This window comes from Notechis scutatus, chromosome 2, assembly GCF_049901735.1.
Source record: "Notechis scutatus isolate UNSWTSFEM ecotype Mainland chromosome 2, rNotScu1.2, whole genome shotgun sequence".
NCBI lineage: Eukaryota > Metazoa > Chordata > Lepidosauria > Squamata > Elapidae > Notechis > Notechis scutatus.
In genome coordinates this window covers 204,433,227-204,577,405 of record NC_142010.1, presented here as the reverse complement: position 1 = coordinate 204,577,405, position 144,179 = coordinate 204,433,227, and the positions used below count along the sequence as shown (strand labels likewise).

General features: G+C 37.4%; 1 protein-coding gene across 4 annotated transcripts; it reads left to right on the top strand.

Annotated features, from left to right (window-relative positions):
• The first annotated feature begins 34,351 nt into the window (after window positions 1-34,351).
• Window positions 34,352-116,838, top strand: LOC113416814 (TLE family member 1, transcriptional corepressor). Of its 4 annotated transcripts, none has more exons than XM_026674897.2 (21): window positions 34,352-35,591; window positions 36,354-36,454; window positions 38,165-38,228; window positions 38,604-38,648; window positions 57,729-57,791; window positions 58,803-58,877; window positions 69,136-69,210; window positions 70,441-70,645; window positions 71,413-71,429; window positions 84,603-84,719; window positions 86,473-86,526; window positions 90,075-90,227; window positions 92,036-92,180; window positions 93,285-93,475; window positions 95,502-95,578; window positions 104,404-104,653; window positions 105,606-105,853; window positions 114,022-114,169; window positions 114,798-114,948; window positions 115,925-116,001; window positions 116,282-116,838. In XM_026674897.2, exons 1-21 carry the CDS (start codon window positions 35,568-35,570, stop codon window positions 116,387-116,389), a joined length of 2,388 nt encoding a protein of 795 aa, XP_026530682.1. In that variant the 5' UTR covers window positions 34,352-35,567; the 3' UTR covers window positions 116,390-116,838. The 4 variants fall into 4 exon arrangements, with proteins under 4 accessions (XP_026530682.1, XP_026530672.1, XP_026530697.1 ...); XM_026674887.2 differs by having other exon boundaries at window positions 58,803-58,907; XM_026674912.2 differs by lacking the exon at window positions 69,136-69,210.
• Window positions 116,839-144,179: the final 27,341 nt, after the last annotated feature.

Sequence of the window (144,179 nt, the reverse complement as noted above, 5' to 3'; positions counted from 1 at the left end):
AATATTTTAATACAGAATTTGCATGTTTTGCATTCATATTAAGTCTGAATCTTTGTGTATGTATTTTTTTTTTAAATAAGCATAATAAGCATGTTGCTTCCAAAAACATATCTACACAGATTTTTCACAGTCATTCTGACTTTTCTCCCGTTATCTACACCATTGTTTCCTTTCTTATACTTATTTTAGGAAACATATCACGCTATCCAGAGATTAAAATACAATACTGTAAATCAGTACAAAAAAACTGCATCTGTCAACCTTGATGCTGCATAATTGTAATAATTTTTTTAGAAAAGCCTTTTGCTTACTGATTGTAATATGTAAAAACCAAACTTATTTTTTCCATTTTCAGGAATGTATTGATAAATATTTCACAGTAAAGACTGTAAAGGACAGGAAGCCATGAATAAACAATGAACATTCTTAAGATGCTCTTTTAAGTTGAAAGAACCATCCATCAACCCATTCAAAACCCATCTGTTACCAGGAGCAATTCAGTGCTGATGTTAGCATTTCACTTATTTCTTGAAGAATAATATTGCCGGTCTACACAATTGTAAAGAAAAGTTTGGAGGCACACACCTAGGTCTCCTTTCCTTCTGCTCATTTGCCTCCACTTTAAATTGGTTTTCAACTGGTAGAAGTAAAGAAAAAATCTAGACTAGTTGAAACAGTAGGGGGCATGGGGAAATTGCATATCTGGATTGCCTGTTCATTCTATTTGTTTGTTTGTTTGTTTGTTTGTCAGATATGTACAAGATAGCAGGTATAAGTATGAACATAAATATGAACAAAGGAAGCAAATACAGATAAATGGGAATAGTAAGACAGGGACGGTATGCATGCTGGTGCGCTTATTCATGCCCCCTTTATGGATCTCTTAGGAATGAGGTGAGGTCCACGGTAGACAGTTTGAGGTTGAAGCTGTGAGGGTTTGAGGCTGTAACAACAGAGTTGGGTAGAGCATTCCAGGTGTTGACCACTCTATTACTGAAGTTGTATTTTCTGCAATCAAGTTTGAAGCTTGTATCAATTTTTTGCCCGTGTATTATTGTGGTTGAAGCTGAAGAAGTTATTGATAGGCAAGACATTGTAGCAGACAATTTTGTGTACTATGCTTAGATCGGACCGCAGGCAGCGCAGTTCCAGATTTTCCAAGTCAAAAATTTCAAGCCTGGTGGCATAAGGGATTCCTTTATGAGTAGAGGAGTGGAGCACTCTTCTTGTGAAATACCTCTGAACCTGCTCAATTGGGATTCCAGGCAGATGAGCTATATTCAAGAATTGGTCTGGCAAAGGTTTTGTATGCCTTAGTTAGCAATAGAATGTTACCAGAGAAGAAGCTTCGCAAAATAAGGTTAACAACTATTCATGCCTTTTTGGTGAGCTCTGGGGTTTAATTCATTTGAGATGAGTACTCCTAAGTCCTTGACAGAGTGAGGGCCATCTACAAGATCGTTTCTGCCCAACTTGTATTTGGTATTCTGATTTTTATTGCCAATGTGTAGGACAGAGCATTTATTAGTTGAGATTTGGTGTTGCCAATTGCACAACCATTCTGACACATAGTTAAGATCATTCTGTAGGGCAGCAATATTGTCGGTGGTGTTAAACAATTTTATGTCATCAGCAAAGAGGACTCAGATGCTTTTAATATGATTGCATAGGTAGTTGATATAAAGCAGAAAGAGTGTGGGTCCTAAAACACTGCTTCTTATGAATATAAATTAATCCTGCAAAGTGAAAGGGGCAGGCAGAGATACCCCAAACATCTGGATTGGAGTGTCAGAGGCCAATGACAGCAGGTCAAGTGATACCAAGTAGCCAGATGGTCAGAATTTCTCACAGTAATCTCAAGAAAAGATAATCACATTTGCTGTCTCCAGACTGAAGCATGATAGGAGAGGTGGGGCCAGCAAGTATCTAAGATGCTGCTGTCCACAAGAAGCCAAAAGTCATAATTTGACACTTGGGTGGGCATTTCAAAGGTGTAGAGTTTTTAAAATACTGACTTGGTAGCATAGACTTGTGATTTCAAGCCACTAATGGTATGGTTTGTTTAGCTCTTAGGGACTTACAATTTCAAACCACAAACAAAAATTTTTAGAGGAGACACTGGTTTAGTGGTAGCATGCTGATTTCATACCATAAATGTTGGTTAGCTTTCAAAGACTTTTGATTTCATATAGCTGAAATAGATTTACTGGCAGAAATTTGTGATGTCATATCATAAACCTTGCCTTTATTTGTGTTTCATATCTCAAACATCGGTTCAGAAGCAGAGGAATTTGGTTTCTGTTGAAAATGTGATTTCAGTTGTACTCTTTCTCAGAATCACATAATCCTACTGACAAGGTTCAATGAGGTATACATGATTACAAATTCCCAAGTGTTTCTCTTCATCTCTTAGACTTCTTACTCTTTGTTTATGTGATTGCTAATCTCACAATCTTCTTTCCCATCTCTGTTCTCCAGACAAACAGAAGTGCAATGGACCCCAGTAGGATGTAAGAGCTACATATGTATTTTCCATCAATAAATCTTCTGTGGGGTCCTTGGTGCTCTCTGAGCTTGGTGTTTTTCTTGCAGACATTTCATTACCAAACTAGGTGACATCAACAATGCTGAAATGTCTGGGGAAAAAACCCACCTCAGAGAGCACCAAAGACCTCACGGTTCAACCCTGAGCTAGAAATATTATTTTATCCAATAACTATTCTTTCTACTGAACTTACAAAAGCTGCTTCAGTAGTCTTTCCATAAGCTGGAGTCCACTCTCCAGTAACATAAAATGTTTCTTCCTAATATTTTATATTACAAACAGAAACTACACACTGAAATACTAATTGAAACTTGTGATTTGCCAACCACACCAACAGTTTAGTAGAATTTCATGATTTCAAGCACAGATTTAGGTATCACAGATTTAGGTTATGAAAGAAAACTTGAACCATTTCAGCTGATTGAATGGTTAATAGCAATAGCACTTAGAGTTATATACCACTTCATAGTGCTTTAAAGAACTTTCTACATGTTTTACAAAGTCAGCATATTGCCCTCAACAATCTGGGTTCTCATTTTACCCACCTCGAAAGGATGGTAAGCTGAGTCAACCTTGAGCCCATCAGAATCCAACTCTGGCAGTGAGCAGAATTAGCCTGCAATTCTGCATTCTAATCACTGGGCCACCATGGATCTTGTAATTTTATTTTATGTGATAAAGGAACAAAAATAAATAAATTAAGCCTGTGTTATCCATAATCTAGGTCCTCTGCTTCCTGATTTAAAATATAGCACATTGGTAAGAAATTCCTAAGGGCTTTTTTCCCCTTCTTCATGAAACAATCTCTTCTGGATTCCCTTAAAATTCAACACAGTACAATTTTTGGTATTTTGAACTTTGGGATTCCCAAGGAGGATTTATTGTAATCCTAAATGGGTGTACCCTTGTTGATTCAACATGACTTTGTTTGGGCAACACTAGTTTATAGTCTACCAGAGTTCAAGAAAGCTATGAAGCTTTTTCAAGAAAGCTATTTCCAGCTATGAAGATAATCCCACAGAGGTCAGATACTCTGTTTTGAAAGTATAGTTTGTCAAAAGGAGCACTGTTCACAAGTTCCCTGACTTCAGGTGTTTTCTTGTATCAAACATATTTTATACAACAAATGTGCTTCTTTAAGGAGTTGCTGAAAGTTATGGATAAGATATTGTTCATAAAGCACAGGATAAATTACTACCTTGTTGCCAAATGAGCATGTATTTCATACACTTTGTAACAACAGAATAATATTTGGGTGAAGTCCAAAATTGGAATGATAAAAACATTATAGTGTTGTTTTTATAGCTAATTTATGAAAGCATGTGATAATAGAACTGAGTGATTAGTATAAGATCTATAAAACCTAATAATGTTCATAATGTATAAAGAAAATATATGAGAATTAAGAAGCATTACAGCACACCTGCCAACACCGCAATTCATGAGTATCAAGAAAAAAAGGAAGGAAAGTAGGAAGTAGGAAGAAAGAAGGAGGGAGGGAGAAAGAAAAGAAGGAAGGAAGAAGGAAGGAAGGAAGGAAGGAAGGAAGGAAGGAAGGAAGGAAGGAAGGAGAGGGAGAGAGACTAATTTGGACAGTCACAAAACCTGTGGCATCTGTGAACAGTATGAATCATTCTAATTATCCCCACATGAATGTATAATTTTGAAAGGTCAAAATGTCAAGAAAGAGTCAAGCTGTTGTAAGAGATATTTTTAAAAATATCAAAAATGTTTATTAAAAGTAAAAAATAACAACTTAAAACAGATGTGTTTTTTTATTTCTAACTACTGCATTACTCTAAATTATTTAATGGCATCTTCATCTGAAAAGTTTCTTTTTATCCCATATGTGCATATTATGATTAAAACCACAAATAGGGCAAATCCCAGAAGAGTTTTATCTCCTCTATTACTATTCATATTTTTCTTAGGATAGAGAGGGTAGTTATTTGCTGAGAAGAAATCTGGGCTCCTTGAAAAAGCTCTCAGCGTGGTTTAGAATAGTACAATTAATGTATAAAAATTTCCATGACTAAAAGTCACCTTCAATTTGTATGGCAGTGATGGACGTATGGACTTAGTACACTTGCTTCCCTATTTCCCCACCTAAGATACTTAGAATGCATGATTAGGTTTAAAATTAAGAGTGGAACTAGATGCTGTTTCAGCAGATTTGAGATCCATACTGTACATGGACTCATGCTATGCAAGAGGCCAGTGGAAGAAAGTTAACAGACAGGCCTCACCTTGCAAAATCTTCTTCATCTCTGAATCAGCACTATGAAGGTTTTCCAATATCAAGAGCACTATACATCCTTGACACTAATTTACTAGTAAAAGAAAGGGGAATAGTGACATTATTAACATAGGATTATTATTTGAACTTCCCCCAAAAGAAGAGCATCTAGATTGGGGAGATTATCTATATCTGATATCTATATCTATCTATATAAAATCAACTTGAATCAAATACTGCAGGATAAAAGCTTCCAAAAATCTTCATTAAGGTTGGGGGTAATCTACCACATTGATCCAATGAGGATTGTTAAATAGATGTTTTTCAACTTCCCTGTCTAGGACTGAGAGACTGATTGACTGGCCCAAGTCATCCAGCTGATTCCTCTGCCAAAAAGAGGGTTATTTATTCAGGAAATGGTTCAATTAGTATACTATCTGTGGTGACATAAGATTGGAAAACTTGGATGTTAAACACACACAAAAATATCAAAGCAGTTGGAAGCAGCTGAAGAAGCCTGCAATGGATTGATTTAGTCTAATATTTCCCAAACCTCAGCTATTTGTGGGCTTCAAGAATTCCCCAGCCAGTGTGGTCATTGCTCAGAATTCTAGAAGTAGAAGGCCAGACATTTCAAAGATGCTGTGGTTTGGGAACTATTTGGGCTGGAGATGAATGAATAAATGAACTATCAGATTATCTATCATTATACCTGCTTATTGATGCAGTGTAGCACACCAGATAAGTAGTAGAAAATATACAGTGTAAAATATCTATATAATATCTGTCTATCAAATATATATCTTAGTTATAATTAATAATAGTGAAGAACGATACTTATAATAAGCTTTGAGAAGGCATTTGTATTTCAAAGTAAGTATTATTAATGATCATCAGCTCTGGGTTAACTGGGATCACTTTTAAGTTGGGATAGTGATATTGGGGGTGTGTGAGAGAGGGAAGCTGGATAATCGAACAACAGAGTTGGAAGGAACCTTGGAGATCTTCTAGTCCAACCCCCCTGTTTAAGCAGGAAACCCTGTACCATTTCAGACAAATGATTGTCTAATTCCTTCTTAAAAACTTCCCGTGTTGGAGCACCTTCAACTTGCTGCTATAATGTGTGATAACACTGCTATCACATTATGCCTAGTCCTTCTTAAACTAGACATACCCAATTCCTGGAATCCTAATTGTCTTTGTTGCTCTTCTCTGCACTCTTTCTAGAGTCTCAACTTCATTTTTTATAGCACGGTGACCAAAACTGGATGCAGTTCCCAGGGCAAAGTTGTCAACTAAGTCAACAACTAAACAGCTCAGCTTCAAAGACCATGAATGCAGGCAAGAATCCATTAAACATAGAAAAAGGGAGAAGAAGAAGAAGCCAGGGTTGGAACTTGTATGGATAGAAATGGAGAACTTCCCCCACAGGCTAATAGAAGGCAATTAACTGCTTGGTCTAGTTTCATTCTAATTAAACCATATTATGCCATGTATTGGAGAGAGTTCCAGTGAGTCTAAGTCTAGCAGCCAAGTTTAAGTTGCATGAGGTCAGAAGACTAGGATTTTCTGCCAGATCCAGGTAATGGAAACTGGACTTTGTAGCAAGATAACAGAGTGCCATAGTTTTCTGTTTTCAATTGGTTCATGGCAACATAAAATATTGCCATTTGTTGGCCTTCATTATGAGACATCATTATTTCTTGTTGACTGGCAGAAAGTGTATGCCCTACTTTCTCCAGGAGCTCATTGTTAATTAATTAAAATGCTAATTTCAATATCTAATGGATTTTTAGAATGGCAAAATCCCAGACATATTTAGGTACATTAAAACTTTGGCAAGATAGAGATTATACAGCATTTGTTCAGAAAAAGACAGATTTGTTCTTTTATCACAAACATGATAAAAGAAAAAAATCGTATGGCTTTTCCACCTAAAAGTGAAAAGTGAAGTATGAACATATAGACTACTAAAATTCTAGTCGTCATGGCCCTTAACGATGAAACGGTATATCATAGAACAACAATTTTTGAACCAGAGTACCTCAAATGGGTTTACAGCAGGGGTCTCCAACCTTGGCCACTTTAAGCCTGGAGGACTTCAACTCCCAGAATGCCCCAGCCAGCTTTGCTCCAGGCTTAAAGTGGCCAAGGTTGGAGACCCCTGGTTTACAGAATGCATTTCAAATCTGGGACCTATGACCTAAAGGAATGAAATCTGGGAATGTTGTGGCTGCTTCAGTGCTACTGGCTACTTCTGTGCTGCTCCTGCAGTCATGTAATCTTGATTTTCATTATTCTGTAACAGTTTCCCAGCCAGTCTTGCAATCTATCACTCCCTCTGCAACCTAGACACAGTCACATAGAAAGAAGGGAAGGGAAGGGAAAGGAAAGGAAGAAAAGGGAAGAAAAGATTTCTGATGTTCCCTACCTGATTCCCACAAGGAAACTACATGGGAAAGTCCCAGGAAATTGGATGTCACTCCTGCACCCACTGCTTTTTGCCCACTCTTGGTCATTCTGTTTCTTTTTTAGATGAGGAAATGTCTCTGAAACAATTACCCAACAGAGCAGTTTGTTTAATTCTATACAAATACATAGGTCCTAATAGATACTTCCTTTTGGATATTTTCCCCACCAGTTAAATCCAGGCGAAGTTCCTCTATGACATAAAGTCAAACAACCAAAAGTAGCCAAGAGATTAAGGCAAGTCCTGCTGTTTGAATGACACAGCATGATGCCTCTCCCTCTTGCACTCTCTCCTCTAATATGATGATCTTGTTGGCGTAGGGTATCATTACAGGTCTGTGTCAGGCAACAAAATATTTGGCACAACCTGTGTATATTACCATAAGAATATGTGAAAAATCAAATCATACTGATAGCAACAATCAACACTTCTCAGAATCTGTGTCATCAATTCGGATTCTAGTGAAATCTCTTCCCTGCTCTTAAACTGTGTAGCAGTCCACCTGCCAGTTTTCCCTTCTCTGCCATTCCTGAATGGCCCACCAATTCTCTTCCACTCTTCCCAGAGCTCTTCTATCCTTATCCTCATCCACATCCTCATCCTCATCCTTATCCTTACTGATTAAATAAATGCAATAAGTAATAATAAATGGATCAGATTGTATAAAACAATAGCAAAAAACAAATTTGGTAAAAATAAAAGCAATTCAAAGATCTGAAACAAGCAAACACTATAATGCATTCTCCATTTGGGTTCAGTCCTACCCCACCCCCACCCCACACCCCAAAAAAGCAACCATTAAATATATAAAAATAATAAAGTACATTATGATATATTTACAGTCATAATAGAAATAATAGGTATATAATTGTGTATGTATTACATTACATTACATTGATTTATATTTCACATTTCTGAATAGCCCATCTTCCCCAAATCTTCCCTCCTCCTGTCTGACTTTCTTGAAAGATTTGTAACAAATAGCTCTATCATTTACCTTTCCAACCATCATTATTATATCTGCTCACATCTACTTCCACCAGTCTACCTATTAAATAGTTTCACTGACAACAGTACAATAGTGGTTGGTCATTGCCTTCTGGAATTCATTCTTTCTGACTTCTCAATCCAGTCTACAGTCCTTGGATTTCCTGGTAGTTGCTTTTTAAAAATTCAGTTAAGGTTAGCTAGATCATTTTAGTCTGGTACTAGCATTTGTTCAATCATCTCAGTGCCTGCAGTGCAGGCTGTTGGCTGCCAAAAGGATCATGAGACAAATTTTTGACCATAAAACAACCTATATTACAAATCTATTGCTCTCATTGATGAGTCCTATTGCAAGATGCTAGAAAATTGTATTATGATTTATTATTGTTGTTGTTGTTATTATAGATGGATTCTAAACGTATCTTAGTTCCAATTACCACTGCATAACAAAAGATCAAATCCATTGAAGTTACAGCTTTTGATATCAACACTGTGACAATGTATGGTGGAAAATGATGGAAGGAGGAGGAGGAGAAAGAGGAAGAACAAGAGGAAGAAGAGGAAGATGATAATTATGAATTTGTCTAGTCATACACACCGAATGATTGCTGAGACATAACATTTTGTAAGTTTCATAAAATTGTTTCTAGATTTTTCGCTTAGAAGCACAACTCTGACTGACACCAGCCTAAGCATCTTCTCATAAATGGGAAGATTGACACAAGACATGAGATGTGATCCAGGGACACTTCAAAAGAACATCTGTTCTTGAACAACTCAACCTTGGTGTCTAAACACAGGCAGAAGTGTTCTTGATAATGAATGTTGTAAAATCTCCTCTCAATCACCTTCAGGAATAGGCCATCAAGTGAATGTCCTTTGGTGTATGTCTGACAAACTATTATAAGTGTTAAGTCTGGGCAGTGGGTCCCAAGGAGAGACGAGACTCGAAGTAGTGACAACAGCTCTTTATTAGGAAACCAGATACTGAGACCAAGACTCCCAGCCGAGGCAGCTCCTTTTATAGAGCTGGCTGCGGCTAGGCAGCCTATGACATGCATTTGAGCTTGCCGCGCTTGGTTTTACCCAATCATGGCAGCCGAATAAGAACCAATCAGAACGCTTAGTTTTGTCCAATCACGGCCCGGCTTTTCCGGACCAATAGGAATGCAGGCCTACAAGCCTGCTAGTATGGAACAATAAGCATATTTGGTAATAACATAAGAAACACTGATAAGGATGTGATAAGGATGAAATGATGGTTAACATCTGTAAAACAATCAACTAACTCTGCTTATTTTGCCTGCAGATTTACTAAACCCAGCATAAGGCATGGATTGAGAGTCTACAATATTCTTTGTTTTTTTCCATTCAGGCTGAACGGAGTTAGGAACCTGCCTTCAAATATTTGTTTTAGCCAGTATCTCAGCCAGCTGTCTCCTTCAGGTCTCTATGAAAAGGTTAGCCACTGAGAGGGAGGCATGCTAGATTTTAGAAATATCAACTATTCTACTTCAGCTGGGTCTTTGTAGGTAAAAAAGAAAGTCACCACATTACCTTTGCATACATTACAGGAACTGTTGGATTCTCCAAGCATTACTTCCTCCCTTCCTTCTCCACTTCCAAATATCAGCCAATAATCCTCTGTATAAGATCAGTTGGCATTGAGACTGAGGTAAAAGATGAGTTTTTGTGGTAAAAGATGAGTTTTGGTGGATGGCTAGATCAGCAAAACTTGCTTTGATTTGACATAGGTATGTTGCATAGCTGCAGTGAAAGAAAAACTGATTCTCAGCTGATAATCTACCTGCTTTGCAACACAGGTTTATAGCTGGAACGCTTGAAATGGTTTTATTCTACTGTACTGGAGTATTCTAGATTAAACTCAACACAAAATAGGTTTTCATTTTTTGTATACTTTATTCTGTTGGACTGAAATAAAGGTACTTCAGCTGAAAATGCTTGCTTCAATTTCTTCCTTTTCCTTCATTAGAAAAAAAAACCTAATTAAAAGGGGCCAATTACAAGAAAATAACTGCCTAGTTTTCTCATTATGTTTTTCAGGTATGAATTCTAATCCACTCTTTTTTTTTTTTCAAAGTAGGCCACTGCCTAAATTCATAGACTGTTTAACATGCAAATAAAAACAAGCTCATATTTATTTTCTGAAGCACAAACAAAAAATGTGTCTTTATAGTTTTATTTTTAAAATACAGAAGCTACTTCAATGATAATTAATTCTGAAAACCTGACCTAGAAGTGAACTTTACTGAATTCAATATGACTTCTTTAAGAATAGATATAAGATTGCACAAATAAACTTATATAGGACTTATATTCCTAGCCTATTCAGAAACTACCTGTAACTTTTTAAAATTAAAAGTACTGTATAGTCAGTATATCTTCCAAATCCAACTACTACTCAGTAAGATCATTAAGAATCTGAGTGCACACTCCAGTAACTATCACTGTAAATGGAAAAAATGTAGCATCTCAGGAAAGTCATGTTACTTTCTTAAACATTGCATGCCTATATCGGTAGTCTTCATTTAGTGTCTGCCTCATTTAATGTCCATTTATAGTTACAATGGTGATGAAAAAAATACCTTTGTGACCAATCTTCGCATTTATCTTCACAGGTCTATAAAGCAAAATGTCAGCATTCCAGAAAAACAAACTCCAACACCAAAACTCTGAGACAGGCATTTTCTCAAAGTTCCATTTTATTAGAGTTGTCATACTGGCACATCTGGGAAAACCCAAATCTGAGAGTTCCGGGTTTTCCCTCAGTAATTCAAAATCAAAGATCCATCCCCTGCACCCACCAGTCCATCACATGGCCAATCACCATCTGCCCCAACTGGTGACAATCCTCTAACCACTCCCCAAACAGGTGCAGGATGACATGACCTTGACTGAGAAAAAAAATGCTATTATGTCTAACTACATATACTCTATGAAATCCCCCCTCCTAATTTCCCAGGCACTGAAATGTGGCAGTGTGGAAGCGTCTGGTGCTAATATGGCTTCCAAGGCTGACAGAAAGCTGAAGTAAGATCATAAGCACAACTGGGGTTTCACTTAGTGACTTAACAACTGAGTTGATGGTCACAGTTTTAGTCACTGAAAGGGGATTATCCATATAATATTGCAGTACACCCCAATTGATGCCGTATTTGGTTTATTTAAAATCAGCTATCTTTTAATGTTCAGGTCTTTTCTATATTCACTACACAGTGAATTTTTTTTAAAGGATGAATCATTAGTTTTCTGCCAGAAATTCATATATTAACCCCATGCCTGCAGTAGAATGCCAATCTTATTTTAGGAAATTAATCCATGTTTGTCCCTAGTTCTGCTAGGTAACATGTTTTATTTCTTTCTTTCTTTTTGATGCTTAGTTTCTCTTTCATCAGATCACAATTTCTGTGGCATTCAAAAGATGTTCTAGTAATCGTAAATTCACTTTCAGGTAATCTGTATCTTACCACCCATCCTGACAGACGGTCTTTAAAACCATTTGAATAAGTAACAGCTATAATGCAACATTTGAATTAGTAATGCAGAAGACCAGTGATGGCCCACCAAAGCCATCATAAAAGGACTCTTGGAAATACATAATATTGAAGGGAAATGCAATATAAGCCATATGTAGTTTCTGAGTATGTCAGAGATCATAATTATGGGATAAAAAATGCTTGTGCAGATTAGCTTGTTTTAGACAGCAGCTTGATTACAGGGGACAGATGAAGGCAGAATTAATGCTTGAATAGGGCAGATTAGTTGATCCAAATCTGATGGAGTAATATTTTAACTCAGTTTCAGTTAGCAAAATTACTTGGCAGGCCAGGGCTGTTGGCCTATCTCATGCAGTACAGTATTATTACTATGATTGTGTCATTTACCATTACATTTTAAATTCAATGACTCGTTCTGGATATAGCCTACCTTAAAGTCTTCATACTGACCCTGGCTTCAAAATGCTATTTCTAGCCAAACATCATTTCATGAAACAGGAACACATGCACACATATATGCAGGAATCCTGCAGATAGCCTGAATATTTTGTCATTGATGTATATTTACTGTTATGTCTGTGGAACCCCCTATTATGGGAAGTTTTAATACCAATAGCACTTAGACTTATATACTGCTTCATAGTGGTTGACAGCAGCCTCTGAGTAATTTACATATGTCAGCATATTCAATTGCCCCCAACAATCTGGGCATTCATTTTATTGACCTTGGAAGGATGGAAGGCAGAGTCAACTTTGAGTCGGTGAGAATCGAACTGCTGGCTGAGGGCAGAGTTAACCCTGCAATATTGCATTCTAACCACGGCTCCCCACTGCACCACCACAGAAGGCCGATGATCTAAAATACTTTATTGGCCAAGTGTGATTGGACACACAAGGAATTTGTCTTGGTGTAAATACTCTCAATATATATAAAAGAAAAGATACATTTGTCAGGAGTCAAGAATAATAAGGTACGACACTTAATGATAGTCATAGGGTACCATAAGCAATCAATCATACTAGAAAACAATCAATATAAATGAAATTGTGGTCATAAGTTGAGGACTACCTGTATTCATATTCTATTCTATTTTCTAAAAATTTAGTATTTCAGAATACTAAATTCTGAATTCTGAGTACTCTAGAATTTCCTTTACTAAGTAAGGCAGTTGTTAAGTGAGTCACAATCAATTTTACAAGCTTTTTGCTTTGATTGTTAAGTGAATTATTGCAGTTGTTAAGTGAACTGTGTAGTCACTAAGCAAATTTGGCTTCTCCCATTGAAGTTGCTTATCGGAAGCTGGCTGGTTTTTTTTTTTAAAAAGTTTCCTGCTTTGTGGAAACCCTTAGTAAAGTCCTACACAAAAGTAGATTCTACTAGCCAAACAGATCTTACACTCTTGTGAGCGTACTTCGAAATACAGCCTGAGCCTAATTTTCAGAAGTGGCCTTTTGATTAAAAAAAAGAACATGTAAGATTACTAGTAAAAAAGAGAGCTTTCCATTAGCTTTTGATCATGTATTGGTTTTGGGATTGATCAATAAAACCAACATCATAACTTCTCATACTTATATTTCATATTGTTCACATGCAGCTTAAAATTTAAACTAGACATAGAAGGCTTGCATATTTTTCATGTATTTCAAGTATCATTGAGATAAAAGTGAGCATCTAACACAGTTTAGTAACACAGCATATACTTTTACTATGCTCTTTCTGCTTAAGAAAGGACATTTCCGCAGGTAAATGATGGCAGTCTAGGAACCACTGCCAGTATACATCAACAGGCTACACCAGGTCAGATGGATGGCTTTCACTGGGAAGACAATTTCTATGTTCTAGGATTATGGTGGTTTTTAAATACATGTTTTTTTAAATGATCTTTCCCATAACCTTAAGCCCTTTGATCTCTAGACCAACCTGGTGGTGGCTAAATTGGTTCATTTGAAACATGTTTGTGATTCATTTTCTAAATTTGCTTCATAAAAGATGTGTGCTGACATCTGCAATGAGAGGCAGTAAAATGAAAATTTCAATCTTCTTTTGATCTGTACTATTCAGATTCTTGGGCCACACCCATGGTAATTATATGTTGAGCACTCATCATCAGCATATTAAAGTGTGACAACTTCTTCTCCATAAAGTAAACATGTAGATAGTTGAAAGCATTATTGTAAATTTTGTTTGTGTATGAAAGCATTACATTAATCTACCCAGGGTAGATACCAAGATATGTGAAATGCAGATGGTAATTGCCTTCTTCATTATTAAAAGCAGAAGCAATAACCCTGGGCTGTAATATCTCAAGATTCTACACCATGAAAAGACTCAGGAATGTGAGAAGAAATTAAATTCTGTTCAGACTTGGACAACTGTGCACACAGATGACCTTATTTGGCTGATGGACTATAAGGAGAAGGTTAGGGATGAGGGAGGGAATCTTTTGCCACATTTAACTTTCAAACATGATGAACAGGATGTATTAATTTAGGGTAATGAGCAGTAAAGGATTTCCTCCCTCACCACGATTTGATCCTGTAATTCCTGAGGAAGTGGGCAGAATTCTTTTTACCATTAGTCCAGCTACCTGTTTATTAGACTGAAATTCCTCCTGGTTGGTTAGGGCCACCTGAAAATTGACATGTGGTTGGATGAACAAGATAGTGAATTCATCCACGGAGAAGGGGTAATTCTACCTGTTCAAGAAGCCATCACTAAATATAATGGTTATAGATATATTTATCCAATATTTCATCTTCTCTTTTTGGGTAAAATTGTAAAGAAGGTTGTCTAGAAAGACTTGGAGAAAATGGATTGACCCACTTTAGTCAGATTTCAGGCTGAGACACAGTATGGAGATCGCATTAATCATATTTGTTGATGACTCTAGTAGAGTCAGAAGGGTGTGGTGTAGCTATTCTAGTTATTTTTGATCTCAGCAGATTTGATATAATTGATCATGGTATTTTTCTGGACCATGGGAAGCATGGTTTTTCTCTTTTCTCCATAGCCTGTTTCAATCAATGTTGACAGGTGACAAGGAGTTGAAGCCAAAGCTCCTGGTTTTCAGAATGCCTCAGAACTTGATAGGCTTGCTTCTCCTGTTTAAAATCTTCTGAAACTACTGGATGAGGTCATTCTTTGACATTGGGTCAGATACAATAATGATACTCAGTTGTATTTCTGGATCCCTAGTTGACAAGTGATAATGTTGAGGTCACATTTCATTGCCTGGAGGCTGTTCTGCTCTGAATGGGAAGAAACAAATTTAACCCTGACAAGACTGAGTGACCATAGATTCATGGTTCTTCTGGTCTTGGTGATTTTCCATGATTGATTCTAGATGAGGTGGCACTTTCCTAGGCAGAAACTGGTGAACAGTTTAAGGGTAATACTCAAAGTTCCTATTAGGAAGGAGGTGGAAGCTGGGCCAGGATGGTCTTTACTCAGATTCACCTAGTACAGGGGTCTTCAAACTTGACAGCTTTAAAACTTGTGGATTTCAACTCCCAGAATTCCTCCTCCAGCCATGTTAGCTCAGGAATTCTGGGAGTTGAAGTCCACATATCTTAAACTTGCCAAGTTTGAAGATCCTTGATATAATATGTGAAATTATCCCTTTCTTGAACCAAATCTTTCTCATGGTTACCTTACACAGGGATTGTTGCAATGTACCTGAATGGAATTATCTCTAAGGATATTTGGAAGCTGCAGCCATTTTGCGCTGAGCTCAGAACCTCTGCTATCCAAATTGCACTGATTATCCATGAACTTCCTGATTGAAGATGCAGGTTATCACCAATACACAAAGGCTTTCCATAAGATCAGAAAAAACAGGCATGTTTTAGGTCCCTTGGAAACACTGCACCTTTCTGGTCCTTTTAGATCTCTCAGGAGATTTTGATACATCTTACCATGGTATCTTTTTGAACTACCTATGTGGGTTGAACCAGTGCACACACACATGCACTTACAGCTTGACTTGTGCAAGTTGAGCTGCACATGTCGCCATGCCACCAACTGCTCAAACAGTCTGGTTGCAAATAGGCCATAGCCCAGTAGTAGGCCATGACCGGTGGTTGGGGACCCCGTTCTAATGTCTGGATTAAATGAAACTGGCTAAATTTAAACTGAAACATGATTGTAGCACTGCAGAAGCTGGATTTTTTTCTCTCAAGAAAATTTGGCGGCAAAATGTTAAGCAGCATATGTTTCATTCCTCTCATTAAAAAGAAAACAGTTGCCTTTGAGTTTATATATTTAGGTGACAGGGGAATGCATGATTTAGGACCTATGCTAACCTTTGGCTTTGATATCTAGAGTACAGACCCAAGAGCTTCTCTAAGTTGACCACCCAATGGGTGTGTGTAAAAGAGATTGGGGAAGGGCATAATTACTTGAAAAGTAATTGGATTCAATTCCAATGTACTCAAATCAGATGCTTGATCTAGTCCTGCCCATTTTTTAGCTGGGGCCCATGACATACTATTCAAAAGCCAAGTGATACTCTCAGTTCAAAAGACTATAAGAAACTCACATATCGGTATATATTTTAAAAAGAAGAGGCAAACAAAGAAAAAAGAAAGAACTGATGTCAGCAGAAAAGCATCAGCTTGTGAGATCTGGCAAATGCTCATGCAGGTCCACCCTGATGCCAAGTTTATGGTCATTGGCTGTTCCTCCTAAGCCTTCTGATGACTAAATGAATCATAAAATCATAGAATTTAAAAGGGCAATTATCAAGTCCAATTTCTTTGTTTGGTAAGCCAAATTAAATCACCCCTAAAAGGTTGTCAGCTTACACATTCAATGTAACTGGTTTCATTGTCTCTTACTGTTAGGAGGATCATAATCATATTTATGTATTATTTTGTGTTCTACATTCCAGTGAGTTAAACAACGGTGTTGATCTTCATCCATTTGAGGATTTTTAAGTACCATATTTTTCAGACTATAAGACATTCCAAAATATAAGACGCACCTCGCTTTTGGGGAGGAAAACAAGAAAAAAAATCTGCCTCTGCCTCTGGCTCCCAGCAATTTGCCTCCTTGCAGCAAACAGCAAACAGCCTGTTTCCGCTTCAGCACAACCTGATTAACACAAGCAGCTGATTGTTGGTTGGATCAGCCTCTTGACAATCAGCTGTTTCAGGCTGCAGGGATTGCCATCACCTATTGCTGTCTCTGCACACCCATTTTTGGCCTCCACATCCCATTTTCAGCCTCCCTGCCCCCTGTTTTTGGCCTCTGTGTGCCCCATTTTTGGCCCTTTCCAATTCCTGTTGCCTGGAACGGGCTGAAAATGGGCCCATTCTGAAGCACGCTCTCATAGAACCGGTAGGAAAAATGTGGAATGTCACCACTGATCTCCATGGTTACAGTCAGTATCATTCTGGCTCAAATTATCTTTATCTTTTGTTTTGTAAAATCCATCAAATATCTGCACTCTTTAATGTGAACCATTTCCATGAAGTCATGGTTCATTTATCTATTTTAATTCCAATTTGTTCAGAAGCCTTTTCACCAAAAAATAATTTGGCAAAGTAACTATCCCCTTTATGGTTAAACTTTCTTGCATTAGCTTCATGTTAAGCATTTGCCAAACGTTTTTAAATATTTAAAACATTTTCTTTCCTTTGTAATCTAAAAAATAACGTTAACTCTCCAAGTGGAATATTATGCTGCTGCTCAAAAAATCTCTTTAGCTGTACATTAGTTACATGACAATGTGCTTAAGAAATGAGGCTCACGTGAACCTTATGTCTAGATAAGCTGCATTATGGCTGTGAGCTTGACTGAAATCCCACAGCTTCCAGCCATTCAACTTATGAACTTACTGCAAAAACTTCAGTTCCTGCAATCTATTCATGAGGGATAGCTGTGTGGAGTAAAGTGGGCAATCTTATAATCTCTCCTTTTCCCAGAGAGATTGCATGGAACTTCACTGTCTGGTTGCTAACTTCTACTGCAATATGAATGCCATCCCCACTCTTTCACCTAATTCACCATGAACCCTCACCAGAAGCCAAGTTTCTCTCCAATCTTAAATCAATTACTACTATTACTGTAGGCTGCAATGCTAAATCAAGTATTCTTCCCGTTCTTCATTCTGATATTATTACCGTGTTTCTCATATAATAAGGCCGGGTCTTATTTTTTTTTGAGCCCCCCCAAAAATGGCTAGGCCATCTTTTCGGGGGTGACTTAATTCCCCCCCTTGCATCTTTGGGTGGACGGCAATGGCTTGGATGTTGACCTTGGCGTTGGTGGGGCACTTCGTATCGGGGTAAATGCAGGCAGCACCATATCCGGATGTGCAACAAAAGTACTTCCTTACGGCAAGCCCCCCCCCCATTCCCTCCATTTTGCATGTTTTAATATAGGCCTTAGTTTGGGGGGAGGGGCTTAATTTCATTTCATGCCTATAAAACATGCTGGGACTTCCTATTGGGGGAGGCCGTATTGTTGGAGAAACAGGGTGGATCAATTTTATTTATTTATTAAATTTATATGCTGCCCATCTAACTATCCAAAATGATTTCTTATTTTTATTTTTGTTATTTTTTCTAATAATAATAATAATAATGTATCAAGGTTGTTCTTAATTTGATGTCTGTCTCTCAGGATATTACTATCCCATTCATTTTTGTTTACCTTTAAATAATATTAAATAATGTTAAACATATTGCATAATAATGTGCATACTTTCCAATTGTGCAGATGTTTATCCAGTCTGTATATTAGGCATAAAGTCAGGATTAAAAAGGGGAAGAAATAGGACAAAAGTCGGTGGCATAGGAAAGTAAATGCTGCATGTTTGACATGAATAGGAAGCCATTGGGAGGGGGAAAAAAGAAACCTCTATTGACAGGTGCCCTTCATTATTACAAGTGATTTATCATGTCAATCAGCCTAGACATGACATGATAAAAGGTTATCAGTTCAGTCCCACAGGTTATAAAATAATCCCTTTTACAAAATTATTATGTCTGTCAATTTCCTCGGTTTATTTTTATTTCCAAGCATAAAAATTTGCTTTATTACAGCAAATGTTTGTGTGGTATAATGAGGCATTCTGAAAATAGTTACACCAACTTCATTTCCAGATTCTCTGTAAACCACAATTCTCCTTTCCTTCTATCTGTAAAATCACTTCCAATAATAAATGCTTTTCTGTCTTTTAAGTACCCTGCAAAGGTACTGAAGTTTTAAAAGAGCTGGTTTAATTATAAGCACTGCTGTAAAGAATTCAAGAGCACTAATTTATCTTAAACGACTCCATCTGTCTCTGAAGTATGCTCCAAAAATTATGAGAATGTGATAATATTATGGTTCAAAGTTTACCATATTTGCCACATTTTCTTTGCCATGCAAGGAGCATGTTAGCTTTTTATATTATTGCTTAAAAAGCTCTTTTTCTCTCTTGGTATGTGTGGCCTAATTTATTTTCACTTCAATCTATTAGGATCAAGTATTAATCCCTGTAGGGAGGGTATTTTAGAAGACATTATATTCGAGAGGCATTGTTTTTGAACTGGGAGAAGATAAAAAGACAATATTACTTAAAAATTCCAACATGAATATCAACTATTGAAGCTTTTTCTTATCCAATAATATATAAAAAGGAACAAATAGTTAGATATGGTGAGATATTGAATGAAAAAGGTGAACTTAAATCTATGTAAGCGTTGGAAGAACAAGGTGTAAAAATGAATTGGTTTTCATATTTGCAAATACAATCTAGGTTTTATAAAGATTCTAAAGCAGAAGGTATTTATGATAAGTTGACTGATTTAGATAAAATTTTGATAGTTACTGATGAAAAGGTAATTAAAAAACTTTATGGACATCTATTAGAATTTAAATTGGAGGAGGAACAAGTTAAAGAAATGATGATTGCTTGGGGGGAAAATTTTGGATATGGGATTTAGAAAAATGGCAAAAATTGTGGTCTCAAAATTATAAAATGACAATGTCAACTGCATATAAAGAAAATTTGTATAAGATGTTTTACAGGTGACACCTACCCCCGACGAGACTTGCAAGAATGTTTAAGAATAAATTGGATAAATGCTGGAAATGTCATCAGATACCTGGTTCATATTACCATATGTGGTGGACATGTTCGGACGCAAAGAAATATTGGACTAAAATCCACACATGATTGGAAAAAAAATGATAAAACAACATATAGCTTTTAAACCAGAGATCTTTTTATTGGGAGTTATACTGACATATACAATAAAGAATTGAAATATTTGACTGTAAATGTTTTAACAGCGGCTAGAATTGTATTTGCGAAGAATTGGAAAAATGACAAAATACCTATGCAGGAGGAAGTTATTAAAAAAAATTATGGACTGTGCTGAAATGAGTAAACTGACATTTGAAATTAGAGAACAAGAAGACAAGCAATTTTATATGATATGGGATTTGTTTTATCAATGGTTGGATAAAAAGACACAGTAAGGTAACAGAATAATTTTGTTATAGAAGTTTAGTACACTGACACAAAATATAATGTAGACATATATAACCATTGGATGACAGCATAATATAATATTGATGGAATAAATAGCAGGATAATTAATAATTGATAAATAGATAAGCATATGTTAGCTTGACAATGTGAGATTGATATAAATTGTGAACAATGATTATGAAAGGATCGCACAAAAGATTTTAAACCAATTGATACACTGTATGTACAAAATGGAAGATGGTTTTATGTTTTTTTTAATGTATTGTCTGTGTATGTTTGTCTTAAAATAAATAAAAATATATAAAAAAGTATTAATCCCTGTAGCAAAGAAAGACTGGAAAACATTTCTCCAGTAACAGAAAGGAAAGCAACTTCTCAGGCATTACAACTTTTTCCTTTAGTCCAGGGTATAAATTGCTCATTAGCAGGGAGGGCTTCCACATGCCTAATTAGCAACTCCACACAAATATTTTTTGTATTAGCTAACAATCCACATACACTTGTAAGTAAACAACAGCAACTTACCTAATCAATGCAAAGAAAAAAGGGAAAAGGGAGGGAGATAGACAGGGAGAAAAGAAAGAAAGAAACCCCCAGCTGAATGCCTATTAAACATCTGGATGCAATTTTCCAGTTTGGCTTAGAACAAAATGAAAACATACTCAGGTTCTTTTGATCTATGCCACAACAAAGAAATTATTGGTCTTTTACACACACACACACACAGGCCAGTGAATGTGTCATCTTCTTAAAAACCTGGTCATTTTTCTTCAGTTTAATTCAGTTGGTTTCCTGAAATTTTTAATTTAACTCTACTGTGTGAAACCAGAAGACATTCTTTGGATTTATGTTTTAAATATTCACCAATTCTGCTACTGATTTTTGTTTATTCTTTTCAGTTTAAAACATTGGGCCATATTTAGAAAGTATTTTCCCCAACGGATGACCTAATATAGTACTTTATAATAGGAATGGAGAAAGACTCTTAAGGAATGCTACCATTTGGAGACTTCCGGTTTGGGCTTCTTCGGCGATGGACCGAAATCGCGATCGTCCGTGGTTTTGATCTGTGCTCGCTGCTGGAGCGCCCCGAGCCACCCGGATTCGGGGCTGAAGCCACCCCGTAGAGGTGGTGAAGAAGGGGGAGCAGTCAGCGGGATTGAGGAGAGCTGCATCTCTCTTCCTCAGCTGGCCATTACTCCCTTTCCCAAAGGCGGTTGCAGCGGTAGTCAGAAATGGCCACCTCAAAGAAGAACCCAACCGGACAAGATTGTGCAGGAGGAAGTTTAAAGGAGAAAGTTTGACTGACTGGGTTGAATGGAGAACATCTATTTAAGGTACCTGGAACCTGAATTTTAAAGACTAATACTGTTCCTAGAAAAATTTTCAGCTGCGAAAGAGAAAGGGAAAGGAAATGGAATTGGCTTTTTTTCCTCTAACATTGACAGTTTTAACTGACTTGGAACATTAAGAAGAAGAGATTTGAATAAGAAATTGATACTAATCCACTTTAACATTAATAGGCTATTTCTAGCTGAAAATAAAGTGATAAAAATTCTTGGATAATTTAAAAACTTTATTTAAAAAAAGAAAGAAAGCAGCGGAGGGAAAAAGAGGATGGAATCTGGAAAATAGAGGAGACCACCTGGAACTTAAAAAAAAATGATAGTGGAATTTTAACAAGGCTTGCAAAAGATATATTGTAGCTGAAACTTTGTTACAAGAGAACAAAGCCCCTGGAAAGAGAAAGTGAGAAAAGAAGCAAGAAACAGTTTTGGATTATTGGATGATTCCTGGAACTTTAGATAGAGGATCCTAATGAAATAAAATAAAATCAATTGGGGGTTGTTTAAATTTTTTTAAAATGGCATCACTCCTTGAAGAGTTAAAAATGAGACTTAAAGAACAAAAAGAAGAAGCACAAGATGGAAGAGGATCTTTTGGCTTCGTATTTCAATTTTTAGAAATGGAGAGCTTGAACTATGAAAAACAACAAGAAATGCTGGCAGAACAAGAAGGGCGGGACAACGAAGAAGCCATCTTTAATGACCAAGCAATTGTAAGCGGGGTAAAAAAGGGAAAGGGGAGGGAAAGGGAGTTAAAAACTTAAGCACTGAAGCAACAACAAAAAAAAAAGAGTAATTTGAAAAGCAATCATAATATCAGGAAGAAGCAGAAGGGAGGACACAGAAGGGAGAATCATATAGAAAAGGGAATAAAAAGGGGAGGAAGAAGAAGCGAGGGAAGAGGGAAAGTAAAAGAAGCTACAAAGGACAGAAACAAGATATAGAGGTACAGGAAAAGTGTACAAGAATTAAAGGTATAAACCTATTTAAAAGACACAGAGACAATGGTTAAAATTTAACTTAAAGAGAGGATTCTGCAAAGGTGCATGGGATAGTATTGTTATATAATATGTTAGATGATTAAAGTGATAGAAAAAATTTCTATTGATATTTGTTTGTAAAGAGAATAAAGCTCTCAATGATTTAAAAAGAATGTTTAAAAAAAACTGAAAAGAAACATGGAAGATTTTTATCAGTTGATAAGATGAACTTGAATAAGAATAATAACTTTATTGACTACTGTTAATAACTATTGTTTGGTTTTTTATTTAAAGACAGTAATAAATAAAATATGAAATATAGATGATTAAACTGAAAGACAACTGATATTACTAGGTAATGCTTGTTAAAAGAAATACCGTGTTTCTCATATAATAAGGCCGGGTCTTATTTTTTTTTGAGCCCCGAAAAAATGGCTAGGCCGTCTTTTCGGGGGTGACTTAATTTCCTCCCCCCCCCCCTTGCATCTTAGGGCGGGCGGAGACGGCTTGGATGTTGACCTCGGCGTTGGTGGGGCACTTTGTATCAGGGTCAACGCAGGCAGCACCATATCCGGGTGTGCAACAAAAGTACTTCCTAACAGCAAGCCCCACTGCCATTTCCCCCCCATTTCACATGTTTTAATATAGGCCTTAATTTGGGGGGAGGGGCTTAATTTCATTTCATGCCTATAAAACATGCTGGGACTTCCTATTGGGGGAGGCCGTATTGTTGGAGAAACAGGGTAGAAATGTAAAGGGTTGTTATTAATATTAATGGCAGAGCTATACTTGAATAGAATGATTATTCCATTTACTATTGTTATACATATACACACACACACACACATATATATATGTATATGTATATGTATATGTATGTATATATACATACATACATATATACATACATACATATATACATACATACATACATACATATATACTTTTTTTCTTTTAAGAATTTAGTGTGTATTTTAGGGGAATGTACCAAGCAGAATTTGACTGAAAATAGGTATGTGTTATCAAATAGAGGTTAGAAAATGAATGTTATAACTGTAAAGATGTAACTTAAATTTTAAATAAGATTTGAAAAAAGATACAAAGGTGTTCCACCGCAGTCTAGTAATTACAAGGGAAAAAATTTTTTATGAGAAAAGATAATATGAAATTGTAAACAGGACAGACAAAAGTATAAAAACATTGATTAGAAGGATTTTAAAAATTAGAAAAAGATATGTAATTGAATTAAGAAAGGAATGAGATAATTTAAAATAAGGCTATAGGAAGTAAAGAAAGGGAAAAACTATTGAAAAAATTGTGAAAATAGTTATAAGATATGGATTAGAATATATAAGACAAATATGTATTGAGTTTATGTCTGTATGGAGAAGTGATAACCCGGAGCCACGCTGTTCTCAAAAAAAGATATTTTATTTGTATTTGTATGTTTTGTGAAAACTTAAATAAAACTTTTATTTAAAAAAAACGGAATGCTACGATTTGGCTTTCTATAACAGTTATTTCTAGAGATTGTGTTGTATTATTTATTTCTCCTTCATCTTGGACTGCTCTTCAGAATAACCAAGAGCATAAAAAAACCTAGAACTATTATATATGGTTAAAACAAAAATTAAGCAGATAAACAAGTAATACTCATCACTACCATCACATGTGGTATGCTAGAACTGGCTTGCACCGACTTGCCAGTGTAGATTGTTAAATTTTCTAGAAGTTTGTAAGCTATAGCAATGGAGCTAGCAGAGCCAGTTCTTAAACATTTAGCAGCGCACTACTGACCACTACCAATATCACAAACCAAGCCTAAACAAATATCCTAGAGTTAGTCACACATTCCTATGAACAAGGCCAGCTTTTATGACGCTGTTTGGTTTAGTAATTGATTATCTATCCATTCAAGCTTAGTATTAGCTATTCGTGGGTGGGAACCTCAGAGTTGAGAGGGTTGTTTTTTAAATTATTCCTAGATCACCAAGTTTTGAACTATAAGTAGTTCTTGACTTATGATCACAATTGAGACCAGTACTTTCATTGCTAAACGAGGCAGTTAAGTGAATTGTGTCCAATTTTAAGACCTTTTTGCCATGGTTGTTAAGTAAATCACATGGTCATTAAGCAAATCCAGCTTTGACTTTGCTGGGAAGGAGCCAGTTGGGAAAATTGCAAATGGCAAGCACATGACCCCAAGATGCTGAAACTGTCATGATCAAAATGTTGATCATGGGTACGTGGCAATGCTGCAACAGTTGTGGGAAGACCGATTGTAACTTTTTTCAATGCCATATGAACATTGAACAGTTGCTAAACAGTTGCAAAAGTTCAATGTTAAAATGGCATTGAAAAAAGTAACAAGTCCTCCCATAACCGTTAAATTGAGGAATACGTGTATATTACAGCATACTCCATAGACTGCCCTCTAGCCTGAGATAAAGTGATGCAAGGCACCTAGAATGATGTTGAGGTTTTTCATAGGGATTCACAGAATGTGGATGTACAGGGTTGATCACTACCTAAAACTTGTTGGATAACGCTAGGCAGTCTAATCTACTTTACAGATTAGTGAAACTATAAAATGGGAGGAAAATAAATAATATGGGTGAATGGGAAGAGTTTAGATAAATGTCTGAAAAAAAACATCAAAAATATCACTGGGCCTGCAGGTATGATGATGATGTGTGAAGCACTATATTAAATCCAGTAACTTAAAACTCACATTATGTTCTTTATTAGATTACATCCAAGCACCACAAAATCATCAAGGGTGAGATTTCAAGCTTTGTGATGGTAAACTTTGTATACTATAGTACTAGCAACTTTTAATTTATGTTAAAAGGTCACTCTAGATCAGGGGTCCCCAAACTTGGCAACTTTAAGACGTGTGGACTTCAACTCCCATAATTTCCCAGCCAGTATGGCTAGTTGAGGAATTCTGGGAGTTGAAGTCCACAGGTCTTAAAGTTACCAAAGTTGGAAGTAGTTGACCAATATCAAAAAGCAAGCAGTTTTTCGTGACCATTTCTTTTTCAGTAAAAGAAATTGCATGTGAGATTCTAGAAATATGACTTTATTCATAATGAATTACTGGATACATATTTTTATATTGCTGGAAACAAATAATAGACTAAAGATTTTTGGAGAAACTTAGACCTAGGATCAAAAATTACTTCTTATTAGAATAAGAAAATAATTATATGAAGTGCATGATTGCTTTAAAAAGTTGGTAGTATATTTGCATTCTCACAAGGTTTCAAGCATTTTTTCTGAAATAGTTTCAAAGACTGCATAACTTGTTTGTCCATATGTCAATGCAACATGTTTTGCTGTTGGTCATATCTTTATATACTTTAAAATCTAAACTACTTTATTTGAATATCAACTTTCAGTTAGTAAGAAAGCTTAGTAACAATGAGGCACTAATTTCATTTTAAGTGGAAAATACTGATTAAAATATGTTAATCAATTAAATTAAATAATAGACTAAATAGGCTGCTACCTATAGAAATGTAGCTATAAATTTCAGCACCTGAAAAATGTATATAAACCTCATATACCATAATGTTCAATATTGTTAATTTATTGTTAAGTTATTGCTGTCCTTTGAAGATGTGCCTATGAACAATTTTTCTCTAACTGAATGAAACCCACTTCTTACTGGGCCCACTTTTGTTATTAATATTGTAATATAAATAGATGATGTAATGAATTATATTGTTATAATCATGGCAATTTCTGGTCATACATACTTTAAAATCTTAATGAAGCTAATTTGATGCTAATCATTTATTTGCTAACAAAAAACTCATCTTCAATGTCACAGCCTTATTTCCATAATATTAAAGACTGTATTAATTTAAGCTTTAATATTAGTTGCTGTCATAATTGTTCAACTTACATGGCCATGTTTGTTGGGGGATGGGAATACAAATTGGCAAGATGGCAGGCACAGCTTTATCATGAAAACCTCACTCCTTTTTTTACATGCATAAAAAGATGTGGGGCTCTGATCATGACTCTGATCCTCCACCTGCAAGATGTGACATCTTATGGGCATTTTAGAACAGGGGTGTCAAATTCAAGGTCCACGGGCTGAATACAGCCTGCAGCATACTTAAATCCAGCCCTTGGGGGCGGCCTGGAAGTATCAAGGAACCAGCTGCGTGCAGGCCCCCCTCGTTTTCACCCTCCATGGCCTCTTGCAGTATTCTACTGGCTGAAACCTGGCCAAAAACAGGCTGAAAAATGTGCCAAAAATGAGCTGAAAACAGCCCAAAAAACAGCAGAAAACTGGCCTGAAAAATGTGCCCAAAATGGCCCAAAACGGCTGGAACAATGGACTGAAAAACAGGCCCAAAATGGGCTGGAAAATGGGCCCAAAACATGCCAAAACAAGCTGAAAAACAGGCCCAAAACAGGTAAAAAATGGACCCAAAACAGGCCAAAAATGGGCTGGAAGATGGGGCCAAAAGATACCAAAAACAGGCCAAAAATGAGCCTGAAATAGGCTAAAACAAGCTAAAAATGGGCCAAGACAGGCTGTAAAATGGGCCAAAAACAGCCCAAAAACAGGCTGTAAAACAGCCCAAAAACGGGCCACGCAGGAAGCCATGGAGGGCATAAACCAGGCCTTGTGCAGCACCCTGTTTTGGTTGGCATGGTGCTGCAGGTGGCATCCGTCATGCCCCTCCTTACCACCCCCTCCCACCAAAGGCTTGCAGAGGAGAACTACAATGCTGAAGAAGAAACCCAGTTTGTCACCCCTGCCTTAGAACCTACAAATCTTATACGTAGCTCCTAAACTGCTGAAAATATTTCAGTTGTTCTCCTATCTCTACCCCACCCCAATTAGAAAGCAATGGAATTCTTCTAGAAGTTGCATGTGAATGGGCTTAGTTTGTTCAGATGTGTGTGGAATAATATGACCAGTCTAGTTCCACAAGTTGTTCTACATTTGTGTGTAGGAAAATTGCAAGCCACAGAGAAAATTATTTAAATCTTCTCAGAAGGAATACTTTTTAAAAGGACTCCAGTACAGGTATTTAAGCAATTACAAAGATGATCTCTTCAATTTAATTTGTAAATCAGCATACCAAAGAATAGATTTTATCAACCAACCATCAAATGAACAAAATAATTGTTAAACATGGAAACAAGCCAGCTTTTATTGCCTTAAATAATATTTACCAGTGTTAATTTCAACAGCAGAGATGGGGGGGCGGGGTAATGTTTCCTAGTAAAAACTCAGCTGGCTTAATGATAATTGCTTGTTCAGAAAAATATAAATAACAGAGTGCACCTCAAGAACATGTTAAATCATTCCTTCCAAAAATTAAGTTTAGTCAATGTTCTGAGCACGAATAAGTGTCTATAGCAGAAAAGTACGAGAGCTCTTGCTCATTTTATAGAATACATGGTTTCACTTAAATTGAGCTATATTACCTGTTTCTATCAGCATGTTAATCATAAAGTCTAACCTGGAGTTTCATAACTCCAATGGTTCTAATATCATGTATTCATATTTACATATGTCCTTTTAGAAGCAAGTGCCATTGACATCTATGATCTTAGGTAGCCCTAGAGAAACCTTCTCTAATCTAACGTCATGTTGATGTATTTAGACTGAACCTCTTACAATTCTCAGGCAGATTAGAAATAGCACCGCTGCTCAGAGGTGCGGATTGAAGTGCAATAGATAAAAAAAATCTATACGTGGTAGAGCACCAGCCAAGCTGTATCTTCCACCAAGAAAGATCATCAGCTACTTCTACTTTGGCTAGAATATGATTGATAAATTAATTAGCATGATCACCTTGTGATACTGTAGCAGTTTCTAATTCTCTCATTCTTCATAGCTTTTACTGTAAGCATAGATGAGAATAATTTATTTAAGGCAGAAGTGGCGAACTATGGCCCCTTTATGACTTGTCAAATTCATCTCCCAGAATTATGGGAATTGAGGTCCACAAGTCATAAAAGGGCCATAGTTCCCCACCCCTGATTTAAGGGGAAAGAGATCGAATCCATAGGACACTGAGTAAAAGATATTTAAAATAAAGGGAAAGGCATGTGTTGTCTAAATTGGCATTTATACAACAATTACATCTTACTTCAAACTCTTATTATAAAAATAAAATAAAGAGAAGATTGTGTGTGTGTGTGTGTGTGTGTGTGTGTGCGCGCGCGCGCACTTAGTATAGCTCATTAGTTTGGCTTTGGATTTTTTATAACAATTAGAAGCAGGTTGGAATAACTGAAACTGAATTCCAACAGAATAGTTTAATTTTGCCAGATGTTCCAAAGGACAATTGCCTGCTGAGATTTATGGAATTGATATCAATACTAGGCTTCCAGTGTGTTTTAGCAAGGTACAGTGTAACATAACCATTGAATCCTTAATGTCATTCAACCTAGAGAGAACAAGTTCCAAACAAACCTGGCTAGTAGAATTTGGCTATTGTTTTTTAACAGCTAACTTTAATGTTACACAACCTTCTTTCTGGTGCTGTCACTAACAAGATGTGTAGCAACAACTTTAGTAAACTTGTTGCTATTCCCATCCCTGCTCCTTCCAAATTGCAACTGGCAGTCACCATCTAACAAAAATGTATGAAAAGATTTAATTCAAGAGAGATCTTTGCCTACACTATTTCTCTTGTCTCTAGTCCAGGGGTGTCCAGGGGTGTCCAACTCAAGGCCCGGGGACCAGATCTGGCCCATAGGGCCACCTTGGAAACAGCAAAGAACCGGCCTGCAGTGCCTTTGCCAGCAAAAACTGAGCTTGGGAGAGCCGTGTGCCCCATTTTCACTGGCAGAGGGTTGCAGGAGGCCACCCTAACCAAAAACAGAGCTCGGAGAGGGCCACACACAGTCCCCCTGAGCTCCATTTCCACTGGCAGCAGGTTATAGGAGACTGTTCAAGCTGAAAATGGAACTCGGGAGCCTGTTTCCACTGACAGAGCCCTCAGGCCACTACAGGCACCCCCGACACAAGTGATGTCAAGCTGGCCACACCCACCCTGGCTACGGCCACTCCAGCTCCCTGAGGTCAAACACCACCCTGATGCGGTCATCAATGAAATCGAGTTTGACACCTCTCATCTAGTCACTATTCAGAATCTCTAGTTTGCCTACACTGTTTAGAATCTCAGCCCCATTTAAAGTAAGCTCGTTATATATCAAAGCAAGGAATCTTTGGGTTCCACAGATATATCATCCAAAGCGCCCCCAAAAGGGTTAAGGATTGCTAACATCTCATTGCCAAACACTGTCACTGTGGAAATATTTTTCCCTCCATATTAAATAAGGTTCAGGACTTCAGTCCAGCATATTTTGTGCTCCTGAAAAGAACTTTTTTTTTTTTTTTGCTAACATGATGTTTCACTGCACTGGTGTTCTGCAATTTTTTTCTCCCTTCACTAAACCAGATGTGGCTGTGACCAGTATGTGACACTTCCAGCCCACAGGCTGCGAATTTGACAACCCTGCTTTATGTGGATGAGTGCTGGCCAGAGATCCAATGACATTTTCTATGCCTATTGTTAGTATTTCTCCGAGATACCAACTTGGTCCTCTAACTCCTGAATGCAGGTGGCTTCCTGATAACTTGACAGATTTATGCTGACCTGCCAAAAAATCACTGCCATTTGAGTCATCTAAACAGCATCCTTGGAGTAGCAGTTCATTTTTTGCAAATTCGGCAGTTTGCCTAGTTTGATCTTTGGCTATTTAGATTTCTTCTAACAAAGCTGCTCACCTGTGCTTTTCTGAAATAAGATCATTACTGTTGCTTTGTCCATGCCTCTACTTCTAACAAAGTTATATGTTAGATAAACATACTTATCCCTATTCCAGAAATTATTTTTTTTATATTTCTTACATTTCTCCACCTCTACTACTTCCTCTTACCTTTCAGTTCTTTGTCCTTGATCTGTAATAAATCTCTAGAGTCTACTTGGAAGTATCCATGAGACACAATTTATTTGTTTTTATTCTTACCAAGTTTAAAATCTTTAGGTTTGGACATAGTGTTCCTTTGCGGTGGTTATATCATCAGAGTGATCCTAGGGACAGTTTCCTTGTTTTATTACACATTTCTCAAGTTCGGGAAGTTTATCCTTTGGTTCTGAAGTAGATTCAGTTTAATCAATTTTGGAAAAATGTTTCCGTCCTTTCAAAATAAGAAAGTTAACTTTAACTTTCAGTTCAGAGTGACACTTTCTTTTAGCGGATATTGATGCAACAGACTTTGTCTATCGTGGACCCAATTTCCATTGCAATTTGCTTCATTTTAGAAATATTGTATATGAAAATGAAATTTATTTCACTTTTTTATTTGTACTGATCGCATTATGTAAATCCCCTCACCAATGCCCTATTCTCTAGTTCAATAGTCTTTTGTCAATAACAGACACCTTCGCCCCCAATTAGCCTGTTAAAAATTGGTTTCAAAGTGCTTAGCAGTACTATCTTATCACCAGTAGAAATGCTAGATTTATTCAGAACAAATATGAGGGATCGGCCTCTTGCCAGATTCATTTGGAAAGCTCCCGCTAAAGAGAGAGCTAGAGAGAGAGAGAGAGAGAGAGAGAAAGTTAACAAAGAGTTATCTCTTCTTGATAAATGAAGTATACATTCACATGAAATGCACATGCTCAGACCAAACAAACATTGAATTCCCGAAGGACACCAACAAAGGAACAATATCAACAACTGAAAGTATACTGCGAATGAGATTACTTCAATATATTAGTACTGTTTTTCCTGTGCAACACCCAAATGCCACTTAATCCAAAAGATGTCCTGCTGGTCTGCTTTAAAGCAAGCAAAACTGAGCAGCAAAGCAGAAAACAAAAAACAAAACCTAAAGATGCTTTCTCAGTTTGCCTCTTCCAAAAACAAACTAAGCATAAATTCCTCTCCAAACAGGGAACAGGGAAGAGCACTGCTCAGGAGGCCTATTGCCAAGCTGAGGGCACCACAGTTTCTATGCAGCCACAATGTTCCAGATTCTTTATGCTCAGAGCTGCCCAGTATGGTTTAGCAGCGAAGCCAGAATTTTGGAAGCCATCTGTGGGGGGGACGGCGGGGGGGGATGGGACAAAGAGGAGATTTCACACTACAGCTCTCCAACTCAAATCCAGGGATACTAAACCAACCGCAGATCCAGATCCCTGCCCTGGAATAACCTTTTAATGCTACCCAGTGCAGTTCAATTAACTTCAAAATAACAGAAAGGGAGGAAGTGAGCAATGCTCTCAGAAGGGAATAGCTTACAAATTTTCCCAAAGTCCACAACAATGAGGAAAGGGAAGGTGTGTTGCTGAAGGCGGCCTGCCCTGTTTCCAGAAAAACCCTTTTGTGCCTCTTCAATGTCTATCCCCCACATAATTAACCCGCTTTGGGGGCTTCTGGTAAAATAGGGGCACTTAAGCTCCGATTTCAAAATTGACAAAGGACTCGGATAAAAGATCTTCCCTTCTCCTTGTCTAACCAAGGTGAGACCGAGGGGTACTTTGTCCAGCTGTTAATCCGACACAACTATGACAAGTTTGTCTAGTGCAGTTTAAGTGAATGTCAGGAAAGTCAGAGGTGAGATAAAAGCTGGCCTCGTGTTCAGGGAACGCTGAGCATATTTTCCACCAAGCGAGTAGCAAGCCACGGAGCATTCTCTGTCAAGACAAACAATTTCCCAACCACCCAGTCAGCCTCAAGTACAAAAATCACATTCAGGAATATTCTCAATAATCAACACTTCAACCTCTCCCCACCAAGAGCACAAACAATGAGACAAGAGTATCGCAGAACATACAAAGCAAGCTTGCAAAGAACAAAAGCAAGTGCAAGATATTGATTTTCCAGAGCTACTCAGATTTAATGACTCAGGTTTACCTTGATTTTTGAGTCATGTCTGCCTGACGTTATCCATCAGTCTGTAAATACTTTCATTTACCTGCCTGGATGCTGACTAGTACATGTAAATTGAGCCCACATATAAAGTACCTTGTGACTTGGTGAACCCTGGTAAAAGCTTAAAGCCAAAAACAGAAAAGGAAAAAAAAAACCCTCCGTGAACTTCAGAAAAAGTAAAATAAATTCAGGAGGATTAGAATTGAACATAAACTGAGAATGTTTCTAAATCAGGGGATTTAGAATCATAGAAAAAGCATAAAGAGCAGGATTTGTAAGTTTGATTGAGAAATCTGGGGGGTGGGGGGGGAAGCCTAGCATTGATCTAATCCCAGAAATGGAAACAATTCACACAAGAAGGTGTTAAGGACCTGTCAGCCTCAAACTTTGAAGACAGTATGCAGTTTCATTGTTAAAATTTAAGGAAAAAAAGTGAAAGCAATTAGACGTTAGATGGTTCAGGGAACAAAACCAAGAATGTACAAAAGTAAACTTGTCCTTGCCTGCTGGCTTGGGTGCACTAGAGGACAGGCTTGGCTGAACTTCTTCTGAAGACACGGTAGGTAGGAGAGTCCTTGTTCTGCTCCCAAACTTGAACCAATGAGAGCCTTTTCAACCCCTTTAACCAGGAAATTTAGCAAGTTAAAAGAAAACAAAACTCTCCCTTCAGGATGTCCCAAGTAGACTGGGGGAACCATCAATAAGGTATCAGAAAGAAAGTATTGTGCTTCTTCTTTCTCCTTCCTCAACTGAAGGGACAGGAATGAATAAGGAAGTTCCTTAGCATAATAATCATGGGGGTGAAACTCTAAAAGAAGACAATAAAGCCCACCAAAGATGTTTGCAAAAGCTCAAGTACTTTGCTGGGGACCTGTCTTGCCAAAGTTTCAATAATGGAGGGATTTCTTTGCCAAGCTGGAATGGAGCCTCAGCCTCTTGTTACAGGCTATCTTTAACAAAATACGCTAGAGTTTCCTAAGAGCAGTTATCACAATAGCTGTCACTCGGAAACTTTCAAAGAACTGGGCATCAGCCTGAGCTGAAATAGCAGTTTAAAATCACCTGATAAGAAGACCTCCAACAAGGCCCTAAGAAACAAGCCAGCCACTTTGGCTGAATATATTTAAATCGATGGACAGCTACCAGCGTGCCTTTTAAGTCTTCGCGGCTACCTGGGGCACTTCAGCCTACACTCTCCCCGATCTGACAAAATTAAAGAGAAAACTGTTGTGAGAAGAGGTTACGTTTCCGGAAGCACTACAAGAAGGCTTGTTCCGAGGAAACTTTTGATACAGATCGCTGTGAACACTTCATCCTCCGAGGCGACACTCATGCCCCTCGATCCCTCCATTAGCTTAAACCATCTAACTGTAGGTACTGCTTGTCCTGAATGAGGGATGCATTATTTATCTCTCCGCGTTATTTTCACAGATTTCTGGAGAGAGTGGGGCAAAGTAAAGGAAGAATAAGAAAGAGACAAAGAGGGAGGGAGGGAGGGAAGGAAGGCGAGCGAGCGCCCAGCAGTTATTTCTCTCTCTCTCTCTCTCTCCCATATTCTACCCCACGTTACTTTGATTGACAGCCCAGCCTCTCCACTCTCCTTCTCCCCGACCTTCCTATTCTCCCTGCCTGCTTGAACGTTCCTCTGCCTCCCATTGGTTCGCTCAGAGGGGTCCTGCAGCTCAACTAGAAAGGCTTCCTAGGAAAGGGGGAGGGAGGCAGAAGGGGAGGTGACGCCTACCATTGGCCTGATGTCATTGCCCCACGTTGGTTCCTAAGCAGACGATTGGCCCCACGCCTTCCTCCCTCTCGCTCGGGGCGGAGCCAAGAGGCTGGTTAGCTCGAGGAGTGTGAAACCGCGTGTTAATGTAACCAGCGCGGGCGGATACATTGTGTCCCGTTTATTGAGATCCTGCTGCCGCCGCCGCCGCCGCCGAGCTGGGCTGCGTGTCCTGCGGAGTTTTCTTATTACGTGCCGGTTTCGTCTCCATGGAAGACAAATCCTTGCGATAATTTTGGGGAGGGGGGAGGAGAAGGTCTCGCCTTCTCCCCACCCCCGCCTGGATGGTTCCTCGAGGGATCTCGCAAAGAAGAACTTTGGCCCGGGGGTTGAGCAAGAGAGAAAGAAAAGCAGCGGAAGGGAAACCAGAGGCCGCCGCCAGAAGAAGTCTGCCCGGGATGCTTCTGTTCCGAATGCGGGGTTTCGTTTCGGGATTCTAACGTGGGGATCCTGATCGAGGCGCTGCGGGCCTAGGAAGACAGCCTCGGCCCGACTCCGAGGGAGAAGCGGCTCTTGATTTGGAGACCGACTGCGGTGGGAAGAGTGGGTACCAGGAGGGAGAAGAGCGCCTGAACCGGGGTGGGGTGGTTTTTCCGTGTAACTCTCAGGATTCTCCTTTCTTCAGTCCGGCTCCTGCCTCATAACCCCCCACCCCCCTTCCACGATTTCCTTCCTCGCGTCCGGCGCCCGATCTGGCCTGAATCGTTCTCCAGACAAGGGGAGAGCGCGGCCTTTCGCAGAGGCGCTCTTCGGCTCTAGCCCTCCACCCGATCGTCGGAAAGAGCCCCTTTTGACTTGTTTGGGATTTCTCCTCCGATCGACTCCAAAGCCACCGATCTTTCGGGTGGTTTGTTTGTTTGTTTGTTTGTTGGGTCTTTTCTAAGTGCGTTTGGCGGCCGAGGAAAGAAAGGTTATTTCCTGGAAGGAAAAAAAGAAAGAAAAGGAAAACAACAACCAAGGAAGCCCAAGGAGCGACAACAACAACAACAACGGCGCGGCGAGGAAAAGGACCCATCCCGGACTGGCCATCTCTTGCGCTTGCTCGGGCAGATCCCCGGTGACTTTTTCTTCCCTCGCTCTCACGAGCTAACAACAAAGGAAGCGGCTGGGCTGGGGCTGGAGGGAAGCCGCGTGGGGGGGAGGTGGGGAGGATGAGCCTGCAGCTGAGCCGAGAAGCGGAGTAAGCGCCCTTCCCCGCTTTCCTTCCACCTGGCGTTGGCTCTGGAGCTTCCGCTGAATCTAAAGTTCAGGGGGTCGAGGCGAGGCGAGACCTGCGAAGGAGGAAAGCGGCGGCCAGAGCCATGTTTCCTCAGAGCCGGCATCCCGTAAGTGGCCTTTCGCTTCCTCACCACCTCCACTCCCCCCCCCCCATCAATTCCCCCACCCCCCACCCTGGTCCCCTTTTCCCGGGAAAAAAGTAACGCGCGGGGTTCTTGGCTAAAGGCAGGAGTCCGAAAGTGGAGTCGGCTGCTTCGGTTGGCTCTCTGCGAACGCTGGTGGGACCGAAAGCAGCTTTTTGGGAAGCGGGGTTTGTATATGTGTGGGCGGGCGGGCGAGGAAAGGCCTGGGAAACTTCTGCCTCGTCAGCTGGCCTGGTCGGGGTTGGTTTGAAAAGCCTCGCTTGGCTTTTGGGGGAGCGGCGGACGGGTGGGTGGGTGGGTGGGGGATGAGAGAGGCGGCGCGTTCGGCTTCCCCTTTTGTTTACTCATAGCCCTTGGCCGGGCCGCTTCGGTTCCCTTTCCCGGTTCAGAGCGGCGGGTACTTTCCCCTCAAGACCGAATGCGAGACACTGCTGCTGCCATTTCCTGGAAGGAAGAGGACGTTGGAGCGAGCGCTCTCTTGCCCGCCAGTGGCCTTGCGGTGCTTTTTAATGAAAAATAGCAGCGAGTCCTGGATGGGACAGCATCCCTACAAAGGCGGTTTTGTGGGGAATTCTGCCTTTGCCTTGGCCACGTGCTCTCTCTGGACCAGGTGGCATTGTTCCCTCAGTAGCGGTGGCTGCAACTTTGCCTGTCGTCTCAACAATTTCCTCACAACTCCCCTTTTCTTCCTGCGCCCCCTTCCTTCCTTCTTTCCTTTCCCTTCAGACGCCACACCAAGCTGCTGGACAGCCCTTTAAGTTCACAATCCCGGAGTCTCTAGACCGAATCAAAGAGGAGTTCCAGTTTCTCCAAGCTCAGTATCACAGGTGAGAATGGCTCTGGTCAGTTTAGAAAGGCATCAACCTTTTTCTTCTTCTTGAAGCTTGGGAAGGAAGGAAGGGTTCTTCTGGGCTGAGATTTTCAAGGTGTTCCTTAATGGTCTCTTTAGTGTGTGTGTGTATGTATATATGTATATGTATATATAATATATATAGAGAGATACATACACACACACACACACACACACACACACACATATGGGGTGTTTTGCTTCTTCCAAATGTACTTAGTAGTTATGCCCAGGTGGTGGCGTGAGGAGGCAGTGAAAAGTCTGTCACTCACTCACTGAAGGTGAGTGTGCAAGCAGGCTGGTGGATCCAGCTATTGTTTTGATTTGTGTTAAGTTAATACAGTTTAGGTGTATGAGCTGCTCTCTTGCTACCTCCATCTCCCTGTGATGGAGCTTTACAGGAACTGCTGCTCTGAAAAGTTTTAAGACACTGAGTTGACATTTGGTCAACCAGGGTTCCTGTCCTCATATTCCAGCATGCCATCATTAAATGAAAATAATAATAATAATAAAAAACTCTATTTAATGTTGTCACCACAGCTCCCGAGAGAATAGAACATGCTAAGTAAAACATTTTACACACACACATGAAATAAAATGTTTGCATGCTTGTTTTGGCCATTGTTTGATCCTGTGTGTGTCTACTTAGAATTATGTTTTTTTTAGTTCAGTGAAAAATATTCCCAAGATAGCGTGCATAAAAGTTCAGCAAAGTTTTCAAATGCACAATTTGCAAACAAGAAATAAAGTTAGGGTTATTGACTGAAACATTAACTTGTACGTACATGTAAGTAAAAGATATGCCTAATAAAAATCTGAGGAATACATCTTTAAAGTAAACATGTTCCAGGGCCAGACGGTTAGTATATTATCTTGGTTTGGTTTGTACAAACAAACATACATATATAAAATTGAGCTCAGCTGTTATATAGCTCAAGCACACTGTGTACACAGTCTTAACTGCAAAGATCAAGCCTGTTCAAATAAGTAGTATTCAAATAGTAAAGTTTTTATGGTAGTGTGGGAGTCTCAAGAATTATGGTACACACCCTTTAATCATAATAGCAAACTGAAAGGCTTTAATTATCTAAAGGATTTAGCTTGATGACCTTCAGGCTTTTATTTTTTAGTTAATAGAATTACAATCCCAATCCTAGAAGTAAATTTCCATTGGAAATAATTTGTAAATGAATTTGAAGTTTGGCAGCTTGATTTATGTTATTTTACTTCAACTGAAAGCCATAGATTATTTATACTTGGGTCTAATTAAAAGTACATGTATACCGAGTAGTTCACATGATGGGCAAAAGTTTGTTAGCTTGGTTATATTTGAAAAATTGATTTTTGGAAAATACAAACTGAAGTATTATTTGCTAATAATTCACATGGATTTCTATAGAAATGTACTTTCTGAATTTCATAGGAATGCTGGAATTCTATGTTAGTACCTCTTTAAAAACATTTTCCCACTATGTTAAATTATTTCTACATTTAATAGGAAAGTTTTTATCTGTTCTCCTCTACATATTCAAATGTTGTCATCTATTAAAGTGAATTGGTAAACATCTCTGTGTTTCTACTTTGAGATCCCAGAACAGTTTCCATAACAAGCATCTTTTCAGAATGTAAATAAAAGCATACCTTAAATTCATATATTTAAAACAAATACACACCTTTATCTTTGTAGCCTTAAATTGGAATGTGAGAAGCTCGCAAGTGAGAAAACGGAAATGCAAAGGCACTATGTTATGGTAAGTACAATCTTGTTTATCTATTTGTCTTATTAAAATGTAAAATCAGAATTGGAAGAAAGCATGGAAAGTAGTCTAACCTAACCTAACCATTAAGGGCAGGATACACTATCATATCCCTGACAGATGGGGATCCAGCTTCTGTTTAACTTCCTCCAGCAAAAGACTCAGAATCTCCCTTATCAGTTTGCTCCATGCTGAATTTATTTCAGGACATTTCCTGTTGTTCATTTAAATCATTTTACCACAGTTTCAATGTATTGATTTACTTCTGCTTGTTTGGAACAAGAGAAAATGAAAATTCTGGGCATGATCGAACTGTTGTTTGTGTGTTTGTGTTTGTTTTAAATAAACTTTTCTCTGTTTTGTTCACAGTATTATGAAATGTCATACGGATTAAATATTGAAATGCACAAACAGGTAAGAAATTGTGATTGTTGAATTCTGTGTTAATACAAAGTTATATTACATGGATATCTAAAATTTCCCTATAAATTTCCATTTAGTTTTATAAATACTATCTTGGCATTCACCATTATATACGAGAGATGCTTAAAATTAAATATTTTCAAGGAAATGGTTTTCTAGAAGAAATTTGAGGTCGGCACATCCTTGAATCTGTCTAACCAGTATTTTATGTCTAGGCAGCATATGTTGATGGTTGCTCAAATCCAAGCCATTTAAAAAGCATGAAAAGATTAGTGACTTGGAAAGCATTCCTTATGACTGAGTTTGCAAGTTCCCATAAAATTCACACTTATGGCTACTATAATGGTGAATAAAAAGAGTATTGAACTGGAACAAGGCACTAAGGACCTCATAAGAGAAAGAAAGCTAAATGATTGCTCAGCCCAAAGGACCTTCAATTGAGTAGTTATTGTCTGCCAAAGAAAGCATTAATGGCAGGGTGTAAATATTCTGTAGATATGCTGACATCCACTTTTTCATCAAGATGCTGGTACAATAAGTCTTTCAGAAATCGATGGCCTCTTAAAAAATTATCATTAGATGAAGTTGCACAGTTGGATACATTTCAAAGTGCAACAATACAATTCTTTCTTGATGTATATGTGCTATTTCATCTGAAACTCTTGTTTCATTAAATTAAGGAGCATGGCTGACCAGCTAAGGCAAAGTGAAGAAATTGATTCGTTCAGGTTTCACATCTTCAGTGTATTCAAAAGCTCCCATTAAGCAAGTGTGCTTGAATGCTGAATTCTGCTTTTGTAATTCTGAACTCTTTGATTTGGGGGGAGTATGTGTAAAATTCATCAGATGCAAGAACCTTTGATAATACAGAATTATGATTCTCTCAAAAGTAGATGCTTTTTATTTGTATAAGTGTGTTTGACATTTACGTATTAAACATTTGGTCACATAAATAATGGCAGCTTTCAAGCCTTAACTAAATTGTTGAAATGTAGGTATTAAGAATTCTCATTTTTCCTTTCATAATTTTCTCTATTTGCTTTGAAAATAGTACTATTACACTGCACTAAATACTAATATTTTTCAACCCCTTCTCTCTCCCCTGAAAATGTGTAGGCTGCCATTTGCTTAAAACTTACTAATAGCTTGTTACAGATCACAGGTTTTTATGAGCTTAATTGATCATACTTTTGTCCAACAATGTGACTAGCTTTAAAAATTTCTTCTTTAACAGCAAACCAAATGTGTAAATTGGAAACTAGAATTGAGAACTGGATTTATTTAAAGATTAAACAAACAAAACTGAAAGAGCTTTTGAACAGAGTGTGTTATTTTAGTCTATGCATTAATGTACCAAATTTTATTTAGTCTGAATATGAAATGTATATATAATGTTTTCAGATACAATAAGCATTATCTATATTATTTCTGTAAAAGGAAATTGCCAGAATAATATTTATATTTGGTAGAAATTTGCTATTTTTATATAGCATACAACAGAAGTAGCAATGATCTTACCATATACTTTTCATGTATGACACAGGTAACTATTTCTCTATCTTAACAATGTTGTTGAAAAAAGAAAATGAATTCATCTTGGAAAAAAGGATGTGTGTATGTGAGAATTTCATGATTTAAACATGAACAGTATGTTCTTTGGCATTTGCTGGAGAGTAATCATAATTCTTATTAAAACTGTTGATGTGTATCCCCCAGGGAGAAGCTAGGCTCCAATTGATGCTTTTTGCTGGCTGATCACCAGCCTGGCCTAAGTGCTCATTATGTTGTAGAGAGGGTCTTCAGAGCTCTCATTACATTTGACAGGAATTCTCTCTAGGGGGAAACTGGGCATTAGCTAGACTCCTGACAGGCTGAAATTATTCCTGTTTTATGGCTTATAACCAAATGCTTAGCAAGGCACCATCAGGAGACATAAAAGTCATCATAACTGACAACATTTTTTTTTACACAAAATGTAGTGATAGGATTTTCCCCCCCATCAATTTTAATGTTACCGATGCATGCATCTAATTTTATGTGAATAGATGCTTTCAGAGATCTATACCCTCTTCGCTCCAAACTTTAGCAAAAGAAATTGCAGTAGCGTAGCAGAATAACAACAACAAAAAGTCATGTTAATCTGAGGGATTATTTTGTCCTTATTTCCATGGCTGTTATTTCATGTTGGCAATATTTTCCAAAAGTGAAAATCAACATTGTTTGAACAGGCTTCTACCTGCTTGGTAGGAACATCATTTGACGTAGGCAAGCTCTTTCTATTCCCTCTTTGCATGTCTTTTGCCTTTAAGCAAAGTGGATGGCATCCAGGAAATTATGTTTCGGATTCTGGCCATCTTTTATAAAATTAAGATGATTCTCTACTCATTTATTTAATATGCCATTAGTTATTTGCATTTATATAGTGTAATGGATTGGGCAAGGCCCCACTCAACCTCAAAGTTACTGGATAGCTTTGGATCAATCATTGTCTGTCATGTCACCTCCCTCAAAGGATTGTTGCAGGAATAAAATGAGCTAGAGTTCCATGTTAGCAGGATTTCCAGAAACATTGTGATGTTTTTTGTTTTTTTTGTATTGAGGCTTGTTATGAGAGCAATGAGCTAAGGGCCTACATAACATCTCAGACAAAAAGCTGCTATTTGTAAATGGGTTTCTACTGATCACAATTATTTATTGGGTTGACTAATGCACAATTTTTTTTGGCCTTCGTTACAGTAGAAATTCTGTTTGCAGAATCCATCAAGGAGAAGAGCTCATTTCAGTGATCTTGTAGTTATGTGTGGAAAAGTTCATCTCCAATCTTTTGGAATGAATTATTTAGGGCATGAGACAAATGTGCTAGAACAGGTGTCAACATGTACCTTTGTCTGATCTCAACCTAAAAGGAGTCCGCTCTGGTTAGTTCTTGGATGAGAGAGTACTGTAATTCCAAAACTTTTTGAATAGATTGGGAACTTAAAATAAAACAATAGAAGATAACTCAGGGTTGAACTGTGGAGTCCTTGATGCTCTCTGAGCATCATGTTACTGATTATATCATTGGTTATTTGCTTGCAGATGTTTCCTTACCTGACTAGGTAACATATTTAACGCTATAGAAGAGAGAGGGGTTTCCCGCCTCCTTCTAACACTGAAAATACTAACTACTTGGGCAATAAAACATTTGCAAACAAACAACTAGGCTCTGAAAGTTTTTAAAAATGCATTCCACTTGCAAACCACTTCTGTTATTTTCCAAAAGTACTGTGTGAATATCACCATCAAGAGTTGAGTGCCTTGCAAGGGTGTCCTTGCTTTGGTTAGACTAACATTCCTCTACCCTCCTCATCAATGGGTTTGTTCTGGGAATTCTTTACTACTTGTGGAATCCCTGGATTCATCTTTTTTTTTTCTTTTTAGGACAGAAATAGAGAAAGGGGGGGGAGTGCAGGAAATGAAGCCTTGCTTTAATTTAACAGGTAGTAAATTTAATCCTTGATTTGACAAACAATTGTAGCAAGTGTTTTTTCCCTTTTAGATTGCATATTTTGCTTTACATATGTATGATTTTAAGCCTTTTGCCAGCTTATCATAGTCCTTTCTTCCTTTCTTCTCTATTACCATTTCAAAAACTATGCTGGTAGTCAGTCTAGGGCTGATACAGATCTTTCTAGGGAATTGCTTAAAGGTTATGAGTTTCATTTTTAAAAATACTTACTCATTATGGCAGTTAGGGTTAGCAATGATTACTGTGGTAAATTTGCTGCCAAGATACAGGGTTTCTTGGATATTAGTAGCTGCATGGGAAATGTTTTCTCTGTGTCATTCTCATCATTCCTGTCTGATAGCCTTCAGAGTAAACCAGAAAGTAAACCTTCTTGTGTGTTAAAACCTCAATTGTTTAGGGGTAAGGTTAGCCTTAGTTCAGTGGCAGTCAGCCAAATAAAGATTGATCACTGCTGAGCCCACAGACAGACTATATAAACTACTACAGTGTTTGAGTTTCTGCCGTTCTCAAAGTGACAGGTGGGCCTTTGTCTCCTCTGAGGGGACAGCTATGATCTCTCTGACCTGCCTTCAGGCAAGCTTGTTACTTTGCCCTGCTGAGGTTTTCTGTTTGGCTTGCTGCCTTCTCGCTTCCAAATAATTACAACTTCAAAAATGGAGCATAGTGCTAACAGTGCCAGTCTTTTCTTTTAAGAAGCCACTCGTAAAGCTGTCTGTGTTCAACAGCCGTATCTCCTGATGGTTGCTTGTGACATCATAGGTAGTAGATAGCTTCGGACAATTCAGATATTTTTCTTGATTTAGTACAGTTCTTTGATTAGGAATGGTCATGATATTGGACTATCTTCCTCCATGTACTTTTTAACATAGCTTCATTAATTTAGATTGCAAGCGGGAACTCAAATGAATTTGTGAAACTAATTTCTTTACAGCAAGTTAATGTCAGGCGCATAGAATTTTAAATATTATCTTTTTAATGCATGGAAAGGGTTTTGTGTGGAGTAGCATAAATCAAGATACCTTTCTGAATTGTGATGCAATATATTCTCAAACCCCGAATTACCATCTCAGCAAAAGATTGGCTTTTAAAAAATAGATTTCCTTTTGCATGGCTGTGCTTGTATTTCACTTATTGCTTTTTGAATCTCTCTGTATCTTGATTTTCTGTCATCAAGATATTTGGTGAACATATTTGAGCACTAACAAATTTTGTCATTGTCCCACATCCCAAAGGTCAGAGAAGACTAGTGTTGGCAAACTGGTTGCAATAGATACAATCCTATTACTTCACTTCTAATTTTTAGTTATTTAATTCTTCATAGTATTTTGTATAACTTTTAGCCTATAAGGCAACAATAAGACAATCCTCTGCACTATTAATTCATCCGTGGCATTTGAAGCTTTTATATATTCATAGCAGAAGTTCAGTACCCCTTACAAAAGTTCAAATAAACTAAATTAAATGAAACACATCTTTGTTTGAAAAGAGGAGATTGTTGTAGTTGGATATGCTTCTTGAAACCAGAGTTTGGAACACAGTTATTATATGCTGGTCAGCATGGCTATAGCATAGTTATCTTTGTTTTATCCTGATTAATCAGAATAGCTCCCAAATTAAACTGATTAAAAGTGATTCCAATTAGGAGATGCCCGATCTCTTCTATAGCATGCTCCTTTTGGACTGGTGACAGAAATTGTTGGACAAAAAATCAAGGAAAGTCTCCTGCCTTGTTTTTGGTCTTTTGATATCTTGTGTAAACAATTGGTCAAAGTAGCTTATGGAATAAGGTGACCAGTCAGAGTATTGACAAGAACATACACAATAGGAAAAAAACTGCATTAAGAGACAAGCCATTGGGATTTGCAGTAAATATATTACTGAACACAAGTGAATTGCCAATACTGCTTGTTTAGCAGTTTGCAAGGGCAATGGCAGTATGGATTTTTGAATTAGAAGGCAGAAGGACTGTTCTTTCTCTGTGCTGGAACATCTAGTGGATGGTTAAGAAGAGAATTGATTTAAAGAACAAACTGCTGCAGCTTCTGTTTTGAGCCCTTTGAAAAGCTTCTGTGGATTACTGAATGAAAACAAAAGGGTAGTTTTCCATTTTGTGGCAGAACAGAGCAAAAAAGATTTTGTTTGCTGTCTGGCTAGGATGCTAAGCCTAAAAAGATATGAAGTCCCCAATCAACTATAAGGAATTCTTTGGATTATTCTGCTTAGTTTAAATAGAGGTAGCCTAAATTAACAAATTTGTTTTCACTTTGCCACAAAAACCCACACAAACAAACCAAACGTGCACATGATACTGCTCCCTCCCTCCCTTGCAACTTGGTCCTATGTGTATTTACTCAAAACTAAGTTAACCAAGTTCCTATTTAACACTTGATAAAAATAGTTAAGATATTTTCACGGATCTGTATTTAATATGATATCTTACACATAAAAGATATGGTTCATGTATAGCCATAAAATGAGGCAGTAAATGTGCTTTATTAGAATTCAGTATAGAACTATCACTCACTCTTTTCTGTAGCCAAAGTAACATGACCTGCAAATATTCTTTGTGGTTTTCAAACTTGTTTACACATGTAGGAAGTAGATGTCCATAACAAGATGGTGATGGCAATGATATTCTAATAACTGTAACTAATATTGGCTTAATTGAAAACCACAGTAAGTACCCATGGTTATGGCACATCAGTCCAGGGTTAAGCTATAATAAGTGTAGTGTCATTCTAAAATTGGATTCCCTACTTAACTAGGCTGTTTTTATTAATCTCAAGGGCTGCACCTTGGGGGGGGAGTTCACACATTCTGCTCTAAAAATGGGCAATGAAATATTTTATGTTTAAATATGTAATCAGACTTTGCATGAAACAATAGTGGATATTTATTTATGCAAAAGTTTATATATTGGCCTACTTTCAAGAATGATATCAGTAGAGTATAATACTTAGCAATTTAGGGAGGTTTTCAATTAAAAATTCTTATAAAGCTGGAGAGAGAGGGAGAGAGAGAGACAGAGACGATAGCAATCCATTTCAATATATTGCTATGGATTTGCCCATATAGTCATCAGCAGTTGAGCTCAACTGAAGGGTACCTTTTAGTATTTTTAATTATATGCATGACACTTTGAAATAGCTGAATTCATAGAATGGATCTGGATACAAAATCCATTGTAATTGTCTTTAACAGCAGTAGCAATATCTCACATAAAATGAACGTAAATTTGCTCAGTAAAAGACTGAAAAAGATGTGCTAAGAATAGAGAAAATTGTTCTTTTAATTATTTCCTGTTTTTCAAGAAAAGACAAGCCAGCATATATTTATAATAGAGCAGCAGTTATTTATAATAGAGAGATGTATATGATAAAAAAAATCCCTTTTTCCTCTTTAAGGATTTGGAAGACATTGTCATGTATTATATGTGACTTGATCCCCAATTCACTGAATCAGTGAAGCTATTCTAATAAAGAATAGAATGTGCGGAACTCAAAGTATGATACGAATTAAAAATGTATCAGTTAACAGTCTTATCCACTAGCCAGTTAAGAGAGTGAAATCTGATTCAGTCAAATTACTGAAGGGCAATGGCAATGGCCCAGTCAAATTACTGAATGTCAACTTCTTATGAATAAAAAATATGAATGAATTACTCAGAAAGACGTGGATGGCCTTTTGAATTTAGAACCCACTTGCATTATTGCTGCCTAAAACATGTAGGTTTTATTTCTGACATATCAAGATCTGTATCGTATGCATATTTGATTTTTTTTAACTTGGAGTCCTGATATATAATTATAATGTAGCAATCATTTTTAAAGTGCATGCATGGTTCTATTGGATATAAGGTTGCTAGAACTGAAATGATGCACTGTTTTACTAACACATAGACAGTCATTGATCAAAGCTCATCTAGTTTATGTGTATGCACCCCACCCCTTTATCAGTCTGAATTTAATCTGTTTGATTATGGCTTCACAAGTCTTTCTGTTGATTGCAATATTAATGGTGACAACACCGATAACTTGAAATATACTGGGAGGCCACCTTCACAACTTCTTTGTGTAATGGTTAATATGGCTGTAAATAGGAGATGAATGTGGCTACTTTTCTAAGTCTATTACTCAGGAGGCCTGTAAACATGATTGGCTGTTACAATTCTAGCAGAATCATTCGATTTGAGAGCAATAGAGAGATAAGGTATCCAATTACCCAAATGATTTGCAGGGCTAGCCGGTGTTGTCATGGAGATGTGAGTTGGAACAAATTAAATTTTAAGCAATAAAAATAATCTTAAAGCACGTCTGGGAACAAGAACATTTGGCAATGGCACTTACCTGTATTGAATCTTAGTTTGACATGCTGTTGCTTGACATTGATATACTGTGGGGGCTTAATCCTCCAGATATGGCACAGAGCCTCTTAATACGTTGCTGTCATGGCCAAAATAAAAAACAGCACTGCTTTTTCCCAACTGGCACCTTCCAGAGGTGAAGGATTTCAGTTCCCATCATCCTAGCCAGTCCATTAGCTTTAAAAATATAGCGGTTAAAATGCGTGCTATTGTGAGATAGGCAAATAAACAATAATTGTACAGATAGTCCTTGATTTATGACCACAAATGAGCCCAAAATTTCTGATGCTAAGCAAGACAGTTGTTAAGTGTAAGTTTTGCTCTATTTTATGACCTTTTTGCCACTGTTATTAAGTTAGTAACACGGTTGCTGCAGTTGTGAAGTCACTGATTGTTAGGTAAAGTAAATCTTGCTTCTCCGTTGACTCTGCTTGTCAGAAAATCGTAAAGGGTAATCACATGACCTTGGGACACTGCAACACAATGATAAATATGAGCCACTTGCCAAAGGTTGAAATTTTGATCACATGACTAGGCAGATATTGCAACGGTTGTAAGCAGTAGTGCAATTCAACCGGTATAACAACTGATTCGGTGATTGCACACTTTGCGTGATTGCACACCATTTAAGAAAGCCCCTTTTCAGCTTATAATACTTACCTTCTACTTCAGCCCCAGTGAGTCAAACAGCTGAGGCGCAGCAAAACCGCTCTGCCACATGAATCAGCTGTGTTCCAAAACAAGAAAATAAAGCATAAGAAAAGAGCAGGGGTGGGTGGACGGGGCCAAATTATCACCAGAACTACCGGTTCTCCCAAACCGGTCTGAACTGGTAGAGTCCCATTCCTGATTGTAAGTGTGAAAAATGGTCATAAGTCACCTTTTCCAGTACCGTTGTAACTTTGGTTACTAAATGAATGGTTGTAAGTTGAGGACTTGAATAATTGAAATTTCAGTGACTTCATATGTCCAATTATTTAACATCTCAATTTTAAATGTGTGACAACTTTTCTTACAGCTCTTTAAAGGCAAGCAAGTGTGATGGCCATTATAACCTTGATTATATCCTTTGGACTGATTGTTATGTTGGCTCTTTCAAGTTGTCTTGAAGACCGTTTTGTTGCTGTTGTTGTTGTTGTTGAGCAAATGAAACATTTAAAAAAATAAGGTATGCTGCACAAAATAACGTCCACTGACAGTTTTACTTACTGTCTTTGTGGAAGACTCTTTTCTTTTGTCCTGCAAAAGTCACTCTTGTGGAAGGCTGCAAATTGGATGCTTTCTGCCCTCCCTGGCAAAGTGGAGGTATCTCCAAGCCATTTTGTTAACAATTTACTGATGTAAGGAAAGTAACTTCTGAGAGAAGGACATACTTCAAGTGATAAAGAATAACAATCTAAATGTGTTTCTGAGTCAGAAAAGCCTACTTTCCCCCTTATTAATGCTATATCAAACCGATTCGTGCCTTACCACATGGATTTAAAAAGAACCCTGTAAAAAGCTTTCATCCTCATATCGGTTAGACAGATGGAGACAAAAATTGGACTGAGGTCAAGCCATTTGCAGCATACTCACAGCCTTCGATTTTCCTTACCACAGATCATCTCAAATGATTCGGTAATGACCAAAAGGGCAGCCTTGACCTTTATTCCCTGGTGGATTACTGTTACACTGTATATAAATGGCAAGAATATTTTGCTCATTCAGATGGGAGTTTTCAGCTCTGTTTTGTTGAAATCTCTATAGCGCCAATGCAGGGATTTGAACAGTGTTGGTTGCTTGTTTTGTGGAAAAGCTAAATATATAGTTTCAGTTTCAGTTAGGTGATCATACTGTCCTTTTGAAAGTTTTTTTTCCCTCTGCCCCAGAACCTTGAGTTATTGTGCTCTTTTTTAAAAAATAACTTTTTTAAAAAATACTCATAGTAAATGAATTTGGCAGAAGTTCGTATTTTAATTCATACTGCTAATGCTTAAATATTTCCTTTTCCCATGTTTGCAACATTTAATTTTTCCATAATAGTTTTTCTTATTTTGGCAAATGGTTTGCTATGGATTTTTTTTAAAATATCCTTTTTGATGTGTCATATTTCAAGATTATAATGCATAGATTTCTGAAGGATAAAGGATGTTATTTATTTGATTGTCTAGGTTGTAGGGTGATTTTTAAATAAGAATGTCTTGAGTCCATAGTAAGTAATAATCAGCTGGATATTAGCTAAGCTCAATAGATTGTTTTGGCCAATGTATATAATAAATGAGAACTAATAGTTTCTTATAAACAATATAAGAACAGTAATTGTGTCTATGGTTGAAATTCTATTGCTCTGATAGTCAGAAAACACTGTAAAGATAGTCTAGGTTTGCTCTGAATTTGAACGATACAGGAAATAGAAGTAATGTAGATATGATTTGTGTTTTCCTCTCTGTGGTTGCTTTTTTACAGTTCCCATACCATGCAAAAATCACTCAAACAGTGCAGCATATTGTATAGGAGTGTATTCAGCCTAGGATTGCTCATTACAAAATGTATTTTGTTTCTAGAACCTCAGTTGTAATATTACAAGTTGTCTGTTATTTCATTGGATCAAAGTTATTCAATGTGTTGAATATTCCATCATAGGAAACCATTGCAACTTGAGCTCAGCTGTTGCTGCCTTTTGATGTTTTACTCCAGCTGCAGTAGGTACATGGTGCTTGTTCATGTTGGAAATGGGGTGATTGAGTTCTAGTCCCACCTTCTGCAAAATACAACTGGGTGACCTTGGCTTGTCATTCTCTCTCAGCCTTAGGAAGAAGGCAATGGCAAACCACTTCAGAAAAACCTTGCCAAGAAAATTGCAGGGAGTTCTCCAGGCATTCTCCAAGAATTGGACATGATTGAAGGGAAGGGGAAAAAAACAATAATTCCAATGTGCCTTAAATTATCTCAGTTTTTCTTTAGGCACTGTTACTTCTTTTTATACAGACTACCTGCTAGCTGTCAGCCAAAGAAAATCAACTTCATTGTTCCTTCCACAGTTTTTTGCCTGGGCATGGGGTAGAAACTGGGGGGGGGGGGAAGCCTGCTGTTATTGATTAATTGTGTGAATATTATTAGCCAGTTTGGTCTAGTGGTTAAGGCACCAGGCTAGAAACCAGGCGACTGAGTTCTAGTCTTGATTTCATCATGAAAGCCTAAAGGGTGGGCTAATCATTGTTTCTCAGCCCAACCCATCTCACAGGGTTGCTGTTGTGGGGAAAAGATATGTAGGTATATGTAGCACCTTGAGCTATAAAAATAATAAAGGGATAAAAAAATAAAATTAAAATATTATTGTAAGATGCAAGAATATATGTAGAGCAAACACCTACACCAAAATTCAATCAACCAACTAACCAAACTCACCTTGCACTAATAATCTACATTTATACAACCTCAATATCATAAGCAACACTTGTACATGAAGCAAAGTACTGAGTGCACAAAATGTGTGTGATGTTTTACATTACTTGCTTGTTAAAAAAAACAGAAGCAGAACAAGCACAACATTTGGAGAGCCCATACAACCACCCACTTGAATTTTTAACTTCTCCCTAGCATTAGGGGGGAAAAAGCAATAATTTGCTAAGCAGTCAAGCAGCTACAAGCAGTTTTCTCCTGTCTGACCATGTGTTTAATTGCTTTTCTCCACTCAACACTCCACTCCCACATCACCTTATTCAATCTAAAGCAATAGCAGCAAAGATACTACTGGTCCCTGCTGAGGTATTGGCTATGCTGGATGAAAAAAAGCAGTCACAAAACAACAGTCCAATTACGGTGCTATGAGCAACTGGAACATTCAAAACTATGCATCTTGAAACAGCCAAGCTTATTATTATGCAAATTCTACTATTTGCATAAAAATGGGGGGGGGGAATGGAAAATGCATGTTTTGTTTCATGATTAGAGCCTGCTTTCCTACCCATATGATACCCAAAGTGGCAAACAATTAAAAAAATGTGGGAGTGCTGTTGTTGATTTTAATCCAAGGCAGACTGAGTTTTTCACTGGGGTTTCATGTCTAGGATACACAGTTCATGCCACTTCTAGATTGGCTTTTCTGGAAATGGCATGATAATGACAAGCATGTCATAAGGCTGTCAGGATTTTTTAGGGCTCTATAATCCAAATAGCTACAGGAACCACTTCAGTTTAAGAGGACCTTAAGAGTTACATTAATCATAAAAAGGAAGCTGTCAGATTGAACCAAGTACATGTTCTAACAATGGACATATTAGAGCTGCATTGAATTTTCATGAGATTCATTATTTTTCTGTGAAAACTGTCATTTCAGTAGGTGTAACAAAGTTTACATGCCTTTCTTTCTACCCTGTCCCCTATTTATGTACATGGGGGGGGGGGAGGCGGAGAGGGGGGGGGTGTTCTTGTTTCCTCAATTTGCTGCCACTTGGAGATGGTGGAAGATAGTTCTTGACAGCGGAAGATATATATTCCTTTCCTGTGGGAGCTGCCCTCTACGCACACAGTGAGATAATATTTTGGAATGATATTTCTGGCTGACTAACTTCATGTGGATTCTTTGAACAGCATCATTGTCCAGTAGGCAGCATGTGGGAACATCTGTCTTGTTTGTCTTAACAGTGAGGTAGGGTATAGTCCCATCTCCTTGATAGCTGTTGTTCTGCAGGCAGTTTTTGCCAAAGAGAGTGAAAACTACTAAATGTTTACAGAAAACTCTTCTGTACCTAATTTTAAAAAACTTCTGTACCTAATTTCAGAACCTAATTTAACAATAGTGTATGCATTTGTTAATTATTTGTGCGCCAGATAGCCAAATACATTTTTTTCAGAAAATGAAGAAACAAAAGCATGAAATATTTGGTTTATTCTTCAGTAGGCAGTAAGAGAAGGAGATAATAGATGTTACACATCATAATAAAAATAAATGCTTTTAAATGTATTTGTCACCTAACTCCTAGAAACTCTATACATCTTTAGTTTAGTGGAATTACAGATATCATTTGTAATTATGCAATGAAGAAAGATTTTTAATTTATTCTGAGATGCATTAGAAATTAATATAACAGACCACTTCCACATAAGGATTTCTTCTATAAGAACTAATTGGTGAGATGAATTTTTAGTTCAGTTTTTCCCATCTAACAAAGAACAATGAGGATGGTGCCTTTTGAAGTCAGGAAACTGGATTGCCTTTCAGATAATAAAGCATTGCTTCTCACAAAAAAGTAGCTGAAAGTAAAAGCTTTCAGTGATATCCTGTTTAATTAGCATGATGAAATTGTATTTTCTAAGACATCTAGCTTTTTATAAGTCTCTAATTTGTATTTGAATTGTGTGAAGCACTTACTCCTTTTCTCCTGCCTCAAAAATATTATTTTAATCACATGGATAATCTCTGAAACGGTCTGGTGTTCTTCTGGGCTGAAACACAGAACACGTTTTTATCAAATAGGATCTACAATTGTTGAAATTACAAGGATAGTTGGTGATTGTGACAGGAAAATATAAGTTAGATAAGTAAAAATAGGAGGTTACAAGCAAATAGGAAAATATTGGTTTATATATTTCATCCTGGATCCATTGTTTTTATTAATATGCCACAGTAAAGAGATTTGGAGTGAATACTACAGCTGTAAACCCAATTTCAGTAATTACTTAAGACAATTGAAGTCCTTTCAACTTTCCAGTTCTAAATAGAATAAATCTAACTGTTTTAACATAGAATAGAATTTTCAATATTCCTTTGTAGAAGTATGGGAGAACGTTGGTCTAATTTTATTTCCAAGTAGTTAACAAATAAGTTTGAAAACAGTATTTCTTTGCCTTCCTGATGTTGTTTCAGGTTTTGTTGTTGTTGTTGTTTTTTCCCAAAGAGTTCTTTATTTTTATCTTTTACAAACATCTCTTTTGGTGAACAATGTGATTCCAGGTTTTTAACTTGACCATAATTACATATCTATCTTACATATTCATTTTCTTATCATATCATTACATTTTCCATTTTCTATAAATTTTTCACAAGTATTCTTCTGTTGTTTACATTTATTTTATCCATTTTTAATTCATATCTTAACTTATTCTGTTTTTCTTTAATTATTCTTATTTCTTAATCTATTTTCATTAGACTTTTATACTTTTATATGTCATATTTGCAATTTTATCACATATTCTTATTTCATTATTCAGTATATTCCATTTTAATTTTAATAATTCCAAACATTTCCCCCTTAATTGCCCATTTGAGTGCACCACCCTTTTATCTTATACATCATTCAGTTTACTCCCCTTTAACTCATATTAAAAATTTACCATAATATAATCATTTTTAGTTATCACCTAGGTATTACATATCACATATACATTTTAGGTTAGATTCCACATGGTATTCTTTTCTTTATTCTAAGACACTTATTTTTTCTAATACATTGATCTTTTCAACTAATTGTAGAAACTGATATTTGCCTTTTTAATACAATTCTCATAATTCATTTTAACTATAATTTCATCTAATGTAATTTACATTCTTATAATAGTCCCATCTCTACATATATTCCAGTTAATTTAACAATAATTCTTAGAAAATAATCAGATAGAAAAAAAAACATCAGTTCCAATCATTCCATTTTTAACAATCTATATTTTTATACTACTTTATGCATTACCTTGCAGAATCCTCTTTCATATGCCCATTATCTTGAGGTGTTGTTGTTAAGCCAGGGATGCATAAATACATATTCTTCTGAGGTTGGTAAAATGAAGACCCGGAATGTCGGGGTCAATATGCTGATGCTGTAAACCCTTAGAAAGGGCTGAAAAGCACTGTGAACCAGTATATAAGTCAGGGGTGTCAAACCCGTGGGCCGAATGCATCATGTGCAGGCCACGCCTACCCCAGCTCCACAAATGGGGAAAATGGTGCAAAACTTCACGTGGCAGCAACTTAACGCAGCAAGTTTCACACCTGTGACATACATCGACATGTTATTGCTATATGCATTCTGCAATATAGGAGCTGAAGCAAAAAGGCAAGCTTATTTTTCCTTTTTGGTGATTTCTTATCACTGCCACTTGTTAGGCCAGGAACTAGATGACAGAGCAACAGTTATTGTGTATGGATTTTTTTTTAAAAAAAGGTGTAAAATAATTTATTCTTAACACTTGAAAAAAAAAATTGGCCTAATTTGTGATTTTTTTTTTGCTGTTTCTCAGCTCCGTCTATTTTATAACATTTTTTTCTAATGGAGAACTCAGAAGAATTCACGCCTCTTTTTTTTTTGGTCATTCTAACAAAGGCATTGCTCAAAGATAAGTTTGGAAGCTTGTTAACTTTCTGTGCTTAAAAGACTGAGCAAACATTTCCTGTTCTAGGTCATGGTGCCTTATGATTTTTTTTTTTTTTTTTTTTTTAAAACAAGTTTTATTAAAAGTTTCAACAACAAACAAATCATTACATATTAAATCTTTCCCTGTCTTTCTACAATAATTTCCCCAATATTCTCATAAAACACAAACAAACACAAACAAACATAAAAATCTTTTAGTAAAGTACCTTGGCCCCAGTTACCTCTCTTTGCATGGGCTAAAATAATAGCGCATATCACTCTTCACAATTCTATCTTATTTAATCCATCTTAATTAAATCATTAAATTTGTATCTTTTGCCCATTCATTATCCCTCTATCTCTTCTTATAATAAAAAGAATTTCTCCTGAAATCACTAATCAGAGTATGATGCCTTTTTATCCTCCCCTAAGTTAGTAAAATTAACATTCAACATAACAAATACCCAATTTGGTTCTGCTTGGTACATTCTATCCACCAAAAATGTTTAAATACATTGTATCCTCCTTTCCTTCTATATTTTATTACATTTCTAAAATCAATCATTATTAAATCAATCATTATTAAAAACTTCAACATTTCAATTTTAAACTTCAACATTTTAATTTCTTATTAAATCTTAAACCATTCTAATTTACTATTTCAAATATAAATGTTACAATACCATCTTCTGTACCTTAGCAGAATCTTTCTTACAGAAATTTATATTTCATCCTTTGTCTCTAAAAAAATCCCTTTTCTCCCATCCAATTTTAAAGCTTTGAGGCTTTTCTCCGCCTTTCCCTTTCTTTCTTCCCCCACCAAATCTTCCTACTCCCCTTCTTCTTCTAACCTCTGCCTTGCTGGGATCCCTTCTCTGTTTTGTTCCCTTTTCTCTTGTTTATTATCATTATATTTATTTTGCATCATATTTTTCTCTTTCTCAAATGTTTTTTAAATCTTAAGTCCTTCATTTTCCTTACTCTCTTCCTTCCTTCTTCCTTAGATAAGTTTTGGGATTCAATGAAGATGGCGTCTTCGTCTCTTCCTTGTTGTTCTTCTTCCGTTTCCATCTGTTCCATTGTCTGTTGGTAATTGACCAGCGCCATTTCTAGAAATAGAAAAGCTTTTTCCATGCCATCTTTGCAGGCTGCTTTTGTTTGCTCATATTCATCCCTCAGGTCTTCAAAAAGGAAAGCCATTATAAATAAATCTTTTCTTTTCTTTATTCCTCTTCCTTCTTACACCAACCAAATATTCCGAGAGAAAGGCAAAACAATCCCAAAATCCACAATCCTCAATAAATCCAAGCAAGCCAAAATTCCCCCTTCCTCTTCCAGGGTGGTATCAAACAAATAAAAAAAAAAAAAAGTCCAAATCTATATTTTAAAGCCTTATTAAGATTATATTTCTGTCCTCAAGTCTTCAAGGCATCTCCTCCAACAAGATCCAAATTTATATATTTTCTTTATCCTCTCCCTTCCGGCTTAATTCCGTCGGGAGGAGAGTAAACTTTCCCTTCAGCACCTCAAAATAGCCGCTTTTTTTTTCTCTTGTGGAAAAATCATCAAAAACCATCTTTTCCAGGAATTAAATTAGATAAATCTCAAAGCCCTGGGTCAACCAAGAAGAACTTTCACTTTCAATAACTTTCTCTTCTTCCTCCTGCGCATACTTGCCCGGCTGTCAACTTCTTTGTGGCGGCCATTACGGACCGCCGCTGCACGTCCTGGTAACAGGGGGTTCTGCCGGCCAGGGAGGGGTCTGCAACACCCCCAAACCCTTCCTCCGGATCCCCTTACCTTCAGCTACCCCTGCAGGGCAGCCTTGCTCCGCACCCGTCCGGGTCGGAGCCCCAAAACGGCTAGCGCGGCAGGGATCGCGCAGCCGCGAATCCCTACCGCTCATGAAGCCGACAAACCGGAAAACCAGGTGCCTTATGATTTTTGTTACACAGGCTCTCAATAGAATGATTATTTATCTAAGCTTCCAGTTTGTACAAGGAAACCTTAACTTTATTGTTGCTTTCAAATTTTGAATGAGAATTCACTTTTAATGGTAAAAAAATGACCCATGGAAACTGCTGTATTAAGAAACAATGTATTAAATTCTTCTGTGGGGGAAAAAGCTTGAGTATCATACGTTTTAATCTCGGTTAAATATGTGTTGTTTCCTTCTGTGGAAAGCAGAAAGAAAAGAAAATCCCTGATCAAACATTTACAGAATTTGAAGCAGGCATTTTTGAAACTGTTCAAGCACCTGCCTTTTCTCCCCTTAATCACTCAGTTCACTATGAAATGTTGACAAAATGACAAATAACAACACTTGAAGCTGACTGTGTGCTTCAGATCAAAACACTTTAAGTTAGTAAAAAAAATAATACACATACCTCCCACAGAATGCAAACAATTTCAGTCTCGACTTTATCTTGAATCCCTCCATCATGTTTATGATGCTTTAGAAAGGGGGGGGCACTGATTGAGTCTGGAGCCCCCAGCAAGCTTGTCATTTACAAATAAATCAAAAGGTCATCATCGCCATAGCAAAGGACGAATGACTGGGGTTGCTTGATAGGCCCCACACTCAAGCCTGCTATTAAAAATGAATGCATTCAAGAGGCCTTACATTAAGAACATAAACAATTAAGGGTACTTGAGGGCCTTTTATGTGAGGCACCAGCCCTGCAGATCTGCTTTGGTGGTGAGCAAAGAGAATACGGGCAATTAGTGTTGATGTATCTGCTGTCTGCAAGGGATGGTTTCTTTTATCCCACATTGTTTTAACTGTCCTCTGTATTTGCAGATCAGAAATCTAGCGATAAGCCATGTCAAGCTAGCTGCGACAGCTCAGAATTCATGAATATTACATGAACCTGAGGGGCTGTGTCAGACATTTCAGAGATTTAATGCCATCTATATTGCATATTCCTAAAGCATAGCTTATATTTTTGATTGATTGACTGGTTTGAGGCTATTCATCCCCACCCCTCTTTTTAAAGGTTGGATTCTGGTCTCATGAGTATTTCTTAGGCCTTTTTTTTAATGCTTCAAGCTTGTCTTCATTTAATATCTGAAGCTCTCATTAATAGTTGTGGAACATTTCAAAGTAGATTGAGTTCTTATTTTAAAAAACCCAGAAAGGATAGCATAAAGTAAAGTTGAGTGTAGATTTCTGTGGCTCACAGGTGGTTTGAATGAAAGATTCTGCATCAGTGCTATACAATCATATATAGCAGTGATGGCTAACATTTTTGTTATCGTGTGCCAAAAGTGCATGCGTGCGTGACAGTGCACATACATGTCTGCACCCATAATGCAATGCATGCGTGACCCCCTCCCGCTCCACCCGCCCCCCTGCACATGCGCACACATCTCCCACATGCACCCTGTCCCCCACACATGCGCAGCAGATACCCAGAAGTCAGCTGGCTGGCGGGAGGATGCCCTTATCAAGCATCCTGCATCTCTGCCCTAAATATCACAAGATACTATGCATAGATTGTTATAAAGTACCTACTTGGACATCGGTTTGTGGGGATATCTATTTGTGACTTATTTCTCCTTTTTCAGCAGTCAGAAGACTTGAAATAATAAAAAGAGGAGGAGGAACAATAGATTTACCAATTTCATGCTGGGCTTCAGTTGATGCTTTATTTGTTAATAACCTATGTAGTAAGAATATATTTGTTTAAATATATGTGGAGCTGTAGCAGATGTTCTTCAGTAAGCTGAACTCTGTTTGCTTAACTACATATTCCAGATATTTGATGTAATATTGGAGTACTTCACATTTTATAACATTTGTCTTTTACATGAACTTGTAAACTAAAATATAATATGCATGTTTTAATCCAAATATTTACTTTTCTCTATAGACTGAAATTGCCAAGAGATTGAATACAATCTGTGCACAAGTCATCCCATTTTTGTCTCAAGAAGTAAGTACAAATGTTCAGCTGTTTAAAGTGAAATTATGTTGCATCTTTGTTTGTAAATTAGTTTTTAAAATGTTAATTTTATCAAAATTCAAAAGAACGAGGAACATCTGTTGTAGTTGAAGTATGCAGGCCCCCTGTTAATTTGGTCTAGCAGATGAGATGAGATACACCAACTGTATAACTGGTAAAATAGCTCAACCACAAAATTATTCTTTCCAACACAGGAGGAGGCAGTCTAAAAAGATTATCAAGATTTTTTTAATGCTAGCATTAGCTTAGCAGCTGCTAGTCTAGCCATTTGTTAAATCTTCAGTAAATAAAAATGATAATGTTTAATAGCACACTAAACTTTTTGAGTGGCATTTGCAAAAGCAAAAAAAAACTTGTAAGAATTGGAAGTTGAAATTCTGAAAGCCCTTTTACATTTCATTTGAAACATTAAAGCCTAAGAAAGCAGAAGTCTAATAAAAATCTAATTAAAAGGCCAGAGGTGAATTTTGTAAAGCACAGAGATGAATTTTGGAGAGTAGGAAAACCTGGTTACTAGCACAGATGTAAATTGTATTGTGTGGGAGAACCTGGTGACTAAATTGATACCAGGACATTGGCAGAATGCCTATTAACACAACACGAATAGGCCAGATATACTGCCCTAATGCCTTGTCCCACACACTTTCCTAGCCCATAATTGGCACCCAGGGATGCCCTGACTGATGATTTCCCAATGAGATAGTGTTAAGGCAAGGATTGAGATTGTGACCAACATCAGCCAATAGTATGGTTTAGCACAGTATGCACAACAGAAGCATTACTATCAGCTTTGGAAGGAGGTTAACTTGTGAATAAACTATAGTAAAAGCTATGCATGTATGCATGGTGAAAAGAAGTTGCGTCTTGGTTTGCTAGTTTGAAATATAACTACTGCTTGATTTTTAAAAAAATGCTTTTTTTCTCCTTCTTAAATATGAAACAGTGGTTGTTCTGATAATAGACATTTATTTGTCCTTCCAGCACCAACAACAAGTGGCTCAAGCAGTGGAACGTGCCAAACAAGTGACCATGGCTGAGCTGAATGCCATCATCGGGGTACGTGGCCTTCCAGGTCTACCTCCTACAGTGTGTATAACCAGCTTTCCTTTTTTATTGCTTTTGGCAGTTTTGATGTTTTAATTTTTGATATGTAATAATATCTTGGATACTTAATGGCTACATTTTAGGTATTTATTTTCTTGGCATCTATGAATTTTTAAACTGGTAGCATTGCTAAAACCTTAATTTATCGAATGATATTGCTTTATCCTATATATCAGGGATGTTTAACCTTGATTACTTGAAGACTTGTGGACTTCAATTCCCAAAATTGGGGAATTCTGGGAATTGAAATCAACAAGTCTTTAAGTTGCCAAGGTTGGACATCAACCTATTTTATATGTGGAATGTTTGTGAACTGTAAATTAATATTTGGAGTAGGTATATTACAGGTTAGAAAAAAGAAACCAAACTGATTAGCGATGAGATATTTTGTAGGGATTAACAGACTTTCTTGGTATCTGAGTCATTTGATAATCTGAATATCTACATTAAAAAAAATAACCATAGCATATTATAAAAGTAAAGTCAATTTGTACACATTTATAAGTGAAAAAATGATTGGTTGAAAAGATTAAGAAATTTTTATTTCTGCTTTTACTTAACTACATTCCAATTAATATACTATAGTAATACTAATGTCATAGTTACATCCCAAAATAACATGACAAGTTGTATTTAAATAAAGTAAAAGTAATTATCTAAACTCTTCCTCCTGACATTATAGAAAAAAAATTGAGAAAGGATAGTAGACAATCTTTAGGTCTGCCAGAATTTGTATAACTGTCATGTTCATACAAAGTTTAACCTCATGGGAAAATCATCTGCTAATATATGAAAACAAGTAGATAACATGCTTCACATTTATGAGCATTGTGCACCAGACATTTTGCTTTGTCATTTATATTAATTTTATAATGCTGAAGAAATATCACTTGTATTTCCATCCTATTTCTTCTACAGTAGGCAAAAGAACTTGAAACAAGTCCTCCTTCTGGTTTATATTCATGTGCAAGTACTATGAGAGATTCAAATTATTCATTTACTAGTTTATGTTAATTACTTGTGAGAAGATGCCCTGCTGGTCTTTATAGTTCCCTCAGACACTTTGTAATGATAATTAGACATGCTGCTGTATGGATTAACAGTGCAATAGTCCAGTGACGTGTTCAAACAATAGCACCGGTTAATCCATCTGTCCTTAAAATTACATCCCAACTGGAGATGGGGGAACTCCCCCCCATCCCCACAAGACCTAAGGAGGATTAAAAGATGATCCTCCGCTGGAAAACTCTGCTTTAATCAATTTCTGAATTGTAGATCTGTGGTAAACTATTGGCAGTCAATTAGGTGAAATAAACTGAGAGAATGACCTTCATTTCCTTTTAATAGCCATTCCTCCCTGCAAATGTCAGTAGATTTTCAACTTAAATTTTATTCAGGCAGCTTTATTACATGCCACAGATTAATTTTGCATAAACACATCTCCCCCTTTAAACTAGGTCCTTGTTCCTCCTGCTTGCCCCATCCAGTTAACTATCTTTTTTCCAAAGTCTTTATTTGTCTTCATGATGCATGACTTGTCCCTATGATGTCTTTACTTGGAATTTAGTTCAGAAGTTCAACTGGGTATTTTCTATTTGTGCAAGTGTGTTTAGCTGACACAGCTCAAAATAGCTTTTAAACTAAATTGGAAATGTTTATATTGGACAATGAATATTTTGTGGAGCATCTGGCTTATATCTTTGTCCTGTGCTACCTTTTCCTTAAGAGCGCCCAGCAGCCAATACTGATTCATTTGCAGACTACCTCCAGTTGAATACTTTCAACGCAAACCCTGCTTTTTTTATTCTTGTGTATTTTTAAAGGAACAAGAATACCATCCATTTATTTAATATGCTGATTTTAAGTGAAACAACAGCATTAAAAAAAGACTGCAAATTGAGATTTGCCTCATATGCAATGAACTCCTGAAAAATAATTGCATACTCTTTGGCAAGAAAATAATATTTGGCCTGTCAAATTGGACCAATTTAGTCCAGAATTTTTTCAATGTGATAAAATGCTGGACTAAATCAAAGTAGGGTGATCACAGACAGGAGACTGAAGTTTGCCTCTTTCTTGCAGTTACTTCCCAGCAAATGTTATTTGGAGGGATGCTGCCTTAAATCCTAAAGTAACATTCCAACTTCAACTCTAATATTTTTTGATAAATCATTCCTCGGTGGGTGGATCTAAACCAGCCCATTACATCTTGTGGAATGAATTCCATGGGTTAGTTAAATGGACTTGTAAAGATGGACTTTTCTTTCATTTGTTCTAACTCTTTCCATTGGATAATTCCTAGTAATTTGTGAGCAGGAAATAAACCTTTTTCCTGCCCACTTTCTGCAAGCTATTCGTGACTTTATGCATTTCAGCCATATTCCTCTCAATGGCACGTATGCATAGGATATCAGCCCTGTAACAAACTGAGGCATTAATATGTCATTGTCAATTATAATATATCTTATTTTTCACTACTTCTAAGCCTCATGTTTTTTTGCAGCCTTTCCCCCCAATCCAAGTGCCTTGCATAGATGATCTAACAATTGTGTTATAATCCAAAAAGTGTTGTGCAACTGCAGTCTCACTTTACACATAGATATTGGTCCGGCAAGAGATCATCTCTTCCACTGCACATTTGTATACACAAATAATTATCCTGTGCTGCACAATAAGTTTCATGCTCTGACATATGCTTGATTTGTTTGAAAGGGATTGGGTGCACTCTGGAAAATTGGAGTAGCATAAAATTGGGCTGACAATTCACTGGCCCTTTGCTCTTCTTCATTGAACATTCACTGTGTCAGCCTGTGTCCCTAGAGGGGAGGAAGCATCAGGAGTCGGTCTGTTCTTACAAGCAGCAGCTGCACTAAAGTAAACGCCAGCTCAGTTTAATAGCAGCTGTCAGTATTGTTCAGAAACCCAACTTAGTATAAAGAACAATAGTGGAGGCCATGCTCTTAAACTGCAGTGTCTTTCAGGCTAATAAAAGAAATAGTAATTTAACGGTTTAGACATCTATTGTGAGCCTGAAACATCATGAGTCTTTTCAAAATGCAAATCAGCTGCTGAATTCTCCAACATTAGAAGCACAAATCAAGTAGCCAGTGGCTAGGCAAGGCCCAAGAAATTTGAGTTGCATGAGAAGCAGTAGAGAGGCACAATTGAGGGAAAGGTTGAGTATATTCCTAATAAGTATATGGAAATAGTTAAGATCCGAGTTTTTAGTGATGCTTAGGGAGATTTAGTTTTGTTTTGTTTTTTAAAGAGCTTTGTTTCTTGACATGGAAAATAATTGCTTCTAAATTATTTCCCTTGCTTCTTTGTTGGGAATGACCTTCTACCTCTAGACCTGTATTCTATTTGGCACAAGAATTAATGCACAGGAAAGTGTGAGGAAGGTGTGTTGGGAAACATTCAGTTAAGAAAATGACGGAAGGTGGTGGATGGAGGAGTTTGCTCTCATAAAATCTGTAAACTAGATCTGGGACTGTGTATTTTTAATCCTGGTAGAACAAATTCTTACAACCTCCCTCCCCTCAAATGTAACACTCTTGAAAAGTGTCCAGATTCCTTTTTCAGGAGTCTGATCCAAGTTTATGCAGTTAAGTAGTTGGGACTGTATTTTTGAACATAGGGCAAAGGGCTTATGGGCAGAATACCTTCCCATACATCACAAACATTTGCTTTGAAGGATAATGAGATTGAAATGTCTGATTTTAAATTTTACAAAGTGAACTAGCAAAATGGCAAGTGAAGCCATCCTTCTCTTCCTATTTCAATGTTCCAAATGCGGTGATAAATATTTTCTTGGACATTTAAATAGATTTCTTAGAAAAGTTTTAAGAGATTAGAATAAGAGGAAAACATAGTCAACAATTAGGAAAATTAAAGGAAGTTTGTATTAGAATCATAATTGGCCCACACGGATTGATAATTAGATCACTTTAAGAGATTGATAAAATTTCACTTTTTAAAAAATGAACTGTAGAAATACATCTTAAAGGGTATCTTTTGGGTCCTCAAGATATTGTGGATATTTTAGTTGAGGTGAAAAAGAATTTAATACTTTAATGATAGAAGGGTTTCCTCTTACCCTTTTGAGGTGTGCTGTTTGTGCTTCTGTGAAATGTATCAGTTAGATTGATGGTATTGATGAGACAGATTGAGTTGTTGGCATCTAAAGGGCTTTGTGCCATTGCATGAGGTGACTGACTAAAGGATTAGCAAACCACTGGATTATTTTTCCTTTCCTTGGCTGTGGCATCTCTGAGACCATAGTGTGTGAAGCTTAAGAGGATGAGGTTAACCTCTTGAGGGTTTATTATGAGCCTGTAGTTAATCTTCAGAGCGCCTATAAATTACTAGAATACATATTTTCCTATAAAATAGAAATATGGAGGCAAAAATTTGCTGCTGCTGCTGCTGCTGCTTCTTATTGCAGAAGTTTGGAAATCATCATCTGCAATTCTGATTTTACTTTTGGGGTGGATAGGATGAAGGGGCCACTGCAGAGATAAAATGTCAAAAGTCTTTTAAAGAATGTTGGGAAAAATGTTTAATAGTATTTTCTGCAGCCTGATGTCCAAATGTTTTAAGCTGCAACTACCTAATCCACAACCCACCAAATCTCCAGCTGTTAAAATTAGAGTTATCTGGGGGTGAAGTGGTGGGAAAACATTGGCAAGATGATGGATAGAGCATTGGGATTCATAACTCATTCCTTTTTTACATGTGTCCCACATTGCAGCTGCCATTTGCCTCCCCCCCCCCCACTGCTGGTTAATACTGATTGAAGATTAGAAGAATTGTATTTTTTCATCTGAGGAATATACTGCAGACTTAAACTCAAAAACAAGATACTGAACAAATAGAAAGATCTCTTTATTTACTTTGGAGGATCTAAATTTCAAGTATGCTAAAAACAAGAGTCTGGTATGCATTTCTTAAAATTCTGCTTTCTCCCCATATACCTTGCAGATTGCATTTGAAATATTAAGCTATGGTTTTGAAATAAGACACATGTTTGCTGCTCAGTGATGGGTGGTGTGAATTTAGAATTAGAAACAAGTACTAAAGAGCCATAAAGGTCAGACAGAGGAATGTACAGAGACATAAAATAAATTTATTCAGACAACTATAAAATCTGTTATCTGTCTATTCCATTATTTCCAGTTTTTAATTTAAAGCTTTTCTGTTCTTGTTTACACCCATGCTATTGTATTTTTATTCCCTATGCTAATAATTATTTCAGAAATGCAAGTTGAAATGTATTATATATGATTAATTTTGATCATATTTTGATCATAATTTTGAAAAGCTTTGGTGGCGCAGTGGTTAGAATGCAATAATGCAGGCAAACTGCTGACTGCCATGTGTTTGATCCTGACGGAACTCAAGGTTGACTCATCCTTCCGAGGTTGGTAAAATGAGGACCCAGATTGTTGTGGGCAATATGCTGACATTTGTAAATCACTTAGAGCAGGAATGTCAAACTGGCAGCCCGAGGGCTGGATGCGTCACACGCAGGCCACACCCAACCCAGCTCCATGAAGGGGGAAAAGTGGCGATACAGCATGTAACAGCAAAGTGGCGCTGCAATTTTGACATCCGTGGCTTAGAGAGTGCTGTAAAGCACTATGGAGTGATATATAAGGCTAAGTGCTATTGCTCTAGAAATATTTATTGTATAAGTGAGGGAACGATTGCCATTTTAAGTTTATATTTTTTTCTTTCCCTTTCTCATTGAATAAAAATATCTAGAAGATTAGGACTTGATTTAAATTAGAAAATATTCCAAAGCTTAAAACCAAACATGAAATTAGTCAATTATAATTATATGACTGTGTTACAACTTTTAAATTCCTGTTGAAAGAGCCAAGCCTCTTCAAACAGCATACTTTTCCCCTTTATTACATCAGGCGTTGACTCCTGTTGTTAGATTTCACTACTCATCCTGTCTTAAAAAATATTTGGTTAATAGTTATGCTACTCTGAAATGGGATTTAAAGGTCACTTAGCTGAATTAAACTTGCAGGTTTAATAAAATAATATCTTATTAAATTGTATAATTTAATTTGACTATTTTTCTCCTTTTACAGTAAATATGCTACTTTCTTGATTTAGAACTTGTTTTTAAATGCATTAATTAGTTACAATAAAGTTTTAGGACACTAGTGTCATGATATATTTACTTCAAAAATTATTCAAGGAAGCAACTAAGAGTTTTTCCAGGTGCACCCAATTTGCTGGTTTTCACACACACACAAAAAATCTTTGTTGTAAGCATCAACAACCCCTTTTTATTGGCATCCTAATTGCAAATCCAGCATATTGTCAGATGTACAGTGTTAATTTTGAATTCAAGATTGGAGAAGACCATCACCTACTAACACCTTACTTAAGGAGATATACCCTATACAAGCATTTTTACTAGGAGTGGGGAAAGATACAATTCATTGATCCACATCCTTTGTATACAATAGGTTATAACTTAAACGATCTCAGTTTAAAAAAAAAGATCAGGTGATGGTGGAAATACTCCACTTAACAGGATAGGAACTGGAGTGAAGCTGGAGTGAACAGTGGCGCAGTAAGTGGAGAAAATAAATACTGAACTAGTATAAAACAGCTTATACATATCCCATGTTGCTACATTATGTTCATGAAGAGAGTTTAAACACACACACACACACACACACACACACACACACACACACCCCTACAAACAGAAAATTCTGTACTGAACCTTGCTAAAGGTAAGATTTAGGAATATTACTGACATTCATTGCACTAACAGTTTAACTATTTGAAACTGTCTTTGGAACAGAGAATAAAAGTGGCTTAAAACATTTAGTTGTTGTAGATATAGTGATTTGTTTCACATGATTAAAAGATTAAAAGCAAAGAAGTTGTGCTAAACAGTTTCCTGGTTCATAAAAGATTGCAATTCTAGTTGACTGGAAGGCTTTTGGTTGGTCACTTGCAGTATGCAAAGGGACTTCATATGTAGCCTAAAGACAAATAAACATGTACATTCAGTCTGATAATCTAAACCTAATCTCTCCAGCTGATATGAGATCTAAATTCAGTTTCTGTATCAAGTAAAACTTATTTACTGAAATATTGTTTTATTCTATATATGCATAGATGTCCAAGCATCAGGTTCTATTGACTCTGCACTTCATAGCAAGCAGAAAGAAAAAACAACACTTTCTTAAAAAGCCTTCTCCAAAATGCAGTGTATAATAATGTTTTACTACCATGTTGTAATGTTGAATTGCTGTTTAAATGCAGGCTCCTATTCATTCTTTTTATAATACAATTTAAGAACCAAGGCTGGAATTTTCTGTTGGCAAAATATTTATTTTATAAACATAATTTTAATTTTTAGTATTTGAGCATTTAATTTTAGCACTTCTATGAATTTAAAGTTGGTTGCTATTGTAAAAATAACATTGTAAGCATTATTAAACACCTAAAATCACAGAACATTTTCAGCACATTTTTGTGCAGTGTTTAAAGCACCTAACTTCAAGTTTGTAATCTAAAAATTATGAGTGATATAAACAGAAAAGGAGGAAATGAATCTATCAATTATTATAAACTGCCTTGATAATTCATGCAGAATCTGGATGAATCTGGTTCAGATTACACAATAAAGCTCAAGTTTACTAAATAAAGACAAAGTTAGTCTTTTACTTGTGGATTATTCCTGCAGAAAGTCAGACTGCTTCCAAATGATTATACTTTTACTAAACCACAGATGTTTGATATTGGGTTTTGGCTTGCTCTGAAACTAGTACTTAATAGTTTTTCAATTTTTTTAAAAAAGGCAGAATTATGGCTAACTCACAATCACCTGATGAAATATGCAGCCTTTTGTGCTACACTGAATTGGATTCTCAGCAGTCTTTCATCTTTCAGCCATATTATCTTGTCTGTTTGAATCCACAAAAAAGCTTCAACTGGAAATTCCTTTTAAGAAAGTAGAAAACAAGAAAGTGTTTTCAATCTTGCTCACCAATGAATGACAAGGATGTATGCAGCAGCCATTGTATCCCATTTTCCACACTTGATACTAAGGGAGAGTTACTATATGCATCCTGATCAGTTCCTTCATGTATTATATCTGCGTAGAACCCCCTCACATATTGTTCAAATCTCACGTGGATGACAGCTAGGAAATGAAATTTGGGCATACTGTGGGAAATCCTTTCATACACTTTTTCAACATATGTATTTGTGAAGCTATTAGTGGTGAAATAATTGAAGTGACATGAAAGTAATCATAATGGAAATATCTGAGTTCTCATTTCCATGCAGAATATTTCAAATAAGTAGCATGTACATGAAAGAGGTCTATTACACAAGGTTTTAAGGGTCCACCTTAAATGCTAGATACCCTTGCCCCGACACTTGTATCTATTTACTATAAGTCTACACTGAGGCATCATAAAAGAGAGAAAAAAGGTGGCTCCTGGGTAATCCCAGACACTTTGCTTCTTTTTTTAAATTCTTTCTCTCCATAACCAGAAAATCTGTATCTTAAACTTAAAATCTGTAAGTATCTTGTATAGAATGGTGGCCCCACTGTTTCTACGCTGGATGTACAAATGAAACTGGTGGATGTCTTAATAAATTAAAACGAATATAGACAAAATAAACCAAAATATTGACCTCACTAACTTTCCTACACTGGATTTATAAGAGAGACTTGTTCAATTGTGAAGAATTTTGTGACAAAAGCCAAATAAAGAAAAAGAAATCAAGTTCTAGGGCAGGAGTGTCAGATTTGGGGCATCACAGTGGTGTCACATGATGTATCAGGACTATTCCCCTCTTTGCTAAATTGGGTGGGGGCAGAGCCAGCATGTGACTCATCTGGCCCACACGAGTTTGACATCCCTGTTCTAGGGCATTATGTGAAGGGTTTTAAAAAGCAAACCCTTCCCTTGTGGGACAGTAAGAAGAAAGAAACTTGACAATTAGGATTGTTAAAAGTAAAGGGGTATGAAGTTGGTTTATTTGATCAAGGTATATGTGTGTGTATTCACCTCTGATAATCCTTAAATGACTTTTGTTTATAAGGAATGAGTAGGGAGGCTTTTAGGATATATATATATTGATAAGAGATAAGTAATGAGAAAATGAGGGATTTCTTTAAAAAAAATTTTTTAACCCACCTTTGTTAAGAGAAGGTGGTAAGTTACTAAATTTATTCTTTTCTGCACTCTTCTTTTTTCTTAGTTTGCATTCATTTTTATCTTTTTGATTGTACATTTTTAAATAAAATCACTCTTTAAACCCTCCCCCCCCACATTTTTGGACATGTTCCTTGGAAGAAGCCTATATATAAACAGCTGTATAAAACAATGTTTGAGAGCTTTAGATCTTGAATTCAAGATGGCATGGCAGAATTGTAATTATCACAGTTGTAATTATTTTAAAATCTTTGTTTAATTACGGAAAAATAAAATCCCTGGGTTTATTTGCTAGATGCCAAATTATTTACAAAAATATATCACACCTAAACTGGAAGAGATGCTTCTGTTGTGAAAAGAGCATAAATTGTGCTATGCTTTGTTTGGCTTTGTACAGCTTGTTACTTTTTGTTAATTAAAATTAAGAAAAGTACCAGAGAAGCAGTAGCAAGACAATACCTGATATAAAAAGTAGAAAAAGAAACTATATATCAGATGTCCTTTGCTAGAATGCATAGAGTACATTTAGACATTGTAGAAATATTGGTAAAAATATATACTTTATATTAAATATAACTTTATATTCATATTTTATAATATGAAAGTGTTTTGTAATACATGTTTTCACAATGACTGCATGGATTGGGTCCATTTTATGGTGACGGAACACTGCTAAAATGGTTAAATACCCAAAAAGTTTTCTAATAAACATGGTCGAGAAAATTTTTAAATGTGTCTTCTCTGGTCACCGCACAAAATTTAATTGAATACAATATTAAATAACTCAAAAAAGCAAGTGTTTTGCTTAAAATTCTTGATCTAAGATACACACAAATGAAACACATACTTTCCATTAAGTGCCTCTAATATTCTGTTAAATGTTATGTTGTCTATATAAGCACAGTGGTAATGATTATCTTTTTCTTTTCTTTTTTTTAAAAAGTTAAGTACTACACTGTAGAGGCGATAAATGTAATTGATGTGATTGTACCATGTGTCAAACACAGGACCTGGTAATGCTATCAGCTCTTGAGAGTTGCAGCTTGGCTGAAGTCATAATGCAGAGACCCATGCTTACAAATGTAAGCACTTTGAATAATTCTTTCAAAATTAGAAAGGGCTAAGTAGAACTTCTGGCTGCTAAGATATACAAGGTGTGGGCTGCAATTCTATGCACTAAACCTCTCCAACCTGGCATTAATCATATTGGGAATTCTAGAATCCCAGTCTATCTGGAGAGAGTGCTAAGTTGGGGAAGGTTGTAATACATGCTTATCTGGAAGTATGTGTCATTGTTCGCAGTGAGGCTTATTTCTGAGAAGATAAATAGTAACTTGAAGCCTTGCAGCTTAAGTCAATCTCTTGCCTTCTGTTTGGAGCTCAGTCAAATTGGTTATATTATCCCTGGTCTTAACATTCAAACGGGGGTAGACTGGAAGGGGAAAATGTATATTTTCTCTATGTATGTATAATAACTACATGTACTAGTCTTCCAAACAAGGCACCTTCCAGAACCACGAGCTACAGTCCCAGAATCCCAGAATTGTCAGCTGTGATGTTGGGGAATTCTGAGACATGAAGCCTGCACACCTGGAGGACATTGAGGCTGGAAAAGGCTAGCATATATTGTGATCTGGCAAAGATCAATCTGATCTTCTGCTGAATTTGGGGATAGGTACATAGATTTGAAATTGTTGAAGTAAATCTCATATAGTGCCCTAAGGGTAAGACTAATCAGATCAACACTCTGTATTCTGTCAGTCTTAATGTCAAGCATACACCGACAACAAGAATGAAGTGAAAAGAACACTTGTTTGGTCATTTTTCCAACTGGTGATTCAGTACTGGAAATGTTCCTAGCAGAAGCTGTAACAGAGACTTATTTTAGATAGGGCCCTTTTAAATTGTTGGTTTTCATCTTTATTCAAAGCAATTGTGAAAACAAGCGTTTGGGGACAGGAAGGTGAGAGCAATGATATCTCTGTCTGCACTAATTCTTTTAATACGGAGATGGATTTGAAAGGTGCCAGCTGTCTTCCAGAGTCTAGACTACACAAATCTGTTAGTTGGGCTGCAGATTAAGTTGCATAGCTTAGTTCTGTAGTGCAAAAGAGAGTCAATATCCAAGGCAGTATTCTTACAGTTGTGAAACTTAGCACAGGGTGGTTATCTAGACCAGGTTGAAATAAGGTAGATACTGAGACAAGAAATGGTGTTATGTTCACTAGCTAACCAGTCCTCCTTTTCTTTCCTTCCTCCCTTCCTTCCAATTGCCTGCTGCTTCTATCTGGAAATACCACAATAAATAACAGCAACAACAGTTGCAGGCTCAGCATCTCTCTCACGGCCATGGACCTCCAGTGCCTCTTACTCCACACCCATCAGGACTTCAGCCTCCTGGAATCCCTCCACTTGGAAGCAGTGCTGGCCTTCTTGCCCTCTCAAGCGCGCTGGGTGGGCAGTCTCACTTGGCAATAAAAGATGACAAGAAGCACCACGATACAGACCACCACAGAGGTGAGAGGCATGGAAAGCCTGATTAGGACGTTTCAAATAAATGTTCGCACGTTGCTGAAAATTGTGGGCATCTCTAAAGAATTCTAAGGAGTTATTTAGAATGAAAACCAAGAACAATTATAAAGCCAAACATTAAATGTCCTGCATTTATGTCACTGAAACAAAATTTAGCTTGAGGTACTTAGTTTTTGAACCTGGAGTTCACTCCTGCTTTGATGAAATGCAGGGCCTTTTAACATCCCTACAGATGATGCTTAGTTGTAACCTCAGTGGCCAGCACAATATTGTGGATGATCATTACACGAGAATAAGTGGGCAATATTTTTGTTTTTTTTAATTAAAGAAAGAAATCTTTAACTGAAAGGGGGCAAGAGGTGAAAGGGTGGGCAAATGAAGAATAAAAAAACCCTGAGTTGAATGAGTTGAAATGAAAGGTTTTAAGCATTGCTCCTTTTTTATAGTTTTGTTTAGGACACCTTTAAATATTGGGAAAATTGCACTTGAATAATTTTTGAAGAATAAAAATTAATTTATTCTGTCATGGAAAAAGAACTAGGCCTTGTGTATGGTTAAACTGTAAATCATGTTTACAAAATGTAATTTTCAGGAAATCACTGTATTAGGAATGTGCAATGACTTATATAAATAAAAGCCATTTTAAAACTGTTTGCGGCTTGTGTTCTAATTTCTTCCCCCTTTTTATTTCTGTTCTTGCCTCTGTGTCTGAACGGGCATGTCTGTGCATTTCTTGGTTACTACGGGAACAGACAGAGATCCAGGCACAGTAAGTACCAATATTCCTGCTAATGTTAACATTTTCATAATTACAGTAGTTGATAGCCTAGATATTCACCTTTTCTTCCCTGTAGACTTACTTTCTGCTTCTCTCTCTTAGTTTAGATAATGGTCACAGTTTCTTCTATTTCTTCTACCATAGTGCTCTGTTGGGAGAATTAAAAAATACTATTTATTTTTAATAGCCTTTGTGGCTATGGGGATAAAATCCCTGCAAACTAATCTGGTTTCAGGACACAGCTTTGCTAATTCCTTAACTAATATGTGCTTGGAAAACAGTATCAGCTATTATATGGCAGTCACCAGGAATGAGAACGTTTTGATAATTTTATCTTCACAAACCTGACTCTTCAAGTGTGTGATCAGACATTACACATCTAATCAGAGCTACCTATGTTAATTCAAAATTTGTCATTAATTAAATGTTAATTATCTATTTGTTATCTATGCTTTGTAATATCCTTTTGAAAAGAGTCCTACTGTTTTAAAATATATTTAAAAAACAATAATATACATTACTCACATGTCCTATAAAATTCCTTAGCATCATAGAACAATACTATTCAAGGAGTCATGCTCTTTTTTTAAAAAAAATTGACCTTCCATAAATAACATACATGTGATAGTTATACCCTCTGGGCAATTATATTGAGTAACAAATTATACAGTTTTTAAATTGTGATTTCCTTGTATCCTTTTCAAAGGGATTTCTCAGAGCTTTTACTCTGGTTTTGAAAGAGGTCTTTTGAGAGAGAAATTAATGTGCTCCTCTGTCTTCACATACTTTTTCAGAGTTTTAAGTGTGGAATTTTAAAAAGTGAATCAAAGGTTTTATGAGTATACTTCCTATTAAAGCTGCTCAATGAGGTTTTTCTCCATCATTGTCTTCAAGGCCCCTTTGATTCCATGGTGACTAGGCAGTTTACAAATTAAAATTAAAACAAAAGATATAAGAAGAAAAATAAGATACCTGTAAATATTAGTAAATATTGTGTATGTTCCCTTAAAGAGGTAACAGATGAGGTGGGCAAAAATGGATTCTGCCTATTTGTCCTGCATGGGTAGGAGGGCTTCTCGGTCCAATCATATGCAGTGGAACCTTGGGTCACGAATGCTTCTGACCACAACCAAATTAGGTGCCGACCAAAAAATCCACAAAATGTTTGACTCTGGTCACGAACACATCCTCGGGTGGCAATCAAACACAGCCGTGGCAATTTTCCCTGCCATGCCTTTTGTGTGTGTGTGTGTGTGTGTGTGCGTATGCACAGTCAGTCTTGCGTCTGGTCATGACCAAATCGGGTTGCGACCAAAGTCCTGGAATGGATTACTGTCGTGACTGGAGGTTCTACTAGTTTGGATTCTGAGTTTGTTCCTGCAAGAGAAGTGAAGGTGATGAATTCTACTGAATTCCCTCTTTTTTTGCACCCTCTTGTATTACAGTGAAGTTGTAAATTTGAATGGTCGCTGAACGAACGGTTGTAACTGGAGGACCACCAGTACAGGTAGTCCTCAATTTATGACCATGACTGAGCCTGCAATTATAGTTCATTAGAAAAGAACATTTGTAGCTCAGGGTCGAACTGTGGGGTCCTCAGTGGTCTCTGAGCTAGGTAGTTTTCTTGCAGACATTTCATTACCAAATTAGGTAGCATCAATGCACCAACTACCCTACAGTCATAGATTGTGATAGTCATTAAGCAGATGTGACCAATTGCTGAGTGCCCAAAATGTGGTCATGTGATTGTGAGGGGGAGGCGGCTGTCATAACTTCAAATTTGGGTCATAAGTCCCTTTTGAGGGGAGGGGATCCATTGTAATTTTATATGGTTGCTAAGTGACCAATCAAAGGACTGCCTATATTTGGTTTCCTTCCATCATATTTTAATCTTAACTGTTTTAACATTTTCTATCATGTTAGCAGGAGTCAGTTTGGTATAGTGGTTAAGCCACTAGGCTAGAAACCAGTTCTAGTCCTGATCCATCTGGGTGAGCTTGGGCCAGTCACTCACTCATTCAGCTCTAAGAAAGAAGCAGTGGCAAAACACTTCTGAAATCTTGCTAAGAAAACTGTGCGAAACCTCTGTGAATTTATCCAGCCAGCTATCAGGAGTCAAAAGTGCCTTGGAGGCCCCTAAAAAGTTATCTGTAACCAGATTGCAGCAGAAGATAGGTGCAGATATATAAAATTAGAATAGTAAGGGATGGCTGCCAAGGAATAACTCCCTTTTTCATATTCTCATATATACTTTCCTTGTATATAAAAGTGGGTTTGTTAAGAAAAAAAAATGATAAAACTGTAAAGCTGCAACTTTTCTTTTAGTAAAGAAAATAACAATCCATTGAAAAGATACTTTGACTAGATTTGTGGTGTTTTTAGAGTATTTATCAATATTATAGCACATTGAGAGCAAAATGGATTTAAAAAGTCTATTTGGAATATTCCCTCCCTATGGCAGTATTATAGTATGAAATGTGACAAAATGAGCCTGTCTGATCCTCTTCTAAGGTGTTGGACAATAGCTTCCCATTGGTCATGCTAGCTGGACGTTCTGGCAAGCACTAGCTTGGGGAATGCTGATGCGGACAAAATGTACTAAATGGTCTGTAATAAAGAGATAACGTTATATGCAGTGAAGAATATCAACAAGAGATTTGAGCTGTGTATTCCCTAATGCGTCTGTATTATTTTGATAGCTTGGATAGTTTGTATAAAAGCCACCTATCAATCCTTTCCCTTAACTACCACCTTAGCATAAAAAATTGTGAAGATTAATGCTATGCATAAGAATAGTAGTTTCTTCTTACACCAGATGTTTTTGGCACTGAAATCAAACCAAGCGAAGTAAAATTAAAAAAAAGAAACCACACAAAATAAGTTCCCTCTCTACCAAACCATCTTAAGTGATTCTCCATACTTGCATATTCCATTTATTCTTTGTTGCTTTTGAAGATCATGACTTTATAACTAAATAGCTAACTATTCAAATAATTCTAAGTTATTACAGCAATTTTAAATATATTACAGGAAAAAATATTTCCAATTTATAAAGTATATGACCTTTTCATCAGTCAAATTTGTTGGAGGTGCTTCTTTAGTCCTTTCTTAAAGACTGATAATTTAACTCCAAGAGAATGCATTCCATAACCTGAGAAAAAACAGAGCAGAAAGCCTTCCAGAAAGATGAAATTTTAATAGCAGGACCACCTGGTGGCTGCTCCCATTGATTTAATCTACAAGACAGATTTATAACGGGAGAGGTAGTCCATTAGGTAATCAGGCCTTAAACCATTAAACACTATAAATAGTATGCTGCTGACAACCAGTACAGGAACCATATGATCCCTGTTTCTTGCATAGATCAGCAGACTAGCTATTAACATTTTCATCAGTTGCAACTATTAGAGTCTTTTTAACGGTAGCTCCATGAAGAGTAGCCAAGACAGTAGTATCTAGGGCAATCTAGGGAGAATAGCTGGAAACACTAGATGTAATTGCCTGGCCACACCTATCTTCTCTGGATTTAATTTCAACTTGTTTTTAGCATCTAATTATATGTGAATCCATGGAGTTACCAAGTTTGAAGCTTGAATCAAGGGAATTTTTCCCTTACCTGGTGCTTCTCTCCCTTTTTCTGTCTAATTATTTCTTCTTCTTCCCTTATCCCCATCCTTAATCATCTTCTTTATCTTCCTCCTCCACTTCTTCTTCCACTACTTTTTCCTCGCCTCCTCCTTCTCTTTTGCTGAAAAGCAGGATAGCAATATTTGCATATATTGTGTATATGTGAAGGTGGCTAATACATGTAACCTTGACTTTCATAAAGTAGTTTCCTTATTAATAGACAATTAATGTAAATAGGTATTAATTCAGTTAATGTGTGATATTTATAGATATATAACCACAAACATGCACATATATAAAGGGTCACATGAATATATTCATTGAAGTATGAAGGAATCAGAAGGATTGAATTTAGGTGGAGGTAACAATTTAAATTAATAAGGTAATGAAGATAGGTACTGCATTAAGGTATTTTATTGGTTTTGTGTTATCTTGTCTGGCATGTCATATTTTTCTTCCCAGTCATTTTCCTTTTGGATAAATATGTTATAAACTACCAACATTAATAGTACTAGCCATGTTATAATAATTTTAAAACTGTAGAACAATTAAAATCAAGCTGGCTATTAGTAGTACTCTTATGAAGGATTCTAGTATGAGATACTATGAGTTCAGACATTGAAAAGTCAGTCGAGACAAAAATGTCTACAGAGAAACCTGACTGTCCTCAAGCTGCAAAGAACACTAGCATCAGAAATTTTGCAAGTTGAACTGTAGTGCAGCTAAGATGGAAGAAAATTGGATCAGACGTGCGAAGAGGACATTAGTAGGTTATCATGGGAGTGTGGTATCAATGCAAAACCAAGTAGTAAATTTTTCTGTGAAATATCATTTGATTTAAAAACAACATGTAATGAATGGATTGGAATCTGCCTTCCTTCAGGAATGATTGCCATTATTCCACATTTACTTATTTATTAAATTTAAACAGCCAACCCATCTCACATATGACAGGGCAAGTGTCAGAGGCTCAACAGGATGTAGATGTCTTCTGTAATGCAGATAGTCCTCCACTTACAACAATTCATTTAATGACTGTTCAAAGTTAGAACGGCACTGAAAATAGTAACTTACGACCATTTTTCACACTTATGGCCATTGCAGCATCACCATGATCATGTGATTTACATTTGGATGCATTGACTCATATTTATGACTGTTGCAGTGCCCAGAGTCATATAATCCTCTCTTGTGACTTCCGACTAGCAAAATCAATGGGGAAGCCATATTTACTTAGCAAATGTGGCAAGAAAAATTGTAAGAGAGGGCAAAACTCACTTAACAAGTTTCTCACTTAATAACTTAACTTTTGGGCTCAATTGTGGTCATAAGTTGAGGACTATCTGTATTTATTTCCAAGTGGATTTCCCTCCCCCCCTTTCAAAAACAATCTTTCTCATTTTTAAATGTGCTTTTAAATTTATTGCTTCATCACAGAAGTCATAACACATTGATATGAATCAGTTTCACACAGCTTGATGATTTCAGTTTCCATTATAGAATTTTCTCATATCTGGAGGACACAAAGACAGGCAAGGTTTATGTAGTTAATCTTAAGCAACTGCGTGAAATCAATGGTTCAAAGTTTGCTTGCCTTGTTGTAAAACTATCAACTGCAGGAAATAGATTGTATACTGGAAAACATTATCAATATTATGTCTTTATATTTGGACTTTCCATTTCTGTCAGGATGCCAAGGCATTAGCTGTTACGGTTTCTTGACTGAGAAAACTGCATTTATATCTACTAGTGTTTATAGATCTTATCAGAGCTGTGTCCCTCAGGAAAGTAGATGTGGCTGTTATAAAAATGATGGGATTGTTCTGACACATAATTTCCTCTTCAGTTGGGAAAAAATAATAATTGAATTGAAATATAGTCTACAACTTCTGTGGATGATTTTGTAGCATGAAACACAATTTCTGATGCAGAAGTAGGGGGGAAAAAACTCCCATAGATGAAGTCAAGGCAGACAGTCTGCACAAATGAAGAAGTTGCGTAATCTTCGAGAATGTGGTAGATTGATGCATTAAGTCATCCCATGGGAGCCTGTGTATCCCTTAGATCTCTCTTTCGATTCCTCACTGTCAGAGCATAATAGATAATGCAGAATGGAAAAAATATTTTTCTTAGATCATGAACCTGGTCTAATAGGAAGAGGCATTTGAGGGCAAAATAAGATGACCGGAACTGTGGATTTTAATATGAACTCAGCAACTAATTGAGCTTAGAAGCAGTTTTCAGTAATTGCATATCTCTGTGTAAGTGTGAAGGAAGCTGTTATCCCAATACATTTGGGTAACATGACTACCATTGCATCCATAAATAAACAAATAGGCTGGAGATCACAGAACCCTAGCAATAAGCTACCTTGAAGTGACATGGGTGCCTATAATTTTAATAAAGAAACAAACAAATAAATAAATGAGAATACCAGTTCTGCCTACATGAACGTTGTGGTATTTCAGAAACAATGATATACTACTGGGAATAAATAAATGAAATTTGCAGTATTGTTGCTCATGGTTCCTGATCTTTCCATGGATTTTTTTAAAAATCAGCTGCAAATCTTTATTCCTGAAAATAATTTGTTTTGCCAGTGAATTAAAATGTGAAGGGGATAAATGACCATAAAGTGTGTGTCTGTTGGAGATGGGGTCTTAGATGCATGAAATGAGGCCAGTAAGGTCTTTTCATAATAGTGAACAGCAGATAAGTAGACCTAAAGCAAAGTGCCAAGTGCAAATTCATGCCAATATATTGCAACTGTAGCTTATAAGCAACTTCAAACGGATATTACACATGCAGTGACCATTTTTAAGACAAGCAGATTAGGTTTGTAGGATATGTTAAATGCAATCCATGGTAAACTTCTTACTTAAAATAGATGTAGCTATAGTTAAAAATGCTGTATTGAGGCTAATTCTGCCCAGAGCCAACTCAAGGTTGACTTAGTCTTACATCCTTCCAAGATTGGTAAAATGAGGGCACATATGGGGGCAATATGCCAACATTTGTAAACTGCTCAGAGTGTGCTGTAAAGCAGGGGTCTCCAACCTTGGCAACTTTAAGACTTATGGACTTCAACTTCCAGAATTCCTCTGCCAGCAAAGCTGGCAGAGGAATTCTGGGAGTTGAAGTCCGCAGGTCTTAAAGTTGCCAAGGTTGGAGACCCTTGCTGTAATGCACTATGGACTGGTATGTAAATGCTATTGTTACTCTTCTTCTGGTGAGGCCATCCTTTTGTTGATTTGGAGGTATGCTTTGGGTCATTGCCCTGTTGCAAGGTGAAATTTCTCTTAATCTAAAACTTTTTAGTAGAAGTTTGAAGGTTCTGCACCAAAACTGACTAATATTTCATAATTTTCCCCACCTTGACTGTACTTTTTGGAATTATGGCCAAAATGTTCCACTTTGGTCACATTAGACCATAATGCATTTTCTACATGTTCTTGTCAGACTTGTAGGTTTCTGCAAATGTAGCTGGGCTTGGATGTTTTTCTTTGTAACAAAAGGCTTCTGTCTTGCTACCCTACCCCATAACACACACATATGAAGAATACCAGAGATTGTTGTCACGTAGTACACAACCAGTATCTTGCCAGAACTTCTTGCAGCTAATTTAATATTGCTGTAGGACTCTCTCAGACTAGTTTTGTCTTGTTTTCTCATCAGTTTTGGAGGGACATCCAGTTATTGGTAATGTGACTGTTGTGCCATATTTTCTTCACTTGTTGATGACTCTCTTCACTGTGTTCCATTGGTATATCCAGTGCCTTGAAAAAAAAATTGTACCCTTCTCTTGACTTCCAACAGTGAAATTCCTTGAATGCTTTGTAAGCTCTTTGCAAACCATGACTTTTGCTGCAAGAGACAACTGAGTAAATGTCAGAAAAATCCTACTAGAACAGCTGAATTTTTATATGGGCTTGACCAGAGTCACTTTATTTGATCACAGGTGTAAACATCTGTTTGAAGGTGTTTGGTTAATTCTGAACACAGACACATCCCTACTTAGAGGTTTGCATTATTCAATTTTTCCCTATTAAACAATTCAGGATTTTTTTCCAATTGGATTGAATACACAGAGAGAGAGGGAGGAAGAGAGGGAGAGAGCAGAGCTTTGTCTGATATCCTACCTATTTTATACCATCTATAATTTTTTTAATAAATTTTCATTTTATCTTCTTCCCCTTTCGCAGTAATTCTATATGATCAAACTTATTTTCCTAATTTCATCTGCTTAAATTATAGTAGTCTATCTCATGGACCCTTGAAATTTCAAAGCTCTTAAAAAGACTTGCTCTTCTCTGTCAAAACTACATCTTTTAAGATACACTCATTTACAAAACAAACAAACAGGGGTGTTTGCAAAAGAGAAGAGAGGCAGCTGTGGCCACAGGGCCTTTGCCAACTCCATCTGATGGTATCGGTTGCATCTTTCCTAAATTGAGAGGCCCTTCAGTCACTCCTGACTAGTCATATCATAGCTTGACTAATGCAGTGAACCCTACCCTAGGCTGCTCTTGAAAACTACTTGGAAGTTTCCACCTATCCAGAATGCAGGCCGTGAAAGTCATGTCTTGCTATGTTCCCTAAGGCAGGGGTCCCCAACCACCGGTCCACGGACCGGTACCGGTCCGCGGAACAAGTCCTACCGGGCTGCTGGTTGCTGGGCGCCGCCATCTTTTTTTGATGAAAAAGTGCTTCCGGTGAGCTTTTCCGGGTAGAAAGCTCACCGGAAGCACTTTTTCATCAAAAAGATGGCGGCGCCCAGCTGATGCCGTACCGGGCGCTGATGCCGGTGCCGGGCGCGGCGCCCAGCTGATGCCGGTACCGGGCGCGGCGCCCAGCTGATGCCGGTACGGGCGCGGCATAAAAGGTTGGGGATCACTGCCCTAAGGCACCTCTGATTCACGAGCTGCACTGATTGTCAGTATGCTTCAAGGTGCTGATTGTCACTTATACAGTACAGCCCCAAATGGCATAGGATCAGGTTATTTGAGGAACTGCATGGTTTATGCCAAGATGGTATCTGCTGGCAGAATTGGCACATTCCAGGTTTCCTTCAAATTAACAATGCCATCCATCAGAACCCAGGAAGTAAGTTGCAAAGAGTAAGGAAGATGATCTTAACAGACACAGACAAAAGATCCACTACCAAAGCAATAAGGGAAAGAAACTTATATTAAATCACAAAAAGCAGAAAATACAGGAAAGTTGTGCAGGCAGACACCTTCCTAATTCACATGACTACAAGAAGTAGAAGAGGTACAGAACAAGTAGTCTTGTGAAATTCTGTTACTTCAAACACCATAAAAATAGTTTTAACTTCACTATGGAGTTGATTTCTGGTCCAATTTACCAGGTGGGGCTGACAGTTTCTGCACCTTCCTTCTGGATCAAGATGCCCCCAGAGATCCATATGGTCCCCATCTCGATGGTGTTCTGGAAGGCTTTAAAGACCTGGCTGCTGTCCCAGATTGGATGTTCATCCTTGTTAATTGTGTTTTTGTCTATCATTATACAGAGCCACCACATCCAAAATCTGGTGCTTTGCATTGTATTATTGTTGCTTATTCTATTTTGTGCCACTCAGAGCTTTTTTGGAATCAGACAGCACTTAAATACAAACAAACAAATAGCAAACAAATCCCTATGTAATTATTCTGTTGTCCCTTTGGTTATTGGTATGTTTGTGCCTGTGTACACTGAAAATTACAAGACAGATTGCATATGTCCATACCGGACGGGGAAGAGAGGCTTAAAATGGAGGACTCTAGAACAGGGGTGTCCAACCCTGGCAATTTTAAGACTTGTGGACTTCAACTCCCAGAGTTCCTCAGCCAGCAAAGCTGGCTGAGGAACTCTGGGAGTTGTGGACACCCCTGCTCTAGAACATTCTGAGTAGCTGCCCAACTGCCTGTTCCCCATGATTTAGTGAGGCAGTTTCTGGGTCTTATCTGGTCCATTTCTGAACATCATTTTTATTTTGATGACTTTTTCCCCCACACAGCAGATTTGGTTCCATTCAGTTTGCCTTTTAAAGAATTAGTCTGTGATAGCCAGAAATGAACATTTTTACATTATTTCTTTCTAAGATTTCATTAGTTGGATATAATACAAAACATTTCTGAACGTTGAGCTTAGTTCATTGTGTAAAGCTCCTATGGTCAACATTTGACCTGGGGTCACAGAAACCCAAGTCACCAGCTTAGGGTTAGGGTTAAGGTTATTTTCCCCAATAGGGCAAATCTAAAATGATATCCAAGTATATGGGTGATCGAAATTCATACTATGCCTTGAAAAATCAACCTTTTTTTTTTTTTGCCCATCTTGATTGAAGAACTATACCAAGGCTAATACCATGAATATAGAGTATTTATTATGTTGTTATTTGTATGTAGAACCAAATTGGTCTAGTGGTTAAAGCTCCAGACTAGAAAGCTGGAAGCTGTGAGTTCAAAACCTGTCTTAGCCATGAAAGCCAGCAGGGTGATTTTGAACTAGTCATCCTCAGCCCAACCCACCTCATAGGGTTGTTGTTATGGGGAAAATAGGATATGTTGGATATGTTTGCTGCGTTGAATTTGTAAAAATAATAAAGGTGAGATACAAATAAAGCAAAATTAATAAAAAACATTGATCTTCCAAGATATAGTTGATACACTTCACTTTCAACCTTCTCTTGAGGTTGCTAATGTGATTATACATCCGATATAGATTTACTACTACTACAACAACAATAACAAAATTTCCCATCTGAACTGTTCTTAGATTTCATATTTCTTCCAGAATTATAATACTGGCTGGATATTCATACATTCAAAGCAAAGTTTCTTTAAAAAAAAAACATGATTTATAGAATAAGCTACAGCCAACCCAGTTAGCACATTCTGCTAAACCCAACCAAGCTATTTTATAGGTTAGTGCAATATGACCACTCAACCGCCTTTTCATATACTGCTAACTTCCTGTAAAGTATCTATATGTTTGTGTTAGCACGGAAAACCATTTTCAAATCTGAAATGGTGTTTGTTCTCAATTTTTCCCCTGCTGCTTTTGATTTGTCTTAGCCCATCAAGAGATTTAAGGGGGGGGGGGTAGGAGATCTAAACTCACGTATCAGATTAATGAGTTCAGCGACCCAGCAAAACCACCTTTTCAATCAAGAAACACTGCAGTAAAGAGATGTGCTGCTTTTCATCTACTTTGATGAGGCTCTCCCTTATGCTTTGAAGAAGCCATACATAGGCTGAGGTTGAAGAAGCAGAAATAAAAGAGTTTGCCTTCAAAATGTAATACCATAACAAACCCTTCACATTACTTTAGGCAGTATGAGTCCATGATTTCATTTCATCATAGGATACAGATAAGATGTCTATACTTCCTTAACATAGTGACCCTTATGTTTTGGCTGGTGAGGGCAGCTCTTTAGCTGAGTTATTTTTATAATTTTGCATCTTAAGCATATATACAAATGTATTCCCTGGAGTACTGTAGTGAGGCATATAATAGATTTTTGTGTAAACTTCAGAAAGCTTGTTGGCGTGATGCTTTCTTATACAAGCGACTTTTAGAAAGGTTTGTCAGGCCTTTGTGCAAAGTGCTGTCTCCTACTCTACCCTACCCCCCACAGCCCTGCATTCAGCACTGTTCATGGCATTAACACACCACTGAACAAATTGCCCTCCTTGCATATGCTAATCCTGAACTTAAAAGAACCCATTGTGACATATTTAATGCTTTAGCTGGAGGGAAGATGAGAATTGGAGGCATGTCAAATTATCATGTGACCCAGAAATATCTAAAATGCCTTTCTTCCCCTTTGGGTCAACAGTTTGTACTTAACATTATCTAAAGAAAGTAGCCTGCAGATTGTGGACAAGATTAGTCCTTGCTCTTGTTTTTTGGCCTTTCTTTCAGATTAAGAGTTGGATGCTGGAGTTTAAAAGGGGGGAGAGGTATTAGCAGTAAATTAGGAGAAACCAACAAACCCCAGATAAAGTAATAGAGGTCGCTTTGTATTTATTTAGGCTTCAATTTATTCTTGTTAAATACATGCAAACTAACACTTATGTTTATTTTCTTACAATCCAATATTACTGGGCAGTTTCTGACACTAAGAAATGTCACTCTTGAATAATAAGAGATTCAAACAAGTTAAATTTTTATTGATTCCAAACCATTCCAGGAATACAACGATTCCTAAACAGACCGACACAATGATTTAAAACTCAAAATCATTTTCCTCACATTATTGCACTAATGTGGCCCACTAATTTTTTATCTAAATTATATAAATATAAATAATGATGCTTTTCCTTCAGTCCCAGATACAATGGACGTAGCTTCTAAGTTACTTGGAGCTGTTTGGGTTTTAAAAATATATTTTCCCAACGTGTTTTTTTTTTGTCATGGAACTAATCTGGAGTGTTTCATTGACAGTGGTGATGATGGAAACAGGAACTAAGACCTGCCAAGCTTTCTTAGCCATTTTAGGCTCCAGTAGATATTCCTATGATTTTGGGCAATGAACTTCTTGGCCATATGGGTTTAGAGACTCAACATCTGGCTTCTGCAGAAGTATTTGTCATCATAATGTCTCATTGGCATGCCTCAAAGTAAATATCAGATTCTATGCAGGCTCTTCATATGATTGGTTGCTTTGAAAGAGATTCAGGTGTACTTAAAAAAAATAAAATAAAATTGGTGTTTTCTTGAGAGAACATAAATTTCTTCTGCACAAAAAGTTAATTTAAGCTATCTTGTGTCACCTGTGAACGCACTACAGGTTTTTTGTTCTTCTGAGGAGATTCTGCATAAGCATATTTAAAAAATAATATTTTTAGTATTGGAGAGGCATTTCTGATGACTCATGGCCTGGAGGAGAGCATGTTTATGTAGCTAAAAGAGAATGCCTTTGAAGTCTTTTCTCCCTCTACTTTGTTTTAAATGAATATTGTTAATGTGTTAATAATAGAGACCCAGTTTGGTGTAGTGATTGAGGCACCAGGGTAAAAACCAGGAAGCTGTGATTATTTTTTTTTTTTTAGTCCCACTTTTGCCATAAGCAGCTGGGTAACCTTGGATCAGTCATTCTGTCTTAGGCCCAGGAAGCAAAGAATGCCAAATCACCAGAAAAAAAAATGCAAGGACATGTCAGGATTCAAAAAATGCAGGTAATTGTCAGGATTCAACACTGACACAAAGACACATCCAACCACTCAAAGCATGTTAATCAGTAAAAGAAGGTAAAGGGTAAATATGATATATTTTAAATTGTTTTCTTATAGAAAGCGATCAATGTTTTCATGAACAAATGGTCCTGTTCCCACCATTACTTTGTCCCACAGAAGCCATACAAAGAAGACTGTGTAGAGTAGGTTGCCTTAGTGGAATCCTCTATGCAGTAAGTTTCTTGCAAGACAACACTTGCAGTCTGTGTTGTGAATAAAAAAAACCCAATTGTGTTTGTTGGAAATATCCATATAAAAAAGGATTCTAAAGGTAAGCATGATCTTTGTATATTTGCAGAGTAATTCACTCTTGGTCTCCGAGAGTCTGAGGAACACCGATAAACGAAGGAATGGACCAGAATATTCCAATGACATGAAGAAAAGAAAAGTGGATGATAAGGACTCAAGCCATTATGTAAGAAACTTCATCTAAAATGTAGCCAGTTTTACAATAGTCATTACCACTTTCAAGGCACTTCTGTTGGGTTGCTGTATATTTAATCTTTCTCTTCAATGCCTATTCTTGCTTATAAGATTGTTCATCATATTACCAATTTAACATAGCCATTGATTTCTTAGCTTTGATTTTTTTTTTCACAAGAAGCTGAGGAATGGGGAGAGGGTGATGAACGATACAGTATTTATGTGTTAATTAATTTACCATCTGCTGATAGCAGAATAGAAACAGTTATTTATAAATCATCTAATAGGAACATCATTGCCAAACTGGCATTTGGAATTACATATATTTGCATGTAGGGCATTATGTTTTAAAATCTTCATTTTTAATATAAATATTCCAAAATAGGTATTTCTGCTAAGAACAAAGAATGAATATGATTTTCACTGGAAAATGTGTACGTTACTGATCCTTATGCCCTTTAACAATCCAACAATAGCACAAAAACATGCCCCGGCAGCCATTTTTAAATCACATGTCCTCGTGACATTGCCTTTATCTCATGAGTCAATGATAGCTATTCCATATTTGAAGCAGTATTTTCTTCCTCCTAACACAACTGACTATGGACACCATTTAGGATGTTTTAATCATAGGTTGGTGACATGGTCAGAGGCTAAATTCTACCCAGCTCCTATCGGCCACTTTAGGCTGCAGAAGACATGTCTTCTACTGTGGTGGCTGAGCACTATTCTCCGTTGGATTTTGGCTTGGTCTATCAGGAAAGAATGGACCTTTCACAGAGTCATCTTAACATACACTGATAGATGCTTGTTAGATCTTATGCTTATATATCCCTTGAATAAGCAGATTTAGCACTCTTTAAAAACACACTAGACTTATATTCAAATGTAATGCTAGAACTGTCTTGAAATATATAAGTAAACAAGCAATAGTATGTGTGAGAAAGAGCAACAAAGGCATGTGAACATGAAATGATAAAATATGTTCGTGAGACTGGTAGTCCTCAACTTATGACCACAATTAAGCCCCAAATTTATGTTGTTAAGTGAGACAGTTGTTAAGTGAATTTTGTCCCATTTTATAACATTTCTTGCCACAGTTGTTAAGTGAATCTCTACAGTTGATAAGTTAGTAAGCTGGTTGTTAAGTGAATCTGGCTTCCCCATTGACTTTGCTTGTCAGAAGGTTGCAAAGGGAGATCTCCTGAGCTTGGGACGCACCAACGGTCATAAGTATGAACTGGTTGCCAAGCTCCTGAATTTTGATCACATGATCATGGGGCTGCTATAAAGGTTGTAACTGTGAAAAAATCATCATAAGTCACATTTTTCAGTGCTGTTGTAACTTTGAATTGTCACTAAATGTAATTTTTGTAAGAATGAGTGAGAATATGGAAGTGAGGCAGATAGGCCATTACTCAGGAGGAGTTTATCTCATTATACATTACATCCCTTTTCTGCACCCATGACTTATCAGCTTGGCTGTTTTGGAAAGTGCTGTTTCAAAGAAAGGACATCTGATAGGTCCCAGACATAGAAAACCTCCTGACCTGCAATTTGTCATTAAGTAAATCCAAATGTTAGTGAAATACTGTCCGAGGCACCCACTTACATATGCTCTGCTAACCTAAGAAGGTAGTTTGTTAAAGGAGTTATGAGTGGGTGCCCTTTATTTTTGTTTTGTTGTTGGTTGAAGTGAGTAGACTCTTCAAGTCCAATATACTAAACATTGTTTTTAAATTTAGGACAGTGATGGAGACAAAAGTGATGACAACTTAGTTGTGGATGTATCTAATGAGGTAACTTGCTTAGTGTTTCTTTTACTGAAGCTGAAGCTGAAAGGAATATTCTAGACCACGGGTGTCAAACTCACTGTATCACGTTGATATCATGTGACGTATTGTGACATTTTTTTGCCTTTGCGGTGCTAGGGTGGGCGTGGCCTGTGTGTGATGCATCCGGCCCCTGGGCCGCCAGTTTGACACCCCTGTTCTAGACTGTTAGAAACCTGCATGAATCTTTATCTCACATTTTTCCTTAGCCATCTTTCTTAATTTTAATGTTAATATTTAACATTTTAGTATTTTAAGGTTTTATATTGTTTCTTTGGGTTATAAACCACTTAGACTGAAATGGGTGACATGTAAATTTAACAAATAAACATGCTATTAGTAATATACCTTCATTACAGAAGCCAAGCAGTAGGGAGGAGTTACACTATTATTTTTTTAAAACAAATTTTATTAATTTTCAAAGACAATACACAAACAAAACATAAAACATAAAAACATAAAACATCTTTTCTGAAAGCTGCTTATTAAGTTTTAACAAAGCAATTAAAACATCTTATTTGAGTACAACATAGTTCCAGGTTATCACATTTCCATACAGACACAATTTCATATGCATATTCATCTTATATATTCAACTTCATATCTTATTACTCTTTTTCCAACTTCTCACTATTTCTCCCTTTGCTTCTCTTAATTTTCTTTTATGGTTATCTCATTTTCTTCTTATTCAATTATATTTCTTTTACCTAGATTTCTATATCTTTTTATTCATTGTACTTATACTTTTGTCTGTCTTGTTTACAATTTCATATGTTCTCTTCCAACATTCTTCCAAAATTTTATTAATTTTCAGTAAGCAAACATAGACAAACAAAACACAAAACATGAAAACATAAAACTTCTTTTTGGAAAGCGGCTTAACCCCGGGTTATATCTTTTTGTACAGACATAAATCAAATTCATGCTCACCTTATATACCATTATATCTTTTTTAGCATTCTATATTTTCTATATGTCTTCTCCCCTCTTTTCACTCTCTTAATTCTATTTTATTTATTTCATCTCAATTTAAATCATTATACTTGTATCTTTTGTCCGTTCTTTTTCAATTATCTATTTATCTTTTCTCTTTAATACAAAATTTCTCCTGTAATCACTGGTTGAAGTATGACGCCTTTCTATCTTTCCCCTAAATTTAACACTTAAAATAATATATAATTTCCATTCTGATTCTGCTTAGTACATTCTACGTACTACATTTTAAAATAAGAAAATAATAAGTTTATAATATAGTTAAAACAATGTTCCATAGCAAATTAAACTCATTAAATCTTAGACATTTTACACATTCCCTTTAATATCTTATTAACTCATATAATATTCCAATTTTCTAACTCTATTTCAAATACAAATACTACAATACAATCTTATGTACTTTGCAGAATCTCTTTTTTAATTGTATTTTACCCTTTATCTCTGAAAAAAACCTGTTTTTTAACATCTTGTTTCAAGCCTTTATAACTTCTCTTCCCTTTTTCCCTTCCTTTCTTGTCGAATCTAGCCTTTTTACCCCCCCCATCTCTTAATCTCCACCCTCTTAGTCTCCCCTCTCTGTTGTATTCCTCTTTTCTGTTGCTTTCTGACATTGTATCGATTTTTCACCTTATTTTTCCCTTTTGTGGTTGTTTTTTTAAATCTTGTATTCTCCATTCTCTTTCCCCTCTTTCCCTTTTCTTCCTCAACTAAGATTATTTGTTCATTAAAAATGGCTTCTTCTTCTTCATCCCAGCCTTCCTGTTGTTGTAATTTCTGGTAGGTAGAAATCTCCATTTCTAAGAAGTGAAAAACAGATCCAGAAGAGCCCCTGCCTTCTTGTTCCTCTTCTTTTAGCTTTTTGAATTCCATTTTCAATTCTTCAACCGACAATGCCATTGTAAGGTGTTTTGTTTTAAAACAACCAAATGTTTTTAGTTTTTTCAAGAAATAGTTTCCAAAAGTCCCAAAGTCACCAAGCAATCCAAATCAACACAAACTGTTTCATTTAGCACTTTCTTCTTTTTATACTTTCTCTTCCTGGGGTAGAATTCAATTACAAAGTTCCAAAATGTATTTTTTAGAAGTCTTATTGCAGTTTATCTCTGATCTTATAAGCTCCAAGCAGCAAAGTTTTAATATAAATTCTTTACCTCTCCCTTCCCACTTATAGCAAAAAGATTTTAATTTTTAAATTTCAATGTTCAGAAATCTTTAATGTCCCCTTGGCTTTAATTTTCAGATTTAATTACCTTCTGTTGCCAAAGCAGGTTTTTCCGATTTCCATCTGCTATCTCTGTAGGGAAGGAGAGTGAGAAAAACAAACTTTCCCTTTTCACTTTCATCCGCCGCTTTTTACAATCTTCTTAGGGAACAATGTATCTTTAAAAAAGTTGAATTTCCAGGGTATTTAGATGTTACTTGTTGTCCTGGTTCAGCCAAAAACTTTCACTTTCTCAACTTCCTCCTGCACATTCTTGTCCGGCTGAAAGCTTCTTTGTGGCGGCCATTGCTGACCGCCGCTCCACTGCCTTTGGAAAAGGGAGTTAAGCCAGCTGAGGAGGAGGGGTTGCGATTCCCCCGGACCCCTGTCTGGATCTCCCCTATCTTCAGTCACCTCTACGGGGTAACCTCCAAATAGCCTCCAAATCCAGCTGGATCGGGGGCACTCCAGCGGCGAGCGCAGCAGGAACCGTGCACGATCGCGGATTCCTGCCGCCGCCAAAGCTTGCAAACCGGAAGTCAGGAGTTACACTATTATTAAATTCATATTTACTACAGACTCTAGAAACCAAGGCATCTGTCCTGTGGCTTATAGATGTTTGGGAATGCTTGATCTCTGTGTTTATTCTGTCAGTATTTATTTGAGAATAGAACTGAGTAGACTAAATACATGGAAAGGAAAAAAATAGAAATTATCACTATTGTTTTTGTGGCTCTGCAAATGGTGTAATGATGCTATTTGCTTATTCAAAGTTCTTACTATGCATATGTTCATCGATAAATGAACAATGTTTATTCTGGATATATTAAAGGAGAGGGATGGTGTGAAGGGAATATGCAGGAAAGGAAGCCATTTAAAGAACAATTCTGATCTTTTTGGTGTGATGTGGAAGCATATAATCATGCTTAATAATGATCAGTAGAAAGCTAAATTTAATACAGTACTTTTGCTTTGTTTCCCCTCACACTACTTAAAAGATGTCTTTTTAGGAGGCTGTAATATGTAAAATTATCTATCCTTCTTACTGCCCCCTTTTGTTCCTGGGAACTTGACCTGAAATGCATTAAACATTTTTTCTTAGTGGTTTGAAATAGTCATGTTCATTATTTAAAGCACATATAATTTTTCCATGTGGTAGATACTTTTATAACTGGTGTAAAATAAATTACTACGCAGTCACATATTTAGCATAATATATAACAAATGGCAAAGCTTTCCAACTGTGGGTACAAATTTACTGCACTTAAATTAACAACAACTAACTGTGTGTCTTTGTTACTTACCATCGCCCATAAAGGACCCTTCGTCTCCACGAGCAAGTCCGGCTCATTCTCCACGAGAGAATGGCATAGACAAAACCCGTATCTTGAAGAAAGATGCCTCTAGTAGCCCAGCATCTACTGCCTCATCAGGAAGTTCTGCTTCCATGAAATCCAAAGAAATAGGTTTGGTAAGTATTCTTCTCAATTGTACTATATTTTGACAACTAATCATTATTTATTGCTGCATTGTGTGCAAGCTTCATGACAACCATAGTTCTTGTGGTGAGACAGATCAAAACTGTAGTAGCAGTTCATTATTAACAGAAAAACTACCTGCTCATTAATTATTGGACAATATTGCCCCCCGCCCCTTCTTTTTTTTTTTTTTTTTCATTTTTCTGGCACTGTCCACATCATGAAATGCGATCACAAAACAATGTTGGGATTTCAGTTGTGATTTGATGTGGGCTTCATTGTCTTTTGTGGGTTTGTACAGCTTTTTCACATTCCACGCAAAATATCTCAAATGGGGATTAAAATATGTGATCCATATTTGTCTTTGGTTGTGGCATGAAAAAGTTGTTGCTTAATTTTGATGGAAGAGAAACATTACATATAACAATTGTATTGTGCATTTAATGAAAGTAATTTTAATTGAGTTCATTTTACTAAAATTACAAATTATTCATTTTCTGGTGTGTAGCCATTTGACATTCTATTCTAAAGTTCAATTCATAGAAAATTTTCCCCTCTTTAAAAACTGGACAACAGGTGAAGAAGTAGACTCCGATTAACATCTAACAGCTTCATATTGTCCTGTAATTGACCCTGCATAGGTTGTTGCCTTCATAAATTGTATCAGCTGTCAGTATACTTTATGTGTCTTACTGGAAATTGCATGGAATTCCTTCCTTAGAAGAATGACAAACTAGGCTATAAAAGAATGCAATAATGTCAAAAGACACTTTTTTATTTAAAAATCAAGTCTGGTTGAGACATTAATGTTGAAGCCATTTATGGAGTATAATTCTATCCCTGGACTTGTGTGACAAGTTGGATTTTTCATTAAAATATTTAACTTTGCTGGATTTATTGTAATGAGGATAAACAAAAGATGGGCCAGTGACCAAACCAAATTTGATCTCATATCATTATCCTGGGACACATATATTTGCCTTCATTGTGTGTGTGTGTGTGTGTAAATCTTTAAAATTAGTTGGAAACCCTGTTAATCATTTATTCTGACTGATCATTTTTATAACGGTTGCCTTTGGTAATTAGTTATTATTGATTTCCTTTTAAAAATCATCAAATATGATAAAAGAGTATTTTACATGTAGTGTTAATCTAATATTCTATTGAACATACTTACAGTATTCAATTTAACACAGGTTGTAAATCTGTTTTTAATTTCTCTTTTGTTCATTTGTCTAGTTTTAGTTGTACATCTTAAAAAAATTAAAGGATGAAAAAAGCTCAAGATATATCCATTCTTAATGAGGTCATGGATATAATTATTTTCTTGTAAACTAGATTTTTTTTAACCCTTCTTCCTTGTGAAGTTTCTAGCAGAGAGAACAAGTCTTTTGTAGTAAATCACCATCCTTTTGAATTCTAGTTGAAGCATAACATTTGCCTTTTGTCTCTCTCTTTTTCAATTGGTTTGTAAAATATATCTTTGTAATCTGAATTACTCTGTCATTTACCTCCTTCAAAGTCCTATATTTAAGTTAAAATGGTTGAAGAGTTTAAAAAATTACAAATAACTAGTAACTTTCACCTCTTGCCAATGAGCTATACAACTAAAGAATGTTGCATATCATGCTTTTTTTTAAGTAGAAGTAGGGAGGGCAGACACTACTAATATTGAAATATAGGAGATTGCCCAAGGATATTTAATTGTAAAAGTTCACAGTTCCACGTAGTGTTGAAATTGAATACCCAATAATTGCCTGGATTAATAACAGTACTTATTTGATTTGTGTAATGATGCCAGCATGAAAAGGCTAGCACACCAGTCCTTAAATCCAGCACACCAACTCCACGAAGTGATGTACCGACTCCAGGAACTAGTGCTACACCAGGTCTTCGTCCCGGTCTTGCTAAACCTCCAACCATGGACCCTTTGGTCAACCAAGCTGGTAAAATAAAATCTTTTGTCATGCACTGAATTATTACAACTAATATAATTTGATATAGTTATCATGTACCTGAGGATTAATATTGTCCCCACTGTTGAGGGAGCATAGATGTGGGAAGCGTAAAAAGGCATAGATAGGGCAAGATATCTATGGCGATACCCAGTCCTCCAATTCATGGTTGTCCCAAAGGTGCTTTTTCAAGAGGTTGAAGAAACTTCTTGGATGAGAAGCGAAACGTCTTCAAAGAAAAAAAAAAGTTGCCTCTTGAAAAAGCACCTTTGAGATAGGGAAAGATAGGTGGGGAGGCAAGTTGAAAAGGAGGCAGTCCTTTACCTTACTGAGGCTCAGGGGAAGGACCAATCCAGGAATGGCTTGGCTTGGAGTAAGTCCTCACCAAATGACTGATTGCATTCGATTAACAACAGCAATGGGGAGTGCTGAGATAGCCATCAATAAGCGATGTAGTTATGTGATGTCACACTTAGCAGTAGAAATTCCCAGTCCCTGTTACTGTTGTAATTGGAGGATTAACTGCACAGGGAGTCTAGAAAAGGTTTTTAAGGAAAGGAGGATTCTGTATGGTGACTTAATATTTTTCATTTGCATTTTGACCTGTGTTTATTAACATAATAGTCATAGTGATAATGTTAAAAATTATCAGACTCCAGACCTGGCAAAATGATTTTATTATGGCCATTTGTATGCTTGTGTAATACCAAACTGCAAATATAATTTATTGGAATAATTAAAAAAAAATAGAACAGTGGTGAGATTAAATGTTAGAAAATGCCTGTCAATGTTATTTTGGAAAAGGGGTCGGGTTGCATTTCTCACTCTGTATTTCTAACAGGAGGTTGCTAGAGTGAAAAATGTTGGCTGAGTTTATGGTTGACACCCTATTTCTTTAATCTTTACCTTTGGAAACTCATGAATCTTTGAATAACACTCTTATTCAACCTTATACTGGAGTGCGAAGTCATTCTACTTCACACAGGATCGCAATCACATATAGTGTAAGCAGAGTTTTCCATACAGGTAGATTAATATGATAAAAATCAAAACAAGTTGCATCAAGTATACAGAGATTGTCTCCTTTTCCTGCAGCTGCTGGCTTGAGAACACCTCTGGCTGTACCAGGTCCCTACCCTGCTCCATTTGGAATGGTACCCCATGCTGGCATGAATGGAGACCTGACCAGTCCAGGAGCTGCCTATGCTAGTCTCCACAACATGTCCCCCCAAATGAGTGCTGCAGCAGCTGCAGCTGCTGTAGTTGCCTATGGACGCTCCCCTATGGTAGGTTTGCAGTCTTGTCAAATGGGATATATAATTTTCTGAAACACTAATACACTTCTTTAAACATTAAAGAACATTAGGGATGCTGCAGTTCTAGAGATGGGATTTTTGTCCCCTACGATGTTTACATGTTCCTACACAAAATAGTATTTTCCCTTATTTGAAAAATAAGGTCTCAGTTCCTTCAAAATGTTACCCATTAGTTAACAGCTGTACAAAATATTTGTTTTCTTAAATGAACAGGCTCTCTTCCTCCATTTAAAGATGAGGCAAGAAGTATATACACTGCTTAAAAAAATAAAGGGAACACAAAAATAAGACATCCTAGATCTGAATGAATGAAATATTTGTATTAAATACTTTGTTCATTACATAGTTGAATGTGCTGACAACAAAATCACACAAAAATTATCGGTGGAAATCAAATTTAGCAACCCATGGAGGTCTGGGTTTGGAGTTACACTCAAAATTAAAGTGGAAAAAACACTGCAGGCTGATCCAACTTTGATGTAATGTCTTTAAAACAAGTCAAAATGAGGCTCAGTAGTGTGTGTGGCCTCCACGTGCCTGTATGACCTCCCTACAACACCTGGGCATGCTCCTGATGAGGTGGTGGATGGTTTCCTGAGGGATCTCCTCCCACACCTGGACTAAAGTATCCCCCAACTTCTGGACAGTCTGTGGTGCAACGTGATGTTGGTGGATGGAGCGAGACATGATGTCCCAGATGTGCTCAATTGGATTCAGGTTTGGGGAACGGGCAGGCCAGTCCATAGCATCAATGCCTTCATCTTGCAGGAACTGCTGACACACTCCAGCCACATGAGGTCTAGCATTGTCTTGCATTAGGAGGAACCCAGGGCCAACCACACCAGCATATGGTCTCACAAGGGGTCTGAGGATCTCATCTCGGTACCTAATGGCAGTCAGGCTACCTCTGGCGAGCACATGGAGGGCTGTGCGGCCCCCTAAAGAAATGCCACCCCACACCATTACTGACCCACTGCCAAACCGGTCATGCTGGAGGATGTTGCAGGCAGCAGAACATTCTCCACGGTGTCTCCAGGCCCTGTCATGTCTGTCACATGTGCTCAGTGTGAACCTGCTTTCATCTGTGAAGAGCACAGGGCGCCAGTGGCGAATTTGCCAATCTTAGTGTTCTCTGGCAAATGCCAAACGTCCTGGACAGTGTTGGGTTGTAAGCACAACCCCCACCTTTGGACGTCGGGCCCTCATACCACCCTCATGGAGTCTGTTTCTGACCGTTTGAGCAGCCATGTGCACATTTGTGGCCCGCTAGAGGTCATTTTGCAGGTCTCTGGCAGTGCTCCTCCTGTCCCTCCTTGCACAAAGGTGGACGTAGCGGTCTTGGTGCTGGGTTGTTGCCCTCCTACGGCCTCCTCCACGTCTCCTGATATACTGGCCTGTCTCCTGGTAGCGCCTCCATGCTCTGGACACTATGCTGACAGACACAGCAAAACTTCTTGCCACAGCTCACATTGATGTGCCATCCTGGATGAGCTGCACTACCTGAGCCACTTGTGTGGGTTGTAGACTCCGTCTCATGCTACCACTAGAGTGAAAGCACCGCCAGCATTCAAAAGTGACCAAACCATCAGCCAGAAAGCATAGGAACTGAGAAGTGATCTATGGTCACCACCTGCAGAACCACTCCTTTATTGGGGATGTCTTGCTAACTGCCTATGCTTTCCACCTGTTATCTATTCTATTTGCATAACAGCATGTGAAATTGGTTGTCAAACAGTGTTGCTACCTAAGGGACAGTTTGATTTCACAGAAGTGTGATTGACTTGGAGTTACATTTTGTTGTATAAGTGTTCCCTTTATTTTTTTGAGCAGTGTATTATTATGATGGTGGACTTTGTTCATCAATGAGAACACATATATCTAGTTTTGGTAGACCTGTATTTTCCGAAACCTACTATGGAAGAAAGTTCAGTAGTCTTGTACTTTTTCTAACTGATTGACCTATTTTTGATATTTGTTTCTTCGATGAATTTATCAGGTTGGGTTTGATCCTCCTCCTCATATGAGAGTACCTGGAATCCCTCCCAATCTGGCTGGAATCCCCGGTGGAAAACCGTGAGTAATTTTTGATAATCATAATGAAATTTAAATTAACCAGAGCACAATGTTTTTAGTAAGAGATGAGTACCCCCTTAAGATGCAAGTATGATAAGATTTCCTAGAAAGGCTACCATCTTTTACTACAGATAATCCTCGACTTACAACAGTTCATTTTGTGACTGTTCAAAAAATAATAATCACTTAATTGCCTCATTTAACAGCAGAAATTTTTGGCTCAGTTGTGGTCATAATTTGACGACTACCTATATTATATTTTCTAACAATATTTACCATTCCTTTTTTTTAATATAAATTTTATTTGGGTTTTCACAAAAAAAAAAGCATAATACAAATAAAACATCTTTTTTGAGAATAGCATGATCACGGGTTGTCACTTCTTCATACCGACACAAACTCAATTTCATGTTCATCTTTGTGTTCTATTCCATGTCGTATTACTGTTTAACATTTTCTACATAGTTTCCCCCTCCTTTGATATTCTCAACTTTATTTTTAATTATCTCATATCTCAATTCAAATCATTATATTTGTACTTTTGTCTGTCCTGTTTCAATTTCATATTATCTTTTCTCATTAAACAAATTTTCCCCTGTAGTTACTAATTGGAGTATGATGCCTTTATATCTTTTGATTTTGTCCATTCAATTCTTATTTAAAGTTCAATTTATACCTTTAAGATTATAGCATTCAATATAATACATAACTTCCAATCGAATTCTGCTTGGTACATTCTTAATACACACTATATCCTTAAAAAAATATACATACATACATACATACATACATACATACATACATGTGTGTGTGTGTGTGTGTGTGTGTGTGTAAATCACTCATTCAAATTCAATTCTATCATTAATATTCATTAAAGTCTTAACATCTTTTTCTTTTCAATTGAATATCATACTTCCTTGTGAACACTTATAAACTTTCCATAATTAATCCTTTTTCCCCATACTTCTTCACTTATATTTTTATAAATCATTAATAATAATTAAAATGTTCCCATCCTTTCCTAATTTCATTTTCACATTCACTTTCTTTCATTTATTTATTGACAAACATTCCACTATATTAGAATATTTTTGCCATATATTAGAATATTTTATCCATCATTTTAGTCATCATATTTTCTAAAATTATTTCTATTTCTAATATAACAATACTATCTTATGCACCTTTGCAGAATCCCTTTTTCAATTAAATTTTCACCCATTATCTCTGAACAGGTTTATACTTTCAATCCTTATATCTTTTCCCTGTTTCTCTATATCTTGTTCCTGTCTTTTATAACTTCTTTTCCTGTCCTTCTTCCCCCTCTTCTTCTCCCTCCCCTTTTTACCCCCTTGTCTCTACTTCTAATTTTCTCTTCTGTAATCCCCTCTTCTGTTGCTTTCTAATATTGTAATTATTTTTCAAACTGTTCCTTTTTTTGGTTGTTTTTCAAATCTTAAACTTTTCACTCTCTTTCCCCCCTTTCCTTTTTTTCCCCCACATAAAATTACTTGATCATTAAAGATGGCTTCTTCTTTGTCCAGATCTTCTTGTTCTACAAGCGTTTCTTGTTGTTTCTCATAGTTTCAGATCTCCATTTCTAGGAATTGAAATATGAAGCCAAAAGAGCCTCTCCCTTCTTGTGCATCTTCTTTCTGTTTTTTGAGTTCCATTTTCAGTTCTTCTTGAAGTGATGCCATTTTAAACACTTTTAAACAACCACCCGATTGATTTTAGTCATTTAAATGCAATAGCCAAAAATCCAAAAATCACCAAATAATCCAAATAATCCGAAGCTGTTTCTTCTTGCTTCTTTTTTCACTCTCTCTTCCTGGGGTTCTATTATTTTGTTACAAAGTTTCAGTTGGAATGTATTTTTTAGGAATCTTGTTAAAGTTTCACTGTAAATTCCTTTTTGTTCCAGGCAGTCTCCTCCATTTTTCCAGATCCTGCCCTTTTATTCTTTTCTCTCCTTTCCTGCTTTTAAAAGTTTTTAAATATCCAAAAATCTTTATTATCCCTTTGACATTTTATTTTCAGCTTAAATGCCTATTAATGTCAAAGTGGATTTTTATCAATTTCTTACTTAAGTCTCTTAGCTGTCAATATAAGAAAGGAAGGGGAAAAAAACCAGATCCTTTCCCTTTCCTCTCTCCTTCGCCGCTTCAAGATCTTCTTTGGGAACAATATTATTTTTATAGTTTAAATTCCAGGGTACCCTATGTTGTTGCTTTTTTGATTTAACCCGGTCAACCAAAACTTTCTCTTCTTATTTTCCTCCTGCACTTTCTTTTCCGGTCGAGTTCTTCTTTGAGGTGGCCATTTCTGACCACTGCTGCAACCGCCTTCAGAAAAGGGAGTAATGGCCAGCTGGGGAGGAGAGATGTGGCTCTCCTCGACCCTGCTGGGGGTCTCCTTCCTCTTTACCACCTCTACGGGGTGGCTTAGCCCCGAACCCAGCCAGCTCTGGGAGCTCTGGCAGTGAGCACGGATCGAAACCACGCACAAATGTGGATTTTGGTCCGTCTCCGAAGGAGTTCAAACCGGACAATATTTACCATTCCTGTACAGAGCACATTATACTGTTTTTATGCCATTTAGTTGGCAGAAGATATTGGCAAGATTTGTTGTATCTTAGAATTTTGCATCACCAGAATGCTAAAGGGAAGTGGATTTTAATATTAACTGATAAATAAAACATAGTTTTAATTTGCATTTAAGCTACTGTGTTTCTCCAACAATATAGCCTCCACCAATAGGAAGGCCCAGCATGATTTCTAGGCATGAGGTGAAATTAAGCCCCGCCCCCAAAATTTAGGCCTATTCAAACCATGCTTTTCCCTGCCATTTCTCACATCGTTTGTTAGAACTACACGAGGTAAAGAGAAATGGGTGGGAGAAGGGCGGGGGGATGGGGAGAAAACTTGCCCTTAGGAGTGCCCTGCAGGTAGCCTAGGCTAGAATACCCCAATAGCCGATAGAAGCTCCCTGAAGGCAGAGTCCCCAGCCGCTGCAGGGTGTGGCGTGGCTACCCGTGTTCCCTCGCCTTTAGGGCAGTCTCTTTCAGGCGATGGAAGCTCCCCAAATGCAGTTACCAGCTACTTCAATCGGCCGGTAGAAGTGGCCTCGTAGCGAGCGGAGTGTGTGTGTGCCACGTCTCACCCCGAAGCAGCTGGGGACTCTGCCTTCAAGGGAGCTTCGATCGGCCGATAGAAGCGGCCTCGGGGCGAGCGCACACACACACTCCCCTCGCCGCAAGGCTGCTTCTATCGGCAGACGAAAGCTCCCTTGAAGGCAGAGTCCCCAGCCGCTTCAGGGCGAGGCGTGGCTGCCCGTTTCCCCTCATCTTTAGGCAGTCTCTTTTGGGCGATGGAAGCTCCCCAAATGCAGTCACCAGCCACTTCGATCAACCGGTAGAAGCGGCCTCGGGGTGAACGCACACACACACACACTCCCCTCTCCGCGAGGCCGCTTCTATCGGCAGAAGAAAGTTCCCTTGAAAGCAGAGTCCCCAGCCACTTCAGGGTGAGGCATGGCTGCCCGTGTCCCCTCGTCTTTAGGCAGTCTCTTTCGGGCGATGGAAGCTCCCCAAATGCAGTCACCAGTCACTTTGATCGGCCAGTAGAAGCGGCCTCGGGGTGAACGCACACTTTGATCGGCCTCGCCCCGAAGCGGCTGGGGACTCTGCCTTCAAGGGAACTTTCATCTGCCGATAGAAGCAGCCTCGCGGCAAGGGGAGTGTGTGTGTGTGTGTGTGCATTCACCCCGAGGCCGCTTCTACTGGCTGATCGAAGTGGCTGGTGACTGCATTTGGGGAGCTTCCATCGCCCGAAAGAGACTGCCTAAAGATGAGGGGACACGGGCAGCCACGCCTTGCCCCGAAGAGGCTGGGGACTCTGCCTTCAAGGGAGCTTTTGTCTGCTGATAGAAGCGGCCTCGCGGCAAGCGGAGTGTGTGTGTGTGTGTGTGCACTCACCCCGAGGCCGCTTCTACCAGCCGATCGAAGTGGCTGGTGACTGCATTTGGGGAGCTTCCATCGCCCAAAAGAGACTGCCTAAAGGCAAGGGGACATGGGCAGCCACGCCACACCCTGAAGCAGCTAGGGACTCTGGCTTTGGGAGCTTTCGTCAGCCGATAGAAGCAGCCTCGCGGCGAGGTACATGCATATGGGCTGCTCTAGGTGTGGGAGGAAATTAAGTCACCCCCGAAAAGACGGCCTACCTGTTTTTTCAGGGGTCAAAAAAAAATAAGGCCCGGCCTTATTTTGTGAGAAACACGGTAGAAATGTACATGCTAAAAATGGTGATTCCTACTTCTAAGTTTAATATGACTTAAAAGATAATTTCATTTTCAAGTTTCAAACAGTTTCAGAATATTTGAATACATTATGTACTCATTTGTTCCTGTGCTGCAAGATAGTGGAATGGGAATGCAAGGCAAACATTCAGGTTCAGAATTCAGAAATAAAACCTGTCAGTCACATTTCAATTCTTTACAAATGTTTGCTCTGCATGTTTCATTCCTAATGTTCCAAAGCAAAATTCAAATGCCACATTTGAAAAGTAGTTCTGCAAACTAGGTCATTCTCTGCAAATAAAGTGTATATATTAGAGTTGCACCAATTTTCAAGAATTTTCATCATTTTCATCAAAATTTTCAAGAATTTTGATCAAATCATGTTACTAACGTTAATTCACAAATCAAAGAAGGTACCTGCTTGAAGTCTTTGATTTTGAAATGCTTTGTGGTCTTTCACAACATTTTTCAGAATTGATAACTTTTCTTGTGCCATCACAGTTTATGCAATTTGAGAGAAAGGGAGGCTGGGTGGATTGAGAGGTGTGAGGAGCTCTCTGACAGATTTGAGTGGCTGGCCTTTGAGTTTTATCGTAGCCCACACTCACATTATTGAACTCTGTTAGAACTGTGAGGTTAACAGTAATTGGGTGCAATTTACTTTCTCGGTTCTTAGCTTCTTTGTTGAGGTTAACAGAAAAGAAGACCAGTCAGTTCAATAAGCAATTTGGATCAAAATATACCTTTAAATTGTGCCCAAAATGGTTTAAATCTTTCAAAAATGAATGAATGAGTGCTAGACTAACACAAGTGTTGTGTTAGAGTTTGCAGCAAAAATTCAAGTCCAAGAAACACAGAGATGATTCAGCAGGATCATTAACTTCTTTATAAACATATTAACATGAGTAAAGTTTATAATACCATTTGTAGATTCTTTCAACACAAAAAGCAGCATCAGCTCAGAGCAGATACCAATTTCAGCAAGCAAGCAAGTCTCCTTGACAAAATTGCAGGCACCTGAGCTGCCTTCCTTGCTTCCCATTTGAGGCCTTTCCCCCAGCTGCAGCATGGCAGAGTTGCCAGTAAAGCTGCAACCTTGACACAGGTGTGGGAGAAAAATAGAGGAGTTGTGAGTTTTGGAGTTCTGCAGCCACTAGCAAACAGACTACACAACCAAATGAAAGAAGGAACTTTTTTTCTTCAGAGGGCGTGAATGGTCCTCAGAAAAAGTAGAAAGGGCCCAGCAAGAGAAAGCATAACTTGGAAAGGGGCAAGAGCTCTACATGCTGGCTGTTAAAAAACAACAAGAAAGAAGAAACGTAGAAGAAACTACAGAGAGTTAAAACAGAACTAGCTTTGTAAGAAGAAAACATAGAGAGATATCATAGTTAAGAGTACAGAGCAAACAAACAAAAGAGGACAGAGGTAATAGGAAGTGTATGTTTGCACATATCTTATGCATGATTTTTGTACACCCTTGCAAAATAAAAAAAATCTTCCTTCCTTATAGGGAGATGTAATGGAAATCCCCAAATGTAGGAACTAGTGCTTTTGTGTGTCTCCAGTCTAATGATGATGGGTCAATCTAATGATGGGATATGGTTTAAAAAGAACCCCTGACAATATCACCACACACAAAGAAAAGGGAACTCACAGAAGCAGCAAAGCTATGCTGTCCCAGTCCAGCAGTTTTCTTCTGTTACCTGTCCAGAAGAGCTCTGGACAAGAGTTTTTCCTCTGAAAGTCAACAGTGAGGGAACTCTTCATGTGAGTCTCTGCCTCTCTCCCCCAGGAATCTTTCTCAACACCTTGGATCAGTAGCCTAGTCTTTGAGGTGTAATTTGAGGGCTACTTCACTACATTCTTCTTCTTGGTGATTTGGGTCTTAGAAAAAATGAAGGGGGATTGTTATTTTTTTTTTTTTTTTTAAAAAAACTTCCTGTGAAATCTTATAAACTGCTCGACAGAAATTAGGTAGGGTCAATGTTCTCTAGAGATTCTTATCATCCTTATCTTTTAAAACCCCTTTTGCTAAAAAAATAAACAGCTGCAAGTATTTATATGCCTTTCCTTTATAGTCTATGGATGATTTCTTTCCCAAATCAAATCACAAAGTGTCTTGAATCAAGATCACTTTATCTCTGAATCTCAGACCCCGAAATCATACCAAAGCTGAATTGCAGAGGCCTGTTATTTAAAACTTTTTCATTATTTGATTCAGTGTGATTTTAGTATCCCTGGAGAGCCCCAGATATCTAAGAACTGAAGTCCTGTTTTCTAGGATCCTTTCTGAGATTTGATCTGGGCTTAAATTGTAAATGTTTTTTATCATGCATCCTATCAGTTCTCCATTACCTACAATAAACATACACACCCAATCATCATAAAATAATTGTTTTCTTTCTCCAATTGTATGTCTATCTCAGCAGACAAGTTTCTGTATATTATGTACTAACTACATATTCTGGATTTTGATGACAGTTTTTATTTTTTGTTTTACTTAAAATACTAATGTTTAGACATTTGATGGAGATTTCTTTCTTTTTCTTTTTTCCTTTGACAGTGTGGTTGCAAAACCTTCAATTAAGTTGAAAAGTAAAACCTCCATGAATTGAGAACTTCAGGGTCATAAAAGCCCCAGATCTCCTGGCTATTATTCCCCAGTCTTGTTTCTTTGATTGAACAAAAAAATAATAATACTACCTGGTCCCTTTCTCTTTGACTCCTACACAACATATATTCTTTCTGCCTTAAAGAAGCTGCTTCTTTCTTAGTCTTTGTGTACTATATAAATAGACAAGATAAACTTTGAAAATCCTGGGTGCTGAGTTGATCTCCTCTCATTATTTGCTTTTTGAAACTAGATTGACGCTACGCCTGATCACCCCAAGGCAGTAGGATGTCTTCAGTTACCCATAGCAACTTTCTGATGTTATAGCCTTATCTGTGATAGATAAGTCTATTGAAAATTTCTGGTGTAGGAGTTCAGATAATGCCCTGTCTACTGCAAATTTATATTGACAGCAGGAGAGTTTTCAGCTTGAGTTTGAAAACTAGTTCCTTTCAGGCACACAAATCAGGATGTCATATTGAATTTATTTGGCAAATGAAATGCAGGATCCTTGCTATGTCTCTTCTTGACTGGGGGAGCTTCGCCATTTCATTCATAGTTCAAGAAGTCAATAGGGTGGAGTGTGTGTGCATGAGTGTGAATTAGTGTTTATCCAACATATATTGTGCTCTTTCTAGCAAAATGGATTTCTGAACTAACACATGGCATTTAAAATACAAATACAGGCTGGTTGTTCAAAAGAACAGTAATGAGAATGCTAATGCTTTTAGCCTGACAAGATTCTAAGAGAAATTAAGGCATATGACTGTTGCTGCTATCCTCCTCCTCCCTTCCTCCTCCCCTCCTCTTCCTCCCCCCTCCCCTCCTCCTCCTCAAAATGTTTTAAAGAACTTACTCCAAAAATTTATGTTGCTGAGAAATTTGTTATGCGAGTTTTGCCATATTTTTTGATGTTTTTATCACATTTGTTAGCTGAATCCTGAAGTTGTTAAATTAGTAACATGATCGTTAAGTGAATCTAGTTCCCCCACTGACTTTGCTGGTCAAAAGGTTGCAAAAGGGGATCACATGATCCCAAGACACTGCAACCGTCATAAATATGAGTCAGTTGCCAAACATCCGAATATAAATCACATGACCTTGGGAATGCTGCAACGGTCATAATTTTTCAGTGCTGTTGTAACTATGAACGTCCCTAAATGAACTTTCATAAGTCGAGGACTACCTTTATTAGATGGAATTAGGATATGATCAAGTTTCAATGATCTTTATTGAAGAATTCAGACTAGTCATTCCCTGAATCCATACATTCTATTCTATGCATTCAGCATCTAAGAACTGGTTGTTGAAGCTCTAGAAAACTGGGGACAGGGAAGGCAAAGTATTTGAACTGAAAAGGCACATCAGCTCAGAATTGATAGATATTCTTGATTAATCACCGTGAAAAATAACTTATCTTTTCTGTGCTATTGATTACTTTTGTTCAGATAGAAACAGCTATAGGTAATCCTCAACTTAAAACCACAACTGAGACCAGAACTTCTATCACTAAAAATGAGGTCATAAAGTGACTCACACCCAGTGACTTCTTTTGCTGTGGTTGTTAAACAAATCCAGTGTCCTCCATTGACTGTCTCAGGAAGGTTGTAAATGGCAATCACGTGACACCCCTTCCCAAATGTTACAGCTATCATAAATATATACTAGTTACCAAGTGCCTGATTTTTGATCACATGATCCCAGGGACACTGCAGCGATCATAAGCGTGAGGGGTGATTGTAATTCACTTTTCAGTGGCATCATAATTTTGAACGGTTGTTAAATAAATGGTGATAATTTGAGGGTTACCTGCACTCCATACCATGTGGCACATAGACATATACTCACAGGTTGAAATGTGTCAATAATTTGACCTTTGTTTTTCTTCCCAAACTGTCTGCTCCTTTCATCCCTACAGAGCATATTCCTTTCACGTTACTGCAGATGGCCAGATGCAGCCAGTTCCTTTCCCTCCAGATGCTCTCATTGGACCAGGAATACCTCGGCATGCTCGCCAGATCAATACCTTGAACCATGGGGAAGTGGTGTGTGCGGTTACCATAAGCAATCCAACAAGACATGTGTATACTGGTGGAAAAGGGTGTGTCAAAGTCTGGGATATCAGCCAACCTGGCAATAAGAGTCCTGTTTCTCAACTGGACTGTCTGGTAAGAAATTCTGAATAAAGGTGGTTTCATTGAAGTTCAGTACTAAAACCTGGGTTCAGATGAACTTAGTTTAGTCTTGAGGTTATTTCTACCATAAAAGCAATAATTTTAATTAAATGTACTTAGAAGCAAGCTATTAATAATTTGTGCCACTGTATCCTTACTTCCACCATATTACAAGATACCAGTGTTGCCAAAAACACATATTGTTTTAGCTGCAGTGCTTCAAGTGGCTTAACTTAAAATGAAATTCATCTGCCCCAGAGAAAAACTTACTGAACTTTCTAAGAAAATGAAATTGTTTGTAGCACTGTATTTTCTTCATCAGAGGTGTCAAACTCAGGGCTGCTTGGATCTGGCCTGCAGGGCTGCCCTGGAAGCAGCGAAGAACCAGCCTGCGGTACCTTTGCTGCTTCCATTTTTGGCTGCGACAGCCTCCTGAAACTCTCTGCCAGCAAAAACGGAGCTCAGGAGGGCTGTGCATGGCCCTCCTGAGCTCTGTTTTCAGCTGTGATGGCCTCCTGCAATCCTCTGCCAGTGGATTCAGCGTGCGGCCCTGCTGAGCTCCGTTTTCACTGGCAGAGCTCTCGGGCCAACCACAGGTACCCCCAACACGAGTGATGTTGAGCTGGTTATGCCCACACTGGCCATGGCCCCCCAAACACAACCCTGATGCGGGCCTCAATGAAATCAAATTTGACATCCCTGTTCTAGATGTTTTACAGAAGTTTTGCTATTCTAATTTGTGTTTTAGAAGTGAACATGTTGACAATTGGTTTTAGTTTATGGGTTGGAATCTATAATAACTCCTTACTTTTTCCATCTCTTTTTTCTTTTTGGGTTACTTAACTATAACAGAGATGTCCTATAATCTCTTTCTTGAAATGGCTTGCAAAAGTGTCATAGCCCATCAGTGCATTATATATTTCTGAGGCCATGTGTTTTTCTCCAGAATAGAGATAACTACATTCGGTCTTGTAAGCTACTGCCTGATGGATGCACCCTGATCGTTGGTGGGGAGGCCAGCACGTTATCCATTTGGGACCTGGCAGCACCCACTCCACGTATAAAAGCAGAGTTGACATCCTCGGCTCCCGCCTGCTACGCACTAGCAATCAGCCCCGATTCCAAGGTGTGCTTCTCCTGCTGTAGCGATGGGAACATTGCAGTATGGGACCTGCACAATCAGACCCTGGTCAGGTTAGTTGCTCTACTTTATCCATTTGAAACTACTCTGAAAGCTACTTTTATGTGGACGTACTCCATCTGCCACTGGTTCTTCAGAATGAAAAGTTTGAGTACATCAAAAGTTTTCAGGGTTATGTGTTTCAGTTTCACAAGAAAATCTGCAGCATTCAATTGTCTGGGTGCTGATATTTGGAAACAAAACCTTATGAGTGGGAAGCTGTATTTTTATGGATAATGTCTTCTGAAATCTCAGAAGCCAGTGAGATGACATCCAAAAATAAAAATCCAGCAATCACTAATGTGGTTTATATTTTAGAATGCTATGAAAATAATTATAAGTTGTGAGAAAAATGAGTTCTATGATTAATTGGCATGGGTTTTGTTTGAAACTGAGATTTTCTTTGTGTCAAATCTGATTGTTGTGGCTTCAAATTGTACTATAAAGCTGGAAGCACAATGTCCTACTCCTTCCTCTGTTTTGTTTTCAAAAACAATAGTTTGAACATTTGAGAAGGTACATCATTAGCTACTTATAGTTTATTTACAGCCTTTGTTTTCTTACCTAGAATGGAAACTAACACCAATTCTCAATTTCTGCCCTTGTTTTGAGCAAAGGTGCATTTTTTGTGATTGCTGTACTTGTCTGGCCATGACAGGGAGTGAGTTTTATTCTAGGGAATATTTATTTGTCACCATTTGTAAATAAATGCCATTCCTGTCTTTAAAAAAATGAAAGCTGTTAGCTACCTTGTCTGCCAGAAATACTGCAGGTGTGCTCTGCAAACACTTGAAAATGCTGAATGTTAAAGAATATTTATAGCTTGTTCAGGTTATCTGGTTATCTTCAGTTGTACAGTGCATAGTTTGTATCAAGGAAAGGTACAGGTAGTCTTTGTACTTTTTACGACCTTTCCCTGTTGAGGGTCAAGAGTGGATCCTCAACAGTTAGAAGTTATGATGGCTTCAGAAGAAGTGACAATCCGTTCTTGGAATTAGAATAGTCACACTAACATGATCACAATTAGGGCTCTTGGCAACTACCCCACATTTACAACATTTGTAGCCTCTTCGTGCAGGGGTGGATTTCTACCAGTTCTGTCCACCTCTGTAGAACCGGTAGCTCTGAAGAGCAGCAGACATAGAACCGGTTTATGTCTGCTGATGTTTTTGCCCACCCACCCACCTGGGCTCTTACCTGATCTTTATTTCCTGATTTTTCAACCTCAGCTGCTGTGCGAGGCACAGCTGCAGTTAAAAAAACAAGAAAAGAGGCACAGCTGCAGTTAAAAAAACAAGAAAAGTTTAAAAAAAACAAGAAAGGCTGCTTCTCTACACGCAGCGTGCTGATGACGTGCTAATGACGATATACATGCGCGCAGCTCACAGCGTGCAGGGAAGCTCGTAAATCCCGAACCGGTAGTTAAACCTGTCGTATCCCACTCCTGGATCCTACCAGCATAACAACCGGTTCACTTCGCATGTGTGCGTGCCAAATGTGCGCTGCACGTGCACACTACTTACAAATTACGGGTCCAGCAAGCATGCACTTGCTCCAGCTGACGAGTGGCACTCAGCTATGCTGTGCAAAGCAGCTGAGGAGGAAAAAGAGAATAAAGGACAGCCTAGAGCCCGGGCGGGTGGGCAGGCCAAACAGATGACCAGAAGATCGTCGCAGTGAACCCTTTCGGTGTTAGCTGTTCTTCGGAGCTACTGGTTCTATAGAACTGGGCCGAACCAGTAGAATCCCACCCCTGCTCTTGTGGTTATGTGATCATGATTTGTACCCCTCCTATCTGGCTTCTGACAAGCAAAGTCAGTTAGGATTTGCTTAATGACTGTGATTCACTGTTGTGATTTGCTTAACTACCACCTTAAAAATGCCCATATAATTGGGTCTGCACTTGCTTAACAACTGAATCCCTTAGCGACCAAAATTCTACTCCCAATTGTGGTTATAAGTCAAGGAGTACCTGTGTAAAATACAACATAAATCTATTGGTATGTAAGTACAAATAATTAGTGACTGAAGGATTTCCCATTCAATTAGCCTCCACCAGGGATAGCTGATAACATTAAGAGTGAAATGATGGCAAACTTGTTACATAATTAACCTCTTTTATAATGTGCTTGATCAAGAGCTGATCCTCTATTGACATTCTTCATCCATTTTTCCATCATACTTTAATAGCTTTTCATTCTCTAGTGGGCTCTTTTAATTTGAGTTCCTACTGCACCTGACCTCTTAATTCCTCAATCATCTTTCTTAATTCAGTTACATGTGGGCCTTCTGCTTATTTTGAACTACTACTCTACTGACGCTGGCTTCAGGCTCTTGCGTAGCTTTGTTTGTTGACATATGCTGTTCTTGATTCCATATTCTTAAGAACAATAGTCCATTTGATTGATTGATTCATCCATATTTTTATATTAGTGTCAACAAAAACTGAAATTAAATTGAAATCACAAGAGCTTCAAGACCTGACTCTGTCAGTTAGCTTGGGGCTCCAAGGGGGGGAGTTTCACACTGCAGGTAATTGATAGATTAATAACAAATCCCACCTCCAACCCACCCCTTGTCCTACTCCCTCCCTCCCCACTTTTAGTTAGGGTTGAGAATTTGTATTTTTATATTTTTGTAGTATTGTATTTGTAATATATATGGGCTTTGTATAATTTTTATCCTTTTTAACATCGTAAGTTGCCCAGTTAGCCTGTGGTAAGATGGGTGGCCAATAAATTTAATCAATAATAATAATAATATTGCTCCAATCTGAAAGATATGATGCTGTGTTCAAAGTCATAGGATCATATCAATGCAGCATTTAAACACATCAAAAACAAGATGAAATTTCTCATCAAGGGCCAAAGTCCAACTGGAATAAGATGCTTGTCAGGGTCCTTCCAAATAGCAGAAGCTAGATGTATCTCCGAATGCAGCATATGAATGCAATAGGCTGCCATTTTTTGGCTCCTCACCTTCCCTCTGCTTATGACGTATGGCCTTAAAAACACCTCCTTTGGTTGCCTGGGGTAGGCGGGGCAGAATCATCTTTTTTAAGTAGTCTGTAGCCAAATGTCATGCATTGAACAGCCTAATCCATAATAATCAGCATTTTGAGGTAGATTCAGAAACTTACTGGCAGCTCATTCAGGGACCATAGAATGGCAGTAACTCTACAATCCTCCTTCACAAAATGTAGGTGCTGAATCATTTACAAAGGCAGTAGAGTGTGTTGGAATAGTAAAAATGTGTGATTGTGAGGGCCATCGGAGCCATGTAAACCAAGTGGTGCCATAACTTGCATTTCTATTTTAAAAAATGAGCAAAGGAGTCCTAGTTTCTATTTGCTGTCCAAGCAGGAATCATGAATCTAGGTGGACCAACAAAGTATAAACTAGATCTTCTGGGATAGGGATCACCAGTTCGGAACTGGGCTGCGGAAAGTATCGGGAGAACACGTATTTGTGTGCAGCTCTCCTTTTGTGAGCAGCAGGTACTTGTCTCACGCATGCAGCTCCCCTTGTGCAGGTAATGGGTGCTTGCACTCAAGTGCCACTCATCTGCCACTTGCACAGAACTACCCCCTCTTTCCAAGCCAGGACGGTTGGGGACCAGTGTTCTAGGGGAAGTATAACCCTTGGTAGAGATTTCTGGACAGCCAAGATAGTTGTGAATGAGAAGCAACTCTACTCAGTTACAGACACTTTCTTGGTACCCAGTCTCTTACAGCCACCAGATTCTGATTCAAAACTTCCAAAGCTGGTTGTAGCTTTGTATAATTGAATATCAGCATGCCTTAAAAATATTTATATATAAAAAGAGAAAAACGCTGTCTCCAAAGATTGCGAACAATTGGTTAGACTGGTTCTTCTACCTGAGCGAATCGTTCCATTTAATAAATATGATGAAAACTCTGTTCTGTACTTATTCCAATGTGAAATTTCAAAGGGTCGGTCTTTTCCCCCATGATATTTGACATCAGTGCCACTACAGTAGGAGCCCATCAGGTTGGAGGGTTAAAGTCAGTGGTGGTATGTTCCGGTTCGGCCCAGTTTGGCCGAACCTATAGTTTAAAAAACAACAACACACCTCATGATCAGCTGAGAGTAGAAAGAAGAGAAAAGCGCAGGAACAGCCCTTCCACCTGCCCCTGTGCTTTTCTTTATTCGATCAACTGATTGGCACTGCAGGCCTCAGCTGGTGTGGGGAAAGCATGTTAGCTGCATGCGCATGCACACGTGATTACCGAACCGGTAGTGAAACATGTAGTATCCCACTGCTAGTTAGACTTATGGTTGAGGTTAGGGTTCAATATCAATATTAATAAATGTTGGTTTTTATAAAGTCCCTTGCTGTACCTTTCCTCTGCCCTTCTGTTGCAGTAAATGCCTGGCCTCTTCCCCAATTCTGTTTCTCTTTCATTTACCACCTAGATCAGGGTTCTCCAACCTTGGCAACTTTAAGTCTTGTGGATTTCAACTTCCAGAGTTCCTCAGCCAGTTTTGCTGGCAGAGGAACTCTGGGAGTTGAAGTCCACAAGATTTAAAGTTGCCAAGGTTGGAGAACCCTGGCCTAGATATCCCATTTGGCCATAATATCCAGGGAATTTCTACAGACCTCATCAAACTCCACTCCATCTTCACCATTCAAACAACTTACTATCATTTATCCACATAGTCATGCCTTCTGCTGCACATTACCAATTTTAGGCATTTTTGCCTACCTACCTGCAGCAATGTCAACATAGTTCCTAGTGGCACTCATGCACTACTGCACTCAATGTACTATAGTAAGACAAGTGTTTCTACTCTCCCTGGTTCCCTCTTCCCATAGTTTGGTCTTCTTCATTTCTCCCTACCTCTCACCTGGGAGCTGAATTCCAAAGTCCACCACCAGATTAGCCTGTTCTTTCAATTAGGCTTCCTGGCCATTTCAGGTTCCTTCCATTCTCTATCTTCAGCCAGTGTCAAATCAGCTTGGGCTCCTGGCTTGGCTTTCTACTGCTCCCATTACTTTTCTAGTCTCTGATCCCAGATTGGTCTCTCAGTGTCGCTGTCAAATCTTCATCACAGCCTCTACCTCTGTTATCCACCTCTGTCAGAACACGTGTGTGTGTGTGTGTGTGTGTGTGTGTGTGTGTGTGTATTTTCCTGATTGGGCCTCCTTTTTCACTTTAGTGGCTGCTGAAATAATAATGGCAGCTGCTGTATTTTCCATTTGTGACCTTAGTGACTGAGGCCATCAGAAAATTGCTGACCTGAATTATCCCTAATTTCCTCACCACTGTCTGACAACTCTCCAAATCTTATGGCCAAGGTTCATGATTCAATTTTGTGTCCATCTATCTCCAATAACACATCCACCTTTCCTCACCTTTTGGTCTGACCTTCTGTCAACAACTTCTCATAACATTTAACATTTTCTCACTCTTTTCCTCACAACACAATCCTATTATTCATTTTCTCATATGTTTTTATCCCCACCACCTACCCCCATTTCTACAAATTCTCACTGACAATTAGGCTGGATGCCTAATTCAACCCTAACCCTCTTGCTAGCCAAAACAGTTCCTACCCAAGGCGATTAAAAACTATAACAAAACTTTCATTTATCTGCACTGTAGTCTGGCACCAGCTCTCATTGTTTTGCCTGCCTTGTTTCATGAAACTTATTGAAAATTTAAAATTACACTTTAAACTGTCAGAACTCTCTTCCTGTTGCCTTAGTGTGAAATCAAAAACCTTTCTGTCATGATACTTTGAATACTAGCTTGACAGCATCTAATCTTGGAGGTCTAGGAGCTTCAATCTCTTGGCATTAAATACTTTGTATCATAATAGGCTAATCCCCCCCAAAAAAAAAAAAAAAACACTTCAATTTGTTAAATGTAAGGCTAAATTTAAGTTAAGTACATTTAAGACTATCCTCAAATAACTGTCAACTGTAAATGAATGAAACAGCTCTCAAACAGTTCACTTACCTAAAGGATAAATAAAAATAAAAATTAGCTCAAATAATGTTCTGCTTTTCTTGATGCCTTTGTTGGTTTCTAGTCAGGGGTTTCTCCCTTCTCCCTTGGCTTCTTTTTGCAGATGACCTCTAATATTTCCAAGCTTGCAAGGCCTGGTGTGTAATTAGCATAATGCTCACATAAGTAATTTCCTTTCAAGCCTTCAAGATTAAAAGAAAGAATGTTTTGGTACACCTTGGTGGGAATGATTTGGCAAGGAAGAAACTTTTAACAGTCCAAAATAGCTTTGTAATTTAACAGTGTTTGGTGGACCACAAAACCAACTATTCATATATCACCAAAAAAAACCTGGCAGTGATGCACAATAAATCTCAGCAAGCACAGCTGACATTTGCACCTGCCTTCATAATGAGAGGCTATTTAAAGCATCGGCATTTGGCCACTTAAGCATTTCTGGACACTTACAGATTGAATGAGTCATCTTAATTACAAGCAGAAATGTGAACCCTATACTGATGGGCCAAAAATCAAATTAATTTAAGTTCTGCAGCTTGTGTTTTGTTTTTAAAGAAAACGGACAGCTCTGTATTTAATTTTATTCTTTTTTTTATGCCCATAAAGTAGAATAGTAAAAAGTTAAGACTTTGAAAACTGAGTCCCTAACTTCAATCTCTTTTTTTCTTTCCTCCCTTCCTCCTGGTTCCTGGCTGATACCCATATTCATAAAGTTATTTGATAATATTGATGCTATCAACTAATGCAATGCATTTCTGCTTTTGCAATGCCAAATTTTCAGACACATACATTGTATGCATGCTTATTTACAAGCTATGGCATCAATACATTTAGATGTTTGATTTGCCCAAGAAATCAGGTTAAGTTGAAATAGTTTGTCAGTTACCACCTTTGAATATAATTTACACTGCACTGTGCATTATACCGGAAAGTTTTGGCCAGTATTTCAAGCGGAAATTATTATTTGTATCTGCCTTTATCTTCTGTATCTCTTTTTCCCTTCATCATCTGTGATTACAATGGGTTTGGGCTTTACTTATGCAAGTACTAATTACACAGTAGATCAGATCCTTTGAAAAGGGAGTGTGGTACTGAAATATAAGATGTGTATATTGGAAAAAAGACAAAACAGCAATAGAACATTTTTTGAATTCTTTCATGGCTTTCCTTTTTGAATAATAGTCACTTTCCTTCAATAGCCTTGGAACTTTTTCAGTACCTTAGAAAAACAATCTGAATCAGCATTGACATTCTTAATTTGACTTTTATTTTCGAAAATGCAACTAAAAATAGTAATCTGACATGGCCTCAAGTGGTGGCATTAATTATTCCCTATTGGTTGAACTTTTTGTGATTCATTCAGCCTTACCTGCAGTCAGTACATGTTGTAGAAAAACTCCTTTTTTCACTTTCTGAAAGACAGTGCTCCTCTAGGGCTTATCAAGCAGATTCGTAGCTTATCCCAGGATAGTTCTTCTTCAGCTGCTATTATGACATGGTACTAAATCTAATTGTTGATGGGGGAAAAAAGCAAGTCTTTTAAACATTCAAGCTTAGGGTTTAATATATACTTGAGTAAGTTTTTATTACTGAGAACAAGGGGTTTCACAGATAAAATTTATATTTAAATTATAACTATTTAAAATGTAAAATGTTGAACAATGATGACAGACTTAGGTCAGAGTTTTGCAAGGCTTAGTCAGGACGTGTTTCTTGATAGCTTCCTCCTTGTGTTTATGTAGCCAAATCTTTTAAACATTTTTTTAAAAATGTCCTTGATTTGGCAGCTTGACAAAGCCTATAAATAACTGGCTCTTTCTGTGAGCCAATTTGTCTTTTGTATATTGAGTTTAGCTTGGTAATCTGTTCAATTTTATTTCCAGGTGTTGCAGTAGTGAATTACAGCTTATCAAAGAGTCTTCCACCTTTTACAGATCAATGCACACATATGTTTGGTTCTCATTACCCAAATTTGCGGCTCATTCCATGTGCTTTGGCACCTGCAAAAAAAAAAAAAAAAGCTTGCATACAGGGAGCTCATTTCACAGTAGGAAGGGTGCAAGATTGCTGCTTCATGCACATTAGCTAATGCAGAGAAGATGATACTCAGGCAGAATCCAAAACTAACAACACAACAGTGTTTACCTTGAGTTCTGGCAGGAAATCATTATTCAATCTGGTTTGTTTTATCAGGCAATTCCAGGGCCACACAGATGGAGCCAGCTGTATTGACATTTCTAATGATGGTACCAAGCTCTGGACGGGAGGCCTGGACAACACTGTCAGATCCTGGGACTTGAGAGAAGGAAGGCAGCTCCAGCAGCATGACTTCACATCCCAGGTGTCTTTTATTTTCTTTAAAGCATTTCTAAGACAGTGAATAATACACATTTCAAATCCTTCATCTACTGGGTACATTTAGTAACTCTGGGAGGAGACCAAACATTTGTTCAGAAGTACTGCTTAACAGTGTTCACAGTTTAACCTTATTATCCATATAGGTTGCTATAGTCTCAAACTACTATTTAGGAAGCCATTTATTAAGGGATAAAAACCACTTCTAACGAGGATGTATTTAGGAATTTATACCACCTGTTTGTGACAATTTCTTTGAAATTTTTTTTTGAATATTTCCTATACAATCTTTAAAACTGTGAGTGCATATATAAATCTTACTTGGCATTTTTCACTTGGGTTAGGTGAAAACAAAGGAGAATAAAATGCAACAAAATGCCTTTGTAGGTGACAAGCCTGTTTAGCACTAGTCCACATATTCTGGAATTAATATATACATATTATAAACGTATATTGGTCCTGATTTCTAGCTCTAAATCATCATCCTATGTTTCACAATATATATACAAAGCAGTTTCTATTTCTCTCTCCCTCCATCCCTTTCTTTCTCTCCTTCTCTCATTGTTTACCCTTTTCGCTGGGATTGTAAATAGCTCTCTGTTTTTATTTTAAAGATATTTTCCCTTGGCTATTGTCCCACTGGTGAATGGCTGGCTGTGGGAATGGAAAGCAGTAATGTGGAAGTACTGCATGTAAATAAGCCAGACAAATACCAGCTTCATCTGCATGAAAGCTGTGTGCTCTCACTCAAGTTTGCATACTGTGGTAAGTTTGAGGAATAATGTCTAACAGTCATCAACATTTGTATAAATTAGCTACAGCTGCCCTTAAAAGAAGACATGCCACTTGAATATTTCCATTCCACTTTGCATTAAGAAGTAGAAAATAAATGTAGCTCTCTTCTTGCTGGTTCTCCCAGCAAGGATGTGAGAAGGCTTACAAAATAATAATATAGCGGATAGCGGCACTGTACAGTATTTTTAACCACCTGCAGAAAGTTTGCAAATTTGGAGTACTCTTTGACTTTTAATTCCTGCTGGATCAGTACATGGAGGTTGTTGTTTTTTTGCCAATTTTAGCTGATGTGCTAGTTGCAGCCTTACTTGAAATAGAGGGCATGACTACAGTGGTCCATGCCCTTATAACTGGTTAAACTGCCACAAATACTCAGCATGTGGCCACTTTTTTTTTTCCAATGATGTGGTCGGCCATCTGGGATGACTTCTTGTGGAGTTTTGTATGTCTTTAACATTGTCCTTTTCTGAAGGACTTTGGGGGCGTTGATATGCTTTGGTTTTATTTGTCAGATAAAATGTAATGTAAAATGCAAAGTGTAAAATCCCCAAACTGATAGTTACACCGGTCGGATCCCACCCCTGGTTGAAGGTCCACAGTTTTGATACTCACTGGACCAGTTAGTTATGACCTTTTAGTTAAATCTTGCATTTCAGTCACTTCATAAGGATACATCACTTGAAAAGTTGATTTCAGAAACTCCATGGGTTATTTATGCCAGCAAGCATTTGTCAAAATGAAAAGTTGTATTAAGTTTCGTGAAGTGTTCTTTGACACTTTTTCCTACTTTCTGTTCCCCTTGTCCTCTTCTCTCCCATGTGATGTCTTGAGTCACAGAGTTGCTTGTATTAAGTAAACCTGGAAACAATTCAGAAGAGGGCTTTTATGAATACAGTATATGTCTATGTAGTATATCTAAATGTTCTCATTAATGATCATTTTCCAGGCAAATGGTTTGTAAGTACCGGGAAAGATAATCTCCTAAATGCCTGGAGGACCCCATATGGTGCCAGTATATTCCAGGTAAGAACTATAATTTGCATATAAAATAAGTTTAAAAACAGAATTCTTTTGAGATGGGGGGTTAATATTACCAGTACCATTACCAATACCCTTTCTGCTGTGCCAGGAGGTTCATGGAACTGAGCATAGGCTTATTTCAACCTTAAAATAGGACATGTTACACTCACATTAGAATTTAAATCCAAAACTTGATACATTGTGGGTAGGAGCAAGGGAAGGTTTGTGCATAGGTGTGAGTTCAGGCATATAGACCCTTATACTTCTGTTTCTTCTCTCCTAGTCCAAAGAGTCATCTTCCGTGCTCAGCTGTGATATCTCCGTTGATGATAAATACATAGTTACTGGGTCTGGAGACAAGAAGGCTACCGTCTATGAAGTTATCTACTGAGAAATTGCGTTGGAAACTTAAAAAGAGTTGAACTGGGCCAAAATGATTTTAAACTGTAGATGTAGAAAGACTCTACTTTTTTAAAACGATGAAACGAAGAACTTGGTTCCCACATCTTCCCACAACGCTCCTCAACATCTAGCAAGAAGGACTAACGTAGCATAGTTTTAATGGATTTTTAACAGCAGAGTCTGTTGCAGCCTTTTGGGGGCCTCCTTTTATGACATCATAGAATCATGCTCATTGCTTGATGATGTGGGATGACGTTTCAGCACTTGCGGTTCCACCTGCATTCTGTCTTGTGTAGAACAGTGGTATCTTGGATAAAATTGTTTCCTGGTTTTTGCCTCTTGGGATATGGGTTTTTGTATGTTTTGTTGAAGATCAAACATTTGTACAAATTGTAAATATATTTGGTTTATTACAGTAAAGGCTTTAGTATCAATAAACGGTCTCCTTTCTTTCCCCCACCGATGCCCCTTAAATAATTTAAAAGAAAAAAAAAAGGGCAGCATATAGTTTAAAACTTAGAAGCTCGGCTAAAACTGGCAAGTATTTGCTAAGGTTTTCTATTTTCAGCACCTGTAAAGTTTATTTAGGGATGTTGAATAAGAATTCATAGTTCATGTTGACAACCAACAAAAGTAATACAGAACTGTTCGGAAATATATGAACATATTTATAAAATGTAGTACTCCTATTACTGATAGAAAATAATAGTTTACAACACTGCATCAGAAAATGAGCACAGGGAGTTCTTGACTTACAAACAAAATTGAGCGCAAAATTTCCCTTGCTAAGCAAGATAGTTGTTAAGTGAATTTTGCTCCATTTTATGATCTTCCTTGCTACAAGTAAATCGCTGCAGTGTTAAGTTAGTAACATGGTTATTAAGTGAATCTGGCTTTGACCGTTGACTTTGCTTGTCAGAAGGTCGCAAAAGGTAATCACACTGTCATAAATACATGCCAGTTGCAAAGCATCTGGATTTTGATCACATGACCACCAGGATGCTATAATGGTGGTAAGTGGAAAAAATGGTCATAAGTCACATCATCGTAACTTTGAACGGTCACCAAATGAATGGTTGTAAGTTGAGGATTACCTGTAGTTGAGGCCCTTCCTGCTTTTGAGCTATTCCATTCTTCTGTGAGTTTTGCTACTTTGAAAGGATATGAATACAGTTAAGGTTTGACAAAGAATTTGCTATAATATTAACTGCAGATATACTGTGCTTCAGATCTGAAGCTGAAAAGGTGAGCCCAAATGCAGATTTACTGGGACTACCTGGGGAGCCCAGGAAAAGGCATAGCTCTCCTAAAGAGGCGCTGAGAGATATGAAGTATGTGTCTATTCCCACCCTGAATGACTTTTTTGAATCCAAAATGCATTTCTTCAAAAGTTAATGTGCATTTTGTACAACTGGTACACAAGATAAATTTAATCACATTAGAAGAAAAAGAAAACTTTTGGGTTTTAATGTTAATTTTGTTTCTTGAATATATCTGCCACAACTTGTGATAAGTAACCAGCCTCTCTGTCCTGATTCAGAAGAATGTCACCTGAAAATCAAATTTAAAAAAGATCTCCGAGCAAGGTTGGCTTAACTACGGACAACATTTTCCATTTGGGAGCAAATTTTCTTTCTGGCATCCAGTGCCTGAAAAGACATTAGTTTTTTTTTTTTCAATTTACATGCTCATTCTGCTGAATCAATTTTATAGTAGCATGAAATGATAATAGTTCTAATATATATAACTTTGCATCTGGAATATAAAATATTAAGTATTCTTGATGGCCTAGATGCATTGTCTTTAAAATGAGGACGGTGTCTCCATATCAACAGATTCGTATTAGATGTACATCTATATGAAAATGGCTGACTGAGTTTTTCATTTTGATATGACATTTTTGATGCATGAGGTTCCCACATTTCAGCCACTTTCAAATCCTGTTCTGTATCAAGCTATAAAAAGGTAAATATTTCAAATTATCCCTTTTTTTTCTCCTGCACAGCCTTACTGCTCATGAACAGATGGTCTCTGTTTATTTTTCGGTGTGTTTGTACACAGCAGGATACTTAAAACCTTAAAAAGAGTTTATGGGTGTTTTTTTTTTTTAATATTGGAAGTCTTGGTTCTTTGGATGGACTAATAAGGAGAAATCTCCTGACTTGGGCAGCTTAAATCAGCATGTAAGTGTTCTGCTTGAAGATTTTTTTTTTCAGTTGCAGAAATGGAATTGCAGATTTGCTTGTTTTTGTAGTATTTTTTCTCTCTCTAACAGACTGAGGTCCCTAAATATATAGGTAGTCCTCAATGTATGACCAGAATTGAGCCCAAAATTTATGTTAAGTGAAAATTTTGTTTTTTACGACTTTTCTAGCCATGTTTGTTAAGTGAATCACTGCAGTTGTTAAATTAGTAAAATGGCTATTAAGTGAATCTGGTTGCCCCATTGACTTTGCATGTCAGAAGGTCGCAAAAGGGAATCACATGGCCCTGGCACATCAATTGTCAAGCATCTGAATGTAAATCCCATGACCATAGGGATGCTCCAACAGTCATAAGTGTGAAAAATGGTCACAACTCACATTTTTAGTGCCGTTGCAACTTTGAATCATCACTAAATGAATTGTTGTAAGTCCAGGACTACTTGTAGCATAATATGCAATAACAGGACAAATTATCTTCTGTAAGTAATGTTACAGAATACAGCCCAATTTGGACAGCAGAGGATGGAGTCACTCTAGTGGGGCGGGCAATGTAGAAATGTGATAAATATAAAAATAAGTAAACAAACTTATTAAAAGGATATAAAAATATTGCTTGCTTAGTGAAAAATAAGTAAACAAACAATAAAAGGAAACAATTCTAATCCTAACAACTCCAATAAACAGATAGAGATAGATACTCATCATCGATCTCTGTGTAGATTAGCTTAGTGGTGCATCCATTCATATCTTCTTCCTATCTATAGTTGTCTAGTTCTATCACAAATATTCCTGCTACATGAGGATTGCTTTTGTTTTGGAAATCCACACAGCTAACAAGCACTTATTAGCAGCAGAAAGGGCCTCATTGTTTCTGCCACTCCCAGTTTTTGCTCTCAGAAAGTAGCAGAACATAGCAGCTGGAGACCGTATCCTGTGTAAAGCATATACGTAGCTGGGTTGATTCCAGATGCCCAATCAGTACGTCTGCTGCTGATGCTATGAAGATAGAATTCAGGGGTAAAGCAATGTCTTCTTCTCACCCACAAACTTCTAATCATTTTATTTTTTTTAATTTGGGGAGGTAGACCCAACACCTGACATTTCTGGAGTAAATAAGGTTGATTTGAATGTTCTTCAATTTAGGTAGGTTTTGTCTCTTTAACCTATATATGAACTTTCATACTTATATATACTGCAATTCTCAGAAGCATTTTTGTACATGCCACCTGACTTTCCTGAAGCAGATTAGTTGACTCAAGGAGGCAAGTCTTTCTAACTTTCAGGGTAAGCTTCGGACTTTTCCTGTTTTTCTCTTCTGTAAAGGCTATATATAGTCTTTTGTGTTGTATTGAGATCTGCTTAAATCAGACATGGTGTTGTGCTATAAAAGCTCTTAAGTCAGGGGTGTCCAACCTTGGCAACTTTGAAGGTGGACTTCAACTCCCAGAATTCCCCAGCCAGCATTGGACACCCTTAAGTGATTTAGAATCAGATTGTGAGATTGTGTCAATTTGTACTAAGCACTATCATGTGGTTTCTTGATGATGAGCTATTGGTACACAAGGACATTTAATCTAGAGTTTGGAAGGGACTTTCTGTAATCATAGCATTTAATTTGCTATTCTATCTCCCTCTGTGGTTTGTAATTTAAATTTATTGATTATTCTTCTACTGATTTTTAATACTTGCAGCAATAAGAGAAGAGTGGAGTAGAAAGTCTGATGCTCATTAAAGTTACTAAATAAAGCATTTTCTGTGATATCTGCTACCTCTTAAAGAAACTCTATTCCATGCATTCTTTTCACCCATGATCATTATGAAATATTAGACAACACCAGTGGAAGGTCTATTCCCTGGTTTGCAGGAAGCATCACAGAGCACTCGACATGTTAATTTTTGGATAATACAGTATTGATCCAATCCTTGATATGAAGATTTGATAGGCATAATCCTTGTTAGAGGCTGGTGTGATCATACTTAGCTCTTATGTTTTTGTCTTGAATACATGAGGATGAAAACCAGTTCCGTAATGCAATGGCTGAATTCACTGCCTGCTCATGTTTCAGGGTGCTTTAGGGGCCAGTTCACACAAGATGGATTATCTACTCACAAATCAAATCCCAGGCAGGAAATTATGCAATTTAGCATATGAGAACCAGCTCAGGCACATTCATTTTGCTGTAGGTAAAGTTTATCTTGTATGAAGTAGTCCTTGTAGACCCGAAAGCTGAAGATGAGAGTTTCAGAACTGAATATAATAAGCCCTCATCCTCTTTCAATGATTGTGCTTAATGACAAAAAAAAAATTACCAAGCAGCATGAGAAGGTCACAGTGGGAAGTTAACCCATAACATGGAAAACTACAAAATCACTTGTTACATCCCAGAGAGTGAGCTTAATTTGTTTCAAATCAAATCCATCTGTTCATTTCACACGCTTTGTTCCACTTCCTTGCAGCAATCCACAGTGGAGTACTCTGTTACTTTAAAATTGGCTGCAATTATGATAAGCTAATAACTCTTTATTTTGTGGTTAACTGCATCAAGATATTTGGATCACTTCCAAGCTCTCAGTTCATTCTTCAGAATTATCCAAATCATCTATTGGGCCAAGTGTTCACTGAAAAAAACCTAGGTTTAAAATTAATGCCCAATTTTAATATTTATAAATGCTATATTAATGCTGTCATTCAGTTACTTGCTCCTAATTAATCAGCCATGTATTTCTTCTTAATGTGAGCATAACCTTAATGTCAGACTGGTGTTTGGAAATGTCATTCATGTATTACTGGAGAAAATTACACATTAAGATTTTACTCATCCGGTTCAAATACATCTCACTCTTTAGCGTCCCTTTCTTCTCTTGTGCCCCTTCCTGCTGCAAAGTTAGTTCTCACCAGTGTTGTGCCTGTGGAAATGTATTTAGTTAAATGTATTTACTGAAAGCTAAGAAAAATTCCTTCTCTTACTACTGCAATGCACTCTATATGGGATTCCCCTTGAAGACTGCTTGGAAACCTCAGCTGGTGTTCCAGAATGCAGAGGCATGCACAGTAAAGGGATCCACTAGGTTTGTCCATGTAACACCTTGGCTGCATGAGCTGCACTGGCTTCCAGTTTCTTTTTTGGTGCAATTCAAGATGCTGGTTATCACTTTTAAAGTCCTGTATGGCACAGGGTCAGTTTATCTGAGGGATCACCTTTCCCTAATCCCACCAGGTCAGATAGAATGGGCATGCTTCTAGTCCCTTTCCCTAAATATTGCCATCTAATGGGATAGAATGGGAATGCTTCTAGTCCCTTTCCCTACATATTGCCATCTAATGGGAGGAGGCATGTTTTTTCCATGGCAGCCCGTGCCTTATGGGACACTCTGACCTCTGAAGCAAGACCCCACCCTCCTGGCCTTCTGTAAATGTTTAAAGACCAGCCTACTCCCCGCTTCCCCCAAGTGCTGGAATAAGATTGGGTTACCACGCATTAAAAGTTTGACTTGGAGCCAGGTTTCTGAGTATTTTTATAGTTTTCACATCTTTAGTTTTATATGTTGTTTATATCTTTAGTTTTATATGTTGTGATTGGGAGCCCCACCCCAATTGGTTAGAATTGGGATGGCTATTCAAATGTTTTAAATAAATAAATCCAACACTTGGTGGATTTGATCAGGAACCAAGCATGTGAAGATTTAACTCTTTGATCCACTGTGCCCCTAATAGCAATAGCACTTAGACTTATATACCACTCTTTATAGCCCACACTAAGCAGTTTACATAGCCTATTGTGCCCAACAATCTGGGTCCTCATTTTACTGATCCAAGAAGGATGAAAGACTGAGTGAATCTTCAGCCCATCCTGATCAACTCCAGACTGAGGGCAGAGTTTGCCTGCAATATTGCACTCTAACCACCATGCCACCAGGGCTCTTGGTTCTTAAGATATTTTTTTACTTGCAGTGTACTGAAATGAGGGTGTGATTAATTGTCCTAACATTGCCACCACTTTGAACTGAGGGGCAGGACATTACAGCTAAATTGGATCTACTCTAGGAATGTTTCTGTGTTCTACTTCACGTTTAACAGGGGTACTTCAAGACTTCTTAATGTGAAGGACTTTCAGCTGCAGGTGAGTCAAAATGTAAATTACTCCAGATGTTTATTCCATTAACCATGATCCACTTAATTTCATTTCAGCTTCCAACTTAAGTTTCCTATAAACTTCTCTGCAAGTGCAGCTGTTTGTGTGTTTTTTAATAATTATGTTTAGAATGGTAATTATAGATTGCCTCTTAATGGTGTCTGAGTGCAAGTCTCTAACTTTTCCATGCTTTGAAGAAACAGCACTTCATTAAAAAACAAAAACACCCAAATACAAAACAGGATATTAAGTGCTGTATGATTTAAAACAGAAGAATTGTTACAAAAGGCTGTTTTGATGTCTTCATTATAATTTTGTGTTTTTTTTCCATTGGTGAAGTAATTAGGCTCCTAAAGATAAAACACAGTGTAATTTTATATTTTTCGCTCTCAATAGGAAATATTTATTCGGGGGGGGGGGGATTACTTACTTCGGCTCATTTACCTTTTTTGTCTAAAGTTCTGAATAGCAAATTCTCATGTTTCTATTTAATTTACAAGCACTGTTTTCTGCCCCAAAGAAGTATATTCTACTATATGCTTCCTTCCTCTTAACCATACATGGAATTGAACTGTAACATTAATTCATATAAACATTTAATATAAATATTTCTTTTGCATATATTTATTAAACAGATTTAATGATACAAATGTTGAAAATTAACACTCTTGCTAATGGCAAAGCTTTTATAGAGCAGGGTTCACTATGAGATACATAGACAGTTTCTCTGAATTACCAGTTATGTATTCGCCTGAATAGAAAGAAGAAATAATAATGCTGGCAGTAAAAATGGAAAGTTTTCCACATCATGTTTCCCATGTGGAACTTGGAATTCAGATAGGGTCATTGAAATTGTGTAAGTAAGTGAAAGAATAGATTGATGTTCAGTCACATTCAGAGAGTAATTAGGACTGCAGAAAAAACAATTACTACCAACCTGCCTTCCATCGAGGACCAGTATACTGCACAAGTCAAAAAGAGGGCTGTGAAAATATTTACAGACCTCTCACATCCTGGACACAAACTGTTTGAACTCCTATCCTCAAAATGACACTATAGAGCACTGCACACCAGAATAACTAGACACAAGGGCAGTTTTTCCCCAAATGCCATCACTCTGCTAAACAAATAATTCCCTCAACAGTTTCCAACTATTTACAAAGTCTGCACTATTAGTATTAATCTTCTCATCATTCCTTATCACCCATCCCCTCCCACTTGTGACTGTATGACTGTAACTTTGTCGCTTGTACCCTTACAATTTATACTGACTGTTTCCTAGAATGATTTGATTGCTTATTGTACCCTATGACTATCATTAAGTGTTGTACCTTACGATTCTTGATGAATGTATCTTTTCTTTTATGTACACTGAGAGCATTTGCACCAAGACAAATTCCTTGTGTGTCCAATCACACTTGGCTAATAAAAAACGCTATTCTATTCTATACATACCACGGTCTTGCCAGCCCACAGAACATCCTTTGTCCTTCAACATCATCAATATTAATTCCATAACTAACTTCAATTTTCTTTTGTTTTTGTTTGTTACCTTTGAGACTTTTTGATACAGGTAGTCCTCAACTTAGGATCACAACTGAGCCCCAAACTTCTGTTGCTAATTGAGACTTTTGTTAAGTGAATTTTGTCCCATTTTACGACCTTTCTTGCCGCAGTTGTTAAGTGAATGACTGCTGGTGTTAAGTTAGTAACACAGTTACTAAGTGAATCTGGCTTCCCCATTGGCATTGTTTGTCAGAAAGGTGCAAGAGGTGTTCACATGACCCTGGGACACTGCAAGCATCATAAATATGAGTCAGTGAATTTTGATCACATGACGATGTGGTTGTTGAAACTGTCATAAAAGCGTGAAAAATGGTCAGTCACTTTTTTCAGTGCCGCGGTAACTTTGAACATTTACTAAACGAACTGTTGTAAATTGAGGACTACTGTATTTATGTAATCCAAGAAAACAGAGATAATTATATGTATTTAAGAATTAACACATTCCAGATTCTGAAGGAAACAGATCCCTGGAAACTGTCGAGTAACTCTGTTCTTCTGTGCTCCTACACAACTCTCTTTTACACAATTTCCCGTCTTTTTGTCTGTGCTGTGTCAGTCTTTAAAAATCCAGCCTTTGCCATTAAATGACAGTACAATGAATTTCAACTGGTTGCAAATCCCCTCAGGGGATGACTTGCTGCCTCTTCAGAAAACCGATAGAACAATATGAATGACTATGATATCTGAAGGCCAGACTCTGCATTTCCCTATTTTGAATCTGAACAATGTCTAGGAAGCTATTTGAAAGGCCGTTAAACCACTAATCACATGCAATCTATTTTGTAACCGTGGGTGATATGTGGTGGCAAATTCAGATGGAAGGAGAATATGAAATTCAGATAGCAGCTTGAGTGATTTGGGTTAGCATGGGGCCCAATAACACTACAAAGCTATAAACTCTGTCGATCTAGATTGCCCAGTTAGGTGGCAGAGATGCAATTTGTCTCTTCTGAAGCCGCCTGCTGCTTGCTAGCTCCATCTCCTGTCACAGCCTATTAGCTCCCTGAGAAAATTGGTGGGAAATTGCCTGCAGATTGCAGGAAATTGCATCTCCAGGCCCTGGAAAAAAAAATGTAGGATAGCACAACAGTGACCCTCCCAGAGCAGCTATTAATACAGCAAAAGCTGACCTTTGGCTTGGTGTGAAACGGCTTTGCTATTTATTGAATAAAGGGTGTATTATGTGCGGTTGCAGGAAGGTACAAATTATTATCCCCTACTACGTGGGTAGTGGTCCTGCTTTGCTGAGCTTTTAAGTGTTTCTCTTCTTTGAATCTTGGAAATGGCAGAGAAGAACTGTTTTGGGGGCCTGGAGCACAAAACCTCTCGAAAGGAAGGCTGAAAGAATTCTTGGGTTTGTTGTACCTTTCAAAAATTCAAAGTTGTATATATCAGGGCACCATCCCAGTGAAGACTGACCCTTTTCTGTTTTTCCTCTTTTCTCCTGTGATTTGAATGCTAAAACAAACTCACTGCAGCTACTTCCGTCTCTTCCTCTCCCCCATCAACATCACCAGGGATGGCCTTGGCTAATTGATACTACTAGAATTAGGACATTCTTAAGGACAGATTTTGTGCAATTAAAAAAAAGTTTATATCAAATATTCTTCCTTTGGAAAATAATAATTTTTCTCCACTTAATTGAAAATAAGCCAACGTATGCTAAATAGAACTTAATTTTTAATAAATTGCCTAGATTAAAAAACATCTACTTATCTCTGCAGATAGAAAATGGCAGTTAACTTCCTGGTTTTTGTTGATCCCTTCAATGTCTTAGTATGTAATGATCTGAGTTCACCTTCTTCATTCTCACATTCTTTATAGTAAGAAACTGGCTGGCAATATTAAGGCTAGGTTGGCACACAGGAAAAAACACCTGTCCAGAGCATGTCTTGAATGAGCATGAATGACATGGAGAATATAATGCATGCCTCTCATTTCCATAAGTTGGATGGATAATTACTTCCTAGATATCTAAAGACTCAGTACATAGAAAATAAAATAACACTTTGGTTGAATGCCAGATTATACTTCTACTCTGCCATTTCCTCTCTCCCCCTACCCCAACATAAGGACCTCCAATGATGTCCACTAAAATTTTTTTTGCACTGAGTATAGACTTGTAACAAATCTGATCATTCCGAAACTTGATGTATTTGAAACAGAAATGAATATTGATTGGCATCTATAGATTTTACAGTTCTTGCTTGGCATGTTTAAATGCTATGTATAAAATTATAGATGAGTGCCTCAATTTGAGACATATAGCCTTATCCATTTTTATCCCCAACTACTTCTAAGATAGGTTCGGGTATATACTTCCTTGGTATCCCATGGGCCTATGGGTCCTTGATCTATATAGCTAGGCATTTTGTATGTTTTACTCTAAAAGAACATCTGCTTCAAGATCACTAGTAGAATCCATATAAAAGCAATTTGGATTTGTTTCTTCCACATTGTCTTCCACATTTGGCTAAGTTAACACCCAAATCTCACATATACTAACTTGGGTTTGTTGGCCAGGTTCACATATCAGGCTAACGAAAAAAATGTATTTTAAGAAACATAATAGCTATGTTCACACAGAACACAAAGTGAGAACCAAACAAAAGGTGACATATGTTGAATACCTAAGTACCTATATGTAATACGTATGTCAGCAATGCTCTCTTCTATAGCAAATGTCTTCAGAAAATTAAGTTTTTCTTAATTATATCTTCCTAGTCTAAGCAGAAAAATACTGGGTCTTACGATTCTCAACTATTGTTTTTTCACTCTTAGTGGAAAAGAGAGACTGTTTCAAATCTCAATAAATCAGATTCCATGCCAATCCATGAAGAATAGAGGAAATGTTTGATATTAAAGCCCGGGCATCAGTTATATTATTAAAATAAATAATGTTAAAACAAGTCTTCGTATACTCCTATAAGGCTATATATTTGGGACCATCTAATTTACTGTAATCCTTTTGCTGGAGCAAAATGGAGAAAGTATTGGGATTTTTTTCCTGGCAGGACCAGGATAATTATAGGAAGAAGTCATTGGGATCATTCAGCAACTCTTAGTTAATAGTTATTGAATTACTGAACAAGAGAATGAATGATCAAATATCCCTGAAGTATCAATGCAAGTTATGTTAGGATGGCTTCAATCTAAATGGAAGGAAAATAAATGCTTCTGGTATCCCAGCACAGCAAAACTTAATCAGATTTGTATTAATGAGGTTTTATCATCAGAAGCATACCTTTTTGAATAAATAACTGTAGAAATATATCTTGATGTTAATATGCATTGACTGCAACATACTCAGTTTTCTCACCTCCTAAAATCGTGCTCGTGATGATTATACATATTCAGAGCACCATAAAGAATCAAGTAAAGACAAAGAAGAAAAGATAATGAAGAATCAGTTTAAAATACATTTTTTCAGGGAGTCCATCAGAGAATAGTGTCTTAATCTGGCAATGGAGGAGAGGTGGTGTTCAGCAGGTTCTGACCAGTTCTGGAGAACCCGTAGGGGAAATTTTGAGTAGTTCGGAGAATCGGCAAAAAAAACCTCTGACTGGCCCCGCCCCCATCTATTCTCTGCCTCCTGAGTCCAAGATGATTGGCTGGGTCTTCTTTTGTGGCCTTGCACAGGAGAACAGAGCTGGAAAGTAGGTTAGTGGGGTAGGGAGGGAATGGGGATTTTGCAGTAACCTTCCCCTGCCACACCCACCAAGCCATGCCTACAGAACTGGTAGCAAAAAAATTTGAATCCCACCACTGCAATGCAGCCTAAAAAGACATCTCATAAACATCTGAAGGGAGAAATAATGGGAAAACCTTTCCTGACAATGCTCATCAGATTTTAATAAGCTGGCAGGTTGGTATGGAGAAAATAGACCTTTCAATATATTGGTTAAAAGTCATATGTTGATGCTAAATTCATTTTACTTCATTGAGATGAACTTATGAACTATGAAATAATTTAGGCTTTCATTCAGCTATGATGCTATGAAATAATCTTGATTTATAATTTTACAATCCTGACCAGCCAGATTTGTTCAAAGATTTGTTCAAAGGGCTATTGTGAAGACAGAGCTGGAGACAATCACGTCTACCAAACCTAAAGGAAAGATAGACCATACATGAAAAAAGAAATAGATCTTTATAGGATTGCATATTCAAATAAACAATAAATCCTGAAATCCCAAAATCTCAATGTCAAAATGTTATACAGAATTCTACCACAATCCTTTAGTTGCAAAAATCTACATGCAAAAATGTCTTACATGAATAGTTTTAGATTGTCTATATTTAATAAACATGATCTAGTATGTCAACATAACTGCAAATGCTTCATTGCTTTCATTCCAGTGAAATTCCTTGAAGCCCAAGTGACTCATTACAAGAAGATGGCTGTAATGGCTGTGATTACTAAGTATGGTTTGAATTCACAGCCAATAGATCTCCTCTGTTTACACAACTCTTGGTTGGGGTATTTTCCTCTCCTGCATGCCGTTTTCAAATACTTGCTATATCTTTATAGCTTTCTGGATGAGAAAAGCAGATGCTTCTGGTTCTCCTGCCTTCTTTCCCTACAACTGATAGAAAATAGTATAAAATCAAATGCCCTTTTTCATGGAAACGCAATGCACATTTAATGGCAGAGTTATCTGAGCCACCTCATTGCTTCATCACCAGAACAGGCAGGCAACTGTTTTTGGAGGGCAGAAATGAACAACATGGCTCTTTATTAATTCCCTATTCGTCTTCAGAGTGACTTCCGGGTAGGTTTCTCTGTCTGCTTATGAATAACACTTCCTGCCCATTTGGATCAGAGTACTTAAATCTGTTGCAGGCTTAGCACAGCACAGTCTAGTGACTATTTTGCAGAAGAAGGACTGCCTTTTCAACTGAGCCATTGGTTACCCTACACATTTACTTTGTGGTTTTAGCAAAACCAGCAAAATTTCCTCTACCCACAATCAGAAACCAACTCTATGAATTCTAAAACAAGTGAACCTTTGACTCTCTGGCATTCTTCTTTCATTCAGATTTTTATAACAAGCAGAATCTGTCGTTATCACCGTGCCCTGTAGATCCCAGTTACTCTCCCCTACTTATATCAAACATTAAAATGCGTTCTCACTACCCTTCCATATGGTTTCTTTGGGGATATTGCTTCAATGACTCAAAAAAAGAACGATTCTTTTCCTTTTCATAAATTAGAGGATTTATGAAATAATCTGATGCCTGTTTCAAAGACTTTGCCCATCTCTGGTGATTTTTAAAACATCCCAGGTGTCCATCTATAACAGAAAGAGCCAACCTGAAGACTAAAGGTCAGGTTGGCTGCAGTTATGAGACTGCTGGCCCAAAATAGTACTTTTTAATATGCTAGACCAGGGAAATTATGAAATTCATCAGTGCAAGAGCTAGATCTGTTAACAATAAGCATCAGTGGCAGTCGTGCCTCCTGGCCAAAGTTTGAAAAATTCCATTTATTACACCCCGTGGGCAGGGGAAAAAACCTCAAAACATGAATTTTGTTTTTAGCCTAAGCAGAAATATTGCATTTTAAAACTGTTAGTTTCAGAGTTCTGTAACAACTTTTGTAGCTTGCAGAGATTCTAGTCTACCTTCAGCCAAAAGAAGTCTGAAAATAAACCTATGGATGATTTCAATTTAAATGAAATCTGGTATTTGTGTCTTGCTTCATCTCACAACTTTTTGGAGTGTCCCCTTCCCAGAGGTCAAGTGTAGAACAAGCTATGAACTTTGATTTATGGTACATGGAAACAAGCATATTCTGGGAGAGAAACTGCACTCAGCAAGAGACCATAGCCAGTCACAGGCTTCTGGAAGTATCACACTTGTCACCTTGCATCCTGTAGTCAATTTAGGCATGCATTTCAAAGATCTTTGCTATTCATTACAAATATAATGTGTGCAGGATTCTGCAATCAACCTCAGGGGCATTTCCTTTTGCCTAGAATTTAGAGTTCATATAGGACCAAACAAGAAATGATCAAATTGGGTCAGGGGAAGTGTGAGAGGCTTTGAACTATGAAGGTTTTTTTTTAAAAAAACCTAAAACATATATATTGCCGTGGGAGGCCCAGACAAAGCTGCTGGCTTTAATTTCTGCTTTCTTTCAATTTCGCTTTTCATAACATGGGTTTCTTCAGACTAGCGTAGCCGGAAGCTGCCCCCTAAGGAGCTGGAGACAGAGTCAATAACTGGCATGTTTTATTTTTGATTGCATGTCTTGCTTGAGGCATCTTTTCGAGGCTTTGCACGAAAAACGTGGGAAATTGCTATGGATAAACTTCCAGATTTTAAAGTAGGAGCACAGTGAGAAATACTTGTTATAAACACAGACTGTAGCACATTGCAGAAACAAAATAGCAGAAAATGATTTTCTTTGTCACAGGAGACCATCACATGCCCATTTAGGCAGTCAAATATTCACAGTGTTGAAAAAGAAAAACCCTCTTCCAATAAGTGCATCTGGGACAACCAAAATGCCACTAATTTTTATGTTTCTTACGTGTTTGTGGTTTTTAAATGCTACCCTTCAAATAATTACTATTTACATAAGCAAAATGTTAAAATCAAGCAGGTTCAGTTGCTCAGATCGTCTTATTGTTTGGGCAGTTCTGGAATTTCCAATAATTATTGATTTGACATCCACTCCGGATACATCCTATCTGGAGTATTTCTGTTATAATAAAGCAAGTGATGAGCGTTTTGTTCCTTAGTCCTGCAAGTGGTGCTTGAGGATATTTGACAGCGCCGATACCTGAAAACTTATATTGTTCTCTTTTGATTTTCTACTGGATTCCAATTTAATCATTCAGTGATTTGGTTAAGCCTATAAATGCACATAAAACCCAGCCTAAAGAAGGCACAGATCTACAATTCAAACCACTCTGAACACCATTTTATATCAATTCAATTCGTTTTTTAAATTTTTTTTTTATTGATTTCTAAAAAAAACATAAACAAACAAAACATAAAAACATCAAGCTACCTTCCATATATATACATACAGTGTACCAGTTGGTTTACAAATTGTTTTGTGCTTCCATTTTGTAGTCTCCAATTACAATTACATTGTATATACTCTCGTACTTTCAATCAAATATTAAGTACATTAATATCATTATTAATCAATCATTTGACTATACTTTTATTCATTCATGTTTTACAAAATAATCATATTTTACTTAATTTGTTTTATAAAGGTTCATATTATCACCCCAAATCTATCCTAAAATCATTTTGTAGATATAATTAGAAAAGAATACATCTTTATATATTTATTATTTTCTAAGAATCTACATATTTCATTACTATGTTTTATTGTCTAACCATTGATAGAATAGATCCCAAATTTTATAAAATTGTTTATCATCTTGTTCTCTAATTTCAAATGTCAATCTACTCATTTCAGCACATTCCAATATTTTCTTAATGATTTCCTCCTGTGATGGTGTTTTCTCATTTTTCCAGTTTTTAGCAAATACAATCCTAGCCACTGTTAATACATTTACAATCAGGTATTTCAAGTCTTTACTATATATTTCAGGTAAAATTCCCAATAAAAATATCTCTGGTTTCAAATCTATATGCTTTTTTGTCATTTTTTCCAACCACGTGTGGATTTTAGTCCAATATTTTTGAGCATCCGCACATGTCCACCACATATGGTAATATGAGCCAGGTATCTGATGACATTTCCAACATTTTTCGGATTTATTCTTGAACATTCTTGCTATTCTTGTCAGGGGAAAATGCCACCTGTAAAACATCTTATACAAATTTTCTTTATATGCTGTTGACATTGTCATTTTATAATTTTGAGACCACAGTTTTTGCCATTTCTCTAGATCAATCCCATATCCAAAATTCTTCCCCCAAGCAATCATAGTTTCTTTAACTTGTTCTTCTTCTAGTTTAATTTCTAATAAATATCCATACAATTTTTTAAATCACCTTTTCATCAGTACCTTTCAAAATCTTATCTAAGTCAGTCAGTTTATCATAGAAACCTTCTGTTTTAGAATCTTTATCATACCTTGAATGTATTTGCGCATATGAAAACCAATTCATGTTTATACCTTGTTCCTCTAGTTTTTGCATAGATTTAAGTTCACCCTTTTCATTCAATATTTCACCATATCTAACTGTTTGTTCCTTTTTGTATATTATAGGATACGAAAATGCTTCAATAGTCGATAACCAGACTGGAATTTTCAAATAACATTGTCTTTTAATCTTCTCCCGGTTTAACCACAGAGACTCCCGTATATAATGTCTTCTAAAGTACCCCTGTGTTTTAGTTCCTTTACACCATAAAAAAGCATGCCACCCCAACAACAGATCATGTCCTTCTAATGTCAACAATCTAGTATTTCTTAATGTTATCCATTCCTTAACCCACATCAAATTTGTAGCTTGGTAGTACAACTCCCAATTAGGCAAACCAAATCCTCCTCTTATTCTAGCATCTTGCAAAAGTTTTAACTTTATTCTCGCTTTCTTACCTTGCCATATATATTTCAACACAATTTTATTTAAATCTTCAAAGTAATCTTTTCCAAGCCTAATTGGAATTGTTTGGAACAAATATAAAATTCTGGGTAATATATTCATCTTGATTGTTGATATTCTCCCTATTAATGACAGTTGTAATTTTTCCCATTTCACCAGATCTAGCGCTATCTGCTGCTTAAGTTTGATATAATAATTCTCTTTTAGTGTACTGCATCTTGCTGTCAAATATATCTCCAAGTACTTGATCTTATTCGTGACCTGGATTTTCAATAGATCTGCCAGTTCTTCCTTTTGTCTTGATAACATATTCTTTGTCAAGATCTTTGTCTTATCTTTATTTATTTTCAAGCCAGCCACCTTTCCATATGTCTCTATCTTTTCTATCAATTTTGATGCTGTTTCTAGTGGGTCTTCTAAAATGAAAACCAGATCATCTGCAAATGCTTGCAATTTAAATTCTTCCTTTTTAATTTTCATCCCTTTTGTATTCTTTTCATCTCTAATATTTCTATTTAGCACTTCCAAGGTTAACACAAACAACAGAGGTGATAGTGGGCACCCTTGTCTTGTTCCTTTTCTTATATCGATAGAGTCTGTCAGTTCTCCCTCTATCATTACCTTTACGGTTTGCTTATGATTTATAGCTTCTATTGCTTGAATACATTTTTTTTAGCAAAGCCCATCTGTTCCAGCAGTAATAACATGAATCACCAATTCACATTATCAAATGCCTTCTGTGCATCTAAAAATATCAAAGCCATTTGTTTTTCAGGATGTGCCTCGTAGTATTCCAAAGTGTCCAAGATTACTCTCATATTGTCTTTAATTTGTCTCTTTGGCAGAAATCCATTTTGATCAGGATGGATAAAATTGTTTAAGTATTTTTTAAGTCTTTCTGCCAATATTGAAGCAAAAATTTTATAATCTGCATTTAGTAAGGAAATAGGTCTATAGTTCTTGATTTGTAATGGATCGGCCTCCTCTTTTGGAATAAGTGTAATATAAGCTTCTGACCATGATTTAGGTATCCTCTTCTTTAACATAACTTCATTCATAACTTCTAGCAATGGAAGGTTCAACGATTCTTGTAATGTTTTGTAAAATTCTGCCGGAAGTCCATCTGGGCCTGGTGCCTTTCCATTATTTTGCTTCTTGGGTGCTTCAGTTAACTCCATCATCGTTATATTGCTTTCTAACATTGTTTCAATCTCTTTAGGTATCTGGGGTAACTTGGCATTCTCTAAGTACTGTTTGATTCTTTCCTCATCAATATTCTCTTGTGTGTATAGTTTCCCATAATAGTCTCATATGATTTTCTTCTTCTCTTTACTACCATAGCAGACTTGGCCTTGGTCATCTATTAATTGCAATATTTTCCTTGATTCTTTCTCCTTTCTCAATTTGTATGCTAACCATCTACCTGGTTTATTTGCATCTTTGCAATATCCCTGGGATTGACAGGATGCACTCTTTACTTTCACTGTCTCTTTGGGACGGTTTAGATCCGATTGGACCATCCAGGAGCAAAGATATCGGCAGCGATCTCAGACTTCCAAGATCGCATGCCGTATTGTCACAACGCCAGCTCCGCCCCCCCATCAATTCAATTCCTAATGATTTAAGAAATGCCCTATTATGTACATACATATTCCCCTTATGTGGGAAGGGTCAAAAAATGATCAAGGTTAAAATAGATATGTTGTTATTCCTAGTAGTCCTTAATGGACTTGGCTTATCTGAATGACGTGGTGAGATTTTTAAGGATTTGTTTATTGATAAGAGTTGGGACATGGGAAGAAGAGATTTATTGTATTTTAAGAGAAGGTGATCATTTCATAATTCGTCATCATTTTTAGCCATTGTCTATCCACTGAGCTTTCTTTTGCCAATTGGACCAGACGTGGTATTCAACAGGTTCTGACCAGTTCTGGGGAACTGGTAGTGGAAATTTTGAGTTGTTCAGAGAACCGGCAAATACTCCCTCTGCCTGGAGATTTTACAGTATCTGTCCCCTGCCACGCCCACAGAACTGGTAGTAAAAAAAAATTAATCCCACCACTGAATTGGACCCACAATATTTTCTGATACTGTTGATCCGTCTTGTTTTACATCTCTTTCATGGATGCTTTTTATCAAGTGGGATTCATTCTATGACTGCCTTGGTCCACCTGACATCAGTCTTCTTGCCATGTGACCAGCCCACTTCTATTTCAATTCTTTTACTCTCTTGATGATATTGTATACTTTTGTTTGTTCTCTAATCCATGTGCAGGTCTATCTTGTCTTGTGATGCCAAGCAGGTACGTTTCCATGGCTCTTAGCTTTTATACCGATTGTGAGGTTAGTGTCCATGTTTCACTGGCAAATGTTAGAGCAGGTAGCATACACTGTTTGAAAAGTTTTCTCTTCAGGCATAGGGGAAGGTTCTGGAAAATTATGCTTAGCTTGCCAAATGTCTGCCAACTACATTTAACACACATCCAGTTTCCTTTATTGTATCACCTTCAATTGAAATTCCATTGGCCAAGGTATATGTTGTTGTTTACTAAGTCTAGTTCTTCTCCAGATATATATAAAAAAATGTTATTTTCTTTGGTGAATTTATTAAAAATATCCTGGCTCATTTTCATATCTCCAGATATTAAAAATGAAATTTTCTTTGATTAATTTATTAAAAATAACCTGGCTCATTTTCAGATTTATTTTTAAGCCGAACGATTCTCCTGCTTTGTGTAACTCTTGTATGAGTCTTTGTAGCTCTTCTGGGTCTTGTGAGAAAAGTACATCATCATTCTGCAAATATTAAGTGATTTAAATAGGCACCATTGATTTTTATTCCATCTTTTGCCCAGTCTAGTTTGCAAAAGAGAAGGTGATAAATTACTCAAATAGTTTATACAATATGAAAAAGATGCCATTTCTCTCTCTGTGTGTGTGTGTGCGTGTGTGAAATTTAAAAAAAGCTTTCTTAATCAAATGGCAACCTTTTTTTAATAAAGCTGCTTTGCATATTATGAATTAATCACATCATTTATCTGCTTCTTCTCATGATGCTCAGTGCAACAATGGCAGAGTTAATACAATAAGGGAAAGTTCCTTTATCCTTTATTTGCCACATTGATATTCAGGTCTTCTGCCATGTAATTCAAAGCAGAATTTCAGTCTTACAATTTCTTTATAATGTAAGCTAAGCTGCAGGAATAAGGAATTGGTCCAAGGCCACCCAGTACGCTTCTAGTTAAGCGAGGATTTGGTTCCCCACATCCGAGCTCCTTTTAGCGTCTACTCTATCACGATATAAACTGTCAATGGAATGGGAGTCCACAGCAAGGTCTGAATTGCCATTAAGAAATCCCTGGGCTTGGCAAAGCAGGAGAGCAACTGACAAAAGCCCATCTCGGTGCTGACTGTGCCTTGGCCACTCTATAGAAGATCCATTAATATGCTCAGTCATAATGGGTTGCAGAAATTGTGCAGGACCATTATAATGAAGTGGTTTAAGACCCATGCTGCCGAGGACTTCATAAGTCGTGTATTCATCTGCAGAGAATGGATGTAGCATTGACTTTTGTAAGCATTCTGTTATGGTTTTGTTTTCTGGGGACGGGGGAGAGGGAGACCAAGAGAGGGAGGGAGGGAGGGACAGAGAGGGAGGAGAGGGAGAGAGAGGGAGAGGAGAGGGAGAGGGAGAGAGAGAGAGCGAGAGAGATGGAGAGAGACTGAGGCTGTACTAAAAAGTAAGGCTCTTCCCAGAAAGTTGAAAATATGGCCAAAGAGGGAACACAGCACATCATTTTATTTGTAGATACAGCTGAACAAACTGCTCTAAGAGCGTCAAGGGCCACTATAATATAAACAAAAAGAAGCGATGACTTGCCCTGTGCACTTGAGACACAATTGATACATTTTTTTATCCTGCTGTTGTTTGCTTTCTGCTGAATCAGGTCTCCATCAAGAAGGAGAGGGATTTGTGCTGAAAACACCCTCCAATGAACCTTTTGGGTTTGTTTGCTTTGTATGTCTATTTTCCAGACTAGGGTTTGAAATGTTTCAACTGCAGCTGTCAAAAAAAAAAAAAAAAAAAAAAAACACCAACAACCCAAAAGCCAACAACTATTAATTGTACATTGTGCCAGGAATCCCAACATTTTGGGGGAGGTGATGGCACATTTGGGATTTTGAAAAACTGCTTGTAGATCCTTTATAAAATGGCTGGAATTTTCATAACATTTACTCACAAATGGACTTAAAAAAAACAAACGGAATCCAAACTCCAAATTCTGAAACTTGTCAAACTTGATCTTTTTTGAAGGAGAAAAAAGGCTGCGATTTTGCTTTTTTTTAAAACTGGGATGTATGTTTCTTAGAGCATCAAAGCTGTCTGTCAAGGAGAAATCACTTGTTGATTTTGGAGCTAAACAATGGGAAGGAATAACATGTTAGATAGAGCCGTGATGGCGAACCTATGACACGTGTGCCACAGGCAAACTTACCCCACTGTGCATGCTGAAAAATAGGCCCGTTTCATCATTTCCTGTATTTCTGGAAATACTGGAAGTGATGAAACGGGCCCATTTTTTGGCCTGCAAAGCCTGCAGAGGTTTCCCTCAAGCCTCTGGCAGGCCAAAAAAGGCCTCAAGTGGGCCAAAAATCAGCTGGGAGGCGCAATGCTGGTAAGGGGGCGGGGAAAACATGCGTGCATGCACAGGGGCTGTGGGGGGCCATGCACATTTCCTTCAGGGTGCTGGCATGTGAGTGCGTGCACAATTTTTGGCAGAGGAGCCCAAAAAGGTTAGCCATCACTGAGATAGAAATCTGAAGACTTCCAAATCATATTACTTTTCAAGCATGAAATCAGAATCTAAAAACCGCTGCTGTAGTTCATGTACAGACTGCATAATCATGATTTAACTGGAAGGTGCCATAGATTACAAATCTACATTAATAACTTGATGAACTCACTTTATGATGTTGTACTTTGCTCACATATTAATGCTACATAACTGATTTTTGTGATAAGGTGGCATATCTAAATGCATTTATTTTTCTGATCATTGAAGGTTCAGTTTATGGCTTATTTTGAGATTATAAAAGTTGAAAAATCTGCTTAGATGTTGCTTAGAGAACTCCACCCACACACACACACTGGTGCCTTTATTGGTGTAAGGTCATAATGTGGAGGAACATCTCTTGAATGGCTCGCTTAAATTTTCTATAAAGTAGATCTATGTGTAGGAAATACAGTAGGTACTGAAAGCATGAAGGCTGAGGTGTCAAACACACTATAATTAAGTAAGTTCTTTATAAGAAGGGAATAGCTGATTTTTTTTATGATCTGATGTAAAGATTTTAATATTTATTTGTGCTTGCCACACAAATCACTCAACTTCGCCTTACTTGGATGAAGCATAACAAGTATTCTTAAGTAGGTTATTCTAGGTTAATGCTGTATTAAATATGATGGAATTAATTCACCTTTACTTGGACTGGTAATTGCCAAATTTTTGGTACTGCCATAATCCCAACCACTATGAGGCATTTCAGTCCTTAAGACATTTAGAGACAACAGATTGAGGAAAGTCATTTTAAATACATGGGTGTTCTGAATGATGGACAAGAACAAAATATCTGGCAATCTGTTAAAACCTAACACATATGGTCCCATTTTATGTGTACTTCAAAATGCAAATGGTTTCCAATAAATTAATTAGAGCCACATTATGTATTCCCCCCCCCCCCAATACAATATTAATGTGTCTGTGTATATATGTATCAGGTGCTTAAGATTAGGCAGGTCAAAGCCACCTATTTATTAAAAGTATTTTTCTATATTAAATCCAGATCTGGACATCTATGGAAGAACCTTATGCAACTTTTGACAGTAAAATAGTAGTGTATAATAAGTGCAATGTGGCTACTGACAGGGATAATTATAGTCTTGACTAGTAGGAGGATAATACAGCCATTTCTCTCTGAATAGTACCTTTCCATAGAAGCAAATAGGATTCATGTGGATTTATTAACCGCAAAAAGAAATATTGAATTTAAACTATACTTTCTAGCAGATGAGGGTAATAAGTATGACATGATACTTTGATTGGATGTTGAGTTTGTATGTCTCCATAGCAAATATCCCTTGGGGCTGATCTAAGATTACAGTACTCTTATTTTCTAATTCACTGAATATATCTGGGCTTACTGTAAAATAAGCAAATTCCCACCAAGTATGGGAAGGAATTCCCACAGCTGTCTTTGTCAGCAGCAAGAAATTGACATTGTATGGAAAGCAACCTAATTGAGTGAATACATGCTGATTGGTTAGGATCATTAATGTCACTAGCATAAACAATGCTATTTTCAGCTTGGGTTTTCTTTTTCTAATGCTGATAGCTCCCGGATTATTTCTGCTACATTATCTTCTATTCTCTAAACTCAGATGATAAGGAAAGGAAAACAATGGGATGAGGAAGTTTTGGTGAACTGTAGAAAGGTTAAGAAAAGTGTTTAGGGGTTAGGTCAAGACTAATGCAAATAAAATGAGTATTAGCCTAGCTAAACTAGTTACTTATTACCTCCTTGATTCCAACCCCCGCCCCCCTTCTGTTCAATGTTGTCTGATTCTTGGAAACTGCCTGGACAAGTCCCTGCAGGTTTTTTTGGCAAGGTTTTTCAGAGTTGGTTTGTCGCTTCCTCCTTCCTAGGGTTGAGAGAAATCAACTGGCCCAAGGTCATCCAACTGGTTTGGTGCCTGAAGCTGGCTCCCTGGGCCTGATCTCTTAATCATTGCACCAAACTGGTCCTTACCCCCTTGAATATGCTCTTTTTATTTCACCCCATGTTTGGAGTTCATTATAGCGGTCCCTCTTTCCCTTTCTCTCTTTAGAGAAACTGGAAGGAATTGAAAATCCAGCTTCTGTTACTTCTGCCCGATTAAGCAAAACTCTTCACTCTTCCATCTTCCATCTTGGTGATCCTTGGATTTATCAGAAAATTACCTATTGGCTGAGCTCAACTTGCTAATGACTTTGTGGTTGAATGGTAAAGATGCTTACTAGTTTTCCCCTGCTGTGCCATTATATGAAAAGGAAAGGCTTGGGCAGGGATGGAGGGGCAGCAGAACAAAAGGTGATTTCTGTCTATTCAGACCTCTCAGCGTGGGGTCAGCCAATGAGATGCTTTAGGGAGCTCTGTCTATTACTCCATCAGAAATAAGGCAGTTGTCAAAATGATTGGAAAAAAAAAAGGTTCTGTAGCATCCAGACAATTTAGCAAATGGGTAAAGGCAGCAAATAAAATATTCCTGAACAATATCTAGCTTATTGTTGATTCTAGTGATTTTTACAATTAAAAATGTTTATGCAGGTTGGTAGTGAGAATATTGTTCACTGGGTACCAGAAATATTCCTTCATGGCCTCTGAGGATATAGCCAAGTGTCTGCTCCAAGAGAGAAGAATTATGATTTCTTGGTTTTCATGCTGGTTTTCAGAGACAGAGCATATTACCAAGAATGGCTTCAGACCTATTCAGAAAATAAATCGAGCCCTTCCAAATAAATCAGTAGCATTGTTAGATGTTCCATCACAGTGTTTCTCAACCTTGGCCACCTGAAGACGCGTGGACTTCAATTCATGCTGGGGAATTCTAGGACTTGATGTCCACATGTCTTCAAGTAGCCAAGATTGCCAAGATTGAGAAACACTGTTCTGTCCCATTAAATCCTGGCTTCTTCCTGCTGTGATAACAAGATTTTATGCCAACAAGAAGCTTCAATTTGCACACCATTGTCACAGAAGAAGCTGTCATGTTTTGGTGACATCACTGATTGGTTTAGGAGAAAGTTCAAATGTCATTTCCAAGGCATATTTGAATCCAAATCTGGTGATCCCTGGAATTATGCTATATATTGTGACACCGGTTTGCTCCTAATGAATATTGGAGAGACTGCATGGGGAATGCATGCTAAATTCCTAAATTCCAAAGACTTGTTGAATGAGATTATTAGTTGCTAGGGTACTATATCAATTTTTCTTTTTGAGACAGCACCCTGATTTGTAAAGCTTGTTTGAGACAATTGATTTGCAACACTTTATTTTTTCTTGATCCACAATGTTTTAAGAGTGAAATTTAACAGTATTGCACTGCTCAAAAAAACTAAACTATGAATAGGGAAGAGCTGCTGTTTTGAACATGTATAAACTGGTTAATCATATCTGGATACAGTTGAAATGAATTACACTTTTTCAGAGATCAGAAAAGAAAAAATTACAATCTGTCAAAATTCCTTGACAGCAAGTTGTTGGTTGTACTCTTTGTGTAGTACAAGGGCATGCTAGGCCAAACAGGTTCCTCTTGGCTGAGTCTATGAACTGCTCTATACTTATGCAGGCAGACAAACCCAAGTGAAGCTAGGTTGGGATGGTATAATTCAACAAATACATCTAGCCTGTCATGGCCTTTGGCTTTTTAAGTGTTGTTTTGACAGAAGACAGACAGAAACCAAACACAAAAGTTGAACTCTACACTGGAAGGCATATGGTCAGCATCTTAATGACAGACAAAACAATGAGTGGAGGCAAAGTTCAGTGATGTTTAGAAATAAGAGGAACCAGTTATAGATGGATGGATTTGTTAATGCAGGACCACAGGCTTTCACAGACAACTGGGATGGTGGAGGGTAGATCTCTGTCACTCTCTCTCTCTGTAATTCTGTTCACATCACCTGGTATAGATATCTATAGGCACCACTGTAGATCACTGAGAAGAATGTTCCCTTTTGAATTTTCCTTTTATTACAATGACTGTGACAAGGATGCTGCAAGGAACACACAATTCTGGGACACTAGATAACTACACACCATCCTTTGATCCTTTGAACCACATGCCTATTTTTGGTCAATGAAATTAGATGTGGATGGAACTCCACAAAAGTTCTAGCTTTAAATCTGACTCCATATCTTTGAACTTTGTGCTGGCTTTCCCCCAGATAGAAGTCTCTTTAGAGATTGAGGAGAAATATAGCAACTAGTCACTGAAAACTCAGGATGGTTTCTGAAGGAAAGGATAGATACTTAGTAGGAAAATTTACTTCTAATTATTGCCGCTTACTCAATATACAAAAATATGATTGGATAAATAAATAAAATGCATAGCTGTTGCTATTTTTTTAACAGTAGAAAAGCAACCCCATCAAAAGCAAGATCATTCTCTTTCTTTTTATTTTCCTTTCTTCGCACTTAATATTGGCGGCCTCTGTTGAGAGAGGCCAAATGTATTCAGTATTTGCTCTGTGCATATACACATATTTAGGAAATACTCTAGTATTTCCAAGCCATGGGATGAATCTCTTTCTAACCTAGAAACCCAGAAAAAATCTAAGACAAACTGCTTGTCACCCAAATTATTTCAGACACTCCTTTCTTATGCTGGTTGCATAAATTTTCAACATTTTTTTAAAAGAAAAGCTAGCAAAATTGCATGTTTTATTTCAGCTTTTCCCAATTGTGGAGTGTGAACTTGAACTCCCAATATTCTTAGCAATGGCCTTCTAGGCTGCAGAATTTTGGGAGCTGACATTGAGAAAGCATCAAATGTCTGAGTAGGATAACTTATTTATTTTTGCATTTTAAAAATCCATTTATACTTTTCCTTTATGCAATTAAGAGACCATTCAGGGGTCTCCCCCCTGCTTTTTTTTGTTCTCCCAACAACAAAACTATATGGTAATTTAGTAGAGATCTAATGATTGGTTTAAAGTCACACACACCCCTCTTCCAAATGAAAACATCTAGCAGAGGACCCAAGCTAGAACAACTATATCTGCATCATTGCAAGTAGAAGATGAAAAATCTCTTGCCAATTATTACAAATAATTCTTCCTGGCATTATATGTTCAATTCTTTAGCTGGCCTGAACAGACAGGAAGATTTGTAGACAGAGGTAGAAAGTGTCAACAAGCAGCAGCTGAGCAAAGGTTAAGCATACTGCCTGCCAAAGGGTTGGCAATGACCAATACAACTGGTGTTTTCCACTTCAAGACCTTCATTGTTTCTTATTCAAACTCTCTTGTTGGAAAAGGAAGGGAAGGCAGCCTTGTAAAACTGAGGCTTTAGGAGAGTTGAATTGTTCTCTATTACTGAAATCCAAACTCCACAGTCCATTTTTTATTTATTTCCAATCTCTCTGCTACTTCAAACAGCTAATAAAAGGGATCCATCAACATCTGGCCCCCACTCTCTGGAATATTATCCCACGAGAAGTGAAGTCCACCTCCACACTCCTGGCCTTCCAGAAGAGTCTAAAAACTTAGCTCTACTGCCTGGCTTGGGGCCTCTATAGAGTGATCTATGACAATTCACCATAGTCAACTTGCCATGACCAACTCATCATGGCCAACTTGCCATGCCAACTCACTGCAGGACAACTCACCATGGCCATCTCACCACAGGACAACTCACTGCAGGACAAGAGTTATGCTAATATCAGAGAAATGGTGGAATAGAATCATTACAGAAAGGATGCAAAAGAAGGGACAGAATGATATGTGAATGGCAAAAATTAAAATAATGTTTATTTATTTTAAATAATTAAATAGAATTGTTAAATTGTCCCTCAAAGAATTGTCTTGTGGTGAGTTGACCGTGGCAAGTTGTTCTGCACCAAGTTGCCTGTTGTGAGTTGGCTGCGGTGAGTTGGCCACAGTAAGTTTGCTGCAGCGAGTTGGCTGTGACAAGTTGTCCCATTACCCTATAGCGGCCTGCTGCATTGGGTGCGGTTGACGGGACAGAGAAGATTCTCAGCTCCAGAAAGCCCTTCATCTTGGTTTTTAATTTTAATTTTGACTTTTTATTCTAATTATTTTTGTACTTTTAAACTTTAATTATATTGTAAGCTGCCCAGAATCACTGTATTAGTGACATGTGTGCCCTAGATATCCAATGAATGAATGAATGAATGAATGAATGAATGAATGAATGAAAAAAGTAAACATCTAGATTCTATGAGTTCATATTACATACAGCTGCATATAAATTAGGGTACCCTTTTAAAAATTCTGTGTGTGTGTGTGTGTGTGTGTGTGTGTGTGAAATACATATCTACATATATTTTAAAAATCTCACATAAAAATCTCATTGACTGGAATTTCCCACACCACTTGTTGTGCCCATTTTTGGTGCCAATCCTTAAAGGTTAAGTGAGGTAGAAAATGAGTCTCCTTTACATTTGTCTTCCTGAACAGCAGCCAACTCCTGCCAAATCTTTCAACATATATTTTGTGGAATTAATAAACAGATCCCATAAGCTCTAGGGTGGATGGATGTAGGAAAGCGGCTG

What these genes read in the sequence shown, in the direction of transcription:
- LOC113416814 (XM_026674887.2), top strand. Translation starts at nt 35,568, where the DNA reads ATGTTTCCTCAGAGCCGGCATCCC. An exon ending in TGCAAAGGCACTATGTTATG is followed by an intron (nt 38,229 to 38,603) that starts GTAAGTACAATC and finishes TTTTGTTCACAG; the next exon opens with TATTATGAAATGTCATACGG. An exon ending in CCTATGGACGCTCCCCTATG is followed by an intron (nt 93,476 to 95,501) that starts GTAGGTTTGCAG and finishes TGAATTTATCAG; the next exon opens with GTTGGGTTTGATCCTCCTCC.